The following is a 120,722-nucleotide window of genomic DNA, read 5'->3' as shown; positions in this document are numbered from 1 at the left end:
TAAAGAAGTTTTGGAAAACTGGTCAGCCACATACAAAAGAATGAGACTTGACTACTACCTTAGGCCATACACAAAAATTAACTAAAATGGATTAAACACTTGAATATAAGACTTGAAAGCATAGACTTCCTAGAAGAAAACATAGATGGTAACCTCCTTGACACTGGTCTTAGCAGTGCTTTTGTGGGTCAGACTCCAAAATCAAAGGAAACAGAAGCAAAAATAAACAAATGGGACCACATCAATCTAAAAGGCTTCTGCACAGTGAAGGAAATCATCATAAAAATGAACAGGCAACCTACTGAGTGGGAGACGTTAACTGCAGTCATACATCTGATAGGGGTTAACATTCAAAACAAATAAAGATCTGATACATCTTAAGAACAAAACAAACCAACAGAAAAATGGGCAGAGGATCTGAATAGACATTTTTCCAAAGAAGACATACAGATGGACAACAGGCATATGAAAAAATGTTCAACATGACTAATTATTAGGGAAATGCAAGTCAAAATCACAATGAGATTATCACCTCATACCTGTAGGAATGGCTATTATCAAAAAGATGGGACACCTGGCTGGCTCAGTCAGAAAAGTATGCATCTCTTGACCTTGGGGTTGTGAGTTTAAGCCCCATGTTGGGCTGGGAGATTATTTAAATAAACCTAAAAAAAAGATAAGATATAACAGGTGTTGGAGAGGATGTGGAAGAAAAGGAACACTTGTACACTGTTGGTAGGATTGTAAATTGGTGCAACCACTATGGAAAATAGTATGGAGATTCCTCAAAAAATTAAGAATTGAACTAACATATAGTCCAGCTCATCCACTACTTGGTATTTATCTGAAGAATGAGATAATACTAGTTCAAAAAGATGTATGTACCTTTATGTTTCTTGCAGCATTATTTACAATAGCCAACATATGGAAGCAACCAGTGCCCACTGACAGAAGGATAGATAAAGCAGATGTGTATATACACACATACACACACTAGAATACTACTCAGCCATAAAAAAGAATGAAACCTTGCCATTTGCAACACCATGGATGGACCCAGTGGGTATTATACTAAGTGAAATAAGTCAGAAGAAGAAAGACAAATACCTTATGATTTCACTCATATGTGAAATCTAAAAAAACAAAAACTGAAAACAAACTCAGATACAGAGAACAGTTGGTAGTTTCCAGAGAAGTGTGTTGAGGGGTGGGTGGATGAAAGGGGTAAATTGTAGGGTGATGGATGGTAACTAGACTTTTGGGTGTATCACTTTTGGATGTATTTTATACATATATATATAAATACAAAACACAAAATAGCTTTATTAGGCATATTTTAGAGATAGGAAACTGAGCATTAAAAAAATCGTAAAACTGGTGCAAAGTCTCAAAACTATTGAGAGCAAAGGTTAGACCGAGTTTTGATTTTAAAATCTATGCATGTTTGTTGCAATAGCTTCATAAAACATTTCACACATCATTAATTTTAAAAACTGACAAAGTCACAACAGCAAATAGTCTAGGACTTTCAAGCTGATTTCAGTATTTCTCATGGAAATAAAATGAAAACCAAATCAGTACAATTACAGCATAAAGTAGAGACCATGTTAAAGAATAAAGACATAGATGAAAATCCTCTCAACAGAGTGATGGCTTAATGGATGCACAACCACAATAGATACAGAAGGAAAATAATTAGAATAGATAAAAAGTCATCATTCAGCTATAAAGGCAAAAGACTGACATTGCCAGTATAAACTCAGGCAATAGGGACCCATTTGCCCCTTCCGATAAATTTGCTTATTGGTTAAATCCAGGTTTACTAAGAAGAAAAGGATGAAAATACTGCACTTTAAAATGCAAGCAAATATCCAAAAACAAAAACCCCCTGTGTTAAAAAAACAGTAAGGTTGGAAAGGAAGAATGTATTCAGCTAAATTGCCCCCTGAAATGGCTACAGAGGTAATGGAGCAACGTGCTCAAGCCTAAGGAACTCAGGGAATATTATTAATCAATTCTTGTAGTTTGATCCTCTTAGGTTAATTTCAGATAAATTAAGTTTATTACTATTATACGATGACATATAGTGTGATGTTAAATATTAATCATCTGATATGTTACTGTATATTACACAGAAACATTTCTAGAATGATAAATAATGTTAATGATAATTATTTCTGGGTAGATTTTGGGTGAATTTTTAGCTTTTTATATTTTTCTGTAATGCTGAATTTTTATGAGTATGTTATTTTGATACACTATTCTAAAAAGGAAGCTCTATAGAAGTCAAAATTCAAATCATAGCCACTATTAGTCAAGTTATTGCAACATACATAAACTAGAGTATATCGTAGAAGAACAAAGATAAGTTAAAATATCAGTGAAAAGGGAATCTTAAATATTGGGACTTCATCAAGATAAAAAGCTTTTGCACAGCAAAGGAAACGTCAACAAAAACCAAAAGATAACCGACATAATGGGAGAAGGTATTTGCAAATGTCTTATCAGATAAAGGGCTAGTATCCAAAATTTATAAAGAACTTATCAAACTCAACACCCCAAAAACAAAAAATCCAGTCAAGAAATGGGCAGAAGACACAAACAGGTATATCTTCAGAGAAAACATACAAACGGCCAACAGACACATGAAAAGATGCTCAACATCACTTGGCATCAAGGAAATACAAATCAAAACCACAATGAGATACCACCTCACACTGGTCAGAATGGCTAAAATTAACAACTCAGGAAACAACAGGTATTGGCAAGGAATGCAGAGAAAGGGGAATCCTCTTGCAGTGTTGGTGGGAATGCAAACTGGTGCAGCCACTCTGAAAAACAGTATGGAGGTTCCTCAAAAAGTTGAAAATAGAGCTACCCTATGACCCAGCAATTGCACTAGTGGGTATTTATCCAAAGGATACCAGCATAGTGATTTGAAGGGGCACATGCTCCCCAGTGGTTATAGCAGCAATGTCCACAATAATCAAAGTATGGAAAGGCCCAGGTGTCCATTGACAGATGAATGGATAAAGAAGATGGGGTATATTTATACAATGGAATACTACTCAGCCATCAAAAAGAATGAAACCTTGCCATTTGCAATGACGTGGATGCAACTACAGGGTACTATGCTGAGCAAAATAAGTCAGTCAGAGAAAGACAAATACCATATGATTTCAGTCATATGTGGAAATAAGAAACAAAACAGATGAACATGGGGGAAGGGAAGGAAAAATAAAATAAGATGAAAATTGAGAGGAAGGCAAACCATGAGAGACACTGAACTCTAGGAAGCAAACTGAGGGGTACTGGAGGGAAGTTGGGTCGGAAGGGGGGAGGGATAACTGGGTGATGGGCATTAAGGAGGGCACTTGATGTAATGAGCACCGGGTTTATATGCAACTGATGAATCGCTAAATTCTACCTCTGAAACTAATAAAAAAAAATGACTCTTGAATAGTAATTCTGTTCTTGTAGATTTTTGCTCTGTAAATAAGATTACCCCCAAATAGAAACATTTACAAAGTTAAAAAAATTAACTATAAACTTCTGTTTCAGTAGCAGGCTAGATACTTTGGAACCACCTCCCATTGAGGACAACCAACAAGTCTGGATGAAAGGTTTTTAACTGATCAAAGTGCTAGCAAAAAAGTATTATTATTATTTTTTAAAGATTTTATTTATTTATTTGACAGAGAGAGAGACAGTGAGAGAGGGAACACAAGCAGGCGGAGTGGGAAAGGGAGAAGCAGGCTTCCCGCCGAGCAGGGAGCCTGATGTGAGGCTCGATTCCAGGACCCTGGGATCATGACCCGAGCCGAAGGCAGACGCTTAACCGACTGAGCCACCCAGGCGCCCCTAGCAAAAAAATTATTGACAAAAATGTAGGAAAAGGCAAGAAACCAGAGAGGAAACCAGCAGTTGGAGCTACTTTTGCTTGAGGCAAGGATGCCACTGGCATATCTGGCAGCCCCTCTGCCCAGGTAGTTACAAAAAGTGTTCCCTGTGGCCAGATAATTTTTAAAAGCCCTTCTTCCTCCAGCACATGGCTTGTGACATAGGGTGGGGTTATATTTTTGATCCCACTTACCCTGCTTAGCTGGGCATCTTTGTGCAAGGGCCCACTCTGTGGTGATTTCTAGAGCCAAAACAAACAACTGAGAGACTGAGTTGTGGTTTTGGCAAATTTGCAAAGTGAAGGGGACAGAAGTCAAAGACTGGCCAAGGCAGTCTGATAACCCAACACATTCATTAAGCTGGGACTGCAAAGGGCTATATATATGAAATAAGGGTGACCCGGAAGTAAACATCCTGTGTTCATGACTCTCGAGTAGTCCAGGGAATCGCAAGCCAACAATTTTAATCAGAGGATCCCATACTGGTAGTGTCCCCAGACATCTGAGAAAGGAGGAAGACACATTCACAGAAGCCCTTAAATTATTCCTACAAATACTTCTCCAAATGGCATAATCACTAAACAAAGATAATTGGCATACAAGGAAATAAGATACCACAAATGGGAACAAATAGAAAAATCCCCTCCTCCAAAAGGTTTTGAGATACTGGAACTATCAGATATAGATGATAAAATAATGATGCTTACTATTTTAAGAATACAAGGTTGAAAATTTCCAAATAACAGGAAACTACATAGTGACTTAGATTTTAGAAAGTACCAAAAGCAGCTTCTAAAAAAGAAAGTTGAAATTACATTTGATACAACTAAAGAAAATTAGTGAATTGGAAGAGAGGTCAGAAAAATTATTCAGAATTCAACAGAGGGCGCCTGGGTGGCTCAGTTGGTTAAGCGACTGCCTTCGGCTCAGGTCATGATCCTGGAGTCCCGGGATCGAGTCCCACATCGGGCTCCCTGCTCGGCAGGGAGCCTGCTTCTCCCTCTGACCCTCCCCCCTCTCATGTGCTCTCTCTCTCTCATTCTCTCTGTCTCAAATAAATAAAATCTTAAAAAAAAAAAAATTAAAAAAAAAAAAAAAAGAATTCAACAGAGACAAGAAGATGGAAAATACAGAAGAGAGGCTAAGGATATAGTCAAATAAAAAGATAAATTCCATCATATGTTTCATGAGAGTCCCAAAAAGAAAGGAGAAAAAGAATGTCCCAGAGGTAGTATTTGAAGAGAAAATGGTGGAAAAGTTCCCAGAACTAATGAAAGACACCAACCCACCCTCAGATTCTAGAAGTTCAACAACTCCAAAGTAAAGCAAATAAAAATAAATCCACATTTATACATGCACAGTGAAGCCACAGAAAAGCCAAGACAAGAGGAAAAAAGTTTTAAGGAACAACACTTAAGATTGCTGCTTAGTCATCAGTCAATGGAAGCTTGAAGACATTGCAATGGTACTGTCAGTGTGCTCAAAGAAAACCACTCCCACCCTAGAATTATACATTCAGTAAAAATGATGACATTTAAAATATTTTTTTTAAGATTTTATTTATTTGAGAGAGAGAGAATGAGAGAGAGCACATGAGAGGGGGGAGGGTCAGAGGGAGAAGCAGACTCCCTGCCGAGCAGGGAGCCCGATGCGGGACTCGATCCAGGGACTCCAGGATCATGACCTGAGCCGAAGGCAGTCGCTTAACCAACTGAGCCACCCAGGCGCCCGACATTTAAAATATTAAGATGAAATGGACATTTTATATAAATTAACAGTTTACTACCAACTGACTTTCAGTAATGGAAATATTAAAGGATGTACTTCAGATAGAAGATAAATAAATGATTCAGCCAGAGGTGCTGAGATTCAAGAAGAAAGGCAGAACGAGAAAAAAGGCACCTATTTGGATAAACTAAATGAAAATTGATTGTACAAAACAATAATAATGACTTGAGTGGGTATTAAAATATATAAAATTAAAATACACAGCAACTATATTTGGGATGGTATATACAGAGTTGAAGTGTTCCAAGGTCACTGCCTTATTCAAGAGGAAGGTCAAGTAATGGTTAACATTAGACTTGGAGAATTTAATGGCACATGTTGTAATTTCTAAGATAACCAATAAAAATGTAATCAACAAAAATGGGATACAAGGACATAAAAATTAGAAGAAAAAGAGGCATGTTAAAAATCCAAAAGAAAGGGCGCCTGGGTGGCTCAGTTGGCTGGGCGACTGCCTTCGGCTCAGGTCATGATCCTGGAGTCCCTGGATCAAGTCCCGCATCGGGCTCCCTGCTCGGCGAGGAGCCTGCTTCTCCCTCTAACCCTCCCCGCTCTCATGTACTCTCTCTCTCTCTCATTCTTGCTCTCTCAAATAAATAAATAAATCTTAAAAAAAAAAAAATCCAAAAGAAGGCATGGAAGGAGGTGAAAAGAAACAAAGAACAGATAGTGCAAAGAGAAAGTATAGACAACATGGTAAAATTTAAACCCAAATACAGCAATTATTACATTAAATGTAAATGAACTAAATATCCCAGTTAAAAGATAAATATGTCAGGCTAGATAAGAAAACAACATTCAATTATATGCCATTTATAATAGACCCATCTGAAGCACGAGAGCACAGAGAGATTCAAAATTTAAAAGACAGAAAAAGACATGTCATGCAAATACTAAAAGGAAGATGATGTAGCTACATCAGATAAAACATACTTTAGGACAAGAATTATTAGAGAAAACGAGGGTCATTTCATAGTTACAAAAGATTAAATTCACCAGGAAAATAATAAATTTTAATTGTATATAATGTGAGTATATAACCTAAAATTATATAATGCAAAAATGGAGAAAACTACAAGAATAGACACCATGGGAGATTTTAACATATGGCTGATAGAACAAACAGACCAAAAAATGAGGAGGAGAATACAAGATTTGAACTACATGTTTTCCAGAGCACTGTACCTAAGAGATAGAGAATACACATTCTTTTCAAATTTGACCAAATGGTTGAATGAGCTAAGCACTGATCTCAAGCAATTACAAAAATAAACAATAAAATAAAAAATAGAAGGAATTTAAAAAGAACACAAATTAAATAGAAAACAAACATAAAATAGTCTCAAAAAAACTTGATTCTTTGAAAAGGCTAATAAAATTGACAAACCTCTAGTGAGACCAGTTAAGAAAAAAAGGCATAATTTACCAATATTAGAATGAAAAGGAGTTACTGCTATAATGTAAACATTAAAAGAGGGTATAATGAATACTTTTAGGTCGATATTATTAAAAATTTTAGATGAAATAAAAAATTCCAAGAAAAATAAACTTACCCCACTTATCTGTGATGTAGAGAACTTGCCTGTGAAGTAGAAACTAGTCCTGTGACTATTACAGAAACAGAATCAGTGATTTAAAAAAAGCTTCTTGCAAAGGAACTATAGACTAAATTGACTTTACTGGTAAACTCTACCAAAAATTTAAGGAGAAAGTAATTTCAGTATTGAATTCTTCCAGTTAATAGAAAAGAGCATACTCCCCATGAGGGAGTCTGAGGTTAGTGTATGTGACTTTGATACCAAGAACAGCACAAAACAGTACAAAAAAGAGAATCTCAATTATGAATATTGTTGCAAAAGTCCTAAGCAAAAATACTGACAATCTAAATTCAGTAATAGTTTAAAAGACAATATGATCTGGGGGCGCCTGCGTGGCTCAGCTGTTTAAGCATCTGCCTTCGACTCAGGTCATGACCCCAGGGTCCTGGGACTGAGCCCCTCATTGGGCTCCCGCTCAGCAGGGAGCTTGCTTTTCTTCCTGTCCTCCCAACCTGTGCTCTATCTCTATTGCTATCTCTGTCTCTCTCTCTAAAATAAACAAAATCTTTAAAAAAAAAGACAATACGATCTGTCCAAGTTGGATTTATACCAAGAATGCAAGGTTGTTTAGCACTGGAAAATTGATCAATGTAATTCACCCTGTTAATGAACAAAAAGGGGAAAAATCATAATCATTTCAATACATGTAAAAAATGTATGATAAAATTTATTCATGAAAAGGATAAATTTAGCAATCCACGAAAAGAATTTCCTTAGCCTAATTAAGAGGGTGTCTAGAGAACAAAAAACAATAGACATCATACTTAACGGCAAAAATATTAACACTTTCCATTTGAGGAGAATGTCTGTTACCAACACTTCTATTTAACATTGTACTGAATGTCCGAGCCAGCTCTGTAGGGCAAGACAAAGGTGTAAAAGGTAAAGGGATGGGAAAGCAAGAAACAAAACTTGTCTGCAGAGGATATGCTTGTCTACATAGGAAATCCAAGACAATCTACAGAGACCATATTTTATAAATTTTAAGACACATTAAAAATTATTTTAACATCTTTGTAATTGGGCTGCATTTCACAATAAATGAAGAGTCATAATTAAGTTGGGAGCCTGTCTTAGTCTGTTTGGGCTGCCATACCGAAACACCAGCCTGGGTGGCTTTAAACAACAAACATCTCTCTCTCACAGTTCTGGAGTCTGGATGTCCACGATCACGGCACTAACGTGTGTGTTCTGGTGAAAGCCCTTTCCCTAGCTCATAAACGGGCACCGTCTTGCTGTGTCCTCACATGTGGAGAGGGCAAGAGGTCTCGGTGAGGTCTCTTTTATAAGAACTCTAATCACATTCGTGAAGGCTCCTTCCTCATGACCTAAGCACCTCCCAAAGGCCTCGCCTCCTAATCATCATCTCTGGGGTTAAGATTTCAACATATGAATTTGGGGGAGGGGTGGCATGCAAACATTCAGGCCATAGCACCTTCTTCAGAATTATAGTGTGTGTGTGTATATATATATATATATATATATATATGGCATATCTTATAATGGTATGGTATAATACGGCATATGGATGGTGTATTAGGTACACTGAAATACAGTATATTGTTAGAATTTTGAGTTTAACAAGACTGATACAGTCCATACACAAAAAAACTCATATTTAAGTATACCAGCAAAAAATAGCAAATGAATTTTAAAGTAAGAATTGTTAGATATAGTTATGGTATAAAGGTTATAAAAATGTTATTTAGAGGTACATATTAGAAGTATTTAGTATAGAAGTCAAATGTCATGATAGCAGAATTCCTTCCTTTAAAATATTTTAAAGGAAAAATATAAAGCAAATATAGCAAAATGTTAATTACTATTAAATCTTGGTGATGGACGTATGAGGGTTCAAACTATTCCCTCTGATTTCACATATATTTAGAAATAATGTTTAAAACTTTGAGAAATGATGAAATCCTTAAATGAAGAAATATATTATGGTCTTAGATTGAAGAGTCAATCTTGTAAAGATGTCTATTCTAGTCCATGCATTCCCAGTAAACAATTCCAATAGGTTTTATTTTTTTAATGGAATTGATGAATTGCTTCTAAAATTTATATGCAATTTCAGAGTCTAGACAAGATTCTCTTTAAGAAAAAGAATGAGGTAGGAGGGCTTGTTTTACCAGATACCAAAGTTAAAGAAAATTAAGACTTAATAAAAATTAGTCAAAAAAAAAAGGGGGGGGGCACCTGGGTGGCTCAGTGGTTAAGCGTCTGCCTTTGGCTCAGGTCATGTTCTCAGAGTCCTGGGATTGAGCCTCGTCGGGCTCCCTGCTCAGCAGGGAGCCTGCTTCTCCCTCTCCAGCTCCCCCTGCTTCTGTTCCCTGTCAAATAAATAAAGTCTTAAAAAAAAAAAAAAAGACAACGTTGTATCAGCACAGAGATTGACAAGTAATCCAGTGGCACAGAACAGACTGCCTGGGGCGGGGGGGGGGGGCAGAAGGTCCTGAATGGCAGGATGAGGAGCAGAGGGAAATCTCTCCCTCAGAGAGGCATCTATTAAACTAGTCAAAATTAGTAAAGGCAATCATTCAACACGTCTAGAGATTGACAAGACTTAAACTGAGAAGCATTAATTCAACAAAACCCAAGGAATCTTAGTAAGAAAATGGGAGGAGGTGGGAGGCCATTGCACTGGAGAACTATGCACCCACCCTCTACCCGCACCCCCCCCCCAGATCTGCCTTACAAAAGACCTGTTCCATTTGGGGTATAGAGGATACATCAAATCTCTCTCTTGATCTCTCTCTCTCTCACACACACGGTTTTGTAACCTACAACTAAAAAAAAATTTTTTATTCTATATTGATGAACACACTTCAAAAATCAATCCTGCACTTGACCACAGATCAAACCTTAATAAATTTTTAAAAAGTAGGTTTATCTAGGCCATATTCTTAGGTCATAATCCAAAAAAATAGGAGTAAACAATTTTTAAATGTCAAATCCTTAACTATTGGAAAATTAGTCTCCCTTGGATGAGAGAGAAGATAAAAGCAAATTAATCTAGAAAGTCACAAAAAGGAGAATATTTCATGCCAAAATGCGTGGGGTGCAGTTAAGCTATAATCAGGGAAAAATATATTAACTTTAAATATCTTTACTGTTAAGTGAGAAAGTCTAAAGATAATGTAATCTAGTGCTACTTTTAATTAAGAAATTAAGAACAAAATTAAAGAAAAAAGATGTAAATTAAAGTTGAAGTTAATGAAAAATGTTTTAAAAATCAACAGAAAAAAATAAAATAGAAAGGCTATATAAATCCTAATGTTATTTGAAAGTGCCAATAAAATTGAATAACCCCTTAAGGAACCTAATTCAAGGAAGCAAGAGCAAGTTTGTTATTTAATGAATGGTATAGTGTAACTATCCCTCGGCAAGGTGATGTTGGCCCCCCTACCTCACACCATTTATAAAAAAGACAAAACCCAAACTCAGAGGAATAACTAGTAATCACATTTCACCCAGAATAGAAGGCAACATAAAGAAGATATTCCAACATTCTTCCATATCCAAAAAGAAACAAACCAAATTAAAAAAAAAAGACAAAATATTTAATAGGCATTTTTTACAACTGCAGTACAAATTATCACTTCAAATAAACATTACAGGGTTTTAATTACTAGTCACCCAATAAATAATTTTTGCAGCTGATAAAATTATTTCGTTATAAAGCGAATGTTTTAATGTATTACTTTGCTTGTACTTCTACATATCCAGAGAATTCTATTCTATCTTGAAATTCAACAACTTAGAACTTTTACAGGAATTGCTTGAGCAGATGTCCTAATTTCAGTCATTTACTGGAACGTATTTTAAAAATAGGCAATAAGTCAGAGAAGATTAGGTTGGAAAAGGGAATATAATTGGGGTCACAGAGACAGTGTTGAATTGTAAAGTTCTGTGCCTCAAAGTCTTCGCGGTGAACTGTACTGTCTTACAGGGCAGTAATAAAAGACGCTTCAAGGCCTGTGTCGGGCACAGAAAAACCAGAAATAAAAAACCCACAAAGAGAAATCCCTAGGCCGCAGTTGCTCGTCCAGAATATTTAACCAACTCTGCTAACCTAGGAAACCTACCGTCTCTTAAAGCCCTAAAAACTAAGTAAGGCAATTCCAATTGTCTTTTTAAAGAGAACACTGGTGTGTGAGCCTTATATATGATCACCTCAAAATCCAGTCTACGTTGTTCACGGATTTGAACACCCCTGATCAAGTATTTGTTCGATTCTTCACGTTAAACTACTTAGAATTTTTCTCGTGACCTGTCTCCTGAGGTCAACACAATTCTGTGTGAATACTTAATGTCAGATCCTTAAGAGCTACCTGTGTGATGAGCACCTTTCTTCATTAAAATTCTGTTCTCTGTCCCATTTATCGGCCATTTGCATCTAGAACAAAGAAACCTGAAAATTAGGCCTATCTCCAGCTTTGCAAGCAACTGTTACATTATACATAATCTGCTTTCAAATTCACCTCCTTTTTGGTGGGAAAAAGAGGTGACAGAGGAAAGAACATCTGAATGAGGAAATCTTTGATCCCATTCCCAATTGTACTCTTAGTAGCAATGTGAATCCTGGCAAATTATTTAACTTCTCCAAGCCATTTACCCATCTTGTGTTCTTTCTCCCCTGAACTCTTCAAGAATTACGTTGTTTACTCATGTTTGTTAGAGAGGTAAACAGGATATAAAGTACTTACACTCTACAGAAAGCGTCCTAATCAGCTAAGGCCAGAAACACCTTCTTTTTAAGACTGGTCAACTACATATATTACCTGTTTATCCCTGTGGGTCACTAAGACCTTTCTCTTTTACCAGTTTTCAAATGAAATGCGATAAATGTTGTAGTTTCATTTTTGTGTTGAGTGCCAGATTTAAATAATCTGCAGGGTACTTGGATAGTGGCAATGAGAAGTCATTCTGAAATCCCAGAGGCGAAAAGAGAGTGGTATCCCCCTAGGCAGGACGATTACTGCCATCCTAACATTAGCATTTAGTGCCATCCTAACCAATTCTCCAGTCACATTAGGGATAGTTCAGAGTCACTGCTGTATGATTCTAGGACATTAAAAACTCCTAAATATGGTATGTGGCACACTAAGTTTTCACCCGTGAATTTCTTGTTAGCAGAAATATGGTATCTGCTCCAAACGGATTCTAGACCTTGCAACATTATTCTTAAAATGTACAACAGTCTGGTGATGTCCTTCTAAAGGACTGACTAGGGCAAGAAGGTGTCATAAATGTACAGACGAAAACATAAACCTAGTACACAGACAGATAAGCAAACCCACAAATGCTGCCCTGGGGTGTCTCATATACAGGGACAGGTGGTGCTTTCCTTCCCGAAACCACAGCCAGGCAGCCCAGGCTAAATGAAATGTTCTTCCTAGCGTCACGACGAGGCCCAATATTATGTGCCAGCATGAGTCTGCACGGTTTGTGCTTTTCCTCCTCATGGAACACAAGGGGGGAAAGAAGCGACGAGGCTTCCTTTAGTAGGGAAGAGCCAGCGTATAGAAACTGGTTTAACTAGTACGCCAGGGCTCCAGACTGTAGCACGTCATGCGACATGCGGTAGCTAAGACACGGTACGGGGAGGAGTCTAGCCAGCCTGAGCTCCGGCTAAGCTAACAGTATGTGCCTCGGAGCCCAGACAGCGTATGACACCATCTCCCACACAAGCAAGGTTCCTGTACGTGTACAGAAACACAAGGGCTCACGGGAATGTGTCGTCTTGTCATTTGGTTGATCTGTTGGCCACTTTCAACTCTGATTTTTTTTTTTTTTAACCTGGGGTCAGCAGGCCAGGTACAGCTCTTAATGGTCCCAACCACCTTTCAGCTGATACATCAACCTCCAGGTGGATCGCCAAAAAGTTATCCCAAATCTGTAAAGTACAAACAACATTTTAAAAACACCACAGACACACATAAATCGAAAACAAAAAACAAAACAAAACAAAACAAACAAGCATGGAAAATCCAACCAGGGAAGAACTTCTCGGACATTATCAGCTAGATTCCCTGTCCTCAGATCCACACATCGAATCTAACCAGAGGTTTCTCAGACCCCTGAGGGGAAACTGCAATGCACGAGTCTGGACTAAAACCGATCTTGGTGGCTGAATAATCATCTTATTGAATAAGAGACACAATTTCTGTAAAGTACACACGAGTGCCAGAAATCCAAATGTTTTTTCAGTGCGCCTTTAAAGAGTGGTCTCTTAGCAGGGGTGAGGGTGGGGGGGTGGGGGGCTGAGGCCAAGGCTCCGGGCTTTCCCTGTGAAGGGACGCCTGAGGGAAGAAGGCACACTTTCTGCAGGAGAGCCGCTGTCCACGCTTCCTACTCATGTTTTCGCCAGCGGGTCAAACACCTGCAGCACCGTCCTCTTGTCCTGGTCACTGCCGGTCACGCAGCGATCGAAGTCCTTCGGCCCGCGCCCCGGCGGCAGCTCCTGGGCAGTCGAGGCAGAGCCTTGCAGCGGGGCTGTGTGTGCTCTTTCCAGGCCCCTGGTCCCCGAGTCCAGCGGGTCGGAGCTCTTGGAGAGCCAGGCATTCTTCAACAGGCTCGGGTGGTGGAGAAGGCTCCAGAAGGGATCCTGAAAATCACCAAGAAGGGAGGCCGCCTCGGACTTGGGCGGCTCGGCGCCGGGGGTTGCAGGGCTCGCCGCGTAGGAAGCGCCGAGGTCAGCGGCTTGTGGAAGGAGAGCGTCCCCGTCGGGTGGGTGTGCGGGGGGACGGTCGCTGGGGCCGCTGCAGGGGAGGACCGCGAGGAACGGGCTGTCACAACTCTGCAGCACCTGCAGGTGGAAGGCGGCGGGGGCCGACTTCTTCCTCCTCGGGGGCGCCTGGGGCGCGGGCGGCGGAACCTCCAGCGGGGACGGTGGGGTGGCCACGGGAGGGGCATCGTCTGGGGCTGGCGGCCCCCCGCTCGGCTTCCTCTCGGTACCCTTCCCAGGCTGAAGTGTTCTCGGTTTGGGAACAGGAGGGACGGCTGCTAGAGGGGGGGGTTCAAGGCTTGTCTCTGGGGGCCCGACCGTAAAATGGACCGTCTGTTGCCCAAACTGGTCTTCCGGTGACTCAGGCTGAGGAAAGGCAGGACCAAGAGTGTAAGTCAGTCAGAAGCCAGCACTGGGGGCGCGGGGGTCAGCACCCAGACGGTGTCAGCAGGGGGAGCAGAGATGGGGCTAAGCGGACATTCTAGCAAATTCGAGATCTGAGAATGTCTGGGATGCTGAAGTGTGACCAGGTACAAGAGAGCGCAGGGGGAACACACATCTGTCAAGTACCAGCAGGTCCAACGACATAGGAGTGGAAACTTGAAAACCAGGGCCACACGGTGAATATTCTGAAACTAGTTTTTCCCTTGTTACCTTAGGAAATGGGGTCATGCTCTTCCTTTATTAAAAGCGAACCTCTGGAAACTATCTTCTCTGAGGCCACCGCTTGGACAATTCAGCATGTACCATGCAAGGCGGATGGAACTTATGTGAGGGCAGTAAGCTAACTGAAGGGCTAATGGATCGGCTTGCTCCTTAAATCTTTGATCAATTTAACTACAGTAGACGGCACATTTCACACAGGAGCATCACTTCCTCGGTTCTGACTCAAAACCATCACAAAACAACTGCACGGTACAAAAGGGAGCTTTCGCATGGAAGGAGCTGTTCGTATCGTAAAGCATCAGCATTTCCTCTGATTCTTTAGAAAACAAACCGCAGAAACAATCCTTCTCCACCAGCCTTTTATTGTCACTCCTGCGTGGCGGCCTGGGAAAATGACCCACTTCTGCCCTGGCTTTTAAAAGAAAAGACGGAGCAGGCACAGGGAAGAGGAGGAGGAAAGAGGTCTGCTTTGTAAGGGGGCAGGGCAGATGGACAGACGCGAGGTGCGAATGTGGGGCAGACCAATGCGGAGAACACAGAGCAAGCGCCAAAGCCACACTGCACACGCGCCACGGGTGGAAAGCGGCAGTCACTCGGGAACGGCCAGCCAACGGATTACCGAGGGTCCCGTTACTAGAACACCGAGATCAAACGGAAGATCCAGATGTCTCTAGAGGTGCCAGTCTTTGGGCTGCCACTGTCCTGACAAACTCATGTCTCTGAAGCAGCAAGCAAGGCTGAGAAGCTTGAGAGCGAGAGCAAAACACAATCTGCAAGAAAAGTGGCAAGAGAAGGTGTCCAGGCCCCGGTATCAGAGGCCGCGCAGAGCGCGACCCCACTGCAAATCCACCGACCGGCAAATAAAAATCTGTACCCGTGCAACCTCGTGCACACGATACGGAGACACACAAACAGGAAAAAAGTATCCCACAAGGGCTTCGTTTGGGGGCTCCACTAGAACACTCCAGAGGCCTGATACCTCCCAGCTGTTCCATCGCCGCGAGAGACTCCTGGTTTTTCTGCTCAGCAAGAGCCAAGGACACGCGGGCGTGTGAAGGAGGGAAGCGGTGGTCAAGCAGCGTCCCCAAGGACGGGAGTCCAGACCCTGGAGCCCCTTGGCAGTAAGAGGCTCTGCTACAGCTTCTTACCTTTCCTGTCCTCCGCAAGGTTGGCTTCTTGATGGTGGGGACTCTGGGCGCAGGCCGCCGGGGCAGGAGCGGGGCCACCCCTGCCGTGGGCTCTGGTTTGGAAGGCCCTGGGTCCCTCAGGGATGTGGCAGTTAGGGCATCTCCTGGGGCACCTGAAACACACAGGTGTACGGACGGCTGAAGTGGACAGGACAGGGTGATTCGCTGCATGACTTAATCTGTAGGCAGTTCACACCCTAAGAGTAATTTGCTAAGGCAACGTATTTCCTTTTTTCTAAAAACAAAAAAATCTCTAAGGGCTGTCAGGACCAACCAGCTAGGTTTAGCTCCCAGCTTCTCATGTTCACCGTCTCAACAGGGATGGTCTTCATGGGGGATCACTGAGGCCCAGACATTATATGCAAAGCTTTATGTCTGTGTGCATTTCTCTGGGGAGGCAATCCGAAACGTCTCAAAATCTCAGCAGGGCTCATGACCAAGAAAATGTTAGGCTGGGATCCCCGGGAGATTTCAGATCTCAAACCTTTCCTAACCTCTACATTCATAGAACACTTAAAAAGTAGCTTCATTGAGATATAATTCACATGCCATGAAAGTCACCCTTTTTAAGGATACAATTCAGGGGTTTTTTAGTATACTCCTGGAGTTGTACGAACCGTCACCACTATCTGATTCCAGAACATCCTCATCACCACAAAAAGGAACCCTGTCCCCCATTAGCAGTCGCCCCTCCATTCCCTCCTCCCCCCGACCCCTGGAAACTACTAGTAACTTTCTCTCTGTATAGATTTGCCTATTCTGGACATTTCGTATAAATGGAATCGTACGGGGTGCCTGAGTGGCTCAGTCAGTTGAGCATCCGACTCTTGATTTTGGCTCAGGTCATGACCTCAGGGTCGTGAGGTCAAGCTCTGTGCTGGGCTCCTCACTGGGCATGGAGCCTGCTTAAGACTCTCTGTCTCCCTCTCCCCACCCCACGGATGCTCTCAAATAAATAAATAAAAGGAATCATACAATATATAACCTTTTTTGTTTAGCTTTTACTCAGCATAATATGGTCAAGATTCACCCATGATAAAGCATATATATGAATACATTCTTTTTTTATAGCTGAATAATATTCCGCTATATAGTTGTTACACTACCTTTTATCCATTCATCAGTTGGTGGTCACGTGGGTGGTTAACATCCATACAATTGTATTATTTTTTGTTAATAAATAAAGAAACCACTCATGATAGTGTTATCCTACAACAGTGTTTCTCGACCTCTTAATTCGTGCCCTCCTTCAATGTTACTTGGAATTCCAAATAAGTTACATATCCTGCCTAAAAGCAAATAGACAGTTGTGATTGGCTATGGCTTTTCAGAGGGCATGAGCTCTCCTTTCTAAAAGAGATATTTGTACACAATCAAAACAACAACAACCCTAAAAAATATTAGTATCAACAATTTTGAATGTGATTATGATTAATATGATTAACATGGGTTAGGTGAAGTAACAGCAACAAAAAATTAACTGGCAGTAGAGTGGGGGAGAGGTCCCCGCCTGACAGTAAAGAATCTATACTTGCTGGTGATTTAAAAAGAAGGTTTTGTGCCTGAAATAGGGATGGGTCCCAAATTACCTCTTGTTATGGAGCTGGCAGAATGAGTTAGTGCCTGGAGCATTATCCTTTTCTAAAATCCATTTTTGTTTATTTCAGTCTCTCCCTTAAAGTGCTTCTTAATAATCCTGGGGTTATTTCTATATTCTTACTGAATTTTAAATATATAATTTTAAATGGATAATAACATTTGTAGTGGAATTTTATAAAATGTTGCTAAAGGGTGCTTCCAATTTAATACCCCCTCCAGGGGGGAAGAAAAAAAAAGTTACTTTCTCTTCCAGACCACTTCTAGTAGGAAGATGCATAAAAGACCAGAAGGAGAGCCCCAGGAGAACACTCACCTCCTCTGGCTTCCAGGAGACACCGGATGGCTGCTTCTGCCTCCTGAGCATTGGTAGTTTTGATCTGCTTGACATTGTAGGGTTTACTTATCCCCATCCTGGCTTTGGGCTTCAGGAGAGAAACAAGAAGAAAAGCATATTAACAGAGGCAGGAAAACAGGCTCGCCTGGTCCGCTTACTGCCTACTGATCAATCTGCAGGGGTGAGGGGCACGGGGCTCCAACAGACAGGAGTTAAACACAAACTCCAATCTAGACTGCATCCCTCAAGCCTCCTCCTGGAAGTACTCTCATACCAAGAAGAGGAATGCAATAATTCAGAGCTGACAAGCCTCCTCTCCCAAACTGGGTGATTACAGGTCTTTGCAAGCCTCCTCTCCCAAACTGGGTAGTTACAGGTCTTTGCAAGCCTCCTCTCCCAAACTGGCTGGGTACAGGTCTTCGCAAGCCTCCTCTCCCAAACTGGCTGGTTACAGGTCTTTGCAAGCCTCCTCTCCCAAACTGGCTGGTTACAGGTCTTTGCAAGCCTCTTCTCCCAAACTGGCTGGTTACAAGGTCTTTGCAAGCCTCCTCTCCCAAACTGGCTGGTTACAAGGTCTTTGCAAGCCTCCTCTCCCAAACTGGCTGGTTACAGGTCTTTGCATTGTGAATATACCACTATCTATTTAATTAACCAGGTAAAAGCCAGAAAGCACCATCAGAAGCCACTTCTCCCACAGCTCAGCAAAGTTATTAAAACACCTTCCACTCTTTTCTCGAAAGTAACTTTTTCTACCTCTTCACCTTTCTCCCTCTTAACCCAAACCTCTGGGTTACCACTGATTACCTGCCTTCACTGTTGTCAACTACTGAGGCCCAGTCATTCCCTCTTCCTGCTATCACGCGTGATATCTGTCCAGCCTCCTGGGACAGCTCGCCTCCACCCAGCACCCCGGCTTCACCTCCCTCACCTCCATGCCACTGACCGTCACCTCCTGTCCTCCTGAGCAGCTCACTGCCATCCTCTGGAAGTTTCCGCCTCTACAATCCTCCCTCACTGTGGTTATTACTAGTGTTCCCCTACTGCACTATTTAGGCCCTATTACCCCCCTTCTTCTTAGCCTCTTCTCTCAAGACAACTGATCTGAATTTCTCCTATTTTGCCTTCTATCGAGCACTGCTCTGTACACCAAGGTCAACGGCAAGCCTCAGAAAGGAGAGAAGTAGAGGAGTCTGGAAACTAACAGTTCCACCACACAGGGACACGTGGGATTTTTCATCAAGTAAGATTTTCTCTCTAACACTCTGTACAACCATGCAGAAACCCTGTAACAGATCTGCTCCTGAGTTCTGGGTTTGGGAGCGCGCTGGTGGGCGGGCAGAGGGTAAAGAGATGTAGGTATATGTGTTCACTGAGAAGAGGCAATCCCACAGGATCTTAGGGGCCGAAGATGGACCATGGGGCAGATCCCTTGGGTTTGAAATGCTGGCCCGTTTTGCTTTGAACCAAACACAGAAGAACTCACCGCCTGCTGGGGTGCCCCCGGCAGAAGTTTTGCCGTCTGCAAAATCGAGTACTGCCCATGGGTGCCGGAGGAGATGGACACGTCCGACGCCGACTTTTTCACCACTAAACCAGCTGTGAAAACCAACGAGGGCAGAGTCTCAATCTTAGTGAAGTCACCAGCTGCTCTGAGGCCAATTCCCAGCCAGCCGAGAGCCAGTCCAACCACGGACACGGTTAGGGTCTCAGCCTGTGTGGGGCAGGTGGGCATCCACAGGGTCGGTATTAAATTTCTCTTTTGATTCTCAGTTTGTGCCTATTCCCTAGATAAGTATTATTTGAATGCAAATTTTAATCTAACATCCTGGGGGGGGTCAAAAATCTGATATAAAAGTCAATGTATTTTGGAGTGGTTTAAAATACACTACTGTTATTAGGACCCCATTTTAAAAATGGCTTGTGGGCAAAATCTAAAAAATCCCAAAGCAGGGGAATAAATGATATTAAATGACACAGTCATTAGGAAATCATATTTTAGAACATGCAGGGGCACCTGGGTGGCGCAGTCGGTGAATGTCCGACTCTTGCTTTTGGCTCGGGTCGTGATCTCAGGGTTGTGAGATCGAGCCCCGCTCAGGCTCTGTGCTTAGTGCAGAGTCTGCTTGGGACCCTCTCTCCCTCTGCCCCTCCCCTGACACTGGCATGAGCTTGGTCTCTCTCTAAAAATAAATAAATAAATCTTTAAAAAAAAAAAAAAAAAAAGAACATTTAAAGACACAGACATTAGATGAAAGACAAAGGACCAAGCAGAGTGGATACCAGTTTTGTAAAAAATAAATAAATAACCACATGTAGGTATAGATGTACATAATCAGAAAAAGGCTAGAAGTCTTGTGGTTGACAGTTGTTACTTGTAGACTATCAAGTGCATTTTAAAATTTTATTTTTTTATACGTATCTATTTTTGTAAATTTTCACAATACGATATAAATTTTACTTTTTACTTATTTAGTATTTTAATCTCTGAGTGTTAACTCAGAAAAGGAAAGAACATGCTTAAAAAGTCACGTGCTTCCAGCTTGCCATCGATTACTAATGTGACGTAAGCCAAGATGAACCCAATGGGAAAGTAAAGCCTGAGGGAAAATCTCTGACTGTCACACTTTCGGGGTGGGGGGAAAGAAGTAAACAGTAGAGGTAAAACAGAAAGTGCTCAAAAGCCCGTCACCAATGTCTTTTCAGGTCCTTAAGGGAAGCTTGAGGGGCCAAGGACCGCTCTGGAGGAGACAGGATGAAGAGTGCCGTCCGCGGGGCCGGGCCGGGAAGGGCCCATCCTCAGGTGGCCGGACGCCAGGGGCAGCAGGTGTGGGCCCGCAGAAGCCAGGACGCCTGGAGGGCCGGGTATCAGGGCTTCCTGGAGCCCTGGGAAACAGGGAGGGGGGAAGCAGGCACGGACAGAAGGCCACTTCTGCGGGGCTGGGGAGGAAGGTGCTAGAAGGTCTTTGCTTGGCGGCCCCCTCCATTTTCCATTCTCTACCATCTCCAACAGAAAGCCCCTTAACGCAAACCACGGCTACGGGAAGGCGAACAGCTGTGTACAAGAATCACGTAGTTTGCTGTGAGAAACACAACCATCTCTGGGATCGACACAAAAAGGAGCCTGAGGAGGGGAAGGCGCTGGGGACCCAGCGAGGCAGCAGCGACTCAGAGGCAGGTGTTGAGTAGCAGGAAATAGGGGTTATTCCCAGCAGGCATGGTGGAAGCCGAAAGCAACAAAGTCTTACTTGGAGGGGGGGGTCTCTGCGGTGGGTGAGGTGGCCGAGGCCTAGTGGGAACCGACAGAGACCTGCTTGGAGAACGGTGCCGGAAATCTCCAACTGCTTCCGGCTCCTGCTTTAGCGCCACCAGCTCAGCATCATCTGGAGGACATGGTGGAACGCGAGTGAGGCGTGAGGCAGGGCCCGGACTCGGGTCTGCGCAGAACCAACTGCAGAAGGGCCCCCCGCAGGGCAGGGGGCCCCTCTCTGCTGGCATGGGAGGGCGGGAGTGGGGCACCCACTGCCTGCTTGGAACAGGAGATGAACTGTGGACAAGGCTTCCAGTCCAGACATGAGAGACATGGAAATTTTTCCAAGGGTAGGGGTGTCTCCTTCTAAAATAATGCAGGAGACTCACACAGAGTAGAGGAGACACTTGAAGACCAGAGCCCCTCAGTTTGAATTCCTCACTCTAACACAGGACTGTGGTTTTGGAAGCTGAGAATATTCTCTGTCTCTGCCCACAGGGTAGCCTGCCATCTGGGGGCAAGCTCCTGGTATGGGGCGTCCCTGCCCATCGTCACCCATTGCCAGCTACTTCACAGGTGATCGACCTCCTGACTTGTCCTGCAAATACCTTCTAAGGCTCGGAGGGGCGTGAGGACGTGACTGCTTTGATTTTATTACATATACACTTATTACACATAAGTTCAGGGAAATTGCAGGTCTTCTCTCCCACACTACAGCATAGCCCGATTTTTGGCTCAGACGCTCCACCCCTCACATTTCCAACAGCTCAAACCCATGTATTTTTGAGGTTGGAGCTGGGAAGAGGCAGGGCTTCTCCTTCTAATGGGAATGCCTGAACCCCCACAGCATCAAGGACATGCCTTCTCGACACCTGCCAGGTGGCAAGGTTGCCCACATAGCCCCATGCCCCTCTACTAATTTTTCACTCCAAGAGGTCTTGGTGCACATATGTGCCCTCCCCTCGAGAGGCTTCCTGAATGATGGCCACTTCTGCAGAAAAGGACTGCCTGCTATCTGAAGAGCATGCCCCTTCAGCCACTTCCACTCAGGGCAGGAGCCCTCTGGATGTGCAGTGCACAGAACCACCTCGATTGGGCAATGGTCCCCAAACCCAGCCATGCATCTCAGTCACCTGGGGAGCTTCATGAAATACCAGATTTTCAGGGTCCCAGCCCACCCCTGCCAAACCCACATCTCCATGATGGGGATCAGCAACTGTACATTTAAGAGCTCCTGATGGCTCAATGCAGCCAGGCTACTAACCACCTTTGGGACCATGGCACAAAGGGGCTTGGGGGTGTCTGCACCTCTCCCGGCAAGTTACCTTCCCTGGGAAGCATCTCAATTCACTTTCACCCCGTTCTGTATTCTCAGCTGCAGCTCAAAGGGGCCTGACACATGCTAAGCTGCCGAACCTACCAGACAAGAGCTTTCCTCCAATGGGGAAGGCACAGCGAGCGGCACTGGGAATCCACTTGTGGCTGTGGGAGAGTCTGGGGCTGGGGCACAAACGACCCTAATTTCCAGCCCATGAAAGGCCAGCGGGCTTTAAAACTTATTCAAAAGGGCCATTACACCATATAACCTAGGGCTTTGCAGTTTAATCTGCGGGACTTTGAGTCCCTCTTTGCTTAAGTCTCAATGATAGAATGATGCTAATGTATCATATTACTGTGTAATAACATGTTATAGGAATGTAACCAGACCCCAGCACTGAGGACATAGATACTGGATGGACCCAGACGGTGTGCTAAGTGAAATACATTAGACATAGAAAGACAAGTATGATTTCACGTACATGTGGAACCTAAAAAACAAAACAAACAACAGCCAAAAAAAAAACCCAAACCCAGAAACAGACTCATACATACAGAGGACTGGTTGTTGACTCCCCAGGGGGGGAGGGGGAGATAGGTGAAGGAGATTAAGAGATACAAACTTACAGTTTAAAATCAGTCACAGGGATGAAAAGTATAGCATAGGAATACAGTCAATAATACTGTTTCAACATTATATGGTGACACATGGTAACCACAAGCACTGCGTAATGTATAGAATTACAGGTTCACTAAGTTGTACACCTGAAACCAATATAACGTTGTATGTCAATTATATTTCAATAAAAAAATAAGTATGTCTCTTACGGGATTGAAATATACATTGTGGAGAAGAAAAACAGAATTACAAATGTAAAACCAATTCAGGGCTGTGGCCATTTAAACATACTGAAGAAGCAGGGATTACCACGGATCTGGTAAGCTGTAACGGTACCAGTGGTAAAAATAAATAAATAAAAAGCACATAGAAAATCAGTGTGGTGGTAGCTGGATACGGGCCCAGAGCCCGGTTTCCACCCACTTGCTAGGACTTGTGGTTTCAGCCCTAGCGTGGGCTGGGAGCACTTAACTGGTGGCCTCATGCAATGCCCTGGTGCGGAGAGAAAGCAGATCGGATGCCAGAGGCTCTTTAGAAAAGGAAGGGCCAAGCTACCTTTGTAGGTCGGGTGCTGCTTCTTTTTAGTGAGTGCAGGTGACTTGCTGACAGGCACCGCTGCTGTGGAGCTGGGGGCTTCGGAGAGGCTGTCCCCGCCCATCTCGCCATCTGAGACCACAGGCTGACTTAGTTCATCCACCAAATAGTCTTCATCATCTTCGAGAATATCCCCTGGGGGAAGGAAATGTCACAGTGCACAATGAGGGTAAATGGCACAGCCTTCGGGCAGTGGGTCTGTTTCACCATCCGGGCTTGCTGCTCGGCGTCGGGATGCCTGCGGCCCAGCCTCCAGCAGCCTGGGGGCGCCCACGTGTCAACAGGTACAGGACGCCAGTTCCATTCAGGCCTGAGACACGGACTGAGCCCACAGCCCAGACAGCCTCAAAAACACTGTTCTCACTGTCATTTCAGACAGCTCCAGGTCTTACTGCTTCATGCATCACCCCTAGATGTGCCAAACCGAGCACATAGAATATAGTGCTTGTGATCCAAGGACCGCCCGTCACCTTAGGTGTGAGAAGGGGTCTTGAAAATCTCATGCTGGTTGCTGGAACTTGCCTGCTGGCCTCGCCACAATGACCAAGAGGTCCTTGCAAAGCTACTCACCCTCTGACTCATAGTCCAGAGTTGTGAAGTCAAAGTTTTCCTCCAGCAAACAGGAATTGGCAGTGGGAGACATGGAGGCCATGCTATCCCGCTTTCGGATGATCTCCTCTTGCAAACCCTTCAGCCAGTCCTTGGTCTTTGGTCTGATCTTCACGGCTCTGCCTTTCACCTGAGGACACAGTGGCCATCTGAGAAGGAGTACAGACCTCAGAACCAACCCCATGCTTTCAAAGGGCATTTGGCTCAAACTCCTGCATCAGCAGCAGGCCAATCTTCATGTTTTGCCATGAAAAGTTGAGGGTCCAGACCTCAGGCAAGATCAGCAGAGCTCACGTTTGACCCAAATAAAAGTTGAATTATCATCTCCAGCTTTTCATGCCATGTGAACGTAAAACCAGGATATTATCAAAATGGGAACTCCTTGTACACTGCATAGTCCAAAATACACTGTCTAAAGAGAAGGACTGCAATGCCCTCCCATGTGCAGGTGTGAGCTGAGACAGACCCAGTGACTCAGGGGGATCTACTTTCTAACACTTGCTCTTCCCCCCAAATTCTGCAAGTGGCCAGGGCTGGACATTAGAGACCTCAATGAGGGGACCAGAAATAGACACCAGAAGGAAGGGTGCTAGTTCCTGCCCTCATGTGGTGCCCAAGAAGACTCTGGGGAGTAAGCAGCCCCCCGCTCCATGGGTGACCGAGCACGACTTACCTTCATACCATCCACATCCAGGACGCTGAGAGCCGAGTGACTGTCTGCAAAAGTCACCAGCATCTGCCCTTGGTTGATCCTGGAATGAATGAGATGGGCCAAGTCAATGCCAAGAACAATCCGGCAGCTCTCGTGGATTCTGGCCGGCCATGTACCCAACACGCACATGGGACCCGCACCAGCCGGGGCACTAATTACCTGACAAGAACGATGGTCCCGTAATTGCCCAGGGTCTGCATGAGTTCTGTGCGCACATCTTCAGGAAACTCGTTTTTCTCTTCTAAGGTTGGTGACTGAAGGTTGACCACGACGGTGGCATCCAGGGGGCCCTGGAAAGAGGACACTTCCCGAAACACCGTCTCCCGAGCACCCACATCGACTTCTTGAACTTCCACCTCCACGATCGCCAGCACGGGTCTGCGTTAGACACAGAGGGAAGACAGGTGACGGGTAACGGGGCCGAGCAGGTCCCAACCCCCAGAGCTCCGCTGTGAAGAGCAAACATCGATGACCCACGGGTGTGGCCCCAGCCCAGTGCCAGCACCTGGCTGTCCTGTCCTAGGCTTTCAGATTCTATCTTTGCCCAATCTTAGCATTGTCTTGGCATTCTCACCTAAGGGTGGTTTAGAAAAAACAGTGCCAGCCATTAGCAGAGATTTTTCTATGTGGTTTTAGTCAGTACTGCCAAGGATGGAGAGAAGTGGGAATTCCCCCTTGGCTAGGGGTTCAAGCTTTTTGGAGGGCTATTTGGCAATTGCTGTTAAGAATCTCAAAAATGTTCATCTCTTTTAACCTACTAATTTTAATTCTAGGACTCTGTTCTAAGAAAGTGACCAGAGATTCACACAAAGATTTATACACAGGATGATTATTACAGCACTGTTGATGGAAGGGGGAAGGGGAAACAGTCTATCTGTCCCATGACAGGGAAACAGGTTATGGTGCAGCCATATGATAATATTTTACACAATTAATAAGAATAATGTCAGAGAAGTCGAGTTGACATCCCCAGGAAAACAGATCAGCAGGAAATAATGCAATCGTTTATTGCCACTGTGCTAGAGGGGTGGGTTTACTCTCTTTACAAAAATTTAGGAAATCCTCTATTATGAAGATTATGTAATCTTCTTGAAGACTTTTATAATACAGTATTAAGTGGAAACAAAACAGAAGACAAAATAGATGATATGGCAGTGACCTTTAAAACCAGGGAACACTGCAAAAATGAAGAGATGTGAGTGATAATCAGTATGCTCCTCCCACAAACTTATATCGCCATTGTTAGATTTTTGGGGGTTTTTTTGCATCTAGAAAAAAAAAAAGAAGATGGAGAAAAATCTGATGCAGGGATATGCACTAAGTGAGTGGCAGAAAACCTTCTGGGAGAAACCGCACACGCTTAAGAGAAGCCTCCTCGCTGAGGAAGGCGGGGGCAGGTGCAGGTGCTCGCGGGCAGCGCCCCCAGCAGGGATGCGAATGGGCTACAGATACGCGGGACGCCTGCATGAATCTGCAGAGAATGAGGCTGGCGGGGAAAAGCCAGTCCCCCCCGCCCCATTCTGATTCCATTTATGTAACATGCTTGGAATGAAGAAATTATGGAAAGGGAGGAGAAGAGCAGTGGTGGACAGGGGTTAGGGAGCAGGGCTGTGAAAAGGCGCCGGGAGGCATCCCTCTGATGAAGGGGATGTTCTGTGTCTTGACAGTGACATGGCTGCTATCCTGGTGGCGACACTGTGCTACAGAGTGACAGGACCTCCCCACTGCAGGGCCTGGGAAAGAGTACCCGAGCTCTCTGTATTATTCCTTACAACCGCACGTGCCAATCTAGAATTACCTCAACATAAAACGTTTAATTTAAAAATATGAATGTAGGGGCGCCTGGGTGGCTCAGTTGGTTGGGCGACTGCCTTCGGCTCAGGTCATGATCCTGGAGTCCTGGGATCGAGTCCCGCATCCGGCTCCCTGCTCAGCGGGGAGCCTGCTTCTGCCTCTGACCCTCCCCCCTCTCATGTGCTCTCTCTCATTCTCTCTCCTAAATAAATAAAATCTTTAAAATAAATAAATAAATAAATAAATAAATAAATAAATAAATAAATAAATAAAATATGAATGTAGTAAAGCAAAATGATAAGTCTGCAAAATATAATCCTAATGTCCTCACACGCATACCTGTACGTGAAAGGGCGTCTGCACACAAGCACACACCGCACACAGGTTAACATTTTGGTGTAAAGTCTTCTAACGCACACGGAAAATGCAGAAGACACCTAACAGACCACTGCAGACCCTGTCTCAGAGGGTGGAACTACGGAGGGTTTGTTTGTGGACGTAGGTCTCCCCTAACTGTCAATAACTGAGGGGTTCTGCTTCTGTAATCGGAAAAATCCACAAATGTCTAAGACACACCTCAAACCAGTATGTCCAGATCTGCAGCTCCCAGCATCCCAGTAGAGCGAAGGTTACTCCGTCCTTCCGGCTGCTCAGGCCAAACTCTGGGGTCCTCCTCAAATCTGCTCCCCCCCAAAACCCCATCCAATCTGTCAGGCAATTCTGTGGGCTCCACTTTCAAAATCTATCAAGAACCCAACTGCTTCTCGCCATGGGGACCCGTGACCATCTGGTCCAAGGCTGGCACTGCCCTTGCTTACTGCACGAGCTTCTTCCCTGGCCCCACTGGACTCTCTTGGGCTGATTCTGTCAACACCTCGTCAGATAATGCCACTCCTCAGCCTGAGTCAAACCCAACGTTCTTGTGGCCCGCGGGGTTCCACATGGCCTGCACTGCTTGCCCAGCTCCTATGACCTCCTCTACTCTTTCCACTCCACCTTGATTCTCTGGATCCCTGAAGGTTCACTGCCTTGCCCTGGAATGCTCTCCCCCTGTCACCCCTATGGCTCATACTCTCACTTCTTTCAGGTCTGGGGCTCCACGGTCATCATATCCGAAAAGCCTTCCTTGAACACTGGGTATAAAAGAGCACCAACCCTTTGTCTGAGTCTTGTCACTACTATTTTTCCTTTCACATTTGTTTACTGTCTGTCTGTCCTCATTAAACAATTCCATGAGAGTATGGTCTTGTCTCTTTTGTTCACTGTGCCAGGGACAGGGCCTGGTATACAAGGCCCTTCAGTGAATAGAGGTTAAATGAATTGCTTCTAAAGACACTCACTGAACTAGGGCGCCTAGGTGGCTCAGTCGGTTAAGCGGCTGCCTTCGGCTCAGGTCATGATCCTGGAGTCCCGGGATCGAGTCCCGCATCGGGCTCCCTGCTCAGCAGGGAGTCTGCTTCTCCCTCTGACCCTCCTCCCTCTCATGCTCTCTGTCTCTCATTCTCTCTCAAATAAATTTAAAAAAAAAAAAAAATCTTAAAAAAAAAGACACTCACTGAACTAGCAAACTGATACTTTGCTATAGAAAGTCCTATAACTGGAGATTTCCCGAGGTTCATTTCTAGGTGTGGATTTGCCACAACAGGTTTCCTAAGAATTTAGAATATCTAAAGATTTAGACCTACTGGCTGACCGGCTCTTGACCACCAACTCTCTCTCCTAATTTCCTTCCTTGTAGAAGTTGAAACTGACAGGCTAGTTTTGTAGCAGCCATGGGAAGATCAAACCCTTCCTATTCACACCCTCAAATGCCATCCTCTGTCTCTTTAAAGATGTTCCACGAGACTATTCTCCCTCTGCGGCTGGTCCCAGCGCACATCGAGCTGACCGACCCTGCTGCTGTGTTCCATCCATAATGCAAGACACGCCAGGCCAAACCAACAGCTCAGAGCATTTAAGAACTCAGAATCCAACACTTAAAAACCATTTCACATTTGTAATGATAAAATATTAGAAAAAAATGTCACCAGTAGGTAAATGGGTAAATTCCATCGATACACTTAGTGGAATACTGGACAGCAATTATAAGGCAATAAGCCAGGTCTGTAATGCCGACGTGATTGTATCTCAAAGACAAGAAGTGACAAAAAAGCAAGGTGCACAATGACATCATTTGTGGGAATTTAAACTGCAAAATACTACAGGCTGCATCTTTGCAATTTTCATAAATGAGGTCATTTATGATACGAGCAATTACAATACCAACACGGATTCATTCTTGGTGGTGGGGACAAAGCTATTGGTCACACTACTCTTCGCTCTTTACTGTATTTCACACGCGTGCACACACGCATCCCGGGGGGGACCGCAAGTCCGTTCTCTGCGGGGATAAGCAGATGTCGCTTTCCGCAGCCCAGGAGAAGGTGCCCGAGGCGGCGAGGGCCGTACCTGTGATCAGACGCTTGTAGTTCGGCTCGGCCGTAATACTTGAGGGCACCAGGAGACCAGGAATGTCTGACGGTGGTTTCAGCCTCGACATCGTTGTCCAGAAGGTTGAGCTCTCCAGCTACTCACAGGGATTCCAATCGAGAGACCCACATACAACAGAAAACAGTATCAACACAAGGGAATGCCGACTGAGGAAGCCTACACCAGGGATCTACCGCACAGACACACCTGTCCCAGACTCGTCTGCTCTAACCTGCTGGGCCGGAAACCCTGCTGAGCTGGCCTGGGGGGTCTAGGGTAGATAATCTATGTAGAGGACCCAGTGCTGCCTACTTCCTCCCCAGTGGACAAGCTGAGTGGGACTGCAGACGTAGCTGTTGGGGTTCCCATCCCAGGGCCCACTGGAACACAGGAAGTCTGCAGCCCCCTAGGTAGGCGAAGCCGCGGCTAAGGACATCACGGTATGCCTGCCTCTTGGTGCCCCGGGGATGAGCACAGATGTCCAAAGACTGATCTGAACGACGGGATCCCCTGCTTTGAAATCTCTGCATCCATCTTGCCAGAAAAGCAGAGCTGTTTTACCTCTAGGCGCTCTAAATCAACTGCCTTGCGAGTTGGCCATCACTTAACAATTCAAAATGTACTTGGCAATGAATTGAGAAAAAACTCTTCTTTTCTGTGTCTGGCTCACGTTCGATGTGTAATTGGAGCTTTAAGCAGGTCAGCGCTTGGTTGAACGAAATGCGCGGGATAAAGTGCATGTGTGTGAGAGGGTGAGTCACTGGAGAGGAAGAGCGCGGCTTCTCTCCTTGCTGTCCACTCAGAAGGCAGACGGCGTGGTGTGTGTGTGTGTGCGGGGGGCACAGCCGTGATGTGGGGGCAGGGAGAGCCAGGGGGCTCCCCAAAGCACAACTTCCAAAGCTTAGGGGCTACCAACTGGAATGGCTTTCCTGTAGTTTGGGGTTATCAAGAGAGATGCTATTTATGTAGCAAAGGGCGCTGTGCTGAATAAACGTGACTGACTTGCCTTCTATGCTATTGATCGTTCACCCTCCACCAGCTCTGAGCGCGCACACATCTCACGCACCTGTCCTGTCAAAGGAGTGCCTCTTCCTCCACCACAGGACCCTGTCTGTCCAGGCCGGGGTGCGGCATTTGTCACTTGTGTCGTAGGCGGCCGAGCCAACGTCATATTTGTAGGTAGGTCCAAAATTAATGGCGCCTTCATGAAAGTCTTTAAAAATCTATTGGGAGAAAAGACCAAGACCACCTTAGCTCTCCTAGATTCTGTACAGCGTACGCAAAAACAAAAAACAGAAAAGCCCATTCCAGAGTGCTCTCTTCCTAAAAAGACACAGAATCTACATTATAGTTGTAAGTATGTTTAAAACTGAACACGTGGGGTGCCTGGGTGGCTCAGATGGTTAAGCATCTGCCTTCGGCTCAGGTCATGATCCTGGTCCTGGGATCGAGTCTTGCATCGGGCTCCCTGCTCAGTGGGGAGCCTGCTTCTCCCTCTGCCTCTCTGTCTCTTATGAATAAATAAATAAAATCTTAAAAAAAAAATTAAAAAATAAAACTGAACACGTGTGTGCTATTTTGTTAGCAAGAGAGTGATGATTATTCATTCCACTGACTTACACACCACCCCAGGATCTCCCACCCACCTCGGGTATCCAATGTATCACCTCGCGGTGAGGATCCCAGGTGCCCATCCGCTCAGTGCCAGACCTGGCGCAATGCCCGGCCGTACCTAACAAGGCCTTCGTTGATATCTGCTAACTAAATAAGTTGGGTAAATAGAAGCACAGAACTGAAACTAAATTCTGTTTCTGTTTAGCTCTGGATCCAGCCCCAGGGCCGTGAGAAGACCCTGGAACAGACCTCACTACTTCTCTCTGTGCATCTGTGGAAGGGTGTGGACAATACTGGTAGGAGGAAGGAAGAAAAACCTGTTCTAGAGAGGTATGGTGTGGTTACTTTTCCATCTGGACACCCTTTGGCAATCCGGGGCAGGGCTGAGCGGGGAGTGAACAGAAAACCCCGAGGAATGTCTGAATCTCGCTGTAGGAAAGACCTTACCTCCCCCAGCTCTGCACACTGGACCAGCTGTATTATTTTCAAAAGGTAAATGGAGCGGGGCTGCGCTTCTGTCATCTGAGCCCCACCTGCTACAAAGCTAACAGGCACCAAAATGAGCAGACGGTATTAGTTGGAGAAGATACACTTTGGGTCATCTGGAAGCTGGCCAGGGTGCCCCTGAAGAACTGAGGACAGATCCCATACTTGAATCTTTCCTATCACATCATAGCCTAAGGAGTCACTAAAAAACTGCATATGGGGGGGCGCCTGGGTGGCTCAGTCAGTTGAGCATCTGACTCTTGATTTTGGCTCAGGTCATGATCTCGGGGTCATGGGATGGAGCCCTGTATCAGGCTCCACGCTCAGTGGGAAGTCTGCTTGAGATTTTCTCCCTCTCCCTCTGCCCCTCCTCCCACTCATGCTCTGTCTCTCTAAAATAAATCAATAAATCTTTAAAAAAAAAAAACAAACTGCACATTGGTCATGTAGGGGATAAACATGAACTCTGTAGTTTGACAGTTGTGGACTGCATCATGGCTCTGTGTACTGACTGTGTGACCTTGGACTCATTTGACCTGGGCCTCTGTTTTCTTGTCTATAAAATGGGTATAATACCTAATTTGTAGGATGGTCTGGAGGATTATCCACAGCAGTTGATATATAAAGTATATCAAATATTGTTCTAATGTGTGTGTGCTCACCATTGAGAAACCGAGATCTCCCGAAAACAGAGTACTTGGAGTGTCACTTGGTGGCTGAGTACATATAAGTGCGGCAGGCCCTACACGGCTGGCCTGTGAGTACAGGCGGGGTGGTCAGCATTCAGCAGCCTCCCACAGGGCTGCGCTTGATGCGGACACGCGGCCCTTCCAAGCAGCTCTGACTCCAGCGGAGTGTGCTGGTGACTTAAGAGCCCAACTTACTTTCCCACTTGATTTCTGTAGCTGCAGCTGATCAAATTCCAGAAGTTTCTTCCAGTCTTGGCGTTTGACAAAATAGAAGACTTCCTCATAAGTGAGATCGATGCGGTAGTTGAAATCGCCACACCAAAACACGTAATCGTGAGAAAAAATGTTCCTTCCCTGTTAAAGAAAATCACAGTCATTTCGGCCCCTTTGCAAAGGAGGTGGGGGAGGGGGAGGGAAACTCACCAGGCAGATGATACAGATGTGTTTTTTCTTAAAGTATTACATAACAAAAGACTTCCCATGGACCATCTCATCTTTCCTTAATCACATACACCTACTGAGGAGCTTTTACGTGGCTTCCTTCATTTTATTTAATTTTTTTTTTTAAAGATTTTATTTATTTATTTGACAGAGAGAGACACAGCGAGAGAGGGAACACAAGGAGGGGGAATGGGAGAGGGAGAAGCAGGCTTCCCGCTGAGGAGGGAGCCCGATGCGGGGCTCGATCCCAGGACCCGGGGATCATGACCTGAGCCGAAGGCAGACGCTTAACGACTGAGCCACCCAAGCGCCCCTTCCTTCATTTTAAATGACAGTGTTTTTGAGTGGTTTGGAGAAAGCTCATCTCTAACTGGGAAGCATGGCTGCCCATCTTCACTGCGCCCGCCCCAGCTCTGAGATTGGGCTGTGCTCCTGCTTTCATTACATCTATATCCAAAGATGAGTTGCCCAAACATTCAGTGTTATGAGTATCAGGCTTAAGAACATAAAAATAGGGCGCCTGGGTGGCTCAGTTGGTTAAGCGACTGCCTTCGGCTCAGGTCATGATCTGGGGTCCCGGGATCCAGTCCCGCATTGGGCTCCCTGCTCGGCGGGGAGTCTGCTTCTCCCTCTCCCGCTCCCCCCTCTTGTGCTCTCTCTCTCACTCTCTCTAATAAAAAAAAAAAAAAAAAGAACATAAAAATGCTCGGAATGGGCAACTTTGTAAAATGTCGTGGATTTTATCCATTTCCATCCTGTGACCCTCCGTCCCATTCTTTTCTCCCCTGCCCTGTCTAGCCCACCCTGAGCCTGTGGTCCCCCAGCGCAGCCCTGGAGAGCACAGGATCCTCGCCCCTCCTTCCCAGCCATGAATCACATGCCAATGACAGTGGCCACAACATACCCCCCACCCCATCTACCTGTGCTGCGCTCTGTCCTGGGGGCACCCTGCCCTCACAGCAGCCCTGGGAAGCACGTGCTGTCGGCTCTCCTTCATTATCTCCTTTTTATCCTTCAGATAAAAAGTTCAAAAGAGCTTGCTAAAGTTATTACACCACTAATGTGTAACAAAGGCAACTTTGGACTCAGATCTGCCTAACTCCAAAGCCTGTTTCTATTATCCTCATGTGGCATTTCCACTCCCTGCAACCCACGACAGTAATCTGGACAGAAGATTAACATGATCACAACCAAATCAATGAGTGTGTAGAGCCCTGCTGCCCAACAGAACGTTCTCCAGTGATGGAAACATTCTCCACCCACACTGTCCAAAACAGGAGCCACCAGCCACAAGCAGCCGCCGCGTGGCCGCCAAGAAACATGGCCAGTGTAACCAAGGAACTTTTTATTTCACTTAATTTTAATGAATTTAAATTTAAATACCTGCTTGTGGCTTGTCTACTGGGCAGCACAGGTATAGAGTATTAACTTATAGGTATCCTCGATATTTCTGTTGTTGAAAAAAAAAAAAGCTCCATTATAAGCCCTTTGAATATTTTGAATGTGTCCAAAGTTTACTATTTCAAAATAGCACTCTAAGTGAGAAGGGCTGGACTTTTTTTTTTTAACTAAATGGACACACAAAGAAAACATGCACCATGTCCTCTGTAGTCCCAGAAGACTGCACATTGTAAATTTCCCAACCCTGTCTGTTTCTTCTTTAATCCAAGAAATAGAAACTACAGCAGAGATTACAGCACTTATTGGTGAAAATGAAAGAGTTTTCGCCTTGAGTACTTGTGCAGCCCAGTACACAGGATGTCAGGTTTATGGGATCTATCTGGGCTCACACGGAGGAGCTCCACAACCCAGCCAGCTGTGTCACAGATATGGGCAGAAGGTGTGACGGAAAGAGCTGGCCTCCCCTCACTGCAGGGAGACGGGGGGTCTGCACCAGGCTGAAGGTGTGCGGGCATCATCTCTGCACAGGAAGGGGAACATCTGAATCTGAGTCTGGAAAGGCCATCCGCGGGCTTTGGGGTGGAAACCCCTGACGTCACTAGAGGGCAGCATGGTGCACGCTATCGGCAACTGGGAGACCAGGTGGGAGGATCCAGGGCTCCTCCAACATGAATACACAGATTTCAAAAAAATGGGCCTTCTTATCTGAGCTGCAACAGAATGTAGGTCTGAAGACCATGAATCTTAAGAAAACCAAGTCTCGTACTGTTTGGATTCGGATGTTCTTCACTAACTTGGACAAAGCGTGCACACAAATGCAAAGAAAATGTAGGGTGCATAAGGACATTCGGGAAATGTGTAATAGAGACGGGGCACAGAACACTCCAGGGACATCCCCTGGACTGAGCTCTACTGTCCCAGCCCAAGTCACTTCCCCTCCCCCGGGGCTCAGCCCCCGGAGGGCAGGGACCCTCCCGTAGCCGCACCCCTGATGCCTGGCCTCTATCAGCAGCTCAGAAAACCACCTACGGGGCGCACTGAGGAGGGAGCTAGAACGCGCGCCCGGTCACATTCCAGGCCACCGTCCACCCATGCCACGGTGCTCTCACCATCGGGAAACTCAGCTTCTGGGTGATCTCCCTGTAGTCTTCGTTCCTCTCCTTCACCTGGGACTGCCCGGCCGTCAGGTGGCTGCACACGAAGCAGAAGCTGGTGCTGTGGAACTGAAAGCGGATGCCCACGGCCCCTTTGTTCCCCGCCTTTCCCCCCATGCCGGTCTTCACCGTGTCCATGGCCACGTCCCTGCAACACAGAAGGGGCACACGCGGCAGCTCCTTAGCGGCTAGGACAGAAAAACGCGAACAAGCTTTGCGGCGGCCAAGACCTGGGCTGTTCGGTCGCCTCTTGGGCAGCCAGGCCACCCAGTGACTGCCCCGGCGTCACTCCTGCCCTCTCTCCTCTCCCTGTGGCGGGCCCGGAGAACCGTCTCCACGGCCCCAACTCTCAAGTGCCCTGTGCTCACAAAGGCACCCGGGAAGCTTTCACCTCCATCCCGGCTTTCCGCTCCCAAGTCCTCGTCCTCCTTGTCGCCCGTGACACAGCTCACAGCTTGGACTTCACTGTCCCCTGCCCCACCCCTCACTTTCCTGCAACATGCAGGAGGTGCCATCAGGTAGCCGCCCCGTTATCTGTGCCGGGCTGCGCAGGTGTTTTCCACGCAGACACCTGCTCCCTGGGACTGTCAGCGGGCAGACAAGGTGAGGGGATAACTGGCCAAGAGGCACAAGAGCTAAGCCAGCTAAGGCTGGAGGAGAGGCCGGGGAGCCTGGGCGGCCTCTGGGCAATCTGGAGCTCCCCAGCATCGCCCTCTCTGTCATGGTTCATCTCTGACCTTTATCCTGACCTTACCTTTCCTGACTCTCACCCCCGCACTTTGGACACCGCCCAACTGCCCGAACACACACTCGGGGGGGACAGGGACTTAAAGATTTTCCCAAAGTCAAAGAAGAGGATGATGAGCACGGAGCATAGCCATACTCTCCCAGCACTGCCCCCAGCATGCCTCTGGTCCTCTAAATATTCAGAGGTGTTCAACCAGGAGGGGGAAAAGTTCAGCCTGGCATGGGCAGCAACTTCAGCCTGGCATGGGAGGAAATTCTATTGATATGAGTGAGACCAGGTAGCAGTGGGAAGTTATGAGTCATTGAAGGAAAAGGTGAGTTCTTCCCAAACCTTAAAACACACATGCATGCAGACACACGCACACGCACACGCACACTCTTTCCTATGAGGACACCCGTTTGCTGAGTGTTCCCTATCTGACATACACAAAGTGGTCACTTTAGGGGCATTACGATGGGGTGACAGCAGTAGAGACTTTCTGCCCACCCATCTTATTTAGAACTCTTTTAAAAAGAGACAAAAGAATTGGCATTTCCTGATGAGTTACTTAGCTCTTGGTCAGAGGCTTCCTGTCTAAAACTTCAATAAGGAATCCCTTTCCTTGCACAAAACAGAGCTTGGGAGGACAACAATCACTCCTTCTGAAAGAGTTCAGCTTCCTGGCCCGCAAGGTTCCCACTGTGGCTTTTTAATCGCCAGACAATATTCTATTCAGCCTGCTTTGTCCTTGGGGGTTTGCTACATTTATCTAGAATAATGGCAAGTCCTGATTCCTGTTGCAGGAGGGGAGGAGGAAGAGGAAGTCTGAACAAAACACCAAGACGAACGCCCCCACGCCCCCCAGATGTTCATAAACTAAATGTTCTTACCTGATGAACGGGACATGGTATGGACGTACAAAGATATACAGACAGACGCCCACCAGCTGTGCCGAAGTCAAGAGAATGTACCTATGAGAGCGGGAGATGGCTTTCTGGAGCTGCTCACCCCACATCTTCCTGTTGGTGGTACTGGAAAAGACGAGAAACAAATGACACTTCACAGTCTGCTGGACATGGGCTCTCCCACCGACAAACTCCTCCCGCCCTTATTCTTTCTATAGAACTAGTGTCACTGTCCCCACTCCCATGTTAGTGCCATGCCTTCATGCCTGCAGTGGACTACCCGTGTATTTCTGGTTGTGTCATACACATCATCGCACATACCTCACCCCACCCCTGCCACCTAAAACCCAACACAGCACCTTGCTCATAAGAGCTGCAGAGATCAGGTTTTATTATTTGTTCAGGAAGTTCCTTGAAATTAAACTAGGAAAGAAAAGGTCCAGTTGACCCTAAACAAAACATTAATACAGTGGTTTTCTTTGTATCTGTACAGAGAGGAGAAGCACCTTCTCCCTGAACTTATGCTTCTCACCTTCCCCGGTAAAGGTGAATCAGCACGCTCCCAGGCCGGCCCTCCGCCCCGACCCTCCAGGTGTGCACACGCCAGCTCACAGCATGACTCAGCCTCCACACATGGCCGAGAATATATAGTAGTAACCCGCCCTTCCTGCGATTTCCTTAATTTGCAAAGAAAGAGGAACTGGAGGTGCACATCTGTGTGTGGGGGAGGGGAGGGTAGGAGTGCAATCAGAGGAGTTCCTACACCCCGAGGGTCACAGGGCAGTGGATGCAGAAGCAGGATGGACCCAGTGTCCCACTCCTAGCCAGGCGCCTGGCTCAGGAAAACCTCGGGTGAGTTTCAGGGTGCAATCCTGCACCCCTTGTGCCCGGATGCTCACCTGGCATTGACGATATTCCCTGCGCTCAGCTCCACCATCTCTTCAAACCCCACGGCAAATATGTCAGCTGGGCTGTCCTCATCTAGGGGGAAAGGCGGGAGTTGAGGGAAATCAGACAGCACAAAGTCTGCATTCGTGGACGCACGGGGTGCCACGTGTGCCCATTTGAGCCCAGGTGTACCACTGCTCGGTGCACTCGTCCAGATGACTCAGTGAAGCTCCATGCTGATCCCCCCCCTTCCCTCACCTCCCCCAGAGCCCATGGCCTTTCCCGGTCTCCCTCCTGGGACACGTTAGTGACCTCTCCACACCTCTGTTCCTTTGTCTGCGGAAGGGACGGTAACCGCCATCTCACAAGGACGTCGTGAAGCATCCATACCCGCCCCACTTGGCAGGTAGTAAGGGCACTGCCCTGTGGGTTCCTCTTCCTCCCCAGCACATCATAAGCATCACCAACATATGCATCAGACCCAAAGGCACGTCTCACGCTTGCCAACTCCATCCTTCGCACAGTGTGGGCCCAGCCTTGCCCGGTTAATGACAGACTGATGTGGTCCTGTCCCAGGGGACTGCCATCCTGGTGACTGGAGGAGGGAAAACCCTGCCCAGCTTGGGGACCGCAGAGGTCTCCTATAGAAATGTGTTTTATGGGGAACACAGCAAGGTGAGGTGTTGCTCATCCATCCTGTGTCCCCTTTAAGGAAGCAGAGGGGTTAATATGACCCCTGCAGCCACTGGCCGCATCTCTCCAGGGCACCGCCCCCCCCCCTTCTGCCACTCAGCCCTCGAGCCCGAGCCAGGCTGTGGTTCCCAGCGCTGCAGAAAGGGAGACCCCGCCCTCCCTGACTCCACTGGGAGAGGCCAGGCCGTCCACTTCCTTTCCTGTTGGCCTCACAGGGCAACCTGGAACCGCAAGCTTAACTGGTTTGAAGTTTTTCTTCTTTGTTTAAGGGAAAAAATACCCATTTGTCTGCTCTGCTGGCAAGAGTCCCCACAACCCCTCCCCCCTCCCGAACTTGGTGAGTTTCTAGTGGGGGCACTGCTGAGCCCGCCATCCCAATAAAATCCCCTGCAGAGAAAGAGCCAGCTTGCTGTCACCACGCACCCATCCCTGCAGGCACATGAAGAGCCATTTTCCTGAGAAGGGGGAGGGAAGCTCCCTCAGCTGGGCTGCTCTCATGTTCTTGGCATGTACAGGGCCTGCCCCGGGGGGAGGGGGGGCACTGTGAACGGTCACCACCAACTCAAGAATCCCAGGAACCCTGGCCTGTGGACTCAAGCCAGCCTGGGCCTCACGGCAGCAGGGGTGGGAGTGCAGACTGCCCGTGACAGTGAGGGACGGGCCCTGGGTGCGGCTCCTGCCCATCCCTCGGCAGAGAACCGAGGCCGGCTCTCTTGCAGAATCCAAGGGAGCTGGGAAAAGCCGGCCCCACGGTAACGCTGACCCAGTGTCCTGCGGAAAATCACTTATGCTTCAAATCCTGCACTGTGAGGCCCTTTCTGCATTTCCTTGCATGATGTAAGACAAAAGGTGAAGTGCCAAACTTAAGAATTATTTTGTTCTTAAAAGGCACGCAATTCTTTTGTGATGACTTAACGTGACCGTGCAGACAGAGGCGTTTAGGGAGAAGGCGGGGGCAGATGCTCCGGGTCAGTAGCAACATGAAATGTGTGCCTGGCTGCAGCCTGGCTTCCTACAGTAACGTGGCTCGAGGGGCCACATCCTCCTCCTAACGACAAAGACGGCTCTGGTGAGCAAACCCGCAAACTGTGAAACCTCCGTCCGGGAAGAGAGAGACCCCCCGACTCCGACGACCCTTCCACACATATGTCAAGTAATTGTCCAGATGTGCTCTGGACACCCACACCACAGCCCTTTCTAAACCTGCTGAGGCGTGAGAACACCAAATACCAAATCGCAGGAGTCACGGGCTGCGCAAGAGGCGAAACCCAGGGCTCCGCGGAATCTGCATGTGGTGGTCAAGGCAGCGGCGCTCACCCTGGGGTCCTGCGAGGCCGGCGAGCTTGGGGGAGTCGAGCAGCCAGTCGGCCAGCTCGGCCGTGCCAAGGAGGTTGCTCCTGAACTGCTTGCCTCCGTTCACGTTCCAGGTCCCCGTGGCGATGCGGATCCGCTTGAAATGCGTGAATTCCGACTGGCGCTCTGCCATGGCTCTCAGGATCCTGGGCGTCACTGGGAGGAGGCAGGAGAGGGCGCGTGTGTCTGCGCTGCCCAAGCACGGGCCTCCTCCCAAAACATGCAGGGGGCTCCCTGTTGGAGAGGGGGCTGCGGATCCCACACACTGGGGCCAGGTGTGCTCCTCGAGAAGGTGGGAAGAGGCTAAAGCCAGGGACACCTGGGTGGCTCAGTAGGTTGGGCGAATGCCTTTGGGTCATGATCCATGACCCAGGTCATGATCCCAGGGTCCTGGGATCGAGCCCTGCATCGGGCTCCCTGTTCGGCGGGGAGTCTGCATCTCCCTCTCCCTCTGCCTCTCCCCCTGCTTGTGCTCTGTCTCTCTCGCTCTCAAATGAATAAAAAAAAAAAAAAAATCTTAAAAACAAACAAACGAAAAGAGGCTAAAGCCACCATAACCAGTACACTTGCCTGGGCATTTTTGTCACAAAATGTCCTCCTCCATATGCTTTAACCAACCAGACTCCACAGGGAGTCTCTGCCTCAGCACTTCCTCCACAATCCAGTGGGGACATAAACAAGGGGACACTGCAACCTACCACACTTTGAACACCTATATCTAAAACTTGGAATGTCTTACCCCATCTCTGCCTTTTTCACCCTCCATCCCTCAGGAGAGGTTTCATTTGCTTTACGTTGGACTCAAGCTTTTAAAAAATCCTTACTCTGAACCAGGTCCATCTTCTAGATACCTAAAATATATTCCATTTTTTAAAGTAGTGACTTACCTCACATCGAAGTCATGCCTACCTACCTACTTAGTAAGATGCTGTGCGATGCAGACCCTTATTTCCAGGTCGACACAAATAACCACCTTGGCTATTGGAAGCCAAGTGAGAGTCTCCCATGGAAGAATGGAAGTAGCAAAGGGGCTGTGAAACCATGTTAAGCGCAGGCAAATTAATTTTTCAAAAATTTCTTAAACAAAGCTTACACATTCTTACAAGGAAAAATGTTGGGTTCTCCCCTTCTTCTCCACTGAGAGCTCTATAGCATTTATAGGATCTAGGTGGTAAGATGCCATTAAAATTCCCTCAAAGAAACCTCTAGCTCATTCACAGGTGGAAGCTAAAAAACCAAAACCACCCTAAAAACCATGAACTCATAGATAACAGAGAACAGACTGGGGGCTGAGGGGGCTGAGGTTGAGAAAGGTGAAGGGAGTCCAAAGTACAGTTATAAAATCAGTAAGTCCTGGGGGGCCACCATAGTTTATAATACTGTGTTGTATATTTCAAAGTTGCTAAGAGAGTCATCTTAAAGGGTCTCTTCATAAAAAAAAACTTTTTTGTAACTATGTGTGTGGATGGATATTAACTAGACTTACTAGATCATTTCAATGTATACAAATACCAAATAATTATGTTGTGCACACGAAAGTAACATAATGTCCTATGTCAACTGTATTCAACTAACAAGAAGAAACCTCTAGCTATTGACAGAAGCATGACAGTCTTGGTCCCTGAGAGCAGGAGGTGTCCTGATCCCCGGAGACAACCATTTCTTCTCCCTCTTCTAGTTCTATAGTGTCCTGGGACCCTAACAAAAGGAGGCCACTCTCACGGGAGACTCCCTGGGACAAATGATATCTGGTGATGGGGATCAAGAAGCCACTGGGGCTGAGAAAGGGTTTCTGGTAAGAGTTAGCACTCCGAGAAATTGACATGTAGAATAATACAGGGTCTCCTGCACCATCTTCTTGACTTTCCCCCTCCTCTTGGCTTGGAAATATAAAGAAAGTATAAGAGTGGGCTTGCACTCAAGGCCAGAAAGCACGGGCCCCCAGGAAATACAATGATAGCTGCTACTATATATATATATTTTGTATCTTCCTCTGCCTCAGTATGCCAGGACCAGGTACCATTCAATTAAAGTCCATGCCTATCACCCAAAGCCTACCGGAATTACTCAAACCAGCCAATCCTAAGCTGTTTACCCTGTCCTGCCTTTCCTGCGGAAACCCCAATAAACCCTTGTGTGGCATGCCCTCCATGTCTAGGACCTGCAAGTATAGTAGAAATTTCTTTAAACTGAGGTAAAATTGGTATATAACATATAAGCCTCAGGTGTAAAACACTACAACTCTACATCTGTATGCCCTACAAAATGATCACCACCAAAAGCCTAGTTACCGTCTATCACCATACATTTGACCCCCTTCTCCCATTTGCCCACCCCCCCCACCCCGGTAACCACCAATCTGTTTGTATCTGTAAGTTTGCTTTTGTTTTGTTTTAGATTCCACATGAGTGAAATCACGTGGTGTCTGTCTTTCTCCACCTAACTTATTTCACTTAGTATAATACCTTCAAGGTCCATCCAGGTCATTGCAAAAGGCAGGATTTCATTCCTTTTTGTGGCCAAGTAGTATTCCTGTGTGTGTGTGTACATTACATCCTCTTTATCCATCTAGTGATGGGCACTTGGCTTGTTCCATTTCTTGGTTATTGTAAATAATGCTGCAACAAACATAAGTGTATGCATATCTTTTTGAATCAATATTTTTATATTCTTCAGATAAATCCACAGAAGTGGAAGGCTGGATCATATGGTAGTTCTATTCTTAATTTTCTGAAGAATCTCCATACTGCTTTCCATACTGACTGTGCCAATTTACATTCCCACAAACAGTGCATGACAACTCCCTTATCTTCCCAACCCTCTCCAATGCTTGTTGTCTTTCTGACCAATGTGAGGTTAGATCTTATTTTCATTTTGATTTGCATTCCCAGTAATTAATGATGTTGAACATCTTCTCATGTGCCAGTTGACCATCCATATGTCTTCTTTGTAAATAAGTCTATTCTGATCCTCTGCCCATTTTTAAAAAATCAGGTTGCTTGAATTTTTTGTTGTTGCTGGTGAGTTGTAGGAGTTCTTTACATATTTTGGATATAACCCCTTATCCAATTAGGATTGGCAAAAATATTCAATATTCTCCCATTCAGTAGGCTGCCTTGCTTTTTTTTTTTTTTTTTTTTTTTTGAGGGTGAGGCAGAGAGAGAATCTTAAGAGGGCTCCATGCCCAGCATGGAGCCCGATGCGGGGCTTGATCTCACAACCCTGAGATCTTGACCTGAGCTGAAACCAAGAGTCGGACGCTTAACTGACTGAGCCACCCAAGCGCCCCTGGCCTTTTTGTTCTGGTGACTTCTTTTGCCGTGCAGAAACTTTTCCGTTTGATGTAACCCCATCTGTTGATGTGTGCTTTTGTTTCCCTTGCCTTTGAAGTCAGATCCAAAAAAACATTGCTTAGAGCAATGTTGGGGAGCTTACCACCTGTGTTTTCTTCTAGGAATTTTATGATTTCAGGTCTTATATTCGTCTTTAATCCATGCTGAGTTGACTTTTGTGTATGGTGTAAGATAGTGGTCTAGCTTCATTTTTTCGCATGTGGCTGTCTAGTTTTCCCAACACCATTTATCGAAGGGATGGTCTTTTCTCCATTGTATATTCTTGGCTCCTTTGTCATAAATTTCCTGTCCATATATGCATGGGTTTAAATCTGGGCTCTCAATTTTGTTCCATTGTTCTGTGTGTTTTTACACCAATACTATATTGTTTTACTGTAACTTTATAGTTTGCAATCAGGGAGCTGGATACCTCCAGCTTTGTTCTTTTTTCTAAAGATTGCCTTGGCTACTTGGGGTTTTTGTGATTCCATACAAATTTTAACGTTATTTGTTCTAGTTCTGTGAGAAATGCCACTGGAATTTTGATAGGGATTACACTGAATCTGTACATTATTTGGGGTAGTACGCATATTTTAACAATATTAATTCTTCCAACCGTTAACACAGAAGATCTTTCCATTTACCTGGCTCTTTTTCAGTTTTGTTCCTCAGTGTCTTACAGTTTTCAGAGTACAGATCTTCTACCTCCTTGGCTAAATTTATTCCTAGGTATGTTATTCTTTTTGATGCAATTGTAAATAGAATTGTTTTCTTCATTTTTCAGTCTGATAATTTGTTATTAATGTATAGAAACACCACAGATTTCTGTATGTTGATTTTGTATCCTGCTACTTCACTAAATTCATTTCGTAGTTCTAACAGTTTTTGGGTGGTCTTTTGGGTTTTCTATATATAGTACATCATTTGCAAATACGACAGTTTTATTCTTTCTAATTTGGGTGCCTTTTCTTTTTCTTGCCTAATTGCTGTGGGTTGGACTTCTAATATATGTTGAAAAAAAGTGGCAAGACGAGGCATCCTTGTCTTGTTCCTGATCTCAGATGAAAAGCTTTCAGCTTTTCACCATTGAGTGTAATGTTAGCTGTGGGCTTGTCATATATAACCTTCATTATGTTTAGGTAAATTCCCTCTACCCACTTTGTTGAGTTTTTATCAGGAATGGATGTTGAATTTTGTCAAATGCTTTTCCTGTAGCTATTGAGATGATCAACAGGATTTTTAAAAAAAGATGAGAGCGCGCGCACATGAATGGGGGGAGGGGCAGAGGGAGAGGAAGAAGCAGACTCCCTGCTAAGCAGGGAACCTGACGCAGAGCTCGACCCCAGGACCCTGAGATCATGATCTGAGCCAAAGGCAGACACTTAACTGACTGAGCCACCCAGGCGCCCTGATCAACAGGATTTTTATCCTTCATTTTGTTAATGTGGTGTATCAGTTGATTGATTTGCAGATGTTGAACCATCCTTGCATCACTGGAATAAATCCCTCCTGATCATTGTAAACGATCCTTTTGATGTGTTGTTGAATTTGGTTTGCCAATATTTTAATGTAGATTTTTATGTCTGTTCGTCTGTGACACCGGCCTGCAATTTTGTGTGTGGGTGTGTGGCATCCTTGTCTAGTTTTGATATCAGGGTAATGATGGCCTCATAAAATGAGTTGGGAAGTATTCCCTCCTTTTCAATTTTTTTGGAAGAGTTGTGAAGGACAGATATTTAATCTTTGAATGTTTGATAGAATTCACCAGTGATGCTTTCAGGTCACAGGACTTATATGGATCGGGAGGGGGTTTTTTGGTTTTGGTTTTAATTTTCAGCCACTCCATTTTATTTTTTAAAATCTCTGTGCCCAACAAGGGGCTCGAACTCACAACCCCAAGATCAAGAGTTGTGTGTTCTACCAACTGAAATAGCCAGGTGCCCCAGTTGGGAGGTTTTTTTTTTTTTTTTAAAGATTTTATTTATTTATTTGACAGAGAAAGACACAGCGAGAGAGGGAACACAAATGGGGAGTGGGAGAGGGAGAAGCAGACTCCCCGCCGAGCAGGGAGCCCGATGCGGGACTCGATCCCGGGACTCCAGGATGATGACCTGAGCCGAAGGCAGTCGCCTAACCGACTGAGCCACCCAGGCGCCTGGGAGGTTTTTGATTTTTGATTCAATCTCCTTACTAATAATCGGTCTATCCAGATTTTGTATTTCTTCATGATTCAATCTTGGAAGAATGGTATTTATCCATCTCTTCTAGGCTGTCTGATTTGTTGGCATAGGATTATGTGTAGTAGTCTCCTGTGATCCTTTGTATTTCTGTGGTATCAGCTGTAATCTCTTCTCTTTCATTTCTGATTAGCGACCTCTCCTTTTTCTTGGTTGGTCTAGCTAAAGTTTTATCAATTTTGTTTTATCTTTTCAAAGAACCAACTCATAGATCCTTCCTGCTGTTTTTAATTCTTTATTTCATTTATCTTCCACTCTGATCTTTATTACTTCCTTCCTTCTACTGACTCTGGGCTTCATTTGTTCTTCTTTTTCTAGTTCCTTTGGTTGTAAAGTTAGATTGTTTGAGATTTCTCTTGTTTCTTGAGGTAGGCCTGGATTGCTATGCTCTTTCCTCACAGAAGTGCTTTTCTGTGTCCTAAGGATTTTGGTGTGTTGTATTTCTGTTTTTGTCTCTAGGTATTTTTTTTTTTTAATTTCTCCCTTGCTTCTCTGATGACCCATCATTGGTTGTTCAGTAGCACATTGTCTAATCTCTACATTTTTGTGTTTTTTTCCAGTTTTCTTATAATTACTAGTTTCATACCATTGTGGTCAGAGAAGATGCTTGATATGATTTCAATCTTCTTGAATTTATTAAGACTTGCTTTGTGGCCTAACATATGACCCATACTGAAGAATGTTCCATGTGTACTTAAGAAGAATGTGTATTCTGTTGGCTTTGGGGTGGAATGTTCTGCTTATGTCTGTTAAATCCATCTGGTCTAATGTGTTGTTTAAGGCCAATGTCTCCTTATTCATTTTCTGTCTGGATGATTTATCCATTGATGTAAGTAGGATATTAAAATCCCCAACTATTGTTGTATTGCTGAAATTTCTTCTTTTAGGCCTGTTAATATTTAAATATCTTAGTGCTCATATGTTGGGTGCATATATATTTATACATGTTATGTCGTCTTATTTAATGGACCCCTTTATCATTACGTAATGCCCCTTGTCTATTTTTAGTCTTTGTTTTAAAGTCTTGTTTTGTCTGCTAGGAGTATAGCTACACCAGCTTTCTTTTTGTTTTCATTTGCATAAAACATCTTTTTCCATCCTTTCACTTTTTGTCTGCATGTCTTTTTTTTTTTTGAGAGAGAGAGAGAGAGAGAGCATGAGTGAGAGTGGGAGAGGGAGAGGGAGAGAGAGAATCTTAAGCAGGCTCCACACTGAGCATAGAGCCTGATGCCCAATGCGGGGCTCGATCTCATGACCCTGAAATCATGACCTGAGCCAAAGTCAAGAGACAGACACTTAACTGACTGAGCCACCCAGGAGCCCCTGTACATCCTTACATCTGAAGAATAAACTTTGTTCTTTCCTGAGCCTCCTTTTGTGGGTGTACATGACTGACCATCTCAAAAAAGAATACAAACCGCAGCTCTAGGCTGCTTAAGTCCCGTGGTCAAGCTGAAGTCAGAGGCCAGAAGGGCAAAGCACGGAACAGCTCAGGAGAGTGTCTGCTCCCTGCCTTTTGGGATTACATGAGGAGGAGAGGGAAGGACTGGTTAGCACAACCCCCGCCCCCAAAACACACACACTCCCTCCGGCTGCCAGGGCAGCTAGACATCTCCATGCAAGCAGAGCAGGAGCCCCCTTACCCAGCAGGGCCGTGTTGTCCAGGAGCATCCTTCCTTTGTCTGCAGACTCCTCGGTGTAGACATCCCCAACTAGCAGCAGCTTGATGGCCTCCTGCTTCACCCCATCAAAGAAGTTGGACTGGATAGTGCGAGACACGGACCGGGCCCCGTCCTTCAGCTTCCCCACCTGCCAGGAGCCAGACCAGAGGTCGTGAGAGGGATCCATGCAGACCCTCCCTCTCTCTCCCTGTGGCCTGCCCCTACCTTGGCCTTCCCTTCCAGGGCCCGGCTGCCCGTGAACATCTTACTCAGGCTGTGCCCATTCAGAGACCACATGGCTTTGAAGGACTCCACAAAGCGGTCAGCGATGGGCTTTGAATTCAGCCCTAGGCTCTCGAGCTGCAGATGAAGGACCTGGATGAGAAGTAAGGGACAGATGTCATTGTCTTCTCACCTGGAAGCTCCTACCACCCACAGCTGCTTCGAGTGAATGTCACCAGGCATCATCCCAGTGAGCTCCCGATTTGGCAGACTGTGGATCACTCTGTGCCCCTCCAGAGAACGGGGAATCCTTGCAGCAAAGAATGGGGCTTCTTAACACAACTCACCCAACTTCATCCAACCTGGTCTTCATCATGCCACCACCCCTCCTCTGGGCCCCTTACTCCTGACCTACTCCCCCATGCCCCAGCCCTGACCACCAGAGGGATGGAGAACAATCAGGGATAGCCTGGCAGACAGCAGTGACCCCACCCCTTCCCCCCAGCAGTGAGCCAGGAGAGGTCAACCAGGCACTGGGCCAGCAGGCCACCAGACAGACTCAGGTCTCCCTCCCAGACTTCAAATCCAGCCTCATCTCAGCCAGCCTCACACATCCCTTGCCCAATCCAACATTCACAGTAATCATCACAGAGAGCCACTGTTTCTCCAGGTGGCCCCTGGCACCTTTGGGTGACCATGTCTGGGATGCATTCCACAAACTGTGCCTACAAATGGGGCGAAGGCACACAGGCTACGGGCAAGCCAGCCATCCAGGCAGACCTGGCTCTAAGATGCCTGGCACATCTCTGCCCCACGTTCCCACCGTTAGAAAGTTAGCCCAGTGACGTCCCCCTCATCTTGCCGATGGAGGCACGGGACATGACCCAGGTGGCCCAAGGGGCCTCGCAGAGCAGGGACAGACCTCAAGTGCGATGAAGCTCTGCACTGTGTTGGTTCGGTCCAGGCAATCAAGGCAGTTCATCCGCAAAGTACCTTTCTGAAAACTTAGGAAAACAAGAAATGCAAAAGGTTACAAGTTGCTGAAGGAGCAATGGCCGTAGCACAACAGCCTATGTTTGACGGCAGGCCTCCGAGAAAACTGGTGCCGACCCTCGCCTACTCTAGCAGCCCACCAGAACCCCCAGGGCACACCCTGAGGGACCCCAGCATGGAGTGGCACGCACACCTGGGTCGTTATAAAATACGCCAATTCTCATTATTTGCTGTACTCATGTTCTAGAAACTTCCCAGGAACAATTAGCAAATTGAGGGGCGCCCGGGTGCCTCAGTCAGTTAAGCGTCCGACTCTCGGATTTCGGCTCAGGTCATGCAGGGTAGTGAGACTGAGCCTGGCACTGGGCTCCCCGCTCAGTGGGGATTCTACGTGAGAGTCCCTCCCTCTGCCCCTCCCCCTGCTCAAATAAATAATCTTAAAAAGAAAAAAACAATTAGCAAACTGACCCATCAGCAGATTGCAAATGCTGAACTAGTGCTCCCAGGGGGAGCTAGGGTTGGGTTCCTGTGGGCCTCTGCCCTCACATTTTCACCAACTACGCAACACGTAACCTTGTTTAAGGCTGTGCCTGTTCAAAGGCACTTTACTATTATCACTGATTGACCAACACTGACCTCCTAGCCACCTGCCCCCTAACACAGCTGCACCAAGCTTCTCTGTCACACGTACCTTCCCCGTCAGACACATCACAACCGCCTCGGGCTTGGAAACATCTTCCAGTTCTTAGCACTACATTGGGCGCCATTTTAAACAGTGAAATCACCAATAAAATGCACAAAAATGTGACCACGTGGCACCACGCAGACCACAGAAAGGCCACTTTGCCGTCGGAGAGCTGAAACCAAGAGGCAGAGCGTCACCTGGTTCCCCCTCAGCCGGGAACACGATGTACTCAGGGACTCAAATTTTTCACAGTTCTGAGCATGTCTGTGAATGACCCTGAAGGGGCCAGAAGTATTGATTTGGGGGTTACAAATAAATGTTCGCAATGGACCCATCTGCAAATACAGAATCTGTGAAGAATGAGGATCGGCTGCATTGTGATTTGAGGAAAGGGGGCTTCCTTTTTCTGCTCGGCTCTGGGCAGGAAAATCCAGACCCCGGGCTCCTCGGGCAACGGGGCTGACGCCAGCTATCCGTCTTCACTCTCATGGGCTTTCCTCGGTTCGGACAGTAAGTTCTACGGTCGCCACAGCTCCACGCTTTCACCTAGTCCCGTTATTTATTCTTTATTTTGCCAGAAAACCACGCTTTGCCATCTATTCACAACATGCAAAAGCACGTTCTGAAGGCGGGAAGGGGAAGGCGGCGCTGGAACCCGGGACCCCCCACATCCCTGAGCCTGTGGTCCCGGAGACTGCAAGCGTGGCTGGTCACCCGGCACGAGGAGGAGGAGGACGCAGGCGGAGACTCACCGTGGACTTACATTCTCGCCCTTGGCGAACACGTCCAGGTCATCCCAGTGCAGCTTCAACTGGGGCCTCAACAGGTTCTCCAGTTTCTCTAGCTTCCCGCCTTTGGCAAACTGATGGAAGTCGAAGTTGATCATAGGCGTGTCACCGGCGTGGCAGGAGGCCCAGAGCAGCTTCTGCCGGTGGAAAGGGAGAGAATGGCAGGAGAGCAACGGAAGGGACACAGTGGCCGCAAACCTCTCACGGCTGGGGGTGGGGAGGCTAACCGGGGCGCTCGCTAGGGCACACGCTTTAGCCTGAAGGAATATGGGGGGCCGAGCTGTCTGTCCGTGCTGACCCTGAAACGGAAGAACAAAGACTCGGAGGGCAATACTGCAAAGAGCATCTTGCCTGCAGTGGGGCAGGTGCAGCCCGGGCGAAAGACAGCCAGAGCAGCTCTGGTTCCCTGGCTCACAGCCCTGAACCGACATCACCCTCCCGCGGGGCTCCTGGGAGGGCACCGAGGAGGCAAGGACCACTCTGTTCTGCCGGCACCCAGGTGCCACCGGCCCGCCAGGGACAGGGCAGCCCAGCAGGCTGTGGAGCTCATAATCCAGCTCCCTGTTGTCGTGGTAACCAGCCCCATCCTGACAAGTGTAAGCCTCAGGCGGGTGTGCTCGCTGGTGCCCAATTCTCCCATCAGCGTCCTCTGGGTCCAGCCCAGTGAGACTGCGGGATGGGGTAACGCGTGCTCGGGGCCCGTGGCCCAGGCTGGCGCAGGACCTGGAGGGCAGGCGAGGCCAGAGCCGGGAACGCACAGCAGGTGGGCTCCAGGCAGCGTGGTGTTCCTCACAGAGGCCTCCGTCCCACACGAGGAACCTCCCGGGCAACTCCTGAGCTCTCTCAAGAGCCCTGTGGTAGAAGATGAACCGGCGGCCTCCTCAAGGCATCCGGCCTCAGGCCTGTCCCACCCTGCACCCTCCTGCGTAGCTTCAGGTTAGACTTGTCCAGAGTCTCTAATGACCTTGAAAGACTAGAAGGGCTTTGGGCCTTCTGGTCCCTGCAACTCAAAGTGCCCATCCGCTGTGAGCCAGAATGCCAGTCAGCGCATGGTTGTGACCATCTGGAGAGTCTTGCTAGGAAAAAGAAGTCCACGGAACTGAGTAGTGTACTCCTTCACGACGTCACATTTTGGAGTGAGCCCCTTGCCGGGTTGTGGCCTGAGGACCTCAGGTCGGTGGCTGGCGCACGGACCTCAGGGCTGAGGGAGCCACCCTCGGTGTGACACCAGGAGGTCTCCTCCAGGCGGCATCTACCTCCTCCCTCCTCCCTGCCCAGCAGCCTGCCCTCCTCCACCTGGGCCACGGGATCACTGCTGCCTCCCACTCATGACAAAGAGCCCGTCAGCAGGGGGCACCTCCGCTGACGGATGGGGTGCTGAGGACATCCCCTCTCCATAACTCAAGACATAAAGGGAAAAGAGATTCTGTTTCTTTCCTTCTTTTTCCTTAAAATAAGCCATCAGCATTGCTGCCAAGATGATTGGGAGGGGAGATACTCAGCAAGCTTATTGCCAACAGCAACAAACCAAACAGGACGAGCAGGTCTGGCCAAATGAAACTGGCCACCAGAAAGTCTGCTCTGAGCACATGGCCTTTCTGAGCTGAGTGGAAGGAGCACCCACTGGGCTCAGCTCCGACTGGCCAGAGGTCAGGAGTCAGAGAGGCAGCAAACGCTGCTTCCCATGAGCTGAGGTCCGATTTCACTCCCCCCAGAAGGGGCTTCCTGGATCTTGGAACAGCCAGAGGACTTTTCTCTGTTAAGTGGGGGACACGGGCCACTGGGAAAGGAACGTGGACGTCGCCCACAGCTCATTCTAGAGCTTTTCACCTTGCAGACCGAATACACTCGGGAGCTCTGGGAACAGGAAGAGGCCTCGGCGAGGTAGGTGGAGCTATTCCTTCAATTGGTTCCTTCCCTGCTCAGGCCCCCATCCCCCTACACCCCCCACCCCTGAAGCTGCCCAGAGGGGCCTCAGGGAGCCCATGGGGAGCCGGGCAAAGGAAGCTGCTTTCAGGGAGAGCCCAGACAGGGATGGAAGATTTGAAGGCTGAAGTTAGCGGGAGGAAATTAAGACTCCTTGCTTTAAACTGAGCAGGAGTTCTGAACAACTGCTCCAGGCCCAGTGCCCTGCAGGTGTTCGGGTGAGTGCCAGGAGGCTCTGGCCAGCAGCAGAGCCAGACCAAGGAAGGAAGTGGAGCTCGGGCTCCCTGAGCAGTCAGGGAATGCGGGGCGCAGCCCACGTGTGTGTGCGTGTGCGTGTGTGTGTCCAAGAGAACCAGGGAGAAAGGCCTGGCTCTCCCCAGCCCTCCACGCCCCAGGGGGAGCCCCAGAGGAAATGCAGCTGGAGGTGGGAGATGCTTTGTTTGAGCAAACTCTCTAACCATCAGTTCATAAAAATTAAATTTCATATATCAGAAGCCCAAATCACCTAACACGACAGAGCCGGTGGGAAAGAACTCCCCAAGTGTGGTAAGAGCAGCGCTGTTCCCAGTCCTGCATGGAAGCGTGCCTCCGCACGGGGCCCTCGTGTCCCTCCCCCACCGCCTCCCGGGGCCGAGAAGCAGCACGGCCTTTACCTTGAAGGCTCTGTTGAGCACCTCCTCTCCGCCTCTGCTCCCTAGCAGGTTTACGACCACTTGCTTCCCATACTGCTCCTTCAGAAGCACCATATGCCTGCAACGGAACAGCGCAGCCTGTGACCCCATGACGCCAACACAGATTGGCGGCCCCACCCTCGAGGGCACAGGGTGCAGGAGGGACCTGCTTGGCACCAGAGGTCCGGGAGGAGCTGTTCCCCAGGACCCAAAATTGGTTGGGGTGGTGGCCAGGGGGAGAAAACCAGTCTCTCCCAGCCACCAACCCCACAGTCAGGGATAAGCGTGTCAACAGTCTGCACGCAAGGCTCAGGCCAAGAATAATTCACAGCCTATCAGACTTCTACATAAGCGTAACATCAGATGAAGGATATGCTGGACTTTCTGTAAAGGACCACTATTAAATCTAGAACAGCTAACTTGGCTTTTTATTAACAGAGCCCAAGAAGTGTGACATGTACATTTCTGAAATTAATCTCTAATTTCACTTGGTACCTTCCTTCTCTAAACTAGAAAAGCTGGTAGGAGGGTTGTTAACCTCAGTGTCTGTTATCTAAGTGCCTATTTCATTATGTGTAATTATGTGTAACCCAAGAAGGCACAGTAAAATTTCAGGCTTTAGGAAAATATTCATAGATCAGAGACTTTTAAAAATACGTATGTTGTGGGGTGCCTGGGTGGCTCAGTTGGTTGAGTATCTGACTCTTGGTTTTGGCTCAGGTCACAATCTCAGGGTCATAAGATGGAGCCCTGAGTCTGGCTCCATGCTCAGCGTGGGGTCTGCTTGAGATTCTTTCCCCCTACCTCGGCTCCTCCCCCTGCCCATGCTCTCTCTCTCTCAAATAAAAAAATAAATGAAATCTTTAAAAAAAAAATACACACGTTGAAATATTAGGGAAAGACTAATATTTATCCTTTATCACTAGCTTTTGAAAAGTTAACTTTACAGTCTTAATAATGGTAGGAATGCTTAAATGTAATATAAAAAAATATAAGGAAAAGACAATACAAAGAGCAGATGTAAACCATATTTTTATCATGTAATCTTCATGCCTAAAGATAGAAAAAAGACTAGAAGATAGCACATCACAATAGTAAAAGTGGTGGAATTTTATGTGACTTAACATCTTTTTCTTCTTTATAGATTTTTGTATTTCCCAAATTTCTAGGATGACATTTTTTTAAGCTAATTAGTACAAAAGAACCAATTTTAGCCCAATAAAGAAAAAGATACTCTCTTACCAACTTTGAGGGGTAGCACTGTATAGTAGAATATGGATTCTGAAGCGGGTATTTTGAATTCAGGTCCTCTGCTGACTCGGTAAGGGTGAGCTCAAGGATGCACCTGGCAGCCCCGCCCTCCCTGTGGAGTCCCCGCCCCGGGGAAGAGGTAGGGCTCAATCAGACTGGTGCAATCGGGGGCTTCTGCAAAGCCTGTGCTCGGGGTGAGGGTCTGAGAAGAGATGGAGTGTGCATGGCTCAGCCCCTCTGGGCACTTCTGGGTCTGCCTGCCTGGGGAAGGTGTGTCCCGGCCAGAGGTCAGACACGTGGAGCCAAAGGGCAGGCTCTGCTCTGGTGGCAAGTCTGAGTTGCCCAGCTGTTGGTCACTGAGCGAGCACCCGTGATTTGGGGGTGAAACGCAGGGAAGCCCACTGTGGCCACACCTAGGCCACAGTAACTGAACGACCTCGGGAACAGTACAGCACTGGACACAGGTGTTCCGTGTGTACCCAAACTACCCAGGGAAAGGGGTTTCATGGGGGCAGTTGTGAGGGTAAGGGACTTACTCTGGACCAAACGTATCAAAGAAGGGGGAAACTCCTGAGAGCCCCCTGATGTGCCAGAGATGGGGCACTCCTCCAGGGGTCTGCAGCCCTGCCCCTCGGGACCCCCAGTGCCCCCTGCAGTGGGTCTGCTGGAGAATCATGTGCCCGAGCTCCTACACAGCACTGAAATGAGCATATCGGGGCAGCACCCAGCGTGAGGCTGGGCAGCTCCTCTCAGCTGCATCCCGGCTAGATCGCTTTAGGAAGTGAGCGTGCTGTGAGCCACATGTCCAGGCCCGTCAAAGGGCTTACGGTCTCGAAAGGGCTTCTGCGAGAAGAGAGGGCCTATCCTCGGGGGCACACACCACGCACTAACAGGATTTAAAAATATTTAAGTTGGTGTAAACATTTTTTTTTTTTATTTGAGAGAGAGAATGAGAGAGAGAGCAGGAGGGGGGGAGGGTCAGAGGGAGAAGCAGACTCCCTGCCGAGCAGGGAGCCCGATGCGGGACTCGATCCCGGGACTCCAGGATCATGACCTGGGCCAAAGGCAGTCGCTTAACCAACTGAGCCACCCAGGCGCCCCGGTGTAAACATTCTTAATATATATATATATTTTAAAAGCTCATCAACACAAGGCTTTGAAACAAGCCCAGCATGCATGTCCCTTCCCTTCTACTGTGGTCAGCTAGGGAGGAATCTCATTTTCAACTTCCTAAGGACATTTAATGCAGATCAGTGTCTCCAACAGCCATTGAGAAATGCACAGAACATGTTAACAGCATTCTGAAAACAGGCAAGAGCATCTTCATGTACACATACACCATGTGCTAATTCACGGCCACCGTCGGCCTGATATGCCAGTCTGCGGTAAACAAGAGGATGCGCACAGATTTAACATCCAAATCAAGCTTCAGGCAGAATGATTAATACCCTTGAAAAAAAAATCACTCTTGGAATTTTTACGACATTCACTAATTTTTAAGATTAGTATTTAGATTAAAAATGCAAATATTTTGGGGCGCCTGGGTGGCTCAGTCGTTAGGCGTCTGCCTTCGGCTCAGGTCATGATCCCAGGGTCCTGGGATCGAGTCCCGCATCGGGCTCCCTGCTCTGCCAGAAGCCTGCTTCTCCCTCTCCCACTCCCCCTGCTCGTGTTCCCTCTCTCGCTGTGTCTCTCTATGTCAAATAAATAGATAAAATCTAAAAAAAAAAAAAAAAAAGCAAATATTTTAAGAAGCCATTAACTATGTCAAATGTAAGTTACTGTTTAGTTGAGCGATAGCTATTCTTAAGAAAATTCCATAACAGGAAACGTGTAATGGTCTAGTCTGTGGTTCAGAAAATGAACTGTGTATCTGCCAAATGGTTTTCTAGAACGATAAATCAAAAACGAATAGTGAAATCTTTAGTAGTGGCAATTAGAAGTTGACAGTACTTTTATTTCTCACTTTATACCTTTCTATACTATGACTTTTTAAGTCTGGGAATATATCGCTTTTAAAGGAAAAACAAGCAGCCACAAATATCCTATAATTTAGGTTATCCCTTGTTAACTCGGACGAAGGGATAAAGCTTCATTAAAGAACGAACTGGTAAGATAAAATCATTGCCAAGGGTTACCTCAGTATTAATGAACTTTCAGGAAAACCTGAGAGCCACTAAAAATCCCGTTTTGTACACTCCCCTCTTGCCCAAAGAACCAAAGTAAAAGGCAGATGCAGGTCCAGGGTTTGGGGCTCTCCCCTCCTGCTGTCCCCTGCGCTTCTGTCTGGTGGGGGCGGGGGGGGGGGAAGATTCTCAAAAGGATGACAGGCTTAGGATGGTGCCAAACAATCCTACCTGTCGAAAGCAGGAGCGTTGGCTTCTAGGCCTCTGTTGAGTCTCAGATGATGAGAGCCAACCTAAAGCAAAGAGAAGTAACACTAGTGATTCTTCCTGCTCCGTGAACCCAGGAAGTGATGGTCTTCCCCATCCCCCTCGCTGCCAGCCAGGCTACACGTGGCAGCCTCTGGCCCCTTCTGTGGCCCATGCACAGGTCTGGAAGGCCGGCCTTGAACTCAGGTCCTGAAGCCCGAGTCTGGCTCTGCTGCAGCCCATCCCAACTGCCGCATGGACCCCATGCTGGCTGGAATTCTTCCAAAGGCAGAAGAGAAACTTCAGGGTCAGCCGATGAGACCCATGTCAGATCTGCAAACTTTTCCACACTGCAGAGGTGAACCTAAGCCAACCAGGGAGAGAGAAACCACTTCTCAGCCTCCTCTGCAAGTCTGGGGACCTTGGCCACCCTAAAATCTGAGTTATAACTACCTGTAAACTAAGATGCCTTATGATTTAGAATTACCTATTTAACATCAAAAGTTTAAAAAACAAACTTAAAATTATGTATTGTTATTGGGGCCAGCTTGAAAAAGCTCTCCCTGGACAAATCTGGGACAGTGTGAGCACTGAACTACAAAGGACAGTAATGGATTATAATCTGACGACTGAAATAGGAATTCATAAATCTCTACAGATGAGAGCTGGCTGACTGGGTGGATGAGTGGACAGATGAACGGACAGGGAGGTGGGCAGGTGGATGGGGGGAAGGGAGGGCTCTTCCTTATAGTAGAACACCAATCGATAAATGTGGATACAGTGGTGGAAAAATCACCATTTTACAACCATTATAGAAAAGAATGGTTCAGGGCGCCTGGGTGGCTCAGTTGGTTGAGCGACTGCCTTCGGCTCAGGTCATGATCCTGGAGTCCCGGGATCGAGTCCCGCGTCAGGCTCCCTGCTCGGCAGGGAGTCTGTTTCTCCCTCTGACCCTCCCCCGTCTCATGTGCTCTCTCTCATTCTCTCTCTCTCAAATAAATAAATCTTTAAAAAAAAAAAAAGAAAAGAAAAGAATGGTTCAGCAAAAATCACCTGTTGATCATAAATGTTCAGGGAGAGTCTGATGGGAATAGGATACTAGCATGGTCTGAGTCTCTCGTAGATGCTTATTAGTTGAAAAGGAAGACACAGTAACTTATATATATAGGAAAGAAACTGAGTAGCACCGTGCCTGAGTGATGGAAATTCACATCACTCATGAGGGGGCACATGGACACCGTGGGACACGGATGGGACACTCTGACAAGGATGTGGTGGTGTCAGAGATCCACACCATGAACCCAATCATAATAAAACGCCTGGAAACCCCCACGAGGCACCTTCGATTTAAAGAAAAAGACCTGCATTCTCCAAAAATGTCAGTGTCCAAGAGACAGAAGGCAGAGGAACTGATCCAGATCAAAGGAGACTAGGGACGTGACAGTGACACGCAGGGCAGGATCATGTCCCAATCCCTGACCAAAGGGGGAAAGGTGCCATGACGGACAGTATGGGGACAACTGATAAATCCTGAATGTGGACTGCAGGTCAGTTTAGAGCATCATGTCATACCTGCTGACGGTGTACCCATCCTGTGCTGATCAAGAGAACACATCTACCTTCAGGAAAAACGTCCTGACGTATTAAGTAAGGAGACGTGATGTAAGCAACCCGCTCTCCAGGGATTCAGAAAATAGCGGATCACACGTGTGTGGGCAGCAAGGGGTTCACATCAAGTGAATCTGGGGACAGGATGCATGGGAGTTCTCCCTACTGTTCCTGCAACTTTTCTGTAGGTCTGGAATTATTTTAAGATAGAACGTTTCTTGAAGTGTATTGTTCGGCTTTGCTGGTTATGGAGCATTACAAATGTGGTGTCATTAGGCTTGTCCGCACCATCGGGGGCCCCTGTTGAGTGTGGACCGAGCGTTATTTCCAAGTTTTCCTGCCATAGGTCACACATCTGTCCCTCTTCATACCTGAGGAAAGAGCCACTCTAGACAACGGGCTTCTCAGCAACAGATTTAGAAATCACTGGGATTAGGTGTGTCCGTCTAAATGATTCTATAAATAAAGTCCCAAGTCCCTTTTGGTCCTAAGAAATCTTGGGAGTCCTTAGGAGAGGCTCCACCAATCACTTCCACTTTGCTGTTGTGTTTATTCTGCGCTCCTTTCCCCAAAGGCATTAATACTTGGCTGAGGGAATGCGAGACTTCATTCCCAAAACCTGCACAGCCCGAGTTCTGAGAAGACTGCTCTCTCCGGCACTCCGAGGCCAGTCAGCTCCTGTCTTCGGAACTCACAAGGCAGGCACCGGCAGAAAGCAGGCCCACGTTCCTCTGAGCCACCATCCTCGAGATCCCAGAGGGCTGAAGCCCAAGAGAAGGGGCTGCTTGCTGCACGGTCAGCCTGTCCATCAGGATGAGAAATCTCCCCTGGATAAGCTGCGGCTGTTTTCAGAATCCTTCCCAGGGGAAGGCAGTAAGGGGAGAGTAGAACAACAATGGTCCAGGGCTCAGAAGCCTGGTGTTTAGTGACAAGTTCCGTTACTGGACATGTCTGCCTCTCCTCGAATCACAACCCAAAGTTTCTTCTTCTATACCCAGTGCAGCCAAGTCGGGGCGCCCCCCTTTAGCAGCTCCTGGAGTAAAACATAAACTCCTTAGTGTCTCCATCTGGCCCCTGCCTGCCCTTCTGGTCTGATGTCTGGCCACGGCCCCCATGCCTTGGGCCGTGAGCAGCAAGCCTTGCAACTCCCCGGACATGCTGAGGACCACTGGGCCGCCACACCCGCACGTGTGGTCGCCTTTGCAGGCTGCCTTCCTTGCCTGGGCGATGTGGCCCCATCCCTACCGAGTCGGTTCAGACACTCACCCCCTCAGCTGGCCGAGCTGACCCTCCCCACAGCTGCCCCAAGGATCTTGGCCTCCTCTTTCATGGGCTCTACTCACACCAGCCTATCATGACCTCCTCCCGAAGGCAGGGGCTATGACGTAAAGTGTCCCCACGTACCCACAGATGCTCAGTGCGTGTCTCTGGGATGAACGAATGGCTTGCTCTGAGGGCGGGGCGATGGGACACCAGGAGCCTCGTCCTTGGGCCTCATCTTGATAGAGAGACACGTGGACACTGTCCCCACCTCACGGGCGAGGCTCTCATTCCACTCTCTGGGTGCAAAGAGCCATGCTCTCCCAATGCAACCTGTGTTCTTGTCTCCTAGATGGTATAACTTACGTTAAAAATATTAACAGCTACCACTTGTGTGCCCTCCGGGTTCTGGAAACTGCACTGAATTCTACTATCCGCCGTGACACAACCTCTCCATAACCCCGTGAGGTCGATTGTCAACCCCACTTACAGAAGAGTAAACTAAGGCTGGGCAAAGATAGGAACTTCTCAGGTTTTTTGGTTTTTTGTTTTTGATAAGAACCTTGCTCTGAGATAAAAACTTGTCGAAAGAATAGCGTCCCTAAGCCAGGGAACCAGAACTTGAACTGGAACCAGGGCCTATCACGGCAAAGTTTATGCTCTGAATCACAGCAGAAGCTGCCTCAATCGTGGTTCTCTGGGCGATGGCTGCCGGGAAACACAGGAGCTCGCTCGGGCCAACACACAAGACCCGGGGCCCGCAGCGCGTGTGCGACTCTCTCCCGGATTCGGTTCGTTTACATTAGAAGGATCTTTCCCTCACCCCAACGTCTTATTTTTGAAACTGTTGCACTACAAGGCATCCCACATCCTTTTGGGGACCAAAAAAAGTACAACCACACAAAGGAGCACATACAGTGCCATGTACCCAAGAGCCTAGTGAACAGGGCGTGACAGGGAGGAGGCGAGTGTGGGCAAGGTGGGAACAGCAGAGGGGACTAATCTGCATCCTCCTCCAACTGCTGACGTCCTAGGAAGCTTCCAAACAGAGACCTAACTCACCTTGGCAAGCCCCGTCTGTATATGCATGTTACAGGGGAGGAAGATTCTAAAGTGACAGGGGAGCAAAATCTTCAACGGACTAAGAGTATAGAAAAAATATACTCTCTCACTAACCATGCCAGGACAGCAATTAGCTTTAAGTGTGGCTATTTATAAACTGCAAAGCTGTTTACATGGTAAAGAGGAAATTGTGAAAGGTACACGGTGGCTCGAAATGGTGTCAGGATCCAGGAGTTTGTAAGGAAGGCACCACTGGGGTGAAAACGTGCTGACAAATCATCATCCTGAGTCCCCTCTGCCCGTCCCCACCCCTGTGCCCTATCCCTGGGAGAGTGCATCGGTCTCCAGGGAGAGCCCCCAGACGGTGCAACCCTGCAACTTAAAATGCAAGTTGTCTGCCCAAAAATCTTTGCATTTTTCATCTAACCTAAGAAGGAGGGGAGAAAAACAACCAGAATCCATCCTTGGGCTTGCCACTGATAATTCAGAGAGGAGGGTGACTGCAGACCATCACTGAACCTGGTCGCCCTGAAGATGACCTAATCTCTCTTCGATGGTGGATGGTTTGAGGATAAACACGGGTATCAGACCCAAAGGTTAGCAAATCCTTTGCAAGATTAATGAACACTAGAGCCTTTGGAAACTTATTTTGAAGAAACCACGGAGGCTCTGGGGCAGCACAAGTGTTATGAATCTAAAAGGCACCACAGCTGCCAAAAGCGAGCCCCCGCCCCGCCCCCCCGCCCCCTGAGCTCCACTGAGGCTGCCCATGTCGGGTTGAGGGACAGCTGTTCCATGTCAGGGTCAGGCTGCGTCAAGTGGGTCAAACTGGGGACCAAAATTAAAGAAGGGAATGACAGACCAGTTTTGCTTTGTTTTGGGAAGAGGGAGACCAGAACATGAAGAGTCCTAGAAATGGGATGGAAGATGCCAAGAGCTGGAAAGCTCGGACAAGACACAATGGAGAGAGGGAGAAGCTTCTTGAAAGTCTGGGGAATCAGACTCACTCGGATGCATCCCCCGAAACGCCCTGCAGATGGACAGCCTGTAAGGCAGGGAGGAGCCCGCTGATAACATCGGCCATCCCAAATCCTGATCTCAGGGTCAGCGTCGGAGGTCAGAAGGACCCAGAACTGGACACAGGGGCGAAGGGGATGAATTTCACAGGCTCCTTCCCGAATTCCAAGACTATCACGACCATCCCCAATTTCTGGATTTCTTAAAGTCTCCACGTGCAACCTAACACTGTCTCCTGCTTCCTTTTTATCTCCTACTCACTTGATGTTTGCTTTTTATTCTTCTAAATACAGAGCTCCAGAAGCTCCAAATCGAAAGAAAATCAAGTTTCAAAAACCCTTTTTGGAATGTCCTGAAGGGGGGATCTATAGAGAGAAAGTAGACTGACTGTTGCTTCGGCCTCAGCGAGAGCTGGGAGGGCATGGCAAGGGGTGACGGCCAGCAGGGACAGGGTTCTTAGCGGTGATGAGTCCTCTAAAATTAGACCACGGTGATTGGCTCCATGACACTATAAACCACTAAAGCACTAAAAACCACTGAACTGTATGCTTTAAATGGGTGGAGTTTATGGTATATAAATTAGATCACAATACAGCCATTTAAAAAAACTATTTTGGGACGAGCTCCAGAATCATCTCTGTCCTAATCATCCTCAGGAGTGTCTGTCTATGCCGCCACGCAATGCCACCAGCCAGCCTCACACATCTTAGCTGTTCCTTTCTGATGGGAAGACTGAAGGCTAAAAAGGCTTCTCCCTCCACCAGAAGTCAGATCCCACAGGAGACCCTCACGCCTCCACCTCCCTCCAAGAACGGACATGGTTCCTTATCAAGGCTGTCAACGGCACGACAGCCACATGGACAAAATGCCTTCTGCTGCCACGGGGTCAAGTCAAGGGCTGGGGAGAGACCCAGTGGTGGCAAACAGCCCCCAAGAACCTGGCAGACGGCCCTGAGCCTCTTAAGGCATTCTGACAACCCAACCGCCAACACACAGCGCCCTTGGTAAGAGGAGCCGGAACCACAGAGGCCTGGGCAGGGAGGTCTTCTGGGCACACAGGCGATCGCTTGGGCCAGAGGGCAAGATCTGGGGTCGACGCTGAGGAACCTCAGACCCACTCGGCCCATGACCCTCTGGAGAAGGAACACGCGAACGAAGCAGTGCACAGTTCCGCGGATGACAAACGTGTCCTTGGAACGTGGTGCCACGCCCTGAACTCTTCCCAGGAGACAGAACGCCAAATACCTCTGGCACGGACCAGAGCCCTGTTTTAGACTGCAAGGTGTATTTTTAGAAATCACGGGAAAGTTCCGTGCCATTCTCACGTGTCCCCACAGCAGGTACCTCCCTCCAGCCATCGGACCTGCTGCACGGCCACTAGGGCCTGAAAACCTTTCAAAGGATGGTCTCAGCTCTCAAAAAACATCTTTGGCTGTGTTCTCCATACACTGAACTTGGGGGCTAACAAAGTAATTCCACTCAATTACGTTATGTGGCTTGCTTATCAGCAAAGACCTCCCTTCCCACGTCACCCGCATTAACAGCAAGCTCAGGGTCAGAAAATTACACACGATGTATACATTTCTGTATATAAACACCACACACACACACACGCACAAACAACCACATGTGCATACACACACACACACACACACAGGTGTGCAGACTTCGGCAGCTCAGCTCAATCCAACGGACCTGAGGAACGAGCCTAGAAACTGAAGGAAATACGGTTAAAAGAAACAAACCACAGTTGTTCAGAAGAGAGAGGCAGGTGACTTACTTTTTTCATTACCTACCTGAAGCCCGGGCTGCTCCCAAAACAGTGGAACAGAGCCTCTGATCTGGACAAAAGACGACACTCCATCATCCATGTAAATCGTCTGCACCACAAGGAAACATAAAGGGAAAGTATTCCTCAATGCAACTGAATGTCCTGGGGCCGGGTAATGGGATCCGGCCTCCTGAGACCCGACACCAGCCCGAATGAAGGGCAGACAGCGGACTTCTGTGCCCTCGGCTCCCCTGGCCAGCCTGGCCTCGCTGTTCCCTGATCCAAGGCCAGCCCCGTGTGCTCACGGGCATGCTGATGGCTGACTAGCCTCCAAGGAGTCTGGAGTGGGCACAGGGCCTCCTGGGGAGAGCCGCAGCTGCCCGGGACTAAACACAGCCTGACCCAGCTCCCTGGAAAGCCCAGCAATGCCTCCCCGTTCCCCACAGTAGGAACAAAAGCAAATGTGCTCTGGAATTTAACTAAGACTTTCCTTAGAGCCCTCTATTTTCAGCTTGTCAACTAGCTAAGTAGCAGAGAGCAATTGCAAAGGGATGGATGAAACAAACAAGCTTTGGCCAAAAGACCCGGGTGGATCACACGAGTTACTGACACTGCACTTGACAACACAGGTCAAGACTTGACTTGAACTTGCAGTTGCTTCTGGCCCTATGCCACTGTGTTCTTAACCCCATCACTAAGTCAACATACATCGCACAGCCTCCACAGGCTTCCAGTGGGGAGCGCCTGCCTAGAAGCAGAGGATACTCACTCGCTAAAGAACAGACCTCCTCCCCCACCACACACACCATTGCTTCGGGGTGTACCAGCTCATCTACCTGCAGCCCCCGCCGACGTTGTATGCAAGGGAGTGTTACAGGGACGAGAAGTGCGGTCCTGAGCATCACGAGGGGAGGCTGCGGCGACTATCAGATGCACTGCCCTTTATCTGAGTAATTCTACCCTGGCCTGGCAGGGCCAGCCTGGGCTATGCTGCTGATCCTTTCCATTTCTTACCAGCCTGCTCCCTTACAGGGTAGCTTTCTGTGTGGCCAGATCACGCTCAGATCACACATGCATTAGTAATTCTGCAGCGGCAGAGGACCTGAGCATCAGACGCGCAGCTCCCTGGGACAACAGGAATTATGGGAGCCTGGCAGCTACAGAGTTGAGTTGAACTCCTTTTTCCAAAGGGAAAAGCACTGGGTTAAGAACTTGTCTGTTTCCAGATATGCACTACCAGCAAATTTGCTATGTCCTATTATTCTACTAAAAACAAAACAAAACAAAGCAACATAAAAACCAAAAGCCAAAACCAGGAGCACCTGGATGGCTCAGTCCATTAAGCCTTCAGCTCGGGTCATTATCCCTGGGTCCTGGGATCAAGACCCACACTGGGCTCCCTGCTCAGCGGGTAGTGTGCTTCCCCCTCTGCCTCTGCCCCTCCACCAGCTCGTGCTCATTCTCTCTCTCTCTCATAAATAAAATCTTAAAACAAACGACCAAAACCAGAAGAAAGTAGCAGATCGCTTAAACTAATGTAGGCACATTGACTACAGGGAGATGAACAGCTTACAGGTCCAGATTAGTGAGAAAGAAACCAATTTAGCCAACATTTCTCTATAAGGATAGCCCTTAACAGTGCCAGGACCTCATTTAAACTATGGAACTATTACCCTTCACTTTAACACGTGCTAAATGAACTACTTCTAGCATCAGACCACACTCCTCTTGAGACGGAACTTGCACAGGCAGAACGGGCTTCAGAAAATACCCCCCAGGAGGCCCGACACTCCAGACCCCACCCCTGGGACAGGAAGAAAAGATGCCTCTGATTTCTCCACTCCTCCCTCCCACATGAAGATATTCCAGTTCTGCGTCCCATTCATCATCAGGACCACCTTCTTTGTTGCCAAGGTGATAAGACAAAGCCAGCAGTGGATTTGTGGTGCTTTCCTTCCTGAGCTAAAGAACAGAGGTTTTAATACTTCTGGCAGACTCGATGCCTCGCCTTCCAGAAGTGGTTTTCACAGAGGGCATCGGGATCCTGGGGGGGAGGGGAGAGGAAGGTGGAGCAGGGAAGTGGGTCAGCTCATGGGCTCTGGGACAGCACCTTCTACCTGCCAGCTCCCATGTGCCCTGCAGGGTGACCCTGGGCATGTTCTTTAACCACTTTGGGCCTCAGTTTCCCTCTCTTGGTGAAGTTACTGTTACCTGGTCACAGGGAGGAGTAAGTGAATAATGAGGGAAGGTGATCCCAGTGCAGGGCAGTGGTTCACTGCTCTTGAGAGCAGGAGAGCACTGCCCAGGAGTGTGGATGAGGCCCCTGCAAAGGACTGACAGAGTGGGCAGGGGTCAGAGCACTAGGGGGGCAGGGCTTAGGCTGTGGGGAGAGGGACTGTAGGGACACACAAGGGGTGGGAGGGAGACCACCATGGCTGAGCGGTGGTGAGCCCAAGCTGGGCCTGGGACACCCTGGCCTTGGCAACCTAGTGGCCCCTTTCATGGAGTGGTGGGAGCAGAAACCCAAGGACCCTAAAAAGAAAGAGATAATGCAGGGAGACTCGCAAGCCAGCAGATACTCTTTTATCTGAAAGGCTTTTGCTCAACTTCCATTTCCAGGTGAGGTGTTTGCAAACCAGTGTTCTTCAAGTCTGCTGCATTCCTGGGAAGACACGCAGACATCCTCGCCTTCCCGGATTGATCAGTGGCCTTATCTTCAATAGCCAAATACTTTTCCTCTTCTTTTTTTTTCTTTTGGTAGACCAAAGGGACTTTCTGGGGTTTGTTTTTCTGCATGGTGAGTCACGGCTGCAGAGCAGTCCTACCAGGTATGACTCACAGCAGAGCCGAAAGGACTCCAGGCTTCTTCCCAGGAAGACGGAGATGAGGTCCATACCTGCACACATGCGTGCACCACACACACACACAGAACACCCCCCACGAACATGCACTCACACACCAAAGCACACACCTGTGTGCACACACACACGAACCCTCCCCCCGAACATGCACACTTACACACTACACAGGCATGTGCACAAACACGCGCACACACACACGGCCTGCCTTGGAGGAGAAAGCTTGTTCATTCCCCTTCGGAAAAATGTTAAAGCAAGGCAGAGTGGGTGGTGCTGAAAACATCTCCCTCTTCTGGCTCCCTGAACATTTAATTTAGGAAGGACCCCGCCTCAGGGGACCCACCTGCTCTCTGTCTAGTCCCACCATTTGCAAAGGAGCACAGCACAACAATTCGTCAGCCACCTTCAAGCATTTAGTGAAGGACTCCCACTCCCACATGGCCACAGGCTGGGGTCTGAAGAACCTCACTTCTGTAGCAGGGGCCTGGGATCCATGGGCAACTGCCCAGAGGAGCCAAGCAGACCCAGCTGAGACCCCTTCCTGCTGCAGCCCAGCACCCACTTTCCTCCAAGATGCTGCCTGCCACTCTCTGGTGAGGAGCCCACGTTCCAAAGCCTGCCCTTCTTCCAAGGTCAGGTCACAAAGCAGGCAACACCATGCTACCAGAACGAACCAACCCCACTCTGCCCACGGCATCACTTTGATTCGAGGGCCTCAGGAAGCAATGCACACTCTGCCGTCACCCTGAGCAAAGCCACCAAGACTGCAGGCAGGTGCACGCTACCCCATAGCACCATCCTTTCCCAGGCCGGACAGTCTCGGTTCCACAAACGCCAGGGAGCGGGCCATGCGGGCTCCCGGGGGTGACTCCTCTAGGCCCCCATCACATCCCCGCAGCCCCCGATGGGCCAACTTCAACAGGGTTTCAGCAGGTTTCCTGGACGGTTACTGGGTGGCTCCCCCTCCCAAGCTTCCCCCGAGCGCACAGATGCCCGCAGGCTGCGCATCCTCCCCGGGCGCTCGTACCCAGCAGCCCCCTCACCAGCAGGTGGCGGAGGGAGGAAGGCAGAGGTGTGCTTGGCAGGGACACTGCTTACATGTATACTCCACTTAGGAAAAGGTTTTTGTTAAAAACAAACAACTCAGATCAACCTAAGCCCTTCTATTGCTACCAAGGGCTGTCAACAAAACCATTCCACGACTACAGAGACAGAGAAGAGGGCTGTCTTGGACAAGTGGGAGCAACACGAGATTCTCGTCTCTCGGGGAGCAGCTTCTTTCCTTCAGCGCTGGCCGCTCCTCCTGCCTCTGAAAACATTTCAGGAAAGGGGATGACGCGCCTATGGCAGACGCCACCTCTTCGGGAAGTGGCTGACCCCCCGTCCGGGCTGCGCTGGCTCCCAGGGCACGGGCAGGGTGTCCCTCGGCCGCATGCTTTCCTCGGAAGCGCACGCCTTCACTCCTGCCCCCCCACGGCGGCCCCACGTGGTGCTGTGTGTGTCCCTGAGCACCGACGGGGGGCGGGGGGGGCACTCCCAGGACGGTGAAGGTGCCTGTCCTGGTCCTGCTGCCTCCCTGCCTGGGCAGGCTCACAACCACACTCAGCTGGGGGGCTCAGAGTCCGCCCCCCTGTTGCCAACGAGGACACACCTGGAGTCGGCTCTGGAACTGACTCCCTGCACCTGGGGGTGGCCTTCTCCGCCACTCCCACCCCCGGCCCCACACCACGGTGGTCACACTGTCTGAGGGCGCTCGGAAGGCATGAATCATCCTGGGAGAGCATGTGGTCTGTTGGGAGTAGCCCCACAGAGAACTGCTTTGGGGGCAAGGCCACCATGACCCCCTTGCCCCGTTACACATCTGGTAAAAACAAAATCACCACGGGCCCAAGGAGCCATGCTCGTCCCGGATGAGGGCCACATTCACCGCCCATCTCTGGGGGAACAGCAGATGGGGGTGTCTGGCTGCCTGTCCGCTTGTCTGATGCTTCTAGAGCAAGGTTGGGCTGAGGGTTTCATCAAGACCTCTGTCTGATCCCGAGTCCAGAAGAGGAAAAGGGAGAGAAAGCATGAACTAGGAAGACCGCAAAGGCTGCGTGAACCAGGAAATCCCTCCCCGATCCTGAGAAGGGAGGCAGGTGGAGGCCATTTAAATAGCATGGGGCTGCAGGCTCCAGGAGCCAGAGGGCAGGCGGGTGGTGTCTCTGAGGCCTTGCTGGGCCGGCCACAAGGAAACAAGGTCCCTGTCTCTGAGCCCGAGCAGTTGGGCACATGGGACAAATGCCAGTCACCAGGCCCACATAGATGAAATAACCAGAGCAAAGTCCCCAGCCCTAGTCTGTAGAAAAAGGAGAAAAGCAAGCACAGTATCAAGATTTTTCAAAAAGCTAAATGTACTGCATTTAAAGCACTGTCCCTTAACACTGAATTATGTCTCTATGGGTTCAACTGTGTCCCCCAAAAAGATATGTTGAAATCCTAATCCCCAGCACCTCGGAATATGACCTTATTTGGAGATGCGGTTAAGATGGGACACACTGGACAGCGTGGGTCTCCTCGTTAAAGGGGAGAGGGCACCACATGGAGGTGAGACAGAGATGAATGAGAGGGCTGCCACAGGGGGCCCCCAGAGCTGGAAGAGGCAGGAAGGATCCTCCTCTAGGTGCTTCAGAGGGAGCATGGTCCTGCCAACACCCAGAGTTCGGACCTTTGGCCTCCAGAACGTGAGACAATAAATAATAGTTGTTTTAAGCCCTGTCTGCGGCACTTTGTTCAGATTTGCAGTGTTAAAATGCCCATCTCTCAGGAACAACAGTGATAGGGAGGGCAGGTGCTTTTCCAATGACTTACTTGATAAGGATACAATAGAGGAGACCCCAATTTTTAAAAAATATGGTTGAAACTCACAACTCTGGGAAGCACCAAACAAGAAGAGTAAATAAGGGACTATCTACCCAAAAGCTGGATGGAGAGCAAGGCAGGGGCCACGCTCCAGTGCCGCGGATGAAAACCTCTTCCATCTGCTTCAGTTACCAGGTTCAGGGGGCATGCGCATTTTTGATTTGTACAAATACGCTTAGCACCTCTGGCCCCCAGTTCCTGGCACAGCGCTCAGCCCCTGGCAGGCGATAAACAATAACGATCTGTTGGATGCACTGATTCAAAGGCTCATCACAGAAGGATAAGCATCGGGGTGGGATGTGGTAATGCAGGCGGGGCCATGCAAACGAAAGGAAGTACTTTCCATCACACGGACATGAGCAAGAAAAGAGAAAATGTCCTCCATCTTGGGGCCACATTTTCTCTGACATTTTTAGCCAGATATTATTTATATCCAGGAGAGCAGACAGAATGAACAGCCGTCATAGGCAAGATGCGGCTCATCGGAAAGCTCCCGTTCCAAAGTCGTCCTCCTCAGCATCTGACTCCAAGAGGACCTCCTCACCTTAAGCCCAAGCAGGGGGCAGCTCGCACACAGAAAGCAGGTGCTCAGATCTGCGCTGAGTTAAACTGGCTCACGTGCTGGTAGAAAACACCTCTCACGGCTGCAAGAAGGAGGGGATGCAAAGCCACATCAAGGCTAATAAACAGGCTGTTTGCTGTTTATGCCACCCACAGCTGCGCGGCCCCTGTGCCTTTCACGGGGCTTGCCTTTCTTACAATTTATTCCACCTGTCAGTCTACAAGGTGGCCTTAGCCTACAGATTTGCAACCTACAGAGAAAAAAAACCAATGTAAGACAGCATCTCTGGGAATGAGTCAGGGGGAAAAAATCAATGAGAGATTAAGCAGATGGTTATATTCATGGAAGCTGAAAGCAAGTGCCGCTGAACACGCAGATTTCGCAACTCCCAGGTGCTAAGACACGCTCCGGTTGATTTAGAATAAAAAATGGTTTCTCCTCTCATCCTTGCTTTACTGATCTACTTTTTGTCTTAAGATTTGCCAACCCTGCTGGTTCATCCATCGCCTGCCCTCTGAAATAACTATCACCCTTTATGACCATAGCAAAAATTCCTGCTTCCTTTTAGCTGAAAGTACCTCGGGGAAGCAGTATTACCCCAGCAAAAGTGTATCAGGAAAGACAGCCCAGGCCAACTGGAAGCCACATCTGCAGGCAGAGCCCCAATGACTCTGTTCTCTCATCAGAGGGAGAAGCCACGATCACCAGAAACGACCTCCAATATGCCTGGACCTCTTCTGCCCCAAATGGAAACGCACGTGCACGGCCGGGTCCCCTCCGAACCGGGCGCCACCGACCGGCCCCGGAACTGACCTGCTCAGTCTCCACGAAGTTGGATACGTGGCCATCGTCGTTCACGCCGCGGGTGTGGAAGCGAGCGCCGGCGCGCTCGCAGCTGATGCGGGAGATGAGGCAGGCCTTGGCCTGCTTGTGCGAGGCGTACACCGTGCGGATGGACACCACGCCGCAGATGACCTTCAGTAGCCAGTCACAGCAGCTCACCTGGTGCTGCCTCAGGGGCACGTGCAGCAGCTGGTTCCTGCAAAACAGAGCCCCACAGCGGCTCGGGTCACAGCGCATCCTCCAGGTACCACTGCGCCCAAGCGAGTGGGGAGGGGCAGGTGCACGGCGGGGGAGGCACCCGCAGTGGCCTCGGTGCTGGGGATCCAGGGCCGGGAGGTTCACATGTTTCTGTGATGCCCCCCACACCCCAGCCCTGCGCTCCAAGCAGCAGGGCAGTGGAGGCTGCGCAGTATCAACCGAGGCAACCTTCCCAAAACCACTGCGGGCATCAGTATCAGCGAATGAAAAGCCCGGCAGGGAGTGTGAGCCAACCACCACCTTCCAGCGAACATGGGAGGAGCCTCCCTTTAAACCCCCCGCCTCCACATTTTTAAATCAGAAATCCCATCAGTAAAAAATTTAATCATAGGTTTTGTAATTAAATAATAAATGATAAAAATAATCATTAAATATATGCATGCTTATTTAAATGACATACATATCCCATGAGAGCACTAGGAAGCAATCCAAAATAAAGAAAAAAAGATGAGACAAGAGGCACCTGGGTGGTTCAGTCAGTTAAGTGTCTGCCTTTGGCTCAGGTCGGATCCCAGGGTCCTGGGATTGAGCCTGCCCTGGGCTCCCTGCTCAGTGGGGAGTCTGCTTCTCCCTCTGCCTCCCTTCCCCCCTGCTTGTACTCTCTCTCAAATAAATAAAATATTTTTTATAAAAAGGATGAGACTAAAATAAGAGCAATGAAAGTTCCAGTATTTCGTCCCCATATCTGGTGGATTGTTCTGGGGCTCTGGGGACCCCTGGTGTCCATGATGATAAGGATAGGGATAAAAGCACATTTATCAAATGCACCGAGCACCACTCTTAAGTGCTTTGGGATGGATTAACTCACTTCATCCTCCAAAGGCCCTACGTGAAAGGTATTATCATTCAGCCCATCTTACAGATAAAGAAACCGAGGCACAGGGAAGTGAAGGACTTGCCCAAGGTCTGGGAGCCAGTAAGCGGCAGCAAGGAGCTGGGAGCCTGCACTCTTTACTGGCCCCGCCAGCCCCAGGCCTACCTCCTCTCTCACTGAAGGCCCCACAAGTACCAGCCGCACCTGCGCTCGCCACCACCTCCCCTTGCTCGCTCTGCTTCCCCAACACCCACTCGACCTTACTCGGCCCCAGCCGCCACTCTGAGAAGGAGGCGTCGGAGGGGTGCCCGGACCCCTGACACTGCAGGCCGAGCTCCATTCGGGGTGCTCAGGGGACCCGCACAGCACCTTCCGGGGCCTCTCGGACACTCCCAGGGAGGCAGGAACCTTCCCAGAAGGCTCTCTCCCACAGGGTATTAAGCAAATCTAGATCACAATGCCCTATTTGTTTAAAAAAGGCAGCACTGTTCCTGCCCTAGAGCCTTCCTCAGAGATAGCAGCCTTCTCTCATTTCTTCAGAAGTACCCTGTGAGCCCTGATGTCTCAGGTGGCTTCTCCAAGCAGCAAGGCTCCCAAGGTCTCAGACCAGCCTCCCCGACTGACGCTGAGGAACCCCACCCCTCAGGGAGCGGCCACGTGGGGCCCCCTTCTGAGCCTTCCTAGCCACTGTGCCTGTCCGCCTGAAAAATGATGATCACAGGGCACTCCTTTACAAAAACACGTTTTCCTCTTCTGAATCACTCTCCAAAATTCAGATGATGAACCAGCTTTAGTAACAAATTAAATCTGCATATGGCATCTAGGCAAAGCCTCCGGAATATTCCAGTCTCCCAGCCACACAGCTATGGCCGCCATCAGTCACCAGGGGTCAGGCAAAGGAGCCTGTTGCCAAACAGTCGACTCTGAATCCGTTTGTAGCCACACTGATCTGGCGCGCTATATGAGGACAGCTCTTCTCCTCAGAGGAAGGGACCCAGATCTATAAAGGAAAACTACTGTGAGTTTCCTCCCAGGCTCGCATTCCACTGGGAAGCACTTCTCGGTGGGGTCCATCAGCAGCCCGGAAAAACAACCTCACACCGCCCTACACCCCGCCCCCCATTCACCACCCACGTTCCGTATTGGCCCCATCTGACTCCAGATGTGGGTCCAGACCTGGAACACGGCACCCCCGAATGGTGGCTTTAGCAACCAAGCCCGTGACTGCTCAGTCGGGGCTGACTCAGTTGTGGTCAGTTCCGTGGGCGCCGCCCAAACACCACACCCAGTGGCCTGGCACCCTCCAGACTGCCGCTTCCTCTCAGCTCAAGATACAGTCTGGCGTCCACCTGGGGCTTGCCCCTTCCCCAGCCCCCCTCAGCCTCCACCTCGTGATCTGCACCCTTCCTGCTGTTCTCTGGGGGCCCCAGGTCTCCAGCCCCACAGCTCGCAGAAGAAAGCCTGACAAAAGCAGTCACAAAGGCCACCCGGTTCCCCAGGCATCCCCTACCGTCCTAAGATGTTGCCAAAGAATGTCATGGCCTCTGAGACCTCTCCTTGCCCACCGGTCCCTGTTGGAAGTGGCTCCGTGGCCTTAGCACAGATAGCGCTCAGAATCCACAGCCCTTGCCTCCCTAACTTCAGCAGACTTCAGGGGCACCAGCTCGTCCCTGCACAATGGACTTAGTGATTCACAGAAACACCATCCCCTGGACCTGTTTCTCAGAGAGGGGTCCTCAAACCCCAGGACAGGAGGCACCGTGGTCACCTGGCTGGAAATGCTGAGTGTCCGCCCCCCCCACCCCCCGCCCAAACTGGCTGAGTCAGAATCGGCATTTGAACAAGATCAGCAGGAGAGTCACAGGTATTTTCAAGTTTGAGCACATTACTGCCCCAAGAACTCAACAAAACCAGAGGGTCCAAGAGGGCCTGGGGGTAGGGAATGCCGAGGCGCATGGCAGGATATGGTGAAGGCTCTTTCTCCAAACAGAAGTCGGGCCAGGGGTGGGGGCCCGAAGCACCAAGGAAAAAAACATTTTTGCAGTGAAGGAGACCTACGAGTTTCTGGGTTTGGGCACATGGAGGGAGGGAGGCAGGCATAAATAAAGGATCTAAATAAGCCTCACCAACTCTGTCTTAGGGCTGGAAAACGGTTCCAAAGGGCCAGCACTGGAATTCTAAGAACATTCAGTATATGAGGCAAATTGGAGCAATTTCTATGGCACGATTTTCATCATGTCGGCTTGATTCACTTCTTACACGTCTCCTGGCAAATCTGAAGGCCACAGCAGTTGACAACCCAGGCCTGGCCCCCGTCAATGTAAGTCACTGCACCACCCCTCCCCAACAGGATTTGCCAGGGTCATGACCCCCAGCGTCCAGAAAGAGCTGTGGATAATTTACATATTTATACAGTCATCCACACCTAGCTGTGTCCATGAAGGAGCACCCAAATAACCCTCAACATACAGAAATCCAGGCACCTTGGTCTGGGCTTCAGGATATGTCTTATCACATGATTACACGTCATCTTGGCAGGCTGACTCAGTTTCCCCATTGTCGGAGGAGCTGGTTTGGCTTGGTGATTAACAGTACAGGATCTGGAGCCAGAATGCCTGGGTTCGAATTCCCTCACTTGTTCAAGCCTCAGTCTCCTTATCTGTAAAATGGGCATAACAAACAGACCCTACCTCATAGGTTACTATGAGGATTCTGAGTTATTACCAGCAGGGAACTTATTAGAACATGAGCACCGTATATAAGCAGTAGTAAATGTGCGTGCACCAGAGGGTAACCAGGATCGCTGAGAGGACCACAGGAGCATTGAGCACAGCCCAGCACTTAGGAAGACCCGGTAGATGTTGGCTCTTATGCTCTTTACTTATGGAGAGTTTCTTTTCTAAATCTACATTAGACCACTCTGAACACCTTCTCTGAGCCCAGAGAGGGGATGGGGGGTTAGCTTTCTTCTCACTGTGTTGAGAGCAACTGGGCTCTCAGAGGTACCCCAGGATGATGTAAAGCAGAGAACAAGGACACAGGTGCCAATCAGAGCCCGCCCTCCATGTGACCCAAGGGGGATGGGGATGGGGGGGCGGCAGGGTGGTAGGAGATGACCCAGGGCCCTCACCAAAAGAAGGAGCTCCCCCACTCGTAGCTGTCATGGCCCTGCTTCTGCGCCCGGACGGTGAGGTCGAAGCTGGACCCATCACTGGGCCACGAGAAGTAGAAGACCCCCGAGTTGAGGATCTTCCTCAAGGCTGTGAGGCGGTCCTCCTCCTTGGCCTCCTCCTGTAGAGGGTAAAAGTCGGTGGCGGTGATTTTGTAGATTTCAGCCTCTGGAATTCTGCCCACGGATGTGCAGCCTGTCACCAAAACCAGGAAGCTCAGGGAAGCGCCACCTGGAAGGGAAACAGACAAGGGGGCTTAGCACCACACTGAGCCGGTGCAGCCCAGAGCCGAGCAGGGGACAAGCTCCCACAATGCCACTGCAACCACGCAGCTGTGTTTGCTCCCTTGCAGCCCCAGGGATCTGTCACCGGAGCCGGAAGCCCAGTGCCTGGTTCTCCGAGGGTGGCCTCTGATCAGCAGCGGCATCACCACCTGGGAGCCCACTGGAACTGCGAATTCTTGGTCCCATCCAGACCGCGGGGCCAGGGGCCAGCCACCTGAGCTGTAACAAGCAGCCAGGCCATCCTGCTGCCCACCAGCCTGAGGGTCACTGGCCTGGAGCCTTCCTGGCCCTACAGCCTCTTCCGCTCTCTGCCACCCAAAGCCTTGCAAATCCGCCCTCTCCACGAAGCCTCAGGCACCACCTGGCTCAGGGCCCCCCAGTGGGGTCAGTCCTCCAAGCTCAGCCACCGGAGTAGCCTCTCGAAGTGGCCTGCTGGAAGACCTCCCTCTCTGCTTAAATCCTTCCACAGCTCCCACCTCCCCCAGGACTGGAAGGGGAACTCCTCCCAGGCCGACCACCCCCATCCCTCCCCACCTACGGACACCCATGGTCCAGTAGCTCTCAAGGGCTGTCCTCTGTGGCTCCTCACATACGCCATATGCCCTCACACCCCTGGGCTTTTGCCCAAGATGTTGTCTCTGCCCAGGACGCCCCACCACCATCTGTCCAGCAAGGCCTTCCCCACTCACCTTCCCTGCCTCCACCCTCTAGAAGAGCCACGAGCCTTCCCAGTGTTCATCAGGGCCACCCTAGCTCAGTCCCTCCTTTCCAGGAGAACTCCTCTCGGGGAGCCTGCCCTGCTCTCCCAAGACATTGCTATGTGCCCCTCCTACAGGCCAACGGCATCCCTGTTAGCCCTCATACACGCAGAGCTAACAACCTCGTTCCCATCTGGGTCCCCCAGTAGACTGGGGGTTTCTTAGGGGCAGGACTTTGCTTCATTGTTCCATCCCAGCACTGCACATGGCAGATGTTGGAGGAATACTTCCTACCTGAGCCCCCCACTCCCCACGAAATGATTACCCCTACCACTGCCCACCTGGTTGCCAGAACGAGGCAACCCCTCCGGGGACCCCACCACACCGTCCGTGGCTGCCTTCTCTTCCGCACCCCCCACTGCACAGGTACTGACAAGCACATGCTGTGGGAGTCAGGGGTGCATGGCAAGGCTCTGCTCTGGGGACAGCAGGGACAGTGCCCCTGCTCTGTTTCAGGAGACGGCCCGAGAGATCACTGGGGGGACCAACTGGCCTTCAGGGGCTGGCGTGGTTCTGGTCCAGAGGATATTCTTCCCACCCTGCTGAGCTTTAAAGGACCTGCTCCCAGCAAGATCCATTCCCAATGGTCAGAGGTCATTATCTGGAGTCATGGTGGCCAACATTTTAGACACTCTGATAAAAGACCCTTAAGTCCCAGTGCTCATTGTGTCCCCCCCACTCCCTCCTCACACTTGATAAGAAGAAGGGTGCTGCTCGGGGCCAGGACACATCTGGGTTTTTCTTAAAGATGCCTTCATCCAATAACTAGGTCACTAATCCTACCAATCCTGTTGGGGGGGGTGTGGAACCAACGAGGCGACCATATTGGCTCATATCCCACCTCCCCAGGCAGATTATCAGGAAACTACTTTAAAGCAACTACTTTAAAGAATAAGGCAGTTATGCTGTGGACAGTGATCGCTGTCGGGGGGCTGAGTTTCTTAAGCAGGATAAGTGTCATTTCTGGAAGACAGGTGGGGTTTGTGTGGGCTTGATGTCCCTGAATTATAGCTTCACAAACACAAACATTCCCATAGCCTGTGCTCGAACCAATGCCCAGGCATCCCCTCTGCCTCTGTTGATGTGCTCAGAGCAGGGAAAGCAGAGTTCAAGAACAACCAGAGGCATGGCCAGGGGACAGCCCCTGCGGGCTAGGCTGCTAGCCCCAGAGGGGATTCTGTAGAGAGTGGGGTCAAGGTGAAGCGTGGAAAACTAAGTCTCTCCACCCAAGTTGTGGAGTGGATTTCGAGCAGCACTTCCTCAACAGCCCCTGCGTGGGGGAACCGAGTCCCTGGCAAGAGTCCCGGGTGGCTCTGAAGACAGCAGGCATTTCCTGTGCAGGGCAGTGGCCAGGGGGAGGCTCGGGAGGGGCGGCTGCAGCAGGCATGAAAACGCTCTTAAAATAAATGAGAATTGGAGCTCCTGAGTCCTGGGATGAGGGGCTCAGGGGAAGGCACAGGTAAATTTTTAAAAATCCACCATAGGAGCGCACTGGAACCAAGCACTTTGATGACAACGGACTCTCAGGTCCTGGTGTTTCCCGGGCACCAGACACCATTCCGTGACCTTCCTCTCAACAAGCCCATGGGCGGGGAGGAGGTACCACTCTTAGCCCCATTTCACAGAGAGGCGGATGGAGGCACAGAGCGGTTAAGAAGCCTGCCCAAGGTGACCCAGCGGGGGAGCTGGGATTTGAACCCACTTTCGGGCTCTACCGCCTGGGAAGTTACTCAGACCAAGTCTGCTTCCAGAGCCGGCACTCTACCTGGATCCTCGCTGAAGGATGGCCCACATGCCTGACGAGGCTGCCATTTCACACGCGAGGGACTGTCCCCTGGGGGAGCTGAATCATCTGCCCAAGTGCACGGCTAGTCTGTGTTGGACCCACAGTGCAAAGGTGGTGGGTCTCACGTCCCCGGCTCCCTCGGGCCCCCAGGTCTGGCGGTCTCCAGTCCCACAGGCTTACTGTCTCACTAGGCGTGTGGCTGACTAACGTACCATTTGCTCATCTGACACCACACATTTTCATCATTAGTTCAAACGGTTATGAATAATATATTTTCCAGCATATGCTAAATATTGATGTGTAAAAATAAAACTGTTGTGGGCCTCTTTACCAGGATCCAGTAGAATCTAGACTCTGGTTTGATCAAGGAATGCATGAATAAGTTCTTCTTGAACAGATGGGATTTTCCTCGTATTTCCATTCCACGTCCCCCCAGAATTTCATCCTAATGTCACATATTTTGTGCTTCTGTGTCTCTTGATCCTACTGTGCAGCAGTTTGATCCTAATGCTCGAAGTATTTAAAAGACTTGAGTTATCATTGCAATGATTTTTAGTACAAAATTGGTCAAACACTATAAACACAATGCTTTGCTAAACATGATTTAACATAAAAAATATAAAGATTTATTGGGAAGGTGGATGGGACCTCTGGTTCCTATATCCACAGATAAATATTATTTATTAACGGAATGAAACTAGATCCTGTACCAAGTCTAGTTCTGTTTTTCATTTTTACAGATGTGAACACTAAGAAACCTTGTTCACATTCATAGATCGATGGGCTTCATTATAGAAACGCTGCCCAATCACTCTTCAACGTCCTTCTGAGTTACCTGTTAAAAAAAAAAAAATCACAAAATCTATCCATCAAATTACTATTAATGCCGTCAGCTGATGGCCCACTGACGTTCTCCTCCAGTTTTGTCAAAAGCCAACCGCTGGCTGTCCCCTGACTTGTTAAACTGAATGTCACCCAGGCACTGAGGTGACATGCAGCCTCACCAGAGCCAACAACAATAGGCGGAACCGGCCCTCTGTTTGGCATCTGTAGGTATCTGCCACCCAGAGCCACACACCATGAGTGGGGTCAAGGAGTGACCCATTCTGGAGGCAGAAGAAGGTCAGGTGGAAGGGGATGGAGGAGAATGAGAAACCGGCCCCCTCATCACAGGGACATTCTTAGGCAAACAAAGGAGGTGAGGACCTAGGAACAGTTCTCCTCAGAACTGACCAAGTCCGTGTACCGTGGACAGTCTCTGTGACCTCAGAGGAACTGTGTCAGGCCACGGCCTCTCTGGGAGGAGGACCCGGCCCTCCGCAGCCTGGCGCGTGGCTTCCTGTCACTCCAGTCCTGGCATGATTCCCCCTCCTCAATCTTGTCTAGCAACCTTGGATGCACTCCATGTACTACAGGTTTTAAGGAAAGCGTCCTGATTCAAGCCCAGCACCAGACTGTGGGGTGGGGGTGGGAGGTCACTGCCCCCTGGCCTACCTGTCAGAAGGTGTCTCTAGGGGCTAATAGTGGGGCTGAGGGGACTCACCTGCCCCAGGTGTGAAGGATGTCCCTTCGGGTGCTCACCTTGCACACAAGACCTAGGCTTTGTTTTTAGTAAGGCAGGATCAGTTTCCTCCCAGACAAGAATACCAGGCCTGGGGTGGGGGGAATGGGGGGGGTGGGGTCTCAGAAGTCATTAGTCAAGGCTGAGTCCAGGGGCTTAAAACCAGGAAGGATCTTCTAGCACGGGAAAGACAAAACTCAAACTTGCTTTGGCCTCAGCAGCTGAGACTCTGGCCTCTGCACGTCTCTATCGGCTGTGGGGCCTCTGGCCAGTCTCCTATCCTTTCTGGGCCTCAGAGAACAATGCTCCAGACAGCCTCTGGGTCCCTTCCAGCTCGGAGGAACTCTGGTTCCAGGGCTCTGGCCAAAGCAAGAGCACGCCTGGGTCAGAGGTTGCTGGCCGCATTAGGGGAGGTGACAGGGAGGACAAGCAACAGGTCACAGGCCCAAAGACACACCAGAGCAGGAAGGGATCACACACACACACATCCAGAGTGCGGACCAGTCCCGCAGCCTGAGCAGGCAGGGTGGGGAAATGGGAGGCGACCACCCCAATATGTATTGTTTAGTGGGGCCAGGGTTTCAGTCTGGGAAGATAAAAAGAGTTCTAGAGACAGACGGTGGGGATGGTTGTACAACAACGTAAATGTCCTTAATGCTACGAAACTGTCCACTTTAAATTGGTTACAGGGGTAAGTTTTTAGGTTCTACACACACACACACACACACACACACACACACACACAAACTCGGAGACCTCAATGTCGATTTAGAAATTCTCTCCCTCGAGAGGATTGCCTTCAAAACCCAACTCCGAGGCCCAGCTGCCCCCAAGCCCCTGAGCCCTGCAGCAACGGGGTCCGTGTCTTGTCGCGCTGTGGCCGCTTGTCATCTGGCTGGAAAGGGCTGGCGCTAGGAGCACCTTGAGTCATGCGCAGACACAACGTTGTTTGTGCGGGGACAATGCTGGGCGTGTTCTGGCTGCCGGGCCTCCTGCTTCCCCTGCGTTGGCACTTCTCTGTTGGCTCAGCCTTAGAGTTCGCCCCCTGGCCAGGTTCGTGCCAATCTCAACGCTGGGCTGCCTATAGACCCCCTTATCGATCCTGCCTTACAGGACACTCATACTTTAAAGCTGTAGACACAGGACTCAGGAGCTCTAGGCTAGCCCACCCCTGGAGTGGAGGCGCCCCAAGGCTCCCCCCATACCAGCCAGCTCAGGGTTCTAAATACCCTGCACCCACATGGCGCAGTTTCAAGGATCTCTTTCGCCTTCCCTTTCTAGAACGTGAAAGCGGCGGCTTACACAGGCTCATGGGAGCCAGCTGTGCCCATCTGTCCCCAACTCCGAGCCGTAGCCTGAAATCCGCCAGGGGTGGGTTAGCTACACCATGGAAACCGGCAGATGCTTCCTATCAGGGCTTTGTTGCCCCCAGAGAGCTGGATGTCCAATATTTACCAGCACAGCACTGGAGGTAGGTCGTAAATGACCCTAAGACTGATGAAGGCCACGTCATTTCAAGACTTTCTAGAGAACACTGCATACCCCGAATCTCAAGACTAAAGACGATCACATTTCTCTCTCCAGAGACTTTTCATTTTGTAGTGACTGCCCAGCAGTGAGCCCTCCGCTAGCCTCTGCAGATTAACCACCCACCAGGACTCAGTGCCCTGACCCCTACCCCACACCTCCTTCACCCAGAGGGACCCCTCTGTAGGCCAGCCCCCTCCCCCTCGGTACCCACGTTCAGACCGGGTTTTTTCTCCCCTATAAATCTCTTAGGAATTATGTAATATAGAGATGAGACAGTTCTCCTGGTTTTGCAGGTGGGAATACAGCCCTAGAGAGATTAATAAATACAGAAAGTGAGTCTGTTGTGAGGCTAGAACTAGAATCTAGGAGGGCTGTCCTGTACAGCTTCAAAGGCTGTGCACTACACAACTCCAGAAGGAGGGCCGTCCTGTACAGCTTCACAGGCTGTGCACTACACAACTCCAGAAGGAGGGCCGTCCGGTACAGCTTCACAGGCTGTGCACTACACAACTCCAGAAGGAGGGCCGTCCGGTACAGCTTCACAGGCTGTGCACTACACAACTCCAGCAGACACGATTCATTACAGACCTCACTGTATCCAACCCTTGAGGCTATGAAATAGGAAGGCCGTGAGAGCTTAGGTTAAAAGGGAGTTAAATCCCTGTTATTGTTGGGATAAATTCTTTCGACTGCTATACTCTCACTTTCTATGCTTTGTATCATGTGTGCATCCGGAAGCCCGACTGCCCGGCTAATTGTGGGGGCTCCACCCCCTTCCTGCTGGCATTTCAGGGAGGAAGGAGGGACTTACGGTGTTTATGAAAACCTAGGAACATGAGATAAAGCTTTTATGCAATTTTTGTGCACGTTTCTTAATTTCTAACATGAAAAAGCTATCTTCACTTAGGTAGATTGAAATTCAACAACTTGCCCCATGTTACAAGCCTGAGGGGAAGTCTCTTTCTTTGTACAGAGACCCTCAGCCTAACAAAGTCAAGAGGGAGGCCCATCCCCAACTGGTTTTTCACTCTGCACTGCCCAAACACCCTCAACAGCTGAGGAGAAAACACGATAGCTCTGGGCCGGGAACTTGCAGCAGGAAAAGAAAATCAAGTTAAAGCCACGTACTCCTTCATGTAACCAAAGGGGATTTAAAAAACTGGATGATAAGGCCCAACCCTTCCATCCATCCTTCATATACCCTAGGACTCTTTCAGGAATGTGTTGAAAACAGACCAAAGAATCCTGACATTCCAAAACCCAGAAGTCATCCTCACCCCGTCGGAGAGAGTTATGGCAGCCCCCCCGGAGGGCGACTCTGGCAGGCAGGGCTGGGGGTACTCAGAGGAAGGGAGAAATAGGGGCTGGGGACCTGACAGCCCTCCATGCCAGGGCCATGCCTGCTTGCTTGCAGCCCCCAGAGGCTGTGCGAGCTCACTCCTGGGGGAGGGGTGGGTGGGTGGCACTGGGTGCAGGAAGGGAGCCCGGCCTTGCCCCCGGGGTGGGGGGGGAGGGGGACAGCTCCCCAGCAGGTGGTCACCTCTCCACATCCTGCCCCGGGTGATTCCATGGAAGCTTGCCCTGACCTTGGGCCAGATGCCCCACAGCCACCTGGGCCCACTCTGACAATATTTCTCAGGGTTAAAGTCAGAAGTGTAGCTAGGATTCAGACTGGTGAGCTGTTAAGAGCAACTCCCTGTAGCCAATCTCAGATCACAGTCCAGGAAAAAGACACTTTCCTCTGGGATGATGGAAAGGTACTGCTCTTCCTGTCCTTGGAAGCTCAACCTTTTCTGTCCCCTTTCAAGACAGAACAGCCCAGTGGTTGACAACAACCCCAGGTCACCCCCTTGAGAACTGCCTGACCTTGGCCAAGCTGCGGCCCTGCGCTAAATCCAGATCTCAGTCAGGTGCAAAACAGATCACTGATTCATGTAGCAGAAAACCATTGCCGGTTATAACTGTAAGATGTCAACAACGGTAACACATCCTAAGAGCCAAGACACTACACTGTAAAAAAAACCTCACAGAACAGACAAAATACAGCACTTAAGTTTTCTGAGCTTCTCTGCCTGTGTGGGGAAAGCAGGACAGGAACAGGCACCCACCTCTCGTGGTGGGAGAACCGAGTTACCCTGTTAAAACAGTGCCTGGCACAGAGTACGCACTGTGGAAGGTTAGCTGGCTTCCTCACATCACCGTCGTGGAGGCAAGGGCCACAGGAAAGTTCTGTAACCTCGTTAAAATCACTGTGGGGAAAAGTCCCGCAGAAAACCATGTGGGCAGCACATTTTCAGGGAAAAAGCAAGTGCACGGAGGCTGCTCAGTCTGGGTTTGAATCCTAGCTACTCTTCTTCCCGGAGGCAGTAACTTTACCCCTCTGAGCCTCTTCCCGTTACTAGGAGCAGTGGGAAAGACACAGTATCATATTGGGTTATTTTTAGGATTAAATAAGTTACTGCATATCTAGCCCCGGGCACAAAACAGACATTGAACGCATGCACGTTGTCATGTGGCTACTGAGTGCTTTTCCTACACACTGTTAGAAAATAATCAGTGGCATCAGAGTTCAGGAGACCCCATCCCCTGAAAGAAAAGACCCAGAAAAGTAGTCACAAACAACAGTGCCACTCTGTCGGCTAAAAAAATCCTCGGTCTGGGGACACAGCTGCTGTGGGACACGTGCGGCCCTAGCATGCTCGGCTCGGGGAAAAGCCGTGCGCCCGAATCTGGTCCAGTCCCAGCCATTCTCATTCTGGGGAGCAGGACTGAGAAGGAGGGATGTCACCTGTGCTCTGGCCCGGGCCCTAAACGTCCCTGAAGACACTGGGTCCAGCCAACATAAATGTGGTGGCTGAAAGAGGAGGAAGGAAAGGGTGGCCAGACCCTGAAGGGAGGTCCAGGGGCACAGAGGTGGCAACACAGGGTCCCCACTGGAAAGGCTGCGACCCCCAAGAGCAGCCCAGCTGACAGCTCAGCCCCGAAGGTCTCATAGGAGCAAGGATGCCTGCTTGTTCCTGTGAGTTCTCAGCCTTTTCAAAGTCAGACCACATGGCCCATTTTTCAAATGCCCCCCCACCCCCCGATGATCGATGGCAGGTGCCTGGGGGCTCTCCTTGCCAACATGCACGCCCAGTCCCGGCTATTCTCCAAGCCACCCCTGTGAGTCCGGGGGCTTCTGACCTCCCGCATCCACCCCTTCTACAGTACAGATCCCCTGTAAACGATAAACAGCCCCCTGGGGGGACCCCCCCGCACACACGCACACACACACACACACACACACCCGACTTTGGAAGAACTCAGGTCCTGGAGGGCAAACAAGGAAGGTGAGCTTCCTTCTGCCGCCAGCACGGACAGGTGAGAATCAGGCTGCGTTCACCTTGACCTCCTCCCCAGCACAGAGGAGCGGGCTCAGCAAAATAAAGAGACATTTTAGAAGATCCTAAGCTAAAATAAAATGCCTAAATCCGGCAGTCTTTCCAAACGAATGCAGGAGAGGCTCTGGCCCCAGAAGTCTAGCAGCAGACGTTCTGACAGTTGATCTGTCTGAACGGGTACTTACCAGATCTTACCCTGAGCTCCCCCAAGCAGCCATAAGCGTCCGTGAGCTTTCCATACTGGCCTTTAATGACCTCCTTCTCTTCCGGAGCTGGGAGAGAAACACATCACAGACAACATCAGCCTGGGTCTCCTGTTGGAGTTCATTCACTGCACCTTCCCATCTGGCTCCCTACCCACTCAAAAAAGAAAACGCAGAGACAATAGCTCAGCCTCAAGTAATGTGTGTGGAGGCTTTAAGACTAGCGAATCACCGAGCTGCAGAGATTTAGACCTTCCCACAAAAAGCTTGCTCTCTGGAAGCGCCCACAGCTCCCTGGGGGCTGGGGAGGGTGAGGGAGAGGAGGTGCTGAGGTTCGAGCCTGGAGCAGGTGCCTCAGGCCCAGCCCTGGCTGCAGGCTCAGAAGCAGGAGTGAGTCATCGTTACCCAGTGGGGAGGACCTTCCTTCCTAAATATTGTTCACCGGAGGCTCATCCTGCAAGTGCCCACCTGCCCGCAGGGACCTGCTAACTATCGTACAGGGGAGGCTGTGCAGAAGGCCCTCGTGTCCCGGGTACCCCGGGCCTGGGCCCGAGGCATCCCCCGCCACCGCCAGCAAGCTACAGGAGCAGAGCCCCCAGGGTCTTCAGCAGTTACCACCAGGGCCCCGGACGAGACACAGCCTTGGCAGAAAGCAAGAGAAGAAAGCTGACCTGACAGAGGGAAGGACCCTTTGGAGCTGGGAGCCCTTGCCCTTCAAGGACACCAGAGACCATCTGGCACGGACGGTGGCAGGCCCTTGGACCCTTCCTCTGAAGAATGTTTCTATGTGCAGAGAACGAAATAGGAACCCGGATGAACCCTCAAAGGAGGGCCTGGCAGACAGCATTAGGGAGATTCACTAGGAGAGCAGTCACCCTGCCTCTGATTTACTGTGACAGATGGGCTCTTAATCTGCGGCGACAGAGGAAGGCCCAGCAGACACTGCAGCTTCCCGGGGGAGCGTCTGGGGGGATCCGTACAACCTACAACTGTGTGCAAATTTTTGGCTGTATTTTTTTATGAAGCTGGGAGCCACTGTTTTTGTCAGAATGGCAAAGGAGTTGGTACCCTGAAGAGGTTAAGAACCAGTTTACTAAGTCACATTTCCCCCCGGTCCTCACAGGAATTGTTCTGATTGATTAGGGTGCTGGGGGGTGGCAAGGGGGCATAGTAACCTAAAGCTAACTATGAGAAGGACTGGGGGGGGGCCGTCCCACCCACTCCCTCCGCCAGTTCAGAGAAGGGGCAGCCGCGCGTCATTCACTCGTCCCCCTGCTGCAGCTGTGGTAATAAAGGACCAGACCACTGGCTCAAAACAACACGCATCCGTAAGCTGACAACTGTGCAGGTCAGAAGTCTCCGAAATGGGTTTTCCTGGGTTAAAATCCGTGTCGGCAGGATTGCATTCCTCTGGAAGCTCTAGGAAAGAACCTGTTTCCTGGCATTTTCCAGCATCTCGAGCCCAGCTGCATTCCTGGGCTCCTGGCCCCTGCCCGCCCCCTTCATAGCCAGCAATGGCCTCACTCTGGTCTCTGCTCCCACCTTTACTTCTCATTCTCTCCCCCTCTCCTGCTTCCCTCCTCCCTGTTTTTTTTTTTCTTTAATTGTATTTATTTATTTGAGAGAAAGAATGAGCGGGGGTAGGGGCAGAAGAAGAGAGAGAGAAGCAAGCAGACTCCCCACTGAGCAGGGAACCCGATGTGGGGCTGGATCCCAGGACCCTGAGATCATGACGTGAGCAGAAGGCAGACACTTAACTGACTGAGCCACCCAGGCGCCCCCCTCTTCCCTCTTTTAAGGGCCCTTGTGAGTACACTGGGCCCACCCAGGTAACCCAGGACAATCTCCCCATCTCAGGCCCCTTAACTTAATCAAATCTGCAAAGTCCCTTTTGCCACGCAAAGTAACAGCCACAGGGACTAAGGACTAGGATGCTGACATCTTAGGGGCCCACAGATGGCTATAACCCATTTCTCGGAGGCCACAGGCCTCCCGCTCCCGGTGAGGGAGGGCGAGGTAGCCTCTCCATTCCCCACATCTGCTCCTGGCCGAGATGAACATCCCCTGCCCAGAGGTGATGGCAAGCCCACTGCGGAGGGCCAGGCATGGTGTCCTGTGCCTACAGAGTCCTCCTGGAAACAGGCCTGCGCCCTGACCTAGGACAGGTCCACCCCGTGAAAGCCTACGCCCGCAGGCCACGGGCATGGCCAGCTCGGTGTCTCCCGCACGCAGGTGCTGCAGGCAGAACCAGGACCCCGGCCCTCCTCTCGGGATACGTGCTGATAAAGCACAAGAACAATTCTGAGCCCAGAATATATATTTCAACCCTTGGAGCTTTACAAAAGCCCTCACACAGAATCCTTAAGCCTGAGGGTCACCCCATTCCAGCAACAAGGAGGGCCTTGTGCGGTCATTTACCTCTGCAAATGCGAGTTTTGCTCGCATTTGCGAGCTCCGACTGCTGGCCGGAGTCAGGTGGTCAGACCCACACTTCAGAGGTGGGAACGTGCCCCCGAGGAGAAGCCCTGGAAACGCAACTGGCTGCTTGCCCGGCTGGGTGACAGGTGACAAGTGCACACATCACAGCCTGTCACCAGGAACACGAAGCCAATACAAGTAACAAAAGGCTCTTCATCCTCTTGTTCAGCAAACAAACGAGCACAACACCCCAGGGCCACCAGGTCCCATTCGAATCCTATAAGCTACTGCCTTCCCAGTGGAAACCCCTTTCTGCCTGCCACGTGGGAGCCCACAGCCACAGCAAGTCGCTACCTTACTGGCCTCAAACCACAACACGGGACCATCTCACGGGGCCTGAGGGCCAGAAGTCTGCAGCAGGTGTCAGCAGGGCCCTGCCCCCTCTGAAGGAAGGCTCAGGGGACGATTCTTCCCCGCCTCCTCCTGGCTTCTGGTGGGGGCTGTCAGTTCTCGGTGCCCCCCCCCCACATCCCTCCCATCTCCGTCTCCATCTTCCGAGTGTTCGTCTCTGTGGCTTGTCCTCTTCTTAAAAGGACACCAGTAGTATTGGATTTGGGGCCCACCCGACTCCAGCATGATCTCACCTCATCTCATCTCGCCTAACGACATCTGCAAATTCTGACGTATTGCGAATTAGGACTTCAACATACCTTTTTTGGGGGACACGTGGGAACCCATAACACTTGGTCACTTTTTCATGTGCTGAGTCAGTCCTTTTAAAGCCTAGACTTGTCGGCAAGCTATCGGTCCTATAAGCTTATTTTCTCTTTTCAATGCCTTCCTCTCTAACGCTCCTTCTAACCCTCACTGTATAAGAGGAGACGTTCCTCTCCCATAATGCAGCCCCCCCCCACCCCCCGACCCCACACTCCCAGAGGCCTGGCCTCTCAGGCAGCCTGTTCCCAAATCACCCGACACCCCTGCTTGCCCCAAACAACTATATTTCCTCAGTTAGGTTTGAAGGAAGAAGAAATCCATTTTGCTCTTCAAAAGGGAGCTCACAGGGGCACCTGGGTGGCTCAGTCGTTAGGCGTCTGCCTTCAGCTCAGGTCATGATCCCAGGGTCCTGGGATCGAGCCCCTCATCGGGCTCCCTGCTCAGCTGGAAGCCTGCTTCTCCCTCTCCCACTCCCCCTGCTTGTGTTCCCTCTCTCGCTGTGTCTCTCTCTTTAAAAAAATAAATAAATTCTTTAAAAAAACAAAAGGGAGTTCACAGATCGAATGTCTCCAAGCACCAGGCAGGTGACGAATGAATGAAGCTGCTGCAGGGGGCGGCCACGAGTGACCAGAGGACACATACCCCCTCTGACAGGGGCAGATGGCCAGTCCCATGCCAGCCCAGTGTCAGCAAGTCTTCTCCAGTTTTTCGAGAGAAATAGGACACGCCTGATTTTTCAGTGTTGGCAACCAATCCAAATTTATTTTAAGCATCGTGTGGGCTGAACACACACCTCTGCAGACTGCATTTGGCCTGCCCATTTGCAACTTCTGTCCTCCCTTACTTAATGTTTCGAAAATAGCCTATTCCTGTCTTTCACACTTTTGTTGCATTTCCTGTAGATTTTTCCACGTTAGAATGCCTTTGCTTCCGCCCCCATTGGCCACGAATTTCCATCCTTTAAGGAAAGTCCCCTCATTTGCTTCCCACCCTCTTCCTCATCCACCTCGCGCCCCTGGGACGCAGCCATGCGCCCAGCGAACGGCGTGCTGAGAGCCTGCCATGGCTGGCACTGTCCTGGACCCAAACGGACAAAAGCCTATTGCCGCAGAGCTGGCCAAGGCAGGCATTTGGCAGCGGCAAAGAAGGAACGTGTGTCATGAACGGATGCGAGATGACAGTGGAGGCCAACCAGGGAGGGGGTGGGAGCCGGGAAGAGTGGCATGGGCAAGGCGCATGCACAAAGGCGGAGTGGCAGGGCCCACTCGGCGCCAGGTACCGACCGTGCAAGCTTCCTGTCAAGGGGGACAGACAAGCTCAATAAGCACAATACAGACAGTGATAGGACCTGGGGAGAAAAAGCGAGCGGGGAAGGGGGTGTAAAGTGTGTGGTGTGCGGTGTGAGTGTGTGTGAAACTTTACCTACTGTCGTCTAAGAATGCATCACTGCAAGGGTGACTTTCGAACGCAGGCTTGAAGGAAATGACAGGGATGGCTGAGTGACTGGGGGGTGGCACTGTAAGTCCAGGAGATCATGTGTAAAGGTCCTGAGGCAGAAGCATTCCTGACATATCCGAGGACCAGCAAGGAGCTCCATGTCTGACAGAGGAAACAGAGTGGAGGACAGATTGTGGAGAGCTTTGTAGGTCATAGAAAGACCTGGGGTTTCACTCTGAGTGAGATGGAGTCATCGCAGGGTTTTGAGGATCGCTCTGGCTGATATGTTGAGAACAGATCCTAGAGGGGCAAGCGGAAAAGCAAGGAGACCCCTACAATGATCCAGGCAAGAGATGATGCTAGCTTGGACCAGGGTGGTAGCAGTGAGGTGGTGAGAAATAGTCAAATTCTGGACACACACACACACACACACACACGCTTTTTTACTTTGGACACTTCTAAAGAAAAATAAAGTACTGGAACAACCCTATGGGCCCACACTACCACGTCCCCACCAACTCCCCTGCTATCAGCTCTTGCCCAACCCTGTTCACTCATACCCCTCCCACCACTCTCCTCTACCTTCCCTCAGTGGGTCTCATAATGTAGGCCTCAGACAATAGGCATAACCAGCAATAGAAATACAAATGATCGGGTCCATTGCGGCCCTACTGAGTCAGAAACTCTGGCCTTGAGGCACAGAAATCTGTTTTAATGAGTCCTCCAGGTGAAAATCATTGCCCTAGATTATTGTGAGTCAATCCCAACCTTCTTAGCATTTCATCTATAAACACTTTAGAAAGAATCTCTGAAAGTGGGGAGCGTGGGTGGCTCAGTTGGTTAAGCGACTGCCTTCGGCTCAGGTCATGATCCTGGAGTCCCGGGATCGAGTCCCGCATCGGGCTCCCTGCTCAGCAGGGAGTCTGCTTCTCCCTCTGACCCTCCTCCCTCTCATGCTCTCTGTCTCTCATTCTCTCTCTCTCAAATAAATAAAATCTTTAAAAAAAAAAAAAAGAATCTCTGAAAGATAAAGGCTCCTTTTAAAAAATGTAACCACAGGGCGCCTGGGTGGCTCAGTCCGTTAAGCGCCTGCCTTCAGCTCAGGTCAGTCCTGGGATAGAGTCCCACGTCAGGCTCCCTGCTCAGCGGGGAGCCTGCTTGTGTGTCTCTCTGTCTTGCTCTGTTAAATAAATAAATAAATATAAAAATCTTTTAAAAAATATTTAAAATAAAATAAAAATGTAACTACAATACCATTATCACATCTAAAAAAACTTAACCGTAATTCCTTAATATCACCAGTTATCTGCATATATTTTGAAGGTCAAACCAAAAGGATTTGTGGACAGACCTGATGTGGGATATGAGAGAAAGACAGGGTCCAAGGATGAGGCCAAGTCTTCCTCCTGGACAACGGGAAGGCTGGAGCCAGGCCGGGATGGAGCATCAGGAGCTCAGGGCAGACGGACGAGCCGGCTGTGCCCACGGGCGCCCCAGCGCAGACGGCGAGGGCAGAGCTGTGCCGGCCAGAAGTCCAGCCAGAGATACAAATGGGGTCCCCGGCAAACACAAGGTATTTAAAATCTGGAGATTGGAGGGGATCACCTGGGCAGTGAGTGTTGGAAACAGTGCATTCAAAAATCAGGGAGAATGAAAAGAAATGTCCAAAAGGATGTAAGGAAAACCAGAAACGTGTGGTGTCCTGGAGGTGGGAGAAGACAGTGTTTGAAGGAGCAGGAGGGGTCAGCGAGTTCAGATGCTGCTCTACGTTCCGTAAGATGAGGACAAAGTATCTGTCCTTCCAGTTAGGCGCTGGTGCCCAGAAAGGAGCAGTGTCCGTGCAGTTGAGGGGCAAGAAGCTGAATGGAGAGGGAGAAACAGAGACAGTGGGTAGAGACAATTCCTTGAGGAATTCTGTGCGTGTGCATGTCTGTGTGTATGTGTGGGGGGGTATATGTGTGCGCATGTGCGTATATGTGTGCATGTGCATGTGTGCATGTGTCTGTGCATGTGCGTGTATATGTGTATGTCTGTGTGTGCATGTATATGTGCATACATGTGTGTATAGGTATGTGTGCACGTGCATGTATGTCTGTGTATGTGCACGTATGTATGTGTGTGCATGTGCATATATGTGTGTGCACGTGCGTGTATATGTAAGTCTGCACGTGCGTGTATATGTGCACGCATGTGTGTATAGGTATGTGTGCACGTGCATGTATGTCTGCGCATGTGCATGCATGTATGTGTGCATGTGCATATATGTGTGTGTGCATGTGTGTATGTCTGTGTATGTCTGTGCGTGCATGTATATGTGTATGTGCATGTATATATGTGTGTGCATGTGCATATATGTGTGTGCGCGTGTGTCTGTGCATGTGTGTGTATCTGCGCGTGCATGTATATGTGCGTACATGTGTGTATATAAGTATGTGTGCACGTGCATGTATATGTCTGTATGTGCATGCATGCATGTGTGTGTGCGTGTGTCTGTGCATGTGCGTGTATGTGTATGTCTGTGTGTGTATGTGCGTGCATGTGTGTATATAGGTATGTGTGCACATGCATGTATATGTCTGTGTATGTGCATGTATGTATGTGTGTGTGCATGTGCGTATATGTCTGTGTATGTGCATGCATGCATGAATGTTTGTGTATGTGTGTGCATGAGTGTACGTGCATGTGTGTATGTCTGTATGTGTGTGCAGGTGTGTGTGTACATGCATGTGTGTATATGTGTGTACGAGCATGCGTATGTCTGTGCAAGTGTGTACATATGTATGTCTGTACATGCATATGTATATGCCTGTGCATGTGTGTGTACATGTGTGTGCATCTGCACCCACACGCATGTGCTGGTGGAAATGCTCTGGGACAGTAAAAACCGATGTAGTAGAGAGAGGGAGATGCTGGAGCGAGGCCCCGGAGAAGGTCAGTGGAATCCGATGTCTAAGTGGGGGCCACCCTCAAAAACAGTCCATCACGGTTAATAGGAGACAAAGGAGCACACAGCGGCCAGATGTGGGGGGGGGGGGGCCGCCGCGGCCAGTGTGCAGACGTTCCCTCCCAAATGCTTCAGGGCTTCAGTGTAGCGAGAAGCAAGTCCATCAGCTCAGAGTGAGGAGGAGGAGGAGGAGAAGCTGCAGAGCTTGTGAATAGCCCGTTGGGACAGTCACCGAAGGACCCACCTGGACTTAGGGATCATGAAGTAGCAATGACACCTATCAGCATGGTAGTGGGTCTCTGGAAACTTCCAGCTATGCAGAGGAGGGTTCAGGCGAGGAGGAGAGGCTCTCACCGGTGGTATCACCAATCGAGCAGGACCAAGCACGAGAGGGAGAAGGACCCACGGGGAAAGGCGCAAGGCGGAGCTGGTGGCTATGACCTGTGGATCTGAAGGGGAGGCACAGGGGCCAGCGCGGGACCATGGAAGCGTCAGGGACCACAATCCTAGCAGGGTCATAGATCACTGAACTGGAGAACTAAGGGCTGAGCTGAAAAGGTGGGGTTAGTAGGTGCAGAGTCGGTGTTTGACACAGATAGTGGGGGGACCAGGGCATGGCCGCGGGAGAGAGTGGCTGAGCCAGGGTGGAGGACACACTTCTTGTGGGGGAGGTCAGCAAGGGCTTCAGAAAGGTCACCATGACGACTGAAGGTACCAAGAATGAGGGCAAGCCTCAGCATCGGCGACACTGGCAGAAAACGAGGTAAAATCACCAGGTAATTCCAACACAGGGCAATGGGTGATGGGGTCCCCGATGTGTGTGGGCAAAGGGTTAACAGAGCCTGCAAGAGAACTGACCTCAGGTTAACATTCCAGTCCTGTTTCCCTGGTAACCTGATATAAGTTATCTATGTTACTAGACAGCCTGGCTTATGATTAAAAATAGTCCTGACTGGTAGAAGGCATCTGGGCTACGAGGAACCACAGGTGACCTATAATAACTATGACGGGGCCGTGGGGATACTCTTGGAATGTACGAGCCTGTCCTTTGAGGGGACCCTGGAAGCTCAGCCACCCAACACTGGATCCTGTGGGTGAACCCTGTCCTGGTTCGAGGACATGGCATGCACACCAGGTGAGTGGAATGGGCCTGGGGTCTCCTGAGGGCTGGGTGAACGTTCGGGAGACCGCCCCACACTGCCCTGCCAGCAAGCTGTGGCCCCCGTCCTAAACCCCCAGTGGGAACGTAACAGTCTGGAAGTTTGGATGAGCCGTGGAAGATCTCTGTTAGGCACCATACATTGAGATTCAAGTGCTTTTACGGAGGAGGGAAGGAATGTCTGGAGGTGGCAAAGAAGGGCCTAGGGGACACACATCCCCCCTTCCCCCGGGCCAGTGGGCCAAGGGAATGGAAGGGAAACAGCCGCCACTTAGGCCTGCCAGGGAGAGGGTGGCGTGCCCCAAAGCCAGGCAAACTCGGCCCGCCGTCCCGAGGCTGCCGGTGTTGTAAGGAGTAGGAGTCAGCCCTGTAGCCAGAGCATGCTCTGCTTCTTTTAAAACCCAGGCCACGCAGGCCATCTCCTGGTCCGCACACAGCCAGTCCAGATCAATAATCAAACCAACCACACGTTTCTTTCTTTCATAATATATTCCCCAGTAACACACCATAAGGAAATCCCAGTGAAGCCCAGCCCACATGTCACAAAAATAAGTAGGTCAATTTCACAATGCAGACCGCCCAAGACTGAGGTACCATTTGTGGCTGCGTTCTTGTGCATGATTTTAAACCATCTCCTTGTATTTCAGGTTCTCAAGAGGATAGCATCAGCCAGATCAAGGTCAGCATCTCCTTCATGAGCTCAGGTCAGACTGGTTTATGGCTGTTCCTTCCAGAGTTATCAGTTTAGAGCTAAAGCCGCTCTTCCGAAAGACAATGGTTTTTCTCCAGGCGGGGCGGGTGGAGGCACGGGAGGGTTGCTAAGCAAAATGCAAATCAAAACATCAGTCTAACTGAAGCTTGTGAGCCCTGATGAAAGCCAACTGGGCAGACGCAAGGCAGCCCCAAGAAGAAACTTTCCTATACTCCCCACTGCTTCTCTCTCTCACCAAAAAAAGTCCAGGCCACACAAAAGAGCGAGCGGGGGGAGTGGGGCAGGGGCGGGCACTCAGAAACACAGTACCTAAGCAAATGCGCTGCATCCCACCAAGGCTGTGCGAGCTTGTGCAAACCGACCAGAGAGAATAAAGGGGAAATGTATCATCTCCTGCAGCCACAGCTGAAAAAACATCTGTGCAGTGGGGTGGGCCCTCCCTGGCCCTCCCCACTCCCCTCCCTGCACCGAGGTCCGCTGTGGCTGTGACCGGAGGAGGAGGAGGCCGGCTCCTGGGACAAGAGGGCTGCAGTGCAGGGCTGGACACTGAGCCTCTACCGCGGAGTCTTTTGGCTCACGCTGAGCATGCTTCTGACGGAGCCGGGGGACAGGGGCAGCAGGGCGCCACACCGGGAGGAGAGCCAGCGTGAAACGCAACCGTACCTGTTCCTCTACAAATATGTGCATGTTCACTGTACACGTGGGGGCGGATCCTGCAGACCCGCTCCCTGGGGGCAGTGTTCCCGGCCTGACCACAGATCTCATTCCTGGGCCTCCAGTCTCTCCCGCGCCCCTCCAGGCTCTCCTCCTGGAGCGAGTCCCGAAGCGTCACTTCCTCATACAGCAAGCCCTTCAGTTTGCTTCTTATGACTAACAAATTAGGTCCACGGGCCTGGCCTGGCGCTGGAGGTTCTACTTACAGCTCCTTTCCCACTTTCCTCTCTAACTGACCAGCCAAACCAGCTCCTCGGGACATCCCTCTCTCTTCTTCCTTCCTCAGTTATCCGTCCAACTGAACAGCCCCTCCCAGCCCTGCTACAACCCCTCCTCAGAGCCTCCCCCTTGCAGAGAAGCCCTATTTGCATGCGTGTGTGTGCACGTGTGCACACACACACACACACCCTTAGAAGCCATGTAGCGTGATCCACATATATCTTCTTGTGCTACGTGAGATGCCCAGTGGGTGCTGAAAGGAAAGGGAAAGTCACACCCTGTCCTGCTTCAACTCCATCCCTCAACAAGGATTCCAGATGTGCACCTCTGTGCCGGGGCTTGCTCTGAGCCCCCAGGAGAACGGCAGCGAGGCAGGAACACGCCCAGAAGAAGGAGTATCGCTTCAGGAAGGAGGTGTGATCCGCTCGGTGGTGCTGGAGGGAGGACAGACCTCTGCGGGGTCCAGCAAGGTGGAAGTCATGGGGACCTTGACAAAGGGCTTCAGAGGAGCGGCAAGTGCCTAAGCCTGGCCGAAGCGTGTCACGGGAGGATGGGAGGAGAGCGGAGACAGCACGCGTGCACCAGCCTGTCATGCACGTGAATGGAGAAAGGAGGTGAGGGGCTGGGGCCGGGAGGTTTCTTAACAGGAGATCCAACTGTCTGTTGGTTTCATGGTGGGAATCACCCAGCTAGGAAGGAAAGGGGGAAAGAGTGGGAGCACAGTCTTTAAAGATGGGGGTGGGGGGGACATGGGTGGAAAAGGTGGATGCAGAGGAGCATGGGGGTCATCGCTGTAACAGAGGGAAGGTGGCGAGAGCGCCAGCACAGGGCAAACAGGTCAGGTGGTGGGGCTCGTGAAAGTTCTCCTTTTAATTCCTTCTCTTTTCTCAGGGCAATAGGAAGCAAAACATTAGCTGAGAGGGTCAAGGTGTTGAAGGCTTGAGAAGGTGTGAAAGGGCCATCCTGGAGAGCGGAGGAGCAACCAGAGGAGGAAAATGCTGCGAGCCTAGAGACTATGGACCAGCACCAAAACCCCAAAACCCTTCGTGAAGTTGCCAGAAGTCAGCGTGGTGCTGTTTCCCTCCAGCCACACGTGGCAACACGGGCGCATGCGTGGGGCGGAGGGGCCGTGGCCTCATCTGGGGCTGGGGGGCTGCCTGGCACGCACCAAGCAGAGAGTGTGTGCAGGCTGGGGGCGCACTGTAAGCCAGAGAAGGATGGGGGACAGGGTGTGCGGGCAGTGACGGTGGCCGGGAGGTTGCAGGGCTGCAGAGCTGTCTGGGTCGGGCGTGAGGGAGGGAGCAGGTAGTGAAGGGTGCCCGAAGCTGACCTTGCAGGGTGGCGTAATAACTGGTGACGAGAAGGTCTAGCGGGGTGAAGTGAGGGGAAAGCAGGGCTTGGCAATGAGACCGTGAGGGCAGAGCAAGGCCAGCGGAGCAGGTGGGTCATGCTGATGGCCAGGAGCTCAGCTAGGATGGGGACAGGAGTTGTGGTGGAAGAGAACCCAGGGAGCCAGGAGCCCAGCTCCTCTATGAACGGAGAGCATGGCCGGGAGGAAGGGAGATCTCAGTAAGGAGAAGTGTGCGTCCCGAGGAGTGGTCCTTCTCTGGGAGGAGGAGGAACCCTGCCCCAGGTGGCTGTGAGCAGCGGGATGCCTGCCTCACCCCCAGCAATGCTCCGTTTGGGGGAGTGCGCGCAGGTGAAGGCGGGGTTCAGAGAGCCTGCTGAGTGAGGGACTTGTTGAGGTCAAGACACAGTTCCAGGAAGCTGAGGTAAGACTTCATCCATCTACCAAAAGCCAATTCCTACTCTATATTTTAATCCAGAATCCAGAAAACAGGCTATAATTCACTTCTCAGGCTTCTTTGATTTTTAAAAAACTGTCGTTGCTGCTATTTAGTGGGAAAACTAGCATTAAGATGTGATTAGAACGCCCGTGTGCCACTCACTCGTGTTAGATGCACCACAAAGATGCAGAGCTGCAACCCGGCTGGATGTGAGCTCGGGCCCACAGGGCACACAGGCCCAGGAAGATGAAGGAAGTTCAACTCTGAGCAGACACATGAGTGTGCCTTGTTATTCACAAGTACTATTTGGGGGTATCTTTTGTGACTAGTTTGGCCTCTTCCTCCATATGTGTCTATTAATTAAACAGGCCTGCTTACTCGCAGAGGCCCCACACAATCTCAGGGGAAGATATTCACAGCATTTTTACAAAAGGGCAGAAGAAACCTTCTCAGATCATTGATTTGGGAACTGCCTCCTCTGATTTACCAACCAGCCAGAGGCTTTCTGTACCTGGAATTAGCTCCAGCCTTGGAAACAGAAAAGTCTGTGGCTGGGTCAGAACGTGGCCTTAGAATCTGAATCACCTCACAGCGGCGATTCCCCAAATGCACCCCAAGAGACCCTGGTGTACCCTAAGATGTGATGTGTGTGTTGATGTGCTGTGAACAGAAGGTCAAACATACTTGGGATCCCTGGGCTAGTTGACCAGCCGTATTTACCACACAGCCTGAGCGGCACATCTCCAAGGAGGGGGGCGGGGTGCCAGGTCCAGACTCCCCCAGTCATTTACCTGTGAAATCCTTTTGTTCAGCAGCCTCTCTCTGGGGAAGTGCTCCTTTACAGAATGAACACTTTGCTGCTTCTGATGCCGGCTCCACACTCCTTCCTGGGGGCCTATTTTGTCCTCCCCAACTCTGGCCTTTTTGAATGGGATGCCATACTTACCACCTGCCCCACATTCCGGCAGTGGTGGCCCCCTCCTACTCTCTACCATTCCTGGTCCTGCCACAGTGTTGCTCATGCCTCAAGCACCTGAGCCCTGCCCTGATGTTCCCAGCACTGAGCCTGGCTTGGACCTGAGCAGGTGTGTCCCCTACAGGACAAGTCCAATCTGGGCTTATCTGGAGGCCTGTGGGGCTGCCCTGGGGGCCAGGGCATGAAAGAACCAAATGTCTCCTGGGAAAGGGGTCAAGGCCTAAGGGGAGAGACAGGTGGGACGGCGGGGGGGGGGGGGGGGGGGGGGGGGAAGGAGCGGGGGGGCATACTGGGTGGAATGCAGTGTCTGTTGTCTGTCCTGGGGCCTCCACACCTGAGTCCCAGGAAGGAGATGGAAAGAAAAATGGAGAACAGAACCAGCACAGCTTACTGCCCGAAGCAGAGTGGGAGGTGCTGGCCCTGTGGCTCGGGTCATTTGTAGTTTTCCTCTTGAGAATGACTTAGATATCCTTTGCTATCTTTTCTGGTGAACTATTTGTCCTTTTTTGTGATCTATAGGCGCTCTTTTATATCCAACGATTGTCAGTCTTTGACCCTTTTATATGTTGCAAACGGTTATACGCAGTTTCTTTCCAGGCTGTTGCTCGTTTTTAAACTACCTTTATGGTGTCTTTTGATATCCTGGAGTTTTACATATTTATGTAGTCCAATCTATCAGTCTGACACTGAGTGGAGGCTGAGCAGGGGGTCCAAGGTGCCACCAAGGCTGTTTCCAGATCCCGCACTGGTCATGTGGGTGTGTTCACTTTGGGAAAACTCACGGAGCTGTACATTTAGGATTTGTTCATTGTTCTATACTATGTTACACTTTAATAAAGAAATATTTCTTAAATCTGTCAGATGTCTTTATCTTTCTGACTTCTGAGTTTTATGCTTTGTCTAGAAAGGCTTTCTACACCATAAAACTGTGAAAGCTTCTCCTATATGTTCTTCTAGTATTTTAAAAGTTGGGGCTCTTTATAGTTCACCTTAAAGGCCTCTGTGATTTGCTTTAATATATGATATAATGTAGGGCTCTAACTTAATTAGCATCCCCATGGGCTTAACAGAACCAAGAACCCCATAAAGGTAAACCATCAACTATGTTACGAGATAACATTGCTTATGGTAAAAATGACCTTAATTGGCCAATTGCCTCTGGACAGGAAAGAGACAGACATGAATTATACCTGCTGATGAGGACACCAGGCTTGGGGCTTGGGTGAAGCCTGGAATCTGTACTTCTGGGGGTTATATAAGAGATACTGGTTCCAGGGTGCCTGGGGGGCTCAGTCGGTTAAGCGTCTGCCTTCAGCTCAGGTCATGATCCCAGGGTCTGGGATGGAGCCCCGTGTTGGGTTCCCTGCTCAGCAGGGAGTCTGCTTCTCCCTCCCCCTGCTCTTGTGCTCACTCTCTCTCTCTCCCCTCAAATAAATACAATCTTTTTTTAAAAAAAGAGAAATATGATTTCTAACAGGGCACAAGGCTTTAAGCTGGGGGGAGAAGCTAGTTACCAGCCAGATGGCTGTGCAAACAGTCACCTGCAAAAACTCCTGCAAAGACCACACTCACTCCCCTGGACATGGACAGCCAGCACCGTCCTGGGGGCAAGCTGAGGTTTCTGCCCTCCTCCTTTCAGACTAGACAATCCAAGGGGAACCCGGTCTGAACCTCTGGCTGAGTAAAGGAAGAGCCCCACCCGGCACAGCATTGGTCAATTGTACCAACACCATTTGCTGAATATCCACCTTTTCCCTGATTAAATCATCACCATTATAATAAACTAAATTAATCCACTTACATAAGTCTGTTCTGAGCCCTCTCTTCTAATCTACTGATTTTTGTCTATTATACGATTTTTTTTTTTAAGATTTTATTTATTTTTTTGACAGAACACAATGTGGGGGAGGCAGGCAGAGAGAGAGGGAGAAGCAGACTCCCCGCGGAGCAGGGAGCCCGGTGTGGGGCTCAATCCCGATCCCAAGACCCTGGAATCTTAACCTGAGCCGAAGGCAGACGCTTAACCGACTGAACATCCCAGGCGCCCCTCTATTATACCATCCTTACGGCTTTATAGTATGCTTTACTATCTGGTAGATCAAGTTCATCTTCACTGATGTTTTTCAAAATCCTCCTGGCTATTTTTGCCATTCCTTCATCATTCCGCAGTGTTTCTGGAGCTGCTCCTCACAACAGGCAGGGCTGAGAAGACAGTACTGAACAAGACAGAAACGCCCCTTGTCGTAGTTTCCTGGGGCTGCCGGGACCAAGTATCACAAACTGGGGCACTTAAAATAACCACAATTTATGCTCTCACAGTTCTGGAGGCTAGAATTCCAGACTCAGGTGTCAGCAGGGCCATGCTCCCTCTGAAGGCTCTAGAGAAGGATCCTTCCTTGGCTCTTCCAGCTTCTGGGGGCCCCAGGAGTCCTTGGCTGATGGCCACACCGGCCTCTGTCTTCGCATAGCCATCTTCCCTCTGTGTGTGTCTGTTTCTGTGTCTTCTCTTTTTATAAGGACACTAAGTCCTACTGGATTAAGGACCCACCCTACTCCCATATGACTTCACCTTAGTTTACAACTTAATTACGGCTGCAAAGACCTGATTTCCATATAAAGTCACATTCAGTTATGGTGGTTAGGACTCAGACAGATCTTTTTGGGGGATGCAACCCGCAACATCCTGCTCCCACAGAGCCTGCACTCCCGAGGTCAACAACGTTACACGGTACACAGGCAAGCAAACAACGAAGGTGCTTTTGGTCATCAGTGCTATGAAGACAAGAAAGCAGGTGACGGAACAGAGACAACGGGGGTGTGGGGAGTGTGGATGCCATGGGCCAGTTCAGCTGGCGTGGCCAGGAAAGTTTCGCCCAAATCATCCAGATACCCCGAATGAGGAGGACACAGCGAGGCCGAGGTCTGGGGGGAGAGCACTGGGGACAGAAGGCAGTAAGTACAAAGCTGCTGAGGCAGGAGCCAGTCAGGACTGCTCAAATGGAGTGAGCTCAGGAAATGGTGAGAGAGGAGAAGGAGCCAGGGCAGAGGTCACAGGTGGTGCAGGCTTGAGCAGGTCCCTGCATGGGGGCTGGGGAAACCCTGGGAGTGGTGGCGGGGACATGAGTTAGGTGACAGCCGCCAGTCCAAGTGCAGGAGGGCCTGGTTGGAGGAGCACCGTACTTATGCAGCAGTGGGGGTGAGAGGGGGGAGGGGAGGCAGAGCTGGTGGCATCCAGATCCTTGTGGAGGTAGAGAGGTCTGGACTTGCTGGGGGATTGGGTGGAGTGGAGGAAAACAGTAGGACCAGGATGACTCAGACATTTTTGTCCTGAGCCTCTGCCCCACCCATATGGGGCTGCCATTTAAGCGTGCGGGGAGTCCCACATATACTTTAGTCAGCCCCTTATGTTTTCTCTCAAACTCCTATTAGAATTTAATTGGATTTTACTCATAGATACTTGCATTTATAGATTACTTGGAGAAGAACATCTTTACAATGTCAATGTTCCTATCAAAGAACACAGTATACCTTTCCAATTATTTGGTGCTTTAGTAAAGTTTTATAGCTTTCTTCTTTTAGGCCGTGCATATTTTATTATGTTTATTCTCGGAAATTGTTGTTATTGGGAGAGGAATCTTTGCTTTCCTATGTGAGACTCTAATTCCTAATTGACTCAAGATAGTATATTGGAAAGCCATCAATTTTTATCTGCTGAGCCTGAAAAGCAGCCAGCTTATTAATTCACTAAGTCTCACGAACCTCCACATACCTATCACCCAACTCCGAGTTACCAACATTTTCCCAGTCTCATTTTACCTATTCCCTCCCCTCCCGTGTGTGCGCGCACGTGTCCATCCATCTGCCTCCCGAAGTATTGCCAAACAGATCCCAGATACGATATCATTTCACTGACAGGTACTTCAGGATCTGTCTCCTGAATCTTCCAAGTGCACAATCTTGTCCTCTGCACCCAAAAGACTTGAGGGTGCGCAGGAGGCGAGCACACAGAGGCCACAAAACTGAGGCCCCTCCTACAAGGCCCAGCAGAAAGCTGGTGAGCAAACTAAAGTCACAAAGTTCAGCCTCTAAACTCACAACTTTTCTTACAGGATCACTCCCCCGGTCTTGGATCTGGGTCTATTTTCTCTTTTAAGACAAAATTCTAGTAAGCTCTCAGCAACCTAAATTTCCTAACAGCGAACTGAACCAGAACCCTAACGCGGAGAGCGCCGAAGTCAGGCGGAGAGTGCCGAAGTCAGACACACACACGAAAGCCCCCCAGGTCTGGAGACATTCATCCGCAGGCCATGGCATTTCATTACAATTCCTCCCTTCATGTGTGTGCTCTTATTGTAATGCACCCCTATGTTGCGGGGGGGGGGGGGACGCGCGTAAGCTGCAAGCACCAGTTCCAGAGTTGGATTAAAATTCTATCACCGCCATACAAGTTAGAAGAAGGCCTTTCTGGTCTCTTTCTCCAAGGCAGCCTAGACCCCACAGGGTGCCTTTCTGTGAATTACAAAAAAGTGCCCCCTCTAGACAGGTAAGCTTGGAAAGCAGGGAAAGTGGTGGAGGAAACGGGGCTTAGTACCCGCCCTCTCTATCCGGCTGGTCCGCGGCCCCTCCCCTCCCGAGGCACAGGCCCCTCCCCTCTGGCCCGCGGCCCCTCCCCTCTGGCCCGCGGCCCCTCCCCTCACCCCTCCTGGTGGTCTGGGTAAAAGAGAAGCGGATACCACTATGATGGACCTTATCGCAAGGGCTTGGTTCAGGCCTGGGCTGGTGGCAAGTTATTTCTAGCCCAAGTTTTCCAATATTCTTTTTTTATCTACACCATTTACATAAAAACAAGCCCATTATTGAAGCAGGCCATGACGCGAGTGTCACAGTTCCGTTGGGTCAGAGCACTTGGACTGCCACATCGGACCGCCTTCTATCACTCCTCCTGCCAGCAGGATCGGGCTTGGCTCCACCTGGAGGGAAGCAGAAGCTGCAGAAAGCTGTCTCCTCAGCTTACGGAGTTTTTTCCAACATACAGGATTTATCAGCCACGGATAAGATTTGAGGCGATGTTAGGTTCACACAACAGAGTCAGTAAAGCTGCTGAAACAAGACCACACATTCCCAGACACACAAACTCCCCACTCCAGAGCAGGCTGTTAAAAAGCAAAGTTATGTTTATGACGAAAGGTAGGATTTTCAGAATGTTAATAGATGCTAATAAGAACCAACTAAAGGAGCTACTACTTTAGCACATTTTATGATATTTTAATAAACACCTTACTTTGTGTCCCTAATTGCAGCTAAATTGTTATTGCCTTTTAAAATTTTTCTCTGCCAGTTATAGGAAAGGGGCAGAACCAAGGAGAGAGAATCTCATGCCTTAATTAATTCATAAGTCTCTAATAAAAAAAATGTATAGCATTAGATTCTCAGCTCAGACTTAGATCTGAACCATCTTAGATTTTACCTTGCCAGATCACTTTCCTAAGATTCAAATTTCTGGGTAGCTTATTATTTTAACTAGGTGTGTAAAGTAAGGGTATTGCTTATTTGCTTATGCTTAGTGTTTAATTTTTTTTTTTTTTTTTTTTTTAAGACACATGGAATTCCAGAGAAGGAAAGGCAATGCAGCTTGTCATTCATTGGTTTTCAGATGTGGACTCTGAGGCCGGAGAGGTTAGTTCCCTCAGATAAGGACAGATAAGGACTAGCATAAGGAGCCAGGGTGGGAATTCAGGTCTTCTCTCTCCTACCAGCAGGCTGCAGAGGAAACAGGTGAAGGGTTTAGTGGAGGTCTCACTGGAACATTCTAGGGTGAGACCTGAGGCAAGGGATGTAATTTGCTTTTTCTGAGTAGAGATTACCACCATCAATCAGTAATATAGTGAATACAAGTTGAATACAAAAAGGCGGCTGGTCAGCAGAGATAAGCAACTGTACATCATACCCTCCTTAAATCTGGCCATTTTCCTAGATCTTGATGCGTGTCCAGACCATCCCAGTTCTATGCTGGGTCTGAGCATCACTGTGACCACCCTGCCCTCTCCCCCACCTCCTCAAATCCCACATCAATTTCAAAACTAGGAATGCTCTGGTGGCCTAAGTTCCGCTTTGTGAGACCTCACAATGCTCTAAAGGACAAAGGTTCCTCTTCATTTCATTTCTTTTTTTTTTTTTTAAGATTTTATTTATTTATTTGAGAGAGGGCGAAGCCATCACAGAGGCAGAGGGAGAAGCAGACTTGTCACTGAGCAGGGAGCCCAATGAGGGGCTCGATCCCAGGACCCTGAGATCATGACCTGAGCCGAAGGCAGATGCTTAACGACTGAGCCACCCGGGTGCCCCCCCCCCTTCATTTCTTGATCACCTGCTTTGCCCTGAGCATCGCCGCAGACCTTGTCAAAGAGCAGAAGCGGCAGAAGATAAGGCCTGTTCTTGGGTAGTGGGTGCAGAGCACAGCAGCTTGTGGTCAGGCTGGACAGGGGCTCCGAGAGGTCAGGGAGGGGGCATCCATCAGGCCCGGTCTCCAAGAAGGGAGGAGGTGGGGCAGGAATGCACAGAGATGCAGGAACAGAATTAACTACTAGCTTCCACGATATTACAGAAGGCTCTCCCGGAGAGTCCCTGATCCTCAAAACACTGCCATAAAATTAAGTTCAGACTTTCAGATTCGTCCTTTGGAACTGCTCCCAAGAATTGGGTCACCAGGAGGAACTGCCCTGCCTGCGCTCCTTAGCTAATATGCTCCAAGTGAATCCTCCCGCTGCAGTCATTTTCTGAACCAGGAAGCACTGCAAGCAAATGGCAACCCTCCAGCTTCATAAGCCCTGAGTGCGGACTGCCACTCCCCCAGGACCCGGCCAGATGCATCCAGCTTTCCTGCACAGGCCCTCTGCTAAGCACCAGGCCCAGACAGATGCGCAGTGCCCACCTTGGGTGCAAAACACAGTTCTGTCCACCCAGCTGGCTGAGCACTGCCCCCACCCCCAACAAGAACAAGCAAACTTAGGACAGGAAGATGCATGCCCTCACTCAGGCATCTCTCCCCACCCACGACTGAGATCTTCGGGCAGACCCCAGTCCAACATGTTATCTGTGTGACACACCTCACACTCAGAAGCATGTCCTTGGGGAGCCTGGTGGCTCATTGCTGTCTCTACGCTAAGAAACCTAGCACTTTCTTCAGAGCTTTGAGTCCTAATCAGGCTCTGTTCTAGGTGCTGCGGACATCCACTTGGAAGGATACTACCCAGGGCAAGCCTCAGCTCTGCTGGAACGCAGGACCGAAGCCCACACGTTGCTCTTGAAGATGTCCCCTTCGTGTTGTCACACACACTGCTCAGAAAGTGGGCAAATGCTTTCCCAAGCCTGAACGCTCCTCTGGACACAAGCATCCGATGAAAATCCAGTCCCCACAGGAATGTTCGACATACTTAACTCTCACTAGGACCCCTGATCTTCACTGACTGATGACACACGTGTTTTGAAACCCAAAATAAGCACAGAGACAACAGGACACACCTAGTCTTTTTCATACACACACTGAACTTTCTTTTTTTTTTTTAAAGATTTTATTTATTTATTTGAGAGAGAGAGCATGAGCAGGGGGAGAAGCAGAGACAGAGAAGCGAGCTCCCGACTGAGCAGGGAGCCAGATGTGGGGCTCGATCCCAGGACCCTGGAATCATGACCTGAGCCAAAGGCAGACGCTTAACTGCCTGAGCCACCCGGGCGCCCCTGAACATTCCTTTTTTCTAGGGATGAGATTTTATTAAACGTACTGTTCTCTAGAGTCTCTGGGCCTTGTTCAAATCATGACTCCACCACTAATTAGAGGTAGAACCTCACGTAAATGCTTATGCTTCTCTGTGCCTTGCTTTCTCCAAGTGTAAAATGGAATCATAATTAATACCTGCCTTGGTGTGTGGGTTAAATAAATCAATACATGTAAACCACTTAGGACAGTGCCTGGCACATGGTAAGTGCTCCATAAATGTTAGCCATTATTTTTCCATAAATGTTAGCTATTATTATCAAGTTGGACCAAGGTTTATTTAGTTAGCTAAAAATTCAATGAACATCCTCAAAGCAAAATGAGCTCATGCTATATGAATATATCCTGAAGTAAATTTCTATCCATTTAATACTGGATCAAGGACATGCATATTCCTTTTTTTTAAGATTTATTTATTTATTTGAGAGCGAGCATGTGCACACATGTGCACGTGAGCGTGTGGGGGAGGAGGGGCAAAGGGAAAGAATCTCAAGCAGACTCCCCACTGAGCACAGAGCCGGAAGGGGCTCGATCTTAGGACCCATGAGATCATGACCTGAGCTGAAACCAAGAAATCATGACCTGAGCTGAAACCAAGAGTCTGACACTTAACCGACTGAGCCACCAGGTGCCGGAAGGACATGTGTATTTCTCCAGGTTTTCATTAAATCATCCTCAAGAATGACTTACAGGTACATAACAGTACCCCAAACCTCCTTCCAGCATTCCTTGAACACAATTAGAAAGTGCCCATAACTGGGCTGTTTTACATTGGCCTTGAAGGTGGACCCCGGCCTGCCCACTGAGAGCCCCTCATCTACCAGCGCCCAGACGAATCCACCAGTGTCCGCACAACATCCAGCAGTGTGTGGAAGACAGAAGCGCCGTCCTGTCTATGGCCACACCGCCCTGACTGCGCCCATCTCGTCAGAAGCACCATCCATTGCAAATGCGGCCGCGAGATGCTTGGGCAGCCCTGGGGGCTTGGCTTTCAGGCCTTCAGCTTGGTCCGCTGCAGACACCCCCGCAAAAGGCATCCGATTTTCAGACTGAGGCCGCTGGCGACCACACCACTCGGCCCGCCTGGAAATGTTCTCTCTCATTTGCTCTCTTTCTCTCTCAAATAAAATATAAAAAAATCTTTAAAAAACACAGGAACAGGTAACACAGAATTGAAATATATTGACAGATACCAATGCTGAGTGACAGGTACAGGGGATTTGTTTTTCCTTCTACTTTTGTACATTTGAAATGTTCACACTTAAAGGTTATGGGAAAGGTTTTTGAGCCACAGAGCCCCAAAAAGGAGCCTGGCAAAATATGACATCAGACTCCTACTGGCGAGGTACACAAACGACAGGTAGAAGTACATACTAAACCAGTTTGCGTTTCCGTGACTATCATGCTGAGCATACCACCAAGTAGGAAGAAGGACCCAGCCACAAGCCGTGGAGGCCCACACGTGGGGGCTGCCCCAGTGTCCCCAAGTCAGCAGCCTGGAGCCCCCCCCTCCCCCGGCCCTCCCTGTCTTGCAGTCTCCACCCAGGACAGCTGATCCCCTGGCCACTCAACAGATCCTCTCAAGTGCCCTTAAGCAGGTCAAACTGTAAGGCACTGACTAATTCTGGGCCGTAAAGCCAGGGGAGAGTGAGCAAGGCAACAGTTTAGCAGAAGCCTTGCTTGGCTCTGTGGCCATTTCAGCAATTCAAAGCAGGATACTGTGACCTCCATATAAACACAGCAGCTGGGAAAGCCCAGGCCCGGTGTTTACACAGAAACTTTCCCCCCAGAAGCTCAGCGTCATTTAGGGACACTCACTAATTAAGTTAATTAAGTCTCCCAGGCCTCCTTCCCACCCCCACCCCCGCGGCCGCAGCTCCCTGTTCAACAGCAAGCGTGGCTGGGGGCAAGAGGCAGGGTCGCACTCGCTCACAAACACCCGGGCAAACACACAGGCGCTCGCAGGCCACCCTTCCTGGGGGCTGTTTGGAGAAGGCTGAACTTTGGAGTATCCGTGTGTGTTCTGAAAATGAAATCCACAAACAACAGGCGCACTTCCCTTCCCTTGGTCCACACTAGGTCTAAAAGAGACAAAAGGAAAGGCAGCAAGGACTTTTCGTCCAGATGTGCCAGTAAGAGAAGCTCTGCGTGCTAACTGGCTGGCGGACCACGGGGAACTGTTCCATGCTATGGCTTTCCACCTGTACTTGAGAAACCTCCTACCTTCCAATCAGGCACCGAGAAAACGTAGGCCAACACGTTTGGCTTTCCTGCTTCCGAATCCCTGTTCCCACGGATCTACTCTGAAGACAGACTCTCAACCTAATTCTTGTAGAAGCAGGAATTTAGAAGTAGTCCCTCGGCAACCTTCCTGCTGGCAGGCTCGACGGCCAGGTGTGGAGACCGGGGTGCAGAGTCACTGCGGAACGAACAGCAGGACTGGGCCCAGCCAGACCAGCAAAGGATCATCAGCTTTTCCTAAATGCACAGCCCAGCTCAAGGCCCTGACTGTCTCTGAGCACTGCCTGGAAACAAGAAGCAATTTTTGTGAGTCCCTGCGGGTGGTGAGAGGCTTTCAAGTGTGGATCCTTGTGGGGTAATCTGGGCCTTTGAAGAGCTGTGCTTGCAGCCTGCTGTGGGGCACACGAGCTCTCCCGCTGTTCTCCCTAAAAGCAGAGGCATGCATCTGCCTCCGGACAAGCAGAGGAACGCTCACTGGCTGGGGAGAAACCACCACCCACATGGCAATAAACCATCCACTTAAGTCTCCCTGGCCTCTGGTTCCTCCCCGTTCCTCCCGGGGGAGACCCAGCACAGGAAACCACAGCTTAAGCGAGAGGAAGCTGCCCCCAGGCTTGAACCTCTTGGAAAGGGTGAGTGGTCAGGATTCCAACCGCGGCTATGCCGGCTTCCACAGATGTCTGGTCCCAGGCAAAAGCAGGCATTGAAACCTTCCGGGGAAAAAAATGAAAGTACGCTTCTCCTTGTCAAGGAAAGGAAAGCAAAGAAGCCAGCCCTTTGAAACACAGACGGGAATTTCAAATTCAGAACCATTCTATCAAATTGTGGCGCGTTTCGGATACTTGAAAAGCCCGAAACAACAACTTTCTAGTAACAGAAGGCTTTGATAATCCTCCTCTGGACCAGCAATAGCACCAAGCGCTACAGCTGCTTTTAAAAAATAGTTTCACTTAAGAAAAACAGACTTTAAAAATTAAGTATTCGGCCTAAGTTCTACTTAAAAATGAATGCTCGGTTAAGTGACAAATGTGGGCTGCACATGAGTTGAAGACAAGCCAATTCCTTCCATTACACCCTCTGTACTAGAATCCAGTGGACTGTAGTCACCAAAGTAATATACATGCATCACAGCCCAAACTGAATTTCCAAATGGAAAATACGCATTATATTATTTTCATTAATCATTTTAAAGTCTTCACTTTAAAAAGTGAAGGAACTCTTAAATGTGCATGAACCTTGCCTAACGTTGCCGTAATCCAAGTGACGGACGTTTTAATCTCTTTGATGAAGGAGTATTTTTGTACCGTGAAATGAATCTCTTGGCTCTGATAAATGTGGTATGAAGTAGACCTCTAAAAGGAATGGAAATTTCTGTGGTTTTCTTTCAAGACCTTAGCAAATGACCAAACTTGGATTTTTCGGGACAGAGCACAAACTGGAATAATCTGATAATAATTTAATCAACGACTGCAGGCACACTATGGTACTAACAATGCTGGAGACACTGTTTCAGTAACCAAGCGACTGAAAACAAGCCCGACAACTATATGCTAATGAAACGATTAGGGAAACCGAAATAGAAGAGATGATTCTTCCAAGAGGCATATCCTAACTGAAGAATCCATGCATACAAATATGGGAGTGGGGGGGGCAAAAAGACTAGAGATGTTTATAAAGTGTTGTGGAAGTGAGTGCCCTGGTCATCCAGAACCTAAAGGACAGTGACCTTCCTCTGTGCTTTGTTTAGGACGAACAAGGTAAGATGGTATAGCAGGACACCAGCTGGAAGCCTACTCTCCAGCGTTCAAGTTTAAAGTTCTAACAGTCCTACTTGGTTTTGCTCACTTTGGCCTTCCCCATGAAGTGAGCCACAGAACAAGGGACAGGGTGATTGGCTGGTGATACCAGGACGCCACGTGTTGTATGACATTATAAAAACAGCCGCACTGGGCGCCTGGGTGGCTCAGTTGGTTAAGCGACTGCCTTCGGCTCAGGTCATGATCCTGGAGTCCCGGGATCGAGTCCCGCATCGGGCTCCCTGCTCGGCGGGGAGTCTGCTTCTCCCTCTGACCCCCCCCCTCTCATGTGCTCTCTCTCATTCTCTCTCTTAAATAAATAAATAAAATCTTTAAAAGAAACAAAACAAAAAAAACAGCTGCACACTCAATGGGTTAAGCACCTGGCTCTTGGTTTCAGCTCAGGTCATGATCTCAGGGTGTGAGATCAGCAAGGAGTCGCCTTGAGATTCTCTCTCTCTCCCTCTGCCCCTCCCCAACTCTCAAATAAATCTTTAAAAGCAGCAGCTTTTAGGATTCAGGTAGGACTCAGGTAGAGGTGTGTCCCCTTGGGTCAGGCAAGTTTCATAGCCTCTTCAGGCCCCAGTTTATTCATCTATAATATATGGCGTTAACAGTAGCTCCTTTGCAGAACTGTGAAAGTTAAATGAGATCACCACTAACGTCCTTGGCACAAGGCCAGTCTCAACACTTCCTGAAGCACGGACGTGAAATGCACTGGCGTGGCATCTACAAATACATCCAGCATAAAGGTAGAGTCACCAGGTGGTACGTTTGCTTACAAGTTCTGCACTTCGCAAAACTGATGCTTCTCGGCCAAGTATCTACGTGGGGTCAATACAGGTTCCATCAGAGGTTTCTCCGGGGTCTGTGTTCCCGTGTTTGTGTCCCCTATCCCCTCGGGAACAGAAGCTAGCCAACACAAACCAACGGGCAATCACTGGTTTCATCAACAGGTGCAAAAGAAAACGAGCGTCAGGCACGGGGTCGGGGCGGCTCCTAGGTCAATCCCCTGGGATCGCGGTGGACCTGTCACGTGTCCCGGCGGGGCGCGGGGGCACAGAAGGCCACACCGGCTCTCCAAGAGCGCAACCACCGGGCGGGCGCGGCGAGGGCAGACCCCCAGGAGGTGCCGCGGGCCGCCGCGCCCTGGGCCCGGCCTGCGGGGCACTCTGGCGTCCCCGGGGTCCCCTCATTCAAACCGGCCGCCCGCACCCCGCGCGCGACCCCCACGCCCCGGCTGTCTCGGCGCCGCCCGGGACTGGTCACCTCGGGGAAGGGAGGTGCCCCTTCCTCGAAGTCTGGGCACGGCCGGGCGTCGTCTCTCCCCCGGGGCGGGAGACCGGGGGAGCGCGCTCCCAGCCCCGGGTCCGCGGCGCGGTCGCACTCACCGAGCGTGGCCACCGTGCCGGCCTCGAAGAGCAGGCAGTCCCCGCGGCCGCGCGCCTCCAGCAGGACGCTCCACTCCCCCGAGGCGTCCAGCCGCCCGAGCAGCCGCAGCCCTTTGCTCAGCGCCATGGGCGCCGGGGCGCGTCGGGCCCGAGGGCGCGCAGCCCGTCTCCGCTCCCCGCGCGCCCGCCAAGCGCCAGGAGTTTCGCTTTGGGCCGGGGCTCCGCGCCGCGCGCAGGCTCCTCCCCGGCCTCCTCCGCGCCTTCCCCCGCCCCCGCCCCCCGCCCCCGCGTCCCGCGCGCGAAGGCGCCGCGCTCCCCCCGGCGGCGAGGCCGCTGCGGCCGGGCGGGCCTGGCCTCGGCGCCCCGCGCCCCCGGGGCTGTGCTCGGGGGGCTGATCCCGGGCCCCCGGCCGCAGGGGAAGTCCTCCCTGCGGCGGGCGGCTGCCGAGGGGGAAGATTCCACACATTCCTGGGCGCGCAGGACGACGCGGCCGCGGGTGCCCCACTGAGCCTGGAAACGCTGCAGGATCGCCCGGCCTTATAAGGGCGGCGCGGCCCGGGCCCGCGGCGCTGCGAGGCGGGGGTCCGCGGCCTGCCCTCCCCGGTCCCAGCCCGGGCGGTGCACGACCCTGGGCCAGTCACTTCAACGCTCTGTGCCTCAGTTGCCCTGCGGGTGAAGCGGGTTTAAGGTTGCGCTGAGGATTCCAGTTAACTCCCAGAGGGGCTTAGTGAGTGCCTGGCGAGTGGCAAGGGTTCAATAAATGTAGCCTTCACCAGCTTTCTATAGGTGAGGATACTGTGCTCCGCTTCCACACCAGGGAGCATTTGAGGGGATCAAAGGCGTGTTGTCTCAGAGAAAACGGAGACTGTGACTTCCAGGTGGGCCCCTTATGTGACCTTGACTTCTCTGAGCCAGCTTTCCTGACCTGTCAGACGGCGGCAGTACTCGTCCGACCCGCTCACGCTTGCCGGATGGGCGCTGAGTCAGAGGTCAGGGCTGAAAGCTCGGGAGGTAACAAGCAGGGCAGCTGTGAAGGGCTGGTGGGTGCAGAGCGAGGGGTCTCCTCCCTCTCCCTGCAGCCCCTCCTCCCACTCTGGGGTATCATCCTTGACTTCGGGGCAGACACTGCCATCAGCCAGCTTGTACTCAGGGCGTGTGGACTTCAGCACAAATCCGTGCATCATTCATTGGCTTATGCTGCCCCTCCGCGGGTGCCCTCGCAGCTAAGTGAAGGGAGGCAGGGCCCCTCACCGCACTGGGTTCTAGCCAGATGCCAGGACTCATCTGCAGGGTAGGGGAGAAGGGAGACGGCTTACCCAGAATGGCTCCTTGGGTGGGTCTGGAGGTTTTGTTCCTTTCTCCTGTCATGGGCGTGTATGCACAGCCCCAGAGACCTCCACCAGGCTCCCAAACCACCAGGGCATCTCTCACCACAACCTGCTCACATTGAAGACTGTGGGTCGGGCTCTTTGTCTCCGAAGCACGTTCCAGAAGGAGCAGAGTCCCCAGTGCCAAGCAGGACACTGTGGTGCCCTTGCAGACATTCAGGAATGACAGAAAATGACCAGATATTCAGTCCTCTGTGGACAGCCTCCCAGGTGATGAATTGGGAAATAAACAACTGGCAGAGATTCAAATCATTCCTCAGCCTTCTGTCCTGTTGATCACAAATTTAGTTATGAAATGTGGATATCCCAAGTATGACGCTCATAAGCTGTCCACAGTTTCTTCCTCTGTGAAATGGAGCTTTACCCATGAAATGATACAAAGTAGCCTCTGGCCCTCTTTTAAACTTGAAGCTCACTTCTTCCAGGAAGCCCTCCTAGAATGATGAGGTCCCAGGAAATAGCGTTTATATGTACTCAGATTCACAGATGTACAGTTCAGCTCTCATTTGCTCATGCGTTGCTTGAGACATGTTTTTATATTCTTTTCTCTTAGCTCTGTTTCACAAATTAGGGATAAGATCTCAGGGAGGACCTAGTCCTTTAAAGTTTTAACTCTCCCCCTCTTTTGTGCCTTCTCTAGCATCACATAATTTGAAGCTCTGCATCGTGGCATGCTGTACGTACTGTAGAAACTTTCCTACGGTGAAGACCAGCACTTGAGCTTTACCGTTTATAGAATCTAAGACACAATCAACTGGAAGACGAAGCACGATTTCAGGTGCCGCTGAGAAACAGTGCTGCCCGCTCACCTATGTAACTGAATTGTTGGCTATGACCTGATTTCAGCAACGGTACGGTGTGCATCTTAGACTCAGTGAACTGTAGTGGTTGCCCCCTTATCTCTGACAAGTGGCTGAATGAGCCAGGAGCCTGCTGGGTTTTCAGGTCGCTGCCCTCTGGTTTGGAGTGAACCGTCCACATGGGTGGCTGACGAAGCAGCAGCCTTACGTGCACACTGCCTTGATGGGCCAAGGGCCCCCCGCTCCCCCCGCCGGACACGGGCACAGTTAGCAGATGGAGAAAGTAGCAGAGCTTGAGACATTCAAGAAAAAGCTCAGCTCTGATGCCTAACGGGCAAGTGGAACCTGGGGAGGCAAGGGAACTCATCTGAGTGGGGAAAGTCTGGGCATATTCTGCTCCTGAGCTGTAGGCTCCTGGAGGGCCCATGATTGGAAGGGGAGGAGGTGAGGAAGGAATCTCCTCTAGAGATGAGAAGGAAGGCCAGGCTCTTCAGAGGGAGGGATAGGACGGTGGGAGGCAGGGTCGAGAAGGAGGGTAGGAAGCATCATCCTTCCAAAGGCCTGGCCCCGGCTGAACCCCCAAAAAGCCAGGAAGGGGGTGGGAATGGGAACCCTTTTCCCAAGGGCGGGAAAAGCCCAGAACATTTGCTGTGGCATAGTTGTCTCTAAAAGGTGTGTCCCAAGTCCCCTGGGCTTGAGGAGATAATGGGATCCTAGAGCTAGGGACAACCTCAGCTGATCCTCTCTCGGTTCTTTGCCAAAGGAGGAGAATGTCTCAATTCTGTCAGCAATGTCTTAAAAATATATCCAGGGTCTGACCACTGTTAGCCTCCCATGAACTCAGGTTTGGTTGCCTGTGACACAGACTCTGCGCTGGTGGGGTTTGCGAGCAGGACCTGGTGTACTGGGGAGGGCTCTCAGGCCCTATGCCAAGGGAAGGGAGAATGAAGTTGAGCTGCCATGCAGACCTCACCGACCCCTCAGGACCTCCAGAGAGGGGTGGCCCCTGGAGGTGTCCTGAATGCATCGACCAGTGTTTGCCTTCAAGATGGGTATAACCTTGCGCCCGGGGGCTCCCTTGGGCCAGGAGCAGCATTCCAGCACTCGGAGAATAAGTGCCTCCCTCTACCACATCACCCCTGCCCCTCCTGGCCCAAGATCACGAGCCTGGCCCCCAATTAGCAGCCACACTCCCAGAAGCCCATGTCCACTGTGATCCAGGACCCTGCCCTCCGGGGCCATCAGCTTCTGTTTTGTTCAGCCAACACATAACCTACCTCTCTCTGCTCTTCCTCAAATGCGCCAGGGGCCCCTGCTCAGGCCTTTGCCCTTAGAATGCTGCACCCCTACACATCCCTGTGGCTGGTTCTCTCACTCTCTCAGATCTGTTAAAAACTGTCCTCTTCATGAGGCCTTTCTGAGCGTCCCTACCTAAATGTCCCCCACCCACCTAACCCGCCGTCATGCGCTGAATTGTGTCACTCCAAATTCACATTCAGCATGTGACTGTGTTTGGAGACGGGCCCTTTAAAGAGGCGATTCAGCTAAAATGAGGTCACATGGGTGGACCCTAATCCAATCTGTGTCCCTATAAAAAGAGATTAGGACACGGACCTGCACAGAGGGAAGACCAAGCGAAGCCACAGGGAGAAGACGCAGACTTGCCAACACTGATCTCCGACTTTCGGCCTCAGGAACCTTGAGAAATAAACTTCTGTTGTTTAAGCGCACCGTCTGTGGAACTTTGTTCGAGTGGCCGAGCCAACGAATACACTCTCATGAGATAAGTCTTCTTCCCTGCTCAAATTTTCTCCTTAGCACGCGTCCCTCTCTAAGAAACCGTTTGTTTATTTACTTACTTGTGTCTGTCACCCTCCTCCCACTGTGTCATAAGCTCGCCGAGCAGGGATGCTTTCGTCCGATTTGTTCCAGGCATGTCCCGGTCCGAGAACGGTGCCTGATTCCTCGTGGGAGCCAGAGAAGCCAGTCCAGTGAAGAAATGAATCCTTAGTACCCTGTCGTCCTGTGAGGGCGGGGGATTCGCAGCTCGGTGGTCGTCCATTGCAGTGATTCTTACCCCGGCTGATGAATTTAGTGAACAAATATTTTCTGAGCACCTACTGTGCGCCAAGGATTGTTCTATACACTGGGGAAACCGCCACAGCACACAAAGCAAAGTCCCTGTCACAGAGGGGACATCAGACAAACAAAATGCATAACATGCTAGGTGGTGATAGTGTTGCAGAGGACAGGAGTGTGCTGGGGGGGGCAGTTTTAAACGGGGGTCAGTGGGGGCCTCGTTGAGAAGTGACGTCAGAGTTAGGGACTGATGTCATCCAGGGAATGAGCCCCGCGGTGTCTCAGGAAGGGCGTTTCTGGTGCCAGGAACAGCCAGTGCAAACCCCTGAGGAGGGAGTGCCTGGACGGGGGAGGGGGAGGGGACGTGGGCCCCGGTGACCCTGAGAGGTGGGAGCAGAGCAGTGACATGCTCAGGTACGGTTTTCATCAGACCATCCCAGGGTCTGGAATGTTGAAACCTGAGTGCAGGGCAGAGGGAGGGAGAGCAGGGAGCAGAGAGGGAGGCCACTGCTGGTGGTGCCCCGAGGAGGGTGGGAGCAGGGTGGAGAGAAACGGTCCTATCCTGCGTAGGCTTTTGAAGGGTGAGCCAATGGGTTTTGGTGTTAGAGCAGATAAGAATATGCGGGAAAAGACAGGAGTTTGGACAACCCCACGCTTTTGGCCAGAGCAAGATGGCATTGCCTTCAGATGGGGGCAGCGGAGGGAGGTGGCTGGGCCATGTGACTTTGGGATGGCCTATTGCAAGTGCAGGCGGAGGTGTCGCGTGGGCGCTAGGTCACGCAAGCCTGTTGTCCGTGGGCGCGGGCTGGGCGGGGATGTAAATATGGAGGCTATGGGCATCCCGATGGCATTTAAAGCCTGGGGCCTGGATGAGTCCGCCAGAGGCTGGGAGCTGGCCTGTGCCACTGAGTGGGGGGACGCCCGTGAGGTGGGAGGACAGCCGGCCGTGATAGGGTCCTGGAGTCCAAGGGAAGGAAGCGTCTCAAAGAGCAGATGGCAGAGGCTGCAACGGGTCCGGCAGGACGAAGACTGGTCCTTGGGGTCCAGCCAGGTGCAGGTCACTGCCGCCGCGATGGAAGCACTTGCAGAAGATGGGTGGGGATCCAGTGGTTCTTCTTTACATCTCGATTCTTCCTGCTTTACCCTCTGTGTGCCTGAGGATCGAGTTATCGACTTCAGAGGACTAAAAGCACACAGGAAACTTGGGGAGGCAGTGACTCTGAACCCCCTTAGCTTCCCCAGCGAAACCCTCCAGGCTCCTGTGACCGCTCCCCATACCTCCTGGTCTCCATCACTCTCGTCACACTCATTGCTTTCTTGGGCTGGCTTCCAGGTTCCCCACTGCTGAAAGCCTGGTGAACACTCCAGACACACTTCTCTGGCGAGGCTCTGGTTGGCATGGAGCATAATTAAGGGGATGACGGGACTCTGCTGAGTGTGGTCCCTGTGGCGTCATCCGCAGGTTGCTTTGCCCTCTGTATTATCTGTAGCCCGGGGGGTGGAGAGGTGGAAGATATAGAAGCTTGAGCAGATTCTGTCTCGTGGGTGTGGTGTGTGCTTCCCATCAGGAAGCATCCGTCTGGTTGCTCCTCTTGGTGACTCCTCTTGGTGACGTAGCGACCCCTGGCCCTTCATGCTGTAATCCTTGCCAACAGTTACGTTCTATTCTCTCACTCCTTCTTCATTTGTAGCCAAAATTCTTCTAGAAACAGAAAATTCCCATCGACTCTATGTCACCCAGTGGGCACACAAACAAAACAGGCAGAATAGGATTCTTTTCCTTTATTTACTAGCGTTCAAATAATGACCGCGAATTGGTCCATTAACATCCTCCAATGGTGACCAATGAGTTTGTTTTCCCAAGTTCGTCGTTCCCGTCCATTGTGGTTTTATCCTTAGTGATGCTCAGAAAGTTCCCTCCTAGGCCAGCTTTCTTTCTTGAGCCTTCACCCTTCCCAGAGCTCTGACCCCACAATTTCCCCGCCACGTCTCCCTGCCCTTTCCCTTGCTAGCAGTTCACTCTCTGAATCCTTCACGCATCTGGGCTTGACTTGGCTGCCTTCACAGACAAAATCACGTAGGAGTCCAAGGCAAGAACAATGCAGCCCAACGGCCTGGGTATGAAGCCTGGATCTACCCTTTCTCTCTGCTGGGCAATGTTGAGCAATTTACTTCCCTTCCTGGTGCCTCAGATGCCTCATCTTTTGTAAGGACTTACGAGAAGGAAGATGCACGGAAGGTTTGGGACAGTGCTGGGCCGGAGCGGGCACTAGGGAGGTGCTAGCCATCAGTCCGCGCGTCCCCCACTATCCCACTGGCTCCGCAAAGCTAGGGTGTGTCTGTACAGTTACTATTGGACACCCGGCACCTGGTGTTCAAGGAGTCCTTGCTGAGTGGAGAATGAGGGCGTAGGAACAGCTGCTTGGAGCTGGCTGGGAAACTGAGCCTCTTAAGGAGACACGGGGCTGCTGTGGCAGCTCAGATGATACATGCCTTTGTCTTTCATTCCCGGAGTCCAGAATCGAAATACCGATGCACAAGGTACTGATAACACGGGAGAAACATTGAGCGGTTACAGGGATCGGGGCAGTAGGAGGGTGGTTCTGTATTCACTGTCGTAGGCAGCCCACAGCCCAGGAAAACTGGGCTGCCATCTGCTTGAGCTGACATTTACCGGCTGCGAGGAAATGAAGTGAGCTCCTGTCTCGCTCTCTGCCGGCGTCGGGGCAGAAACAGCTGTGCGTCCGGGCCGCCGCCCCCACCCCCCGGGCTCTCCTGGCCTGTGGCTCAGCTCCCTGGAGCGCTGGCCTGGCTCCAAAGCAGTGGGCTGGGTGTCAGGCAGCCTTCAGAGGAGGGTGGTTGGAGGCTCATTATTATCGTTGCGAAGAAGGAATATATGCCACTGTATCTATCTATCTACACTCACCTGCACACACAGGGCTGCACTTAGCCCTGAGGTCCAGGGAGCTGGGTACAGGCTTGTTTGCTTTTTCTCATAGCTCACCTCAAGCAGCGTGGCCTCTCGGAGCCCCAGAGCCGGCCCAGACACAGTTCAACCTCCCCCAGCAGAGCGAGCCCGGCCGCCGGCTCCCGCACGGACAGCTGTGAGCTCTGCAAATCCAGATGCCCCAGTGATTCTGACGCTCTCCCACGTGTTTGTGCGGCACCTGCCCTCTCTGCCCCCAGGTCCGGGGCGGCTTCCTTCCCTCCCTTCCTTCTCCTATAGAAGGTCAACAACACGGGCTGCTTCCATGGGTTGAAACAGAGACTGCTTGCGTGGGCACCTGGGGGCTCTGGGGACCCGGGGAGCTTTCTTCCCTTCTGTGGCCACGGCCAAGCTCCGCACACAGGTATACCAGCTGCCAGTCGGGCCTGCATCCAGCATCACAGCTGGAAAAACCACCCACCCAAAGCACACCTGTCCCAGGTCGGGGTGTGGGGCCTTTCAGATGCCACAAACAGCTAGCGTCTGTCGGTTCCATTCCATACTCAGGGAGCACCTCCCCGCGGCAGGACGATGATCTGGACTGGATTCTGGCTGCTCAGTCACTGTCAGCTCAATGGTTCTGACAGCCAAGGTCTTTCTCCTGCACCCCTCCTATGCCTCCCACTAGAGCCAGGCAAACAGCTGGCCGGGGGAAGGGGGAGGAAGTGGGGAGGGCCACATTCCCATTCAGGAGGAGGCTCAGGCCTCTGGAATGTGCTCCCACCTCAGCGGATGGGCAGGCCTGTTTCCGTTCCATCCTTGACCCTCCTCCGAAATACCTCCTTTCTGAGTGGGTTCCAGGATCCATAGATAGAGAAAATGCCTGTATCATCGTCACTCCAGGGAGCAGGGAAAAAGTTACGGGGGGTAAGTTTTAGTTCAACGTTCAGAAGATTTTTCGAGCAATTCGGGGTCAAAAAGGAAAAAGGCTGCCTGTGTACAAGTAAGTTCCCCATTTCTGGAGGAATGCACGTGGGAGGTTGGGTAATGACCCCTCCTGTGGGTGTGTGAGAAAGGAAACACTTCCTTGATGGGTGTATTTTTCTGCATGTTTGAAAACTTCCAAAATATTTATTTGTAATGGAGATAAAATGAAATAAAATTAAAAATTAAAAAATTTAAATTATATAAATGAAATATGCATCTACAACTATGCTATTTTTCTGTACGTTTAAAAATTATTGAAATAGAAATTCTTTTTTTTTTAGATTTATTTATTTATTTGAGAGAGAGAGAGTGCGAGCAGGGGCAAGGGCAAAGGGAGAGAGGAAGATAAGCAGACCCCCTGATGAGTGGGGAACCCGACATGGGGCTCAGTCCCAGGACCCCGAGATCATGACCTGAGCTGAAACCAAAAGTCACGTCACTTAACCGACTGAGCCACCCAGGCGTCCCGAAATAGAAATTCTTAAAACATTTGCTCTTAAATTTTGCTTTGTCATACAATTCGTTTTTCAAAGTACAGTGAAATTTCGGATCATTACATGGTCATTCCCTTTTGAATAAAATTAGTTCTATCTTCCAGTAATAATATATTGTAGCCAGTGTGTCAGGGGTACTTTGGAAGGCTTTGGCTGGAAGCAACAGAAAACTCAACTCTAAAAGTCTTAGATGAACCAGGACTCTCAAGGTAGGTTATCTAGAGGCAGGATAGCTGCTCTCGGCTCTTTCTTTCTGTACCATAATTCTTAGGGGGGTAGGGAAGCTGAAAGGACTCCATGTTAGGAAGGCTCCATCTCTGCTGTTTTCCCTTGAGGCCCTATTTATTCATGTTCTAGATATATATTTTAAAGATTTTATTTATTTATTTGAGAGAGAGAGAGAGCGTACAAGCAAGAGGAGTGGCAGAGGGAAAGGGAGAAGCAGGCTCCCCATGGAGGAGGGAGCCAGATGCGGGGCTCGATCCCAGGACCCCGAGATCATGACCTGAGCTAAAGGCAGAAGTTGAACTCACTGAGCCACCCAGGGGCCCCCTATATTTCTGACTGAAAACCAAAGAAGCTATGTTCCCACTCCAATGGGAAAGAAAGAGAATTAATCATTCTTTGAGTTTTTGTGCTAGGCTCCCAAAACCTGATCATATCTAAGAAGAGCTCGATCCCAAACATGTTCCAGGACATTAGCTTTGAACAAACTCCAGCCCACACTGGCATCAACACCCCCTACCTTCCGTGATTTATAAAATAACACCTATTACTCAGTCAGTCACCTTTGGTCAGACCCTATCCTGAATTCCTGAAGGAACATTTATCCTAGACTCCTTTTACAATATAAGCCCCTAACCCCAAACGATGCAGAGACTTGTTTTCTTATCCCTTCCAAGTCTCCCAGACACTCCATCTGCTATTTTCTGTCACTTATGCTATTCAATAAACTCTGCTTTCACTTTCTCAGCTCACATTTGATTTCTATCCTGCACAAAGTCAAGGACCCTCTTCGCTGGTCCTGCTGGGCCCCTTCTGGGTCCTCAGACCCAACCTACTGCATCATTAGCATACTGGCCCGCTGTCCTCATGACCATGAAATGGCTGCTTCAGCTCCAGCCATCACACTGATATTCAAGGTAGAAAAAAGAGAGGAATCCAAGGCCTGTCTGTCTCTTTTATAAGAAAAAGGCAAAAGGCTTTCTCCAGAAGCCCCCAACAAATTTCCACTTAAATCTCTGGCCAGAACTGTGTCACACGGCTGGCATTAGCTACAATGGGGACTTTTCCCATCTCTTTGGTTGAGATGGACAAGAGAGAAAAGGGAATGGGAATGAATGGGTTTGGGGTTGGCTGACCAGCAGTGTCTCTCATGTCTATAACAGCGAGCATCTGATATATTTTGGTATAAGACTTAGTGCTGCCTTAGAAACAGTTATGTTATTTTAATTTTTTCCGTATGTCATTTCTTTCCTCCCAAGGCAATCACAAAGTAGAAAGGACAGGAATGACTTCTGATTTGCTACAAGACACTGAAGCCCTGATAGGACTTGCTATTAGACACCAGCTCTCCGGACTTCTCACCCTGTGTTTTTTTCTGTTGGCTACACTGCCTCTGATTTCATATTTTCTCTCTTGGAGAGAACTTGTTTTTCCACTGCGCTGCTGACGAATTGAGCAGGCCTAGTTTGCTGAGTAAGGCCCCGATCATGGGTCTTTCCAGCATCGCTCTAGAAACAGGAGGTCACCTTGTCACTGTACTTGCAGACGTGTCTCTACAGGGAGCATGGAAGACAAAGCTCGCAACTGAATAAGTATGACAGCCTTTCTCAGATCAACCTACGTGACTGTTTCAGCCACAAAACCGAACATGAATCAATGAGAACTAAGAAAGGATCTGTCGCAGCTTCGTGAGCAAGACAGAAAGTAAAAGGGAGCTGTGACCCAGGGTCAGCTGGCTCCTATCCCCTCTTAGGTCCTTATTTCTGGAGTTTCCCAAAGGATCCCTTGTTAAAGGAAGTATTCTGTTTGCTTCTCAATAAAGACAAGGCTTTTTCTTTTTTTAAAGATTTATATATATATTTTTAAAGATTTATTTATTTATTTATTAGCACGAGCGTGCACACTAGTGGGAGAAGCAGAGGGAGAGACAGAGAATCCTCAAGCAGACTCCCTGCTGAGCGCGGAGCCCGACGCAGGGCTCGATCCCAGGACCCTGAGAGCATGACCTGAGCCAAAACCAAGAGTCGGATGCTCAGCCGACTGTGCTCCCCAGGTGCCCCAAGACATGGCTTTTGACCTATAAAAATACCCCAGAGTTTGTGCTCCTAAGCATATTTATGTTAGCAATCACTGGTGACCCCCCATCCGGCTCCCCTGTAGCCTCCCGGGCAGCAATGTATCTGCAGTCAGAGAAGGGTTTCCAAGCTCCACCTGCTTCCTGCCTTCCACCCAGGACACCCCCCCGGGCCTGCACGGATTTA

General features: G+C 49.9%; 1 protein-coding gene across 1 annotated transcript; it reads right to left on the bottom strand.

The window, feature by feature from the left end:
- Window positions 1-13,546: 13,546 nt before the first annotated feature.
- On the bottom strand, window positions 13,547-109,773 carry LOC118001977 (synaptojanin-2-like). Its single transcript, XM_034992195.1, has 27 exons — window positions 109,563-109,773; window positions 83,260-83,346; window positions 73,736-74,006; window positions 69,504-69,729; window positions 62,395-62,478; window positions 55,637-55,698; window positions 52,011-52,107; window positions 49,396-49,568; window positions 47,888-47,969; window positions 46,969-47,118; window positions 46,726-46,891; window positions 39,478-39,669; window positions 37,479-37,560; window positions 36,565-36,705; window positions 34,903-35,095; window positions 32,147-32,305; window positions 30,229-30,385; window positions 29,142-29,259; window positions 25,059-25,277; window positions 24,861-24,939; window positions 24,149-24,317; window positions 23,540-23,713; window positions 21,047-21,181; window positions 19,285-19,397; window positions 17,781-17,889; window positions 15,830-15,981; window positions 13,547-14,381 (listed from the first exon to the last, which is right to left on the bottom strand). Exons 1-27 carry the CDS (start codon window positions 109,687-109,689, stop codon window positions 13,644-13,646), a joined length of 4,455 nt encoding a protein of 1,484 aa, XP_034848086.1. The 5' UTR covers window positions 109,690-109,773; the 3' UTR covers window positions 13,547-13,643.
- Between the last annotated feature and the right edge of the window lie 10,949 nt (window positions 109,774-120,722).

This window comes from Mirounga leonina, unplaced genomic scaffold (genome assembly GCF_011800145.1).
Source record: "Mirounga leonina isolate KUSES-001 unplaced genomic scaffold, KU_Mleo_1.0 Mir_55, whole genome shotgun sequence".
NCBI classification, from domain to species: Eukaryota; Metazoa; Chordata; class Mammalia; order Carnivora; family Phocidae; genus Mirounga; species Mirounga leonina.
Note: the sequence above shows the minus strand (reverse complement) of the source record. Positions and strands in the feature narration are given on the sequence as shown.

Bases quoted from the DNA above. Each gene is read 5' to 3' on its own strand.
- LOC118001977 (XM_034992195.1), bottom strand. From the start codon at position 109,689: ATGGCGCTGAGCAAAGGGCTGCGGCTGCTCGGGCGGCTGGACGCCTCG. The intron at 32,306-34,902 runs GTGAGAGCACCG...TTTCTTTAACAG, and splicing joins AGAAGCTGAGTTTCCCGATG to GGAAGGAACATTTTTTCTCA. The intron at 14,382-15,829 runs GTAAGAAGCTGT...GCCTTTCCTCAG, and splicing joins CCTTGCGGAGGACAGGAAAG to CCTGAGTCACCGGAAGACCA.